Below are 116,252 nucleotides of genomic sequence, written 5' to 3' on the forward strand. Positions count from 1 at the left end.
TCAATTGTATTTTAGATCTAATTTTGAATCCGTATAAATTGCATGATTTCTTTCTTTTTGTAGCGGGGGCTGCTGTACAAATTACCACATGGTTGATGGGAGTTGTGAAGGTAAAAAAGCGTTAAAACATTTAATGGAAAATTTTACCAATATCAAATCTTTATTTAGCGGTAAATCATACCTTCTGTTTTATAGCCTGTCCTGTAGGATATTTTGGTAGCAGATGTGGAGTTCCATGTCAGTATCCGACATTTGGATGGCTGTGCATTGACGAATGTAACTGCAGTCAATCAGAATGTAATCATGTTCATGGTTGTAAAAGAGATGGTAAGAATTTATTTGAGTTTCATCAATGACTGCTCAAAACACTCGGTTTTATGCATCGGCGTCGGAACCGGGGGGCTAGGAGGGGCTTAGCCCCCCCCCCCCCCCCCCTCACTTTTTTGCAAAGGCAGACCTAACCATTAGATATATAGCATCACGAAGGGGCTACCCATAATAAATTATTGATAGTGATATTGAAAAATGGAAATTATACTACTACTACCCCCCCCCCCACCCCACGGAATAGGAATTTCATGAATTGGAAGGATTTTCTTTATGGTAGGTAATTTATTTTTTTTGGACCTTCCCAACCCCCATTCCCCCCTCTCCCCCCATGGATTAGGATTTTCATCATATTAGAGAATTAGTTTTTTTTTTTTTTTTGCTTGTCAAGATTTCTGATGATCAGTCTAGCCCCCCCCCCCTCCCTTTTCAATTTGCTTCCGACGCCACTGTTATGCTTTTAATAAGGACAAAAGGGTTAAATTTGGAGTTGAAAATGTAAAATTCTTACTTGTCCAAATACATGTTATTTCAACTGTCTGAATCATGAAGCAATCAGTATAAATTGCTTTCTTTGGTATTACCGCCGCTTTTTCAACTGATTTTAAAAAGCTTTTTTTTTAATAGAGTCAACAGCAGCAATCAAAACCGCTATTGTAAGTAACTCTTCATCAAATATAGTTACTGGCCACCATTTTACTCTACCCATTCTCACAACGTATCGACCCTCCATAACCAATCCTTCCATTGAATTCAACTCGACGACACTTACTCTGATCATTGGCGGAATCGTTATATTTTTCTTAATTGTAATAATCATCTTTCAAATTTACGAGAGAAATTGTAAAAACCGAGAAAGAAAAGTACCCGCTGTACATGTACATAGAAGTACATATGAGGACACTGCAGAGTCGGTATACTGTGACATTGACGACCGTTATGAAACTATGGAAACCAATAGTCCTCCAACAGTGCACAAAAGAGAGGACATACCTCTCTGTGAGGTCACCTCAGATCCTCAATTGGTTCCTCTTGCACCGCTCAAAAATGACCCAACGGGGTCTTCCGGTCCTGGCTGGGAAGAATCATCTGACGAGAAGAGTACAGAACCGGAAGTGTCCAGCAGCAATAGTACGTCAAGCGATGGGTCGTATTCAAAGCCAGTAACTACCGAGAATAAATATAAGTACGCTAAAATCATTGACTCGGCTGACACAGATGGGATTTTTTGCATCGAAAGCAGTGAAACACCAGAAGGGGAATTAAACGTCTTGCCCAACCATGATGCGGAAAACGAAACAGTTATAGGAGTCGATTCAAAGGACAATCCATATTTGGATGTGATTCACAATTAAGATGAAATCACTGAAAATTATAATACACTTTTTATACATATACTGAGTATATGTTTGTGATGATTTCGAAACATCACTACATACTTTATGTTAAAACCTTTATTAACTGATCAAGGCAACACTGAGTTTTTTTGTTACCATTTTCTTGTTGACGTAATAAAGACAGTTACACCGCATACATATACTTCATGAAACGCTGATTGTTTTTGTTCATATGTGATCATACATGTTTTGTATTTCTTTATAAAGTAGTCTTATTCGTATCAAGTGTTCCTTTTCCTTCTTTCTTATATTAATTTTTAATTGGCTTTATGCTCGCAAATATTGAAAGTAAGTGGAAAATTATATTTCTACCCTATATTTCCTTTCCAAAGTGCGACCTGATTTTTTGTTTCCATTGCATCATTTTGATTTATGATATTTTTGACGCAAACGACAGAAATTGATATTTGCAAAAGATGAAAGAAAAGTATGTGAATGAAGACTGTGGCAAAGTCGGTCTTGTCTGATTAAAAGCTCTTGGCTCAGATGTCTTTACGGACCCACCTCTTTAATGCGTAAAGGAAATTACTCTCAGCAGCTGTCTCTCTCTATTGACACAAAACCATGTTTTTCTTCAGGTATAGGGCTGTCATATATTAGTGTATTAGAGAATCAAGCGTAATTAACTGATTCTCTACTTTATTTTACAAGATGGATACAGATTGGCAATAAAGAATTAATTACTATATAAGCTACGTTTACATTATATATAGTTTTTTATTTTCTTTTTCTTTTTTTTTAATTAATTCATAAAGATTTTAAAATTCTATTTTTGATATACAAAAATGCATGAAAAAATATACAAAAATATACGCTAAGCATAATTACGACGCAGTTAGTGTTACGAGGAAGTAACATAATATCCAACATTTTAAATCAAGGAAATAACAAATTTTAGAAAATTGTTTATCTGAATTCATGGAAGAACTTGTCATATCTATATTATGGAGTGTATGTGTTATTTCTAAAAGTAATACTTCATCATAATGACATGCTGTCAGACCCTTTCATATCAACAAAATATCAAAAGTACACCCGACAAACTGGTAAAATTTATGATACATTAATAATGGTTTTGAACAAAATAAATGCCATTTCCGGAAAACTTAATTAGCGCAAAATTCCTAACCATAATGTATAATTACTACGATGTGTCCATTTAAACCAAATTAGGCTCTTCTTTGAATGTCGTAAAAGTTTTCTAAGACAGACAAAAATCGATAGCTTTACAAGCATCCCGATGGCAGAGACATCTTGCAGTAGCCAATGAGATGAGCCTTCTTACAAACCACACAAGTACATAAAATTTCACTTCCACCTCAAGATGCAGGCCGAATGTTTCTTCGAAAAGCTTAAAACATTGAAATAAGATATTCTTTCAGATTTTTATTAATTTAAGAAGAGCTGGACATTTCGCACTGAAGAAGAAAGGTAATATATTGTTCTCTAAATTTCTTAATTTAGGTATTATAATAATTACGTCGATTTGGGTTTTTTTATATGCATGCACTTCTTTAATAAATGTGAATAAATGTGAAAGAAAACAAAAAATAACAAAAAAAAATTGATATTGTTCTATCATTCTCAGTTTAACTGTAATTTCAAATATCAAAAAGACAAAGTTTTCTATCAAGTTGGGATTGTGGGATTTTTTTTTTCTTTTTTCAATAACCTTTTTCGGATTTAAGAAATATAGGTACATTGTTCTAAAGAGTGCATTTTTGGTTTTTAAAAAGGGGAGAGAAGAAAGGGATAAAGATTACCTTTAATCAAGCATAATAACTAGAATGTATAATAAATATGAATTAATCTTAAAAGAACATCTTGTTCATTGTAAAAATAATATACTACAGAATTAAATTCCTTTCCTGTCCTTGCTATCAAAAGTATTCAATTTTGTAAAGCATTCCTTATCAACTGTAGATATTTTCATGGCAAAATAATGAAACATTGAAAATTAGAAAAAGGCAATATTTTGATTAAAAATTATTTTATTTCATTGATTTATTGCCATTTCCTCTATTTTTATTCATCTATCTATTTTTTACTCTGTATTTGTGTGAAAGACGATTATTTTTGCAACGTCTCTCTCTCTCTCTCTCTCTCTCTCTCTCTCTATATATATATATATATTTCTATCTATTTATTCCTCTATCTCATATTTTTTTTCAAATTCTTATACAATCTTTAACAGACTATACATATATATTCACGTGCATTCGATAATTTTTTTAAACAAATAATTTGTCGTGTTTCTTATACAATTGGACATTGTCGCATTTGAGGTACAAAAGCTATTAACAGTTTCCCCAACCTATTATTTCCTCTAAACATCATCAAATCAGCGGCTAACATCTTAATCCACCTCACGCTGTTTTATCGTTGTCGCTAAAGACAACTAAAGACAATTCTGGCTGCTCGATCCGATTTTATTTGACAAAGACATTAAACACCTTATAGAGTATTAAATAAGGAACAATAAAACAAAACAGCTGATCGACTTCTTAATGATAGTTTTAAAATAAATTTTTCCGTTGGAGAATTGGGGGATTTCAGTCAATCTAAGAACATTTAGGAATATATCATGACATTTTTCCAATTGGAAATTTATTTTTTTTTATCATAATTATTTACATACCGTTTAATGTTACAGATATATTTATTTCTGAAATAAGTTTTTTCACAAAAAGTGTTTTAATTAGTTTCCGAATCTTTATTTTCAAAAAAGTTACATATGAAAAGAAGAAAAATGATTTTTTATTTAAGTGAAATATCTGTTTTTAGATGATGGTATATCAAAAAGGTACATAAAATATAACAACTCAAAGATTTTTACTGTGAAACTGCTTTTTTATGGGCAAGAAATTAAACAATTTACTGAGAAAAAAATCGGGATTGAAAAAAGGGAGGGATTGTTAAAAAGCATACCCTCTAAATATTATATTACATATGCAAGTTGCATAAAAACAATTTGCTTTTCAATTACTGATTTTTTCCGTAACTATAAGTCCTATTTTCCATCATAATTTTGTTATGCCGGAATCTATCAAATGCTTAAATTCCGTGCCTTTTCGTTAAGCAAAATTGAGCTATGTATTTGGTAAATCATAAATTTCTTAACGAAGCACAGTCATTCATTTTAAGTTAATAAATAACAACTTAAAGGGTTTTACTTATCAGCCTTTCGAATCTGCTAAAATGTATTTTGCGTGTTTAACATCAATTGCAAAAAAAAACATGAACAACAATTCAATCAATATTATTGTAAAAACAAGTCAAATTCTTTCGTTTTACTTTGAATTTAATTTAACATTTACCGAAAGAACAATGTAATCTGCACGTGGTTTCTTATGTTCTTAATTTCTTATTTCGATCATCTTAAAACAAGGGAATCCAATCTTGACATGTTGCTTCAAGCAAAAATCTTTGATCTCAACCTTTAAATTTTCATTTAGTCTTTCATTATGTCCATTTCGTTCAAACATTTGATGCCAGCTTGCCTTAAGCTAGAATTAGCTCTTCGTTTATAAAAACGAAACAATTAATTTAGGTATAAGAAATTGAAACAGGCATGTGAACAAACCATTAAAATTATTTTATGAAGCGTGATTGCAATAAATACAAAAATGCTGCATCATGTTCAAAGCGGGCACCTCTGTGTTTTTCTTTCTTTTTTTTTTAAATATGTATCATATATAGTTTATTGGATAGGAGTATATTTAATGAAAAAATAGAGTCAAAAACTTATCATGAAAAAATATCTATTCGTGATGCATAAAATTACCTCACTGTGTAAAAACAGAAAAACATAAAGCAAATTGTTTTATGCTACTTAAGATAATAATTCGAGTGTATAAAAAAATTAAGGGTATTTTTTAATTAGAATTAGATTACTCTTAAATACTGCTTCAGATACGAGAGAGAGAGAGAGAGAGAGAGAGAGAGAGAGAGAGAGAGAGAGAGAGAGAGAGAGAGAGAGAGAGAGAGAGAGAGAGAGAGAGAGAGAGAGAGAGAGAGAGAGACAGAGAGAGAGAGTCTGGTGAACAAATGATTAGTGGGCCACACGGATCCTCATCTGACGGTTCCGACACAAATTAGACCCGGACCAAATATCGCTAATTAGTTTGACACGTATTGGTGTGGGGCCCATGATTAAGTTGATTTATTTACCGGCAAACAGATCAAGTTCGCTTTCGATCTCTTTGGTCTTGTTAAGCTTTGATGTTTCATACGTTAACATAGCTGGAAGTGGCTTGCCCTTTTTCGCCATATTGCATTATTTGATAATTTCAATAAAGAGGCATCAAAGGTAACATACGGAGATATTCACTATCTTTGAATTGTAACTTTACACGACCATCTGTAAATATTTCAAGGTATGACATTTCCCATAAATATTTTTCGAGCAAAAAATATATACAATCGGGGAATATGTAATCATATCATTATATCATTTTAGTATGAATTGACAGGATCAGTAGGATTTATATAAAAATACAAAATAACACCACAAAGAATATTTTTTAATAATTTCAAAATAAAAATAGTTTGAATCATTAATTTAAAACTTTTTCAGTTGAAATTCTCATTTGAAAATTCAGCGCAGAAACTATGATATTTTTGGGGTAATAATTAACAAAATTAATATTTAGAATTAAGAATATCTTTTTGACTTCCTATAAATAAAATTTGTCTTTTGTGACTCTTACAAAAAATGCCGTTTCCAGACATGAACTAAAAATTCGTCCGGAACTACTGAACAATGGGGAGAGCCGAGTGAATTACTGTCAGGGGACTATCTGTCCGCGTGAATTAGAGAACCCGATCTAATAAAAGACTCATTCACACAGGCACACTGCGGCTCATTAGATTATTTTGTCATTACGATGACAACAGGTATAATTTAATATCACCCCTCCAGTTCCCGTCCGCGAGGCACACGTACTGATTAATAAATAAATACCTTCCTTATTAACTTTCTCCAGTATTGTAAAATACTATGTGCAGTTTACCCAGCTTCACTATATATTTCACATACACATATGTTTATTTGTTATATGTTGTCTATATTTTATATTTCTACTAACGGAAGTTTTTTTAAATGATAAATGGGTGTAAATTTTTAAGAACAGTCGCGGCTATTCTCATTTATATTTTCTTCTTTAAAAATAATCAATTTTTTTTTATTCGCAGATGAAGGATTTCGGTGAAATTAATTCAAAACTCTATTCTGACTCCTTCGTGGTTGGAAATTCCATTTCCATCTTAGAAGACACTTCGGCATACATCACGGAGAGTGAAACCGATGACACTTTATTCATACACCAGGACATGGGCATCAAGCAACGCAAGACAAGAGACCAAGAAAACTTCACCTTGACCCGCGAGGAGAGGAGACGAAGGCGCCGCGCCACCCAGAAATATCGCACCGCCCACGCTACCCGGGAACGCGTCAGGGTGGAGGCTTTCAACTACGCCTTTGCGGACCTTCGAAAACTGTTACCCACCTTGCCACCCGATAAGAAGCTATCTAAAATAGAAATTTTGCGATTGGCGATTTGTTATATATCATACCTTCAACATGTTCTGGATATGGCTTAGCTCAAACTATAGAGTTGGAAGTTTGTTTTTTTTTTTCATTCAAGCATTCGGCAGGATTTTATTAAAAACGTTGCTTTGTTGCAACTCGCCACGGCTATTGTTTATTGAAGAGTGGCAAACCCTAATTCCATGCACGGCAGATGAAATATAAGCCGGATACTTAACGATTTTGTCGTTTTAAGATGGTTTTAGGAATTAAGGAATCCAACTGTCTCTTTGTTCTAATTAGGAAGAATTTGTAGCCATTGCTACATCCCCGGAATAACCGCTGGGGGAAAATTCGATACTTTCCGGCAATGAAAAGATACTTCTTATCCCCCGAAAGCGGCTTAGAGTTCTCCTCGCCGTTTATTCGACAGAGGATTTTAATTGGTACTGTAATTTCCTAGTAATTGAAGGCGGCGAAGTCTTCCGTTGGACATAAAATGTGGGCGGATCTCGCCATATGTTCAATTGAATAAAATGTAATTATCGCTTACTCTCACGTGAGTCTGGTCGCTCTCCACGTGTCGCGTAGATTTCCTTCATTGTCAATATCCTAAACAATGATAGAATTCTGTTCCTAGGAAAACGTATACCTTTACCTTTTAGTTTAACGATTGTTGAACTCTCGATTCTAATCTTTGTTATAATTTTCTGCAAATGAAATCCTTTATGTTAAACACGATTTTGATTGTTAATGAATAAACAACGTAAATACATGTACGTATTAACATATATGCAGATGTTTTCCATTTAAAAAAAAAATAAACAACCCATGCTGCTTTTAACATGAGCTTTCTATATCATAAACATATATCATTTATACCACAGAGCCAGAAAATAGAATTTAATAAACCAATTGAATGGAGAAACAGTACTAGTAGTTTTACATGGTTCAAAGATTATACCTATTCTAAAAAATATGTTGATATCAATAAAACAAAAATGATACGCTTACATGTACTTCTATATAGCTGTAGATGAATAACTCGGATTAATTTCCGTAGAAAAGGAGAAAAGTTATATGCATTTCAGCTTATAGTTTTGAAAATCTTTTTTTTTTTTATTTCATCGTGACTTAAAGATGGACTGTGTCTTGTGTCAAAGATTTACTTGTATATTCCTTTGTTTCCCAGTAGTATAGATGGCTTGAGTAAATTATTCTAATTTTAAGGAAAACCCACTGTTAATTCGTGTAACGAAATACACAAAAATATCTTTTTTTTTCATTTCTTTTATCTTTAGGACAAAAACTACTTTACATTTCACGCACGCCAAGACATAATTTGTAACAATGCATCACTTTTGTTCTAGTTTCATGATTTTTTTCGTTACATACACCTTTGCAAAATGCCGATACTGTTGATCATGGGACAATCATAGCGCAAAAAATACAAAATTTACAAGTTGTCGTGATGTAATATTTGTATTACGGCCACCCGGTAACTTCGAAATTTACAACTTGATACAACATAAGACTATTTCGTGATCTAATGCCTTTAATGATAGACATTATAAAATGCATTGTGTACATTTTAAATGTATTGTGTATTGTGCGATGTACACGATGCAAGTTAAAGATCTTGCTGCAACGCGCATAACAGAATAAGGATAACAAAATCTGTTTTATAAAAAGTGTATCAATCAAACCTTTTTAATAGATTTTTTTCTAGTTTAGTTGCACGTACAAATGTAGCTTTATACATTAAGTTGGTTTTTTTTCTTTTCAATTCTTATTTCATTTGTACGGAAAAAATTGTATATTGATAGTCAGGTACTTTTGTTTTTTAATTTTAAACATATCTTTTAATTTTCAAAAAAAAATTTAAAAACTCTGAACATTTACAATTTTTTTAGCTTTTTCATACCATATTAAAAGTCTTTCAGTATATAAACATTCCCTGGAAATTAATTTTGAAGCGCCTCAACGAAATATTGGAAGAACGTTTATTTATTTATTTACAAATGCATTTAATGGTTTCCACATTATGTATATGACGCTCCAAAGATTTTTTTACTTAGTAAAACATTTTGCATTAAAAGAGAAAACAAAAACCAATATTTTGTTTCTAATCCCAAGTCCATTTATAATTTTGAAATTTGCCGTTTTGCTGCAAGAAAATGAAGATTAAGCTGCTACTGTAACATACTTTCTCTTCGGTCCAAATTTTATTTGGTATATTTTTTTCATTTATTCAGATAGCGCATAGCCCTAAACGTAACTGAATTTGAAATTCATAGGACTTGAGAAGATCTATATTCTTTTCCACACGATCGCCTTTAAACAGAGTTAATTCAAGATATGTATCTACAATAAATTGATGGATGTAAATTACAGAAAGTATTCTCGTACCTGTAATGGATTTTCTTAACGTGATCAATTATTTCATTTTTGTGTCCGTCGTTTTCTAATCTATATCACATTATAACATAACATTGACGGTGAGAAAAGCCAGCTGGGGCTCTTCTAAAAAACAACAACAACAAGTATTCCTTTAAAAAGAATGATCGGCATGTTATGTCATTGGTCAGCTCTGTTAATGTAATGCAAAAGCAATAAGGTGCATGCAATAAACATGATAAGATATATCGCACCGTTTTTTGATTTCCGAAATATAACAAAGCATGAATAAGCTTTACTTTTAGTGGGCAAATTGTTTTCCGATTAATATTCTTACGCATATATATAGGTATAGAAAAACGTGATTTGAATCATTATGAATGTAACAGCAGCCACGTAGCATCAGGGGGCCAGCAATTAATTTTCTTAAATTTATATATAAAAAATTGAATTATCATGGAGTTGCCCCCCCCCCCTTTTTTTGGTAGTATGTAAAAAAAAAATTGGTATGAATATAAGTAAGTTGAAGTAAAATTGAAGCTATTTGCTTTTCAAGATTTTTTTGGGATGAGTCTTCCCCCCCCCCCCTCCCCCCACTTTCAAAAACGATGCTACGTGCCTGTGTAACAGTATAAATGTTTTACTCTCAAGGCAAATGCATTCGATTAATTTTTTTTCGGTAATTCCTTTTTTGGTAATCTACATGTAATAAAAGACTTACATGAGGATGTCATTGCATTTAGTAAATAAAAATAGTGCAAGGCTAAAGGCGTGCGCAATTAGTAAAATTTGCCGGATGCCTCATATAGACACACGTGTGATCGGCCGCCCCGGACTTGATGCTCCGTATTGTCTTTGGAACATACACATATTCTATTATACGTTTCTTAACATTTATCTATCTATAAAAAATTTAAGAGAAATTTGCAGCAAAAAAATTATCCATTGACACGATAACTTTAGTATTAAATTCATGATTTTTTAAAATTGTACGTCTTTATATAAAATTGAAGGTAAGTCTAATTTAAAAAAAAAAAAGTTATAGTGTGAGGTTTCTGTTTCCCATAAACTGTTATTTAATAAACAAAAATCACAAGTGTTTTAATTCTTTTATGCAAAGAAATTTTCAAGGAAGTGAGCATGGTCTGGAAATTGCAATGACCATCCAACGCTTTTAATTAGTAAATCAATCTGTTCTTTAATTTTTTTAATTTGGTGCAGTAATCTGATTGTGCATAGCTCTTAGTTCAGATCTAGGTTTTTTGGTCAGAGGATCCAAAGGAAGGTACGAATGTCACTGTAAACACATCTTCGCTAGCCAAGGGTTTTCGGTCCACTTTGCTCCCCATATGGGGGAGCAAAGTGGACCGAAAACCCTTGGCTGGCGAAGATGCTGTAAACAGTAAACATCGTAAATGTAAAACAGTAAACAATAACATCGTAAATTTAAACAGTAAACATCGTAAATGTAAAAAATTAAACGGTAAACATCGTAAATGTATTGCTTAACATCATGAAAAATGTCCCTGTCCCATGAAACATGTACAGTATTCCAATTTTATGTCTGATTTACGACTAATGATAGACATGATACAAGCAAGATTTATTAACCTCTTATTGAATTGAATTTATCGTAAGAAAATTATTTTTCACGCATGCCTTTAACATTGAGAAAATACAGCATTTTTATGAGACTTGCTAATACTCTTACATAGTATATGAATCAGCAGAAAAATATAGGCTAACATTCAATAAAAAAAGAAAAATTTATAGGAAATAAATTTATCCATGCATTGGCACGATGATAATTTTAGCAATAAACTAATAAAAAAGTATTCAAATTTGTACGTCTTTATAAAATTATAGGTAAGTACAAAAAGATATAGTGTAATGTTTTTGTTTATCATAAACAGTTATTTAGGAGACAAAAATAACACGACTTTAGTGCTTCAATATTCCTATACAAAGAAATTTTCAAGAAAGTTAGCATCGTCTGATAATTGCGATGACCATCCAACGTTTTAGATCTGGTTTGTTTTTTTTTTGTTTTTTTTTTGTGAATGCATACACTGCATAGCTTAGTTCTGATCTGGGTCTGTTGGTCAGAAGAACCAAAGAAATGTATGAAATGTCACTGTTAACATTAAACATCGTAAATGTATTGCTTAACATCAATATAAAATGTACCTGTCACATCAAACAGTTATTCCAATTTTGTGTCTGGTTTACCACTTGTTAACTCTTCTTGCATCAGGGTTATCATAAGAAAATTACTCTTCACGCATGCGCCGTAAACATTGATAAAATACAACATGTTTTTGGCGACACTTACTAATAATATTACATGTATATGAATCAGCAGAATATCATTCTAGGTTAACTTCCTGTATCGGGCGACAAGCTTACGGCAGAACATACAAAGTGAATTAGTGTCCTCGTAGGGTTTAGAAACACTAAATATCCTTACTTAACATATTCATTGACGGTTATGAATATTGAAATATTAGGCAAGACATAGACCGCATAATTTGCTTAGTCACTTCTTACTCGTAATTCTCAATATAATAGTAAATCAAACTACTTTGTTTAAACTTTTAATTTGTTTATTTTTGCACGATCAGAAAATGTTCGACAAATATATTAAATATGCATTACGTTTTGAAAGTCTTTTTCTGGGAACAAAATCGAATCCAAATTCAATTAAAAATCCAATACCTGGTTTGCTAGCATTACATTCTTCCACGGATATTTTTTTTTTTGATTAGTACATCATATAATAAAAATAGAAGAAAAAAAATCATGTTATATATGGCCAAAAATTGGCCAAAGATATTTATTTACTTTCCACATACATAAAAGCTTTTCTTCTATTCATAGAATTGATTATCAAATAGGATGCTTATCAATATGATAATCTTCTTAAAACTTTTTTACACAAAATATACCGGAGATAACTATTTTATAAAATGTAATCAAAACCTTTAAATAAATGTGACATCTAACGGTAATTGTAATGAACGAAAAACCGAGATAAATAAATACATAGGTACAAAATGTTGGTCGCACCATGAATAATTGCAGGTGTTTCACTTCTCGCCTGTCAAGAGCTTTGATCGAGGAGTTTCCAAGACCGAATAGAAAGTATATGACTTCCTAGTGCAAACATTGACGGACATAACATCGGGAGCCACGTCCAAGGCACCGCAATCTTCGCCAAAATGCGTCTTGTTTACTTATTCTGCATCTTGTCGGTCTGTCATGTTAGTTTTTCTCAGCGAATGCCGGATGAAAGGAATGTTCGAAATCGCAAAAGAGGTAAGGATGAAATCAACATTTACAAAAGAAAAAGCCAGATCGCTTTTATTTACCGCGGCGTAATTAGGACATTTACTGATATACTGATGTATGGTAATTAGTTTGCATATACAAGTAAACATGTCGCTTGCTCCATATTCACGACTTTAAAATACAAACGACACAAATTTCGTATAGAATTGTTTCATGATACCGATTTGATGATGTATATGCTTCATTTGCCATATTATTATTGCAAAAATAGACTCTTTTCTTGAATTTAGACTTGTACTGTGCGAAAAATATTGATGATTCAGGGCATAACATCCCTTGTATGCGGGTCCTGTAAAAGGCCCCATTCCCAATTGAAATTTTGACTGTGTTTTCCCAAAATCTAATAGAAAATTTCCCAAATTAACTGTGTCGTATTGCGTTGTAATAGAAGGGAGGCCAAAGTTGCATCTATGCTGGGTAAGACATGCTTATGTGTCAATTAAAATATCTAAGTGTCCTGTTAAGTGTGGTTTATTATGATAAATTGAAAGACAATAATTTATTGGTTATATGTGTAATAAGCATACGAAAACCAAGAAAACTGTACAGAATTTTTTTTACTAACTTGCATTGAGCCATATTTGTTTAAACTATTTTCCCAAAAGAGAAAATAATCGACGAAAAATTCCCAATTGAAAGGGTATAGGACCTTGCACCAAATAGAGTCAATTAAGCCCTGCTGATTATAAATGAAGAGTAATCTTTTTCTTTATTATTTGTTAGTAAGGTATAATCTTTGGTGTACACATTGATATTTAATAAATGTAATTTAGCGCTTTTACGTCCCGTGCAATAAATGTCAATATTTTACCATTTACTATGCCTAACTGTTTTGTTGCAATATGAAATCAAACAAAGGAAAATGTGTGTGTGCCTAGCATATATGAAACGTTCGATAACTTGGATATTAAAATATATGTTCTAAACATTAGTATATATGTAATAGCTTTGTGAATAGCATATTAAAAATATAAAATAAGGCATGTAAATGTTTATATTTCAAGCAATAAGAAAATGTGTAGGTTATGAAAGAGCGATTCAAGCAAACGAATTTGGTACTAATTAATGTACATAACAAGGAATTGTAAATCTTTCAGAAGTTCATATCATTCTACCTATTCTGTGAAAAAATTTAAATGATTTTGCAAAATCAAAACCTTCTATCCTTTAACTAAAACAGTTTCTATACGCAAGAATTTTTTTTTTAATTTTTAAGATTTCCTTGTTTATGATTTAAAGGTCTTCATATAATTTCTCACTTCTTTGCTATAGGACGTTCCGGTCGGTTTAGAGGTCGTTTTTTCCTCCAGCCAGGAGAGGGAAACAATTGGCAAATGCAGTTCAATAACTTGAACAGGGATCGGTTTGGAAACAGGAATCATCCTCCGTGGGGACCTCGCAAACCAGGACCAGAAAACCTCACTGGGACGTCGCCATTCGGGATTTCCGATTTAGCTGGTGCCGGGGCTGGTCCGGATTTTGGCCCACAACAGCGCCCTACATTTTTCGGGAGCCCAGTGTCAGTGGTATCTGATGGTTTCTGTTACTATTGTTGTCGCATACCTTGGCGTATGTATACCTGGTGCGTACGCCGTTTTTGCATCGGTGGAGGTCCGAATTGTAGAGCTTTCGGATAATCAATGTAGCATCAAGCGCCACCTTTTGTTAATCATAACCATGAAATATGACAGCTGCACTGGTTCTCTTGTTGAATTATCATATAATTAAATAGTCTATAGTTTAATTATGTTTGTAAAGATTGTATTTAATTTCAAATATAATTATGAAGTCTGTATGTAAATATCATTTGGGTATTTTCAATTGTCTTTGTTATTGAAATCAATGCAACTGAACAAACTCTGAAGTGGCTTACAGCATTAACCTACTTGCAGTACACACGCATCATTAGAAGATATATCCTTAATTAATATTGTGATACAATATTGTGTATGCAAATGTACCATAATCAAAAACAAAACTCATGCTCAGATCAATAAAACTCTCTATTTTATAAAAAAAAAAAAATTCAATGATACATAATATATGTACAAAATCTCTGGTAAAAAATGGAGTCACGGGTATAAACGTTGTATAATTGATGGAAAGTTCAGAAACACGTTTTTCGTTGACAAAATCGGACCACGCACAGACTTTTCCGGAGAGTGAGTTTTTGACAACAGGAACTACACATGATATCAAAAACTTGCGATGCTAGTGGGACACCTGAAAATAATATCAGACGTCAAGAGAAGATCCACAATTACTAATACATTTACAATAAACTTACCTTACTGCATATTGATATCTCGAGCATATTTTACATATGAACTATGGATATACTTATCTATATGAAAACTCGATGCAAAGTACATGTAATACTATGTTGTCCAACTGTCAGTTTGAATATTTTACTACAATATTCAAAAAAAACTTTCAAAAATTGTCCCTCTCTCTCTCTCTCTCTCTCTCTCTCTCTCTCTCTCTCTCTCTCACACACACACACACACACTTTTTTCTCTCTCTCTCTCCTCGTTCAGGTTACAACATACTTACGTGTGTTTCGTTGTAAATCACTTGTTTTGTTGTTATGTACGCAAGATAAAAACATAGTGCACAGCATTAAAGTCGCCATTCTCCTCGAACCCATGGTAGACTGATATGATTAAGTGGTCACAGGTTACTGTTTCTCTTCATTCTTAAACGGCGAATGATATAGGTACCCGTGCCCCCACATTGTGTTGAAATTAAGAAGTTCATACTGGGTGCGTTCACAATTCATTTAGAATTTCCAAAAAGCCAAGTGACTGTTGAAATTGTGTTTATCTAGTACCGCTATGTATCGTACCAATATAACGTCATCATTATATAAAACTGTATAATTATGTCAATTTTGAAGCTTAATGTGCCCCCAATATATGACTAACTCGGTGGCTTCAAAGGTTTTGGGTTATCCTAAATTACGTGTAGGAATATATATAGTTATGTTCGTGACAGTACTGAAACTTTGAACTTTTTAATAAAATCCATTGTACTGTAAATATTTATATATTTATATATGACACTGGAACGGTTAATACAGATGAAAATCATTTACTGGACAAGATACATATTTTCATCCTATTGTGCGATGCGTTTGATTGCAAAAAATGAGATTGCTGATTTTCTTTACATTAGGTTGATACAATGTCGGACCAATGAAGAGTATTTCATTCAGGGGGGGGGGGGGGGGTTAATAAAAGATTAATCATAACATCAGATGGTTTTTATTAAATAGAACTGATTATTATCATGCGCAGAAAGCGAGATCAGTAGAACCCTTCAGACTATGTAAATATACATGTACCTGTAGTAAAAGAATATCAAAATGCCAAAGAAAAAAAAGTCAATAAATTGAGTTGGTTTTTTTTTTCAAAATAATTTTGTTGACAAGTACTAGAATATTTCCACTGCTCGTTCATAATCTACCAATTTGGGTTGGCTAACAGCCAACTGATCAATAGATAATAGATAAACTAAACAACTGGTTAGGTTTTCAAGTCTTTATAAAAAATCAAAATTGACATCAAATTTTGTTAAATGACAGAGACATACAATACGTGCAATAAGTAGGTTAATCGGTATTTGTCTGAGTATCATTCAAATAAATGATAGCGTATCATCCAGAAAAATAGATCAATTGGTGAAATCTTGTTGGTAATTCACGAGTCGTCGCTCAAACTGCAAAGCACGCTGAACTCAGTGGTATTGTTTATCAAAACGGAGGTCGAATTCGAATGTGTTCATGATCGAGTTAACTGCCTTGTTAGTATAAAGTCACAAGTCTTAGGATTTATACAGAATTTCATTGCACACTTGTTTCTGGTCCGTACTCCTCTCAAATTGCAGCATAACCCACAAAGGGCATCGGACGCTAAGCGTAATAATTGGCGGGAAAAACTCCTCGGACGATCTGAGCCACTGCGTCTAATATTTGAATTCAATGCACCCTGAGATTCTGCATTATCTGAAAAAAATGAAATAAGTACTGTTTTATATTATGCGTTGCGACCATCAAAATAAAAATCAAGCAAACGATTAAAGTTCTTATCGGGGTAAACGATTATTTGGATTGTTATTTATTTAATATTTATATACATCTACCAAGTATGATTCCTTCTATTTCTAACTGAAACTTAAAGTTTATTCATAGTCATTTAGAAACAGCCAGACTGAAATCAACACACCCGTTTATCGATTGTTTGAAATCAACTGACAAGAAACTGACAGACCTGAAATTAGCAAGCCCTGTTTATCGATTGGTCGAAGCCTACTGCGACTTAAGATAAATCACGGACTGCACGAAAATCTCACTGGAGACGATTTGGCTGTTTCTTTTAGCTAACGTACTTATGTACATTAACAGTAATTTAGTAAATTTTACTAACTTTTCATAATCAGTTGTTTTATTAGTTAAAAGAAAGATGTCAATATAAACAATAACCTGCTAACGCGCGCTATGTATTTTTCTGCAATGTCGCTACATGTACCTTCATATCCCGAATGAATCACCAAAGAAAGCATTATATTGTTTAAATTTGATTATTTATCTATTTATTTCGACAAATTAAAATAATTTTTTAATATATTATTATATTTGTATATAGATTCAAGTAATGTACGAAAAATAACTCCAAATTGAATTCAAAATCGTCATTCAGAGAAAACAATCTTCTCATCTGAAAAAAAAAACTATTTAGTATTTAGAACATGTCTAAAACTTAAAGGGATCCATTGTGTAACATGGCTAACGTCCGAAACCGTTGAAGGCCTAAGTTGAAAATGATAGAATGTATACAACACATGTATTTTGAAGATAAAATTGAAGTTTAATCTCACCTATCATCTGAAAAAGCACGATGGCCAAGAAGAAATATGGAACAAACTGCTGCATGGTTCAGACAATGCAATGACTGAAGAAAACCAAGTGAGTACTAGGTATTTAAAACGTTTCCTTCTCTGAGCGTGTGAACAACCCTTCATCATTTTATGCAACATATTGTTTCTGTAAAGTTAATGAGCATCCAGAATATTGACCGGCGTCATTGGACACGTTTTGCGATGACATATGAAGAATCGATGACGATTTCAACAAATTACGTAAACAGGGGGGTGTTGAAATAAACAGCTGTTCATTTTTTTTTTCTAATCATTTTGAGATTTTACTACTTAATCGAGGGAACCACATGCTGGGCTCTGGTACTTTGTAGTATTTAAAGTGCCTTTAGTGCTTTACTGAATGATTTTGAAATTTGTCATGTCTACGCATGTTGTTCATCAATCAAGAATTTGCATTTTCGCTACAATACTAAGAATCAACTTTTTTCCTTTCAGTCCATTCATTACATTCTGATAATGGTAGATTCTAATCGTGGCAGGCATGAAGAATCATAATTTGAAATTTGAGGTGTGTTGGAGGTAGTCTGATCTTCCCAAAAATATATCGACAAACATATCTTATTAACGGAACAACGCAAACTACTGTCATTTCTAACATAATTTCTTTCTTAAATTAAAATTTCATTTTATTACATATTTTATTACAGAGGGCTGAATGGGCGTGACCAATCTTTCGACTATAATGTTCTCCGATTGAAGAAGAGCTATGTAAAAAAAAAAATACAGGAAACTACTCAAACTTTAAAAGCATAAATGTGTAATGTATATGAAATTGTAGTGGAAAAAAATTGTATAAAAAATTTAAGGTACTTCTGATGGATGGGTAATTTGATGACTACTATGGTTCCTTTAGAAATGAGATTTGTCAGAAAAAAGAATGCGCTGAAGTTCTTAAAGCGGGCAGGAGGCTCGTTTCTGATATACCATTGTTAAAATAAATTTTTGAAATTGTTTTTGCCCTTTACTTTAAAACAGATTTGATTTCGTGTATCCCTTCTGAATCTCAAGAACCACGTGGAATCGTTAAGTGATATCATGAACTAAATAGTCCTTAAGTTAATTTCTCTTATGGTAACCAGTTATTACATAATGCTTATTTGAATAATAAATTATATATGATCCTATAATATTTACCAGTATTCGTATTTCAAAATATTTTTCGGATTTTTTAACGTCAGCGTTATTTTAGGACAAGGAATTTCCGACCTAAACTACCTAAATTGGAAAAAAAAACAGTGCACGTGTGTTGCATTGATTCTGTTGTAGTAATTTTTAATATGATTTATCATACTTAGTTTTGACAAATAATCAATTGCCGTTAGGACCAAAACATAGTTTCTTATCATTTACTTTCAGCCCACTAAGTTTAACAAATTGGTATCATGGATTCAAAAGAATAATTATGGTTGGGTATGTGTCACGGTGTGAAATTCAATCTTTCGGACTATTTTTAATTATTGTCTAAATTAACTTTTTCGGACTTTGTGTTAATTGCTACAAAAACTTTTCATCTATTTCGACAACTGTTTTATAAACGTTATAAATTCCGCGCAGCATTAATCCCACCTGAGGCACAATCAGTGATGGACAACTAATCTTTTAATTGACTTCTGTTTATGTTTATTGACACTTAAGCTTCTTTCATCTTATTAATCCTTTTATGTACATGCTGCTAAAATGTCCCGAGTTACTCAATAGCTGTTTGATAATTGATTTACTTACATCTGTACTTATTATGTTAATCCTTCATTGTGTTGTTCCATTGTTCATTATATATTATTCTGAATTATAAATTATAGTCAGTTGGAATCAGACCTTCGGTGCTGATGCATACCAAACTCACGTAAAAGTATATTTCATGTAAAATCTATATAAAAGTCTGAAAACTAAAACGCGTGTTGGCTTGTTGGAGGTTTCATGAGGCAGGGTCCAACAATAAGAGAATAAGCTCACGGTTGGCCCAGTGTTAGTCCTGTACGGGAGAGAGCGCCCCGTAATATATGTAACATTTTGTGCATTAATTTTTCTATAAGTAATGTCTTTTATGCATTAACCAAATGAAAACTAGAAAAAAAAAGCACGATACATGTATGTATTTTCAAGCGATGTCTAACTAAGAGGGGTTAATCGTCTGGAATCTAATTTACAAAGTATGTCGTATTTTTTTAAAAAGGTTCTTTTGGTTCTCTGGATAATAATTTACGACCGATGTTATACTGAATAATTCAAAACTAGTTTCTTATAATATACGTTTCTGAGATATTTAAAATGCACGTAAGTTCACCTCTGCTCAATAACAAAAAACTGAAACCCATAAACACATATACATGTACGTCATCTACGAAATAAAGATGGTGTAAATGCAATTTAATTACCTAACAATTATGCCTTTATTTTTTCGATAGAAATTGTGTAGTTATAATATAAAATTAGTTAATAAAGAAAAAATCCAATCGTTACACTTTTGAATTTGAGTATTGTCCTGTATATTGTTTTACAGAGCTTGTCTTCTAAAGAAGACCAATGTAGTCTAAAAATATGGACTCAATCGTAGCGTAGCTCCTTTTAATCAGGGATCATTCCACTATACTATTTTACATCTTGTATATGTAGCGGTTTTGTTTTTCACATTTTTCAAACATAATTATATGTTTAAACGATAATTAGAGGCACATCATATCAATCATAAATTATAATTAATAATTTCTAGTATATATTAGATTAGGTACAATTTCACTCAACAGAACTGATCTTGAAAATTATGTCCGATTTCGACTGTCTATGAATAAATTAACGAGCCTCTCTTAGCTGTCTGGTTGAGGAAAGGAAGTCAATAATTGATAGACTATTTTGATAAGCAAAGCAAATTAGATAGTTTCATCCCACTTCCAAACGGCTCTATTCCAAAGAAATGTGAGTACGTATGATGCTTGAAACATGTTGAAAACATCTATACTCAAAACAATACATGCATCATATATAGATTAGGTAATAATTGATCTGACATTTGATATTTGGCATTTGATAACATCAGTTGTGCGAGGGTTTCCACACGTTCTCTTCTTGGCTGAGAGCGCTTTTGAAAATTGACAGAATGATGTATTAAACAAAGGGGAGATAATTTGTTTAAAAAAAATAAATAAATAAATAAAAATAAAAAAATAAAAAGTTTAAGGTTAGAATCAATTGATACATATCAAATATAATTATCTAACTCCAATAAATTATTATTACACGTACCTCTTTCATAATAAGGAAACTACAAACATTACTGGATTTTTTTCATTGACTTTTATTTTAATTACCGGTATTTTGTTTACTGGCTCCGCAACGTAAAATAGTTCTGTAAAGAAGTATGAGTATCTTTACATTAACCCTAAATGAAATTATAATTATAGATCTATACATATATCCGAATTACATGTTGTTTACAGTCTAAAAATTAATATGTAACCTAAAAGGAAAGAAAACGAATTGTTTCTGCATTCAAAGCAAGGCTCATTCGAACACTTTAAAAGCAAACTCTTCTTAAATATCGATCCTAACTCTGCAGAAACATTAAAACTTTAGATATTGGTATGTAATTGGCGTCTGGTAAATGAAAGCAGAGTACATATATTGATAGATTCCCAATGACGTATTGTATTACAGAATACGGCCAAGAGAGTTGACGTGATTAAGACCAATATTAAAATGCAGATGACAACATTTTACACCACTGGCAGTCAATTACATTACATTTATCTAATTATCAAATAGTCGCCAATTCATGTCGTGCCTGTTGGTTTATTTTTGGATACATCAATTCTCCATGTTTCTGAAATAGCGAGTAACCGTTCTTGAAACAACCTCCGATATGATGACTAACTACATGTATATAGAACCATTTTAACAAGGCCGTGGACTTTAAGTAGGATGTAAATATCTATTTCTTGCGTCAAAACAAGTTAAAATGACGCTGGTTTCAAGCGAAATATACGCCGATTGCGTAGCCTTCGCTCAAAAGCCAGACCAATCTTGTTGATTTCAAACAGCCATTGCTGAGTGGCCAGCAATGAAATAGACAGGCCTACGTCACATTGCCGATTGACACAACTACCAAGAGTCCAAGCTCTTGTTAAAATGGTTCTACATGTATTTATACATGATTGTTTGTTCAAGGCAGCGATACCGATTCCTGCAAACAGTTCCGGGACAATATGCATGTGCATCTATGATTGCACGAATTTTTCATTACTGAAATGAGCTGATTGAGAGCTAGGGGGAAATCATTGTTTATGATAATTTATATCATAAATACATTCTATAATTAAAATGTAGGGTATCTAGCTGCTTCAGACTGATATTGCCAAACATTCCAAGAAATATTTTTCAAAAGTGTGCTTTTGATTTTAAAAGTATTAATATAGCTAATCAAACAGTATTTGCCTATAAATATGTGTTTAAATGGTACAAGAATTAATCAAACACCCATACAGAATGTGTTGAAGAACAGTCTCTTTTTCCTCAGTTTTTATGTCTCTCTCATTACCCCCCCCCCCTTTCCGGCCTTAAGGGTTTGCAACCATGCAGGAAACGGTGACTGCGCTTAAAATCAAAATGTTAATTTTAATCGTTTCATAACTATTAAATGTAATTACTTAATTCTCTTGTTATGACGATCTAGTCATACCTGGCGTTAATGGTGTTGTTGAATTCTGTAATCAAAGTCCACCTACGTACAAGTTATAGTTGGAAATTTGCATTCTGTTGACTACTTTAAACAATTGAAGTTTTGATCAAATGATTAAGTCTTTCTAAAAGCAACCCGTCGGAAAACTTTTGCGATTTTTTTTGATTTTTTTTTAATTTTGTTTTATGCCATCAAATATACAACAAAAACGATACAGTTACATCCAAAAGTAAGTCACATCGCCTGGGATGTTCAGTTCTGTACATTAATAGCTTGTTTAACGCAGACATGCAAAAACAAAATAAACACACCATGCAGAAAGAAAATGGTAAAGTCACACAACACTTTCGATAGATTTTTCCTTCTTTAACATGAACTTTGTTTCATTGTGAGATGATTCGCCGGTGGAGTGACGGGAACGGGGCGACCACTGCTGCTGGAAGTGAGTGCTTTTGGAGCTCAGAGACAGTCTGGACAGGTGAAAGCTGCTGGTCCGGGCCCTCAGTCTAGGCACCGTGTCTAGACAACACATACCGACTCTGTTGCAGCGGCAAACTGTGTCTTTTAAGGCTGACTTGAACTTGGTCGACATGATGTTGTAAATGATGGGATTAGTAGCGCTGCTGATGTACATCAATACTCTTGGAAACGTAATCAAGTTAAGGTAGCCCTCCAGTCCCAAAGCGTAAAGAGCGCCGTGGTCTGCGAAGATGATCCAGATGCCAACGATTCGCTGAGGAAGCAGACAGAGGAAAAAGGTGACGATGACGATGATCAGCATGAAGACGATTCTACGTCTTCCGGTCACCGTTTTCTCGGAATCTTGTTCCGCCCGGTCTTCCAGGAACTGGGCATGCCACAGGAGTTTCTTGCACATACGGAAGATCAACACGCTCAGGATCGCTAAAATAACGATGAAGAATACCACGAAGATGCCCAAGATGTACGCGATCTTCCAGGTGCTGTTTATGGGCATTCTGCAGACTTTGATGGGCGTTCCGTCGAAGAAGTTGGAGTCGCGGTAAATGGCGATGAAGATGACGGGTAAACTAGCCAGCCCCGCCAGTAGCCAGACTATGAAGATTATTGTTGGTACCCTGAGCTTGGTCCAGAAGGATCGTACGGAGAGGGGGTGGCAGACCCCTCGGTATCGGTCGTAGGTAATAACCAGGATTGTTAGGACAGAAGCCAGCGACACTAGGTTCTCAACAAATGGAACGCATTTACCTGCAATTAGACAACAGACATGCACTTAATCTATCGCAGATTTTTTACAGAATGAAATATATTCAAATTTTCTACGAACAGACACCTAAAGCCAGAATTTTTATTAGAATGAGTGCATGTAACGGTACCGGTTATATAATACATTAATACATTTATATTCAACTAATCTATGTCTACTTATACGTGTTTCTTTTTCATCCACACTCCATCTAATGTCAGAATCAATTAACACTTGTCGTTCACGTTTTAAGGGATTAATTTTTTTGGTTTTGTGCTGAATCAACTTTGAAAACAGTTTATATTTGAGTGGTGAGAGGTGATGAAGAGACCGAATAAAGTAGAGTCTCTATTTGTGTGTACGAAAGACACGCGCTGTCTCCAACTGTCGATAAATGTAATAAACGAATGTCATACACAGAGTGAGACCTGTCACAGTTATCTGGTTGGTTCACCGGTGAATTTTTTAATTTTAACTCCTATCCTTTAGTGAATGAAAAATTTGGTCAAATGCTGAATGTGTTTATAATTTAAGAGTATGTATTCCATATTCAACACGTATGTTACCTGATAATATCCTAAGCATTATCAATTAATTAAAATCGAACACTGTTTTTGTATTCAATTTGGTTTTGTTTAAATCGAAATTCAGTAAGCAACAAAGTGTAAATGAATTTGCTTCTTCGTACATTGTTTTGTAAAATCGCGTGTTTTGATATGCCTTTGTCTGACAGTTTCATCATCCATACCTGATTCGAGTTAAAGAGAGCAAAATATTGTGGCAAAAACAATTTTGATTAAGAGGGTAGTACAAAAAAGGGCAAAACAGACTGACTTCAAAGTATATACCGGTAATTGATTTACTTTGCCAAATTTATATGAATTTAGGTGTTTTTAGCTTTAATTGTTTTTGGTTTTTTTATCTTTATTTTTATTTTTTTATTTTTTTTGGGGGGGGGGGATTTTTGTGGAGAAAACACCGTCAATTTCAAGAATTATTCTTCTATCAAAGCTACATGTAATAACTATAGCAAAATGCAAATCCTTGAAACATGTAGCATTCTCTCTCTTTTTCTCTATCTCTCTTTCTATCTCTATCTCTCTCTCCATTGTATTAATATATAACTATAGTGCAAATATACTCACACATAAACTCGCCAAGGTACCAAACTTCTTTGGCAAAGAGGTCGATGGCTGCTGAAGGCATGCAGACGATGAGGACCAGAAGGTCGGCCAGGCTCAGGTTGGCAAACAGGAAACTCATCCGGGACCTGATGCGCTTTGCGGCGCCGACGACAATGACGACAGAGAGGTTGGCGATGACTCCGGCGATGAAAATCAAGGAGTACATGACGCTGGCCAAGATGATGATATACCGAGGGGGTTCTGGAATGGTAACATGGTGCGAGATGTTCACGGCGGAGAAATTGTAAACAGTGGTCGACAGTAAACTTGTATTTTCGGCCATTGTGAAGTTTTACCATTACTTCACTTCCAAAGGATCGCGGTGTAAATGACAAGAGTTTCAAGTTGACGTAGTGCCACGTGACACTTTGACTTTCTAATTATTGGCTCTTAAACCTGCCAATTTAGTTCAAGAGTAAAATCAATATTAATGAAGAATGTACGATAAACACTTACCAGATGCCGGAGACATCTAACCCACAAAAGACGCAAGGGATGATATAATAAGGTGTATAAGAGAGAGAAGAAAAAATATTGTATTTGCACCATCTGGGAATATATGTACATGTATGTGGGATCGCTGCGCAAAATTACTTTATAACGACTATAATTCATTTTGTACATGGACATACAACATACCCGTTCCCCCGCCCCTATGAATTCAAAGGTTAAACAAAAGTACGTGTAGCCATAATGAACCGTGACCTCGGAAAGAAGATACATGTAAATAATTATGAACATGCATTATATTTGCATTCTCACGAAAGAGGATATTGTTCACACTTTATTTGCAATTTTCCCCATTCACCCAATGAGATTGCCAGTTGCATCTGTATGTGCATTGTGCATTTCCGTATTTACTTAAATGATGCGGGGTATAAGATGGCGCAATTGTTTATCGGTTTTTACATAAAATCTAATTTTTAAAAATCGTACAATTTTGCAAAAGTACAATTTCTTACTATGGACTATGAATACAAAGAATTTTTTTTAATGCCTTAAGGTTTGGTTGTATATATATCCCTCAACCTAAAATGCCAAGTTCTATAACGTTATTCTGGTGCTCTAACCACTGAGCCGTTTTAGTCTCAGCAATTTTTTTAGTCCCCTGCCGGTTTCACCGGAGGGGACTATAGCTTTCCTCTGCGTCCGCCAGTCCGTCTGTCCGTCTGTCTGTCCCACTTCAGTTTTCCACAATTTTTTTTCTTTATGCGTTTGAGGAATAATATGAAATTTGCTGAACAGCTTCAAAATGTCAAACAACAGATCAAGTTTACACTTTTGTAGCGTCTGGTTGACATATTTTCGAGAAAATTAATTTTTTATATTCCAAGTTTTCAATGTTCGGGTTCGATATTCTGCATAACAGTGCATTGTTTTCACAATTTCCACAAACCGGTAGAGGACGTGTATTGTTTATGCAATACTCTCAGAATGCTTGTTGTTTCTAACAAACAAATAAGTTCTGTAAAATGTTGTCAAGCATTGTGCTGTAATTTTATTCGACAGGGGTTTTTGTATTATTACAATCGGGTTCGTTATCGGGTTGGTCTGTTGATTCGGGGCCGAGTACAGAAGTCTGAGAAGACGGTAATAAATGATACATGTATTCTGCATAACAGTGCATTGTTTTCACAAATTTCTACCAGCAAATACTTAATGAACTTGGCGAAATTACAGGAGATAAAATAAAGAGTATCATTTTACCCATTTTTCTATATCAACTATATAGTTTGAACTTCCTCCGTTCTTTTATCTCTGATTAAAGTACAACATCTCGTTTATTACGGGCCGCCAGGAGGCGGTCCGTTATTACCGTCTTCCTTGGAAGACGATATAAAGAGTTGAAATAATTAACAGTCTCCGGATTGTGCACTTCCTTTCCTTTGTGATTGGTAGAAAATACATGATGTGAAAATTTACATTTATTTCATTGGTTGAAATACTGTTCGGCGCAAGGGAGATAATTTTCTGATGATCTTTTTCATGTACGACTTAACAAATTTCGTAGATTTAGAATCTTAAAAAGTGAGAAAACGAAAAAGCAATACAAATTGCTATGAATGAAATTCAGCCTTTGGTTTTCATGTCCAACTCGTTGAAAGTAACATTCTATAATATCTATTGAAATTATTTGTTTTTCTTTTAGCATTGTTAATTCAAATATTTATACAAAATAAAAAAAATTGATGCGGTATGCCTAATATCGGTAAAGTTATTTGCACCTTAGATAGATAAATGCGGTGGTATAACTTTGATTTTATAAAAATGATACGAGTCTACGACCCTACCTAAGATCTCTTTTACCCTATAGTCGATCTCAACTTACAAGCTCGGGTACGCAGTTCTCAATTTTAGACACGCAGGCTTAAACGACACATGACATAAAATGTTCCACTCGCCATGCTATGTAGAGGAAGGTGACATTTATATAAAAAGAATTAAACTGTCTTTGATAACTTATTGCTGTTTAGGGTAAGCTTTTTTAAAAAAAGCTAAACTTGTTTGATACACATTTAAATATTGTTACTGCGTTTCTGCGGGATAGTTATTTTTTTAAATTAATTAATATTATGCTCATTTTTATCAATTAAAAGTAAATTTGCATGCAGAAATATGTTTTATGCCTTTTAAAAAATATTACATATGTTTTGTTCTACTCGTAAATGAAAAGTTGGTAATAGACTGTCGTGTTAGACGCGTTTTTATCGAGACTATAATATATTCAGAAATTTCGGAGTTTTCCATTGCAGTCTTCCCATAAACTAGAGTTATCGTTACTGAAAGAGTTATCTGCCCCTTACAGCAGGTATGATGCTTTATTTCCGGGTATCCAAAGATGAGTTAGCAGTGCGGGAGTTTACAAATATGACTTTTCTTACGACAAAAACATTTGATAATATTTAAAAACAGGAATTATCAACAGTTAATTAAAATTTAAAAACAATTAAAATCAGCATATTAAAAGAGTTTGATTACAATCAATTACATTTATAACGTGATATACATATTTTTGATCAAATGAAAGATTTTGATTAAGATTACTTATCGAACAATTAATCCTTTCGTCAATTTTAGAGCTAACGGATGGATGATGGTATAGTAGTGAAAACGCCATTTGATACGCAGAAATGAAAGATGTTATGAATATTAGAAAGAGCTGGAATGAAAATCAATTTTATTCTAGAAATCAAATATAGAAATATAAATTTCTAACGAACCGTTCTTTATTTTATTTCTGAGGACAAATGGACAAATAGGGAAATTACGCATATATATATATATATATATATATATATATATATATATATATATATATATATATATATATATATATATATATATATATATATATATATATATATATATATATATATATATATATAATTATAATTAAATTCAGATATAAATGTACGAGACCCCAACTTCACGGACCTGGATTTTGGGAATTTGTGAGCTTATATTGAGTTTTAAAAACTGTTTTTCTGTCATGATTTTAGGTCGGTATGCTCCCCCTCTCACGCACACACACTCTTTCAAAATACAATGTTTGCGCTAGCCTGTTGAGATGCATTCGTTCGAAATGCCAGGCATTCATGAAACATATATAGACGCAGTGAGTATTGGTATCTCACCAGGCACCGACGGTCATCAATTCAAGCAGCTGTACCTGTCATGTACGATGTTTATTCAAAGACAACCATTTGAACTCAACAAAACAGACTCATTGCATTAAATAGATATTATAGGGTTAAGAGGAATGACAGTGTTGAAATTAGAGCTCAATGTTATATTATATAGATTATGTTTCATCGAAATTAGAATTTGTTTTCGGTATAAAACAAGACATACTTTTTCCCTCAAGCCTTTGATGAGACTGCTTAAACACACTTTTTGTAGTTTGTTTGTTCGTTTAACATTTAGTACCTTTTATCGTTATCATTTTTATCATTTATCACAGTGCTTTTTATAATATTGAGTTGTACTTTATTTACGTGCCATCTATAGCAAACATTTATATGGTAAAGTGTGAGGTAATTTTAAAGTTGAATTTTAAAAGAAATGCACAAGAGCAAATTAAATACATTGATATATATAAATTAATATTAATTAGCCATGCACATGAAAACCATGTTCTAGAACAAAGAAACATGGATATTTAAGAATGGAATGAACTATTAATAGAAATATAAACGTGAATGCTGTCGATCAAAATTGAAACACAACTTTAAATGAACACATGATCGAAAGTTATATGCGAAAATTTATGCAAAAGCTAAGTTGCCAATGTTTTAATTCCTTATCTCTTAAATTCGCATGATAAAATTGAAATAAGTCAAGTGGAAGTGTAGTAACGTCCTCCAATGATCAGTGTGATGCGTAGGTATATTGCCTATCTTTGTACTTTGACCTACTGAAAGAATGAAAAAATATGCTCTTTAGACAGGTGGACAGACATGTCTTTATGATTGGTTTGCATGTCCACTTCACTGGAAAATATAATGCACATGTATCAGCTGCTCTCTTCTGAAACCACGCACTTCACCGCAAGAACAGGGAGCCCCCCCCCCCCCCCGGCCCCCCATTTCTTCTTGCAGCAGATAATTAGTTTTCATGAGTTTACAAATTAAAAAGTGAATAAACATGAATCTCCCCAACCACTTTTTTGGAAGCAACATCCATGTAAAAGAATTGTGAATTTGTGGAAAGAAGAAAATGCATAATGAAATTATGATTAAAGGTACGTAAAAGTACAGTACGCTACACCCCCTACCCCCCTCCCCACACACACGGATTAGAATTTTCATGGTGTGTCTAGATTTCTTGGATTGACCCCCCCCCCCCCCCCCCCACCCCACCCGCTGCACTTTCAAAAACGATGCTACAATTAAACGTGCTAGTCAAATCTTCGTACATGTACTGATTTTGCAGTATTACAACAACCTTTCTTCGCACAGTCGTCTTTTTACATTGACAATTTATATCAATAACCGATTGAACAAGACAAAAAACGTTTATTATAACCATTTGTTTATACTGCTTAAATATCGTATACCTGCTCTAATGGAGAGATAACTCGTGTTACGAACGATAACTCCAGGTTATGAAAATCCCGAGCATAAATGAATAGTTCCTAACGATTAACACATTTATTTTAGGTCTAAAACTGGAATTTTCACTTCAACATTCGAAATGTAAACAAACGCTTTGTTTACATAGCAAAGAATTGTAAGCTCTGTAACTCGCTTATAACTTATCAAATGACACTCAAATTTTGGTTGCCTATTAAATATGCCTTACTAATGCATTGTAAACATTAAAATCTAAAAAATAATTTTTGACCAAAATCGTGACCATGCCCATTGAAAAAAAAATTAAATAGCCTTCAGCTAAACCATACCCCAAAAAGAGACCCCAAAAATAGTGGCAATTATTATATTATATTGCCGAAAATTTTTCCTCGAACACCCCCTCCCCCATCCCCCTGAATGGCAAACTAAAATATCTCCCAGACAATCCTCCTCCCGGGAAAAAAATCTGGATCACTACATCTCTTCATATCAAATAAAAAATTCAAAATTACCTCTATTCTACAACGATTAATAATTGCTATAGTCTAGACGGGTGGAAAACAAACAATTTCATGATTACAGGTAGGTGCTAGTTATGACAAAAAGTAGTTCCATGTACATAATTAAAAATATTCTGATTTACAGTAATGTAGTGTAATAGCCAAATGTAGAAAACACAATATGTCAATCGATTGTAAATTAGATATGTTTGACAAAATTGTGAAACCTATTTTACTATATGGATGTGAAGTTTGGGGATTTGGTAATATATCACTTGTTGAAAAGTTACATCTGAAATTTTGTAAACATATCTTAAACCTAAAGTCTTCAACACCAAATTATATGGTTTATGGGGAACTTGGACGATACCCACTAATAATTAATGTTAAAGTCCGCATGATAGCATTTTGGAGTAAACTTGTCTTTTCACAAAATAATAAAGTTGCGTCAAAACTACAATATGCAATGGGTAAAATGAACAGACCCTGGTTTAAATTTATTGTTAAAATATTGAATGATTGTGGTCTATCTATTATTTTGTATCAACAAAATGTAAATATCCAGTGGCTTAAGAAAACAGTTTTTCATATACTTCTAGACCAATTCAAGCAGTCATGGAATAGTGAAATGTATAATTCATCAAAAGGTATTAACTATAGAATTTCTAAAACTACATTATCTTTGGAAAAATACTTATTAGATCTGCCATACAAATATCAGAAATCTTTTTGTATGTTTAGAACAAGTAATGCTAAATTGCCTATAGAACGAGGTAGATGGTATGATATACCTCGTGAAAACCGTACTGTATATGTACCATATGTAACTGTATTGAGATAGGAGATGAATTTCATTATTTATTTCATTGTACAGATGTAACAATTAAAGATAAGAGAGTTTTATACATACCTTCATACTTCTACACACAACCAAATGTTTACAAATTTCAACAACTCTTTAATACTAGTAATAAAATATTGTTGATTAATCTGTGCAAATTCATTAAAGTTATAATTGAGAGAGTTAGCTCTCTAGGTTAATTGTTTATCATACTTTTTTCCCTTTTTCATTTTTTTTTCACTTTTGTATTGTCACTCCAATGCATGCAATGTATGTATATGTATTATTGTTCAAAATTTGTTTGTGACTTTTCTCAACACTGTAATTTATGCAGTTCAGAGAATAAAGAAATTGTCATTGTCATTGTCACAATATACCCTTGCTCGTGCTAAGAAAACACGTTTTCTCTCATCGGTAATAGAGTGTTAATTAACTGAAGAAAAAACATTTTCTTTTCTGACACAATCCACTGCATCAGTGCCATGTGAATAAAGAACTTGAACATGGAAAGAACGCAGAATCACCCACCCACTTTGTGAGGAAATGGAGAGGGTTGTTTAAATTAATTCTGTATGTGTAGAGGGAGGATATGTGATGTTATATTAGTATATGCTTCTTATAGCAAAATCATGGTCACGCTTATTTGCAAAGATATTTACTGAATTTTGCTCAACAGTTGTTGGATTCAGCATTTTGTATCCAAAATTGTTCTGAAATTTTAAATTTAGAAATTCTAACTTCTGATTGCAAAAAAAAAAATCCAAATTACCTTTTCAGTGCTGCGCACAAACTACAAGTAGTACATGTAAATACTAGTAATCTCTTAAGCTGAAAATATTACACAAAATAATAGTACATGTAACAAGTTCCTTTTTAACATGAAACTGATACGAAGTCCTAATTGTAATATTTTTAATGAAATTGACACAATACCCCACAGATATTATCTATGCAGCAGCATTCGAGTATTTTGGATAGACTCAATATATTGGTGGCATCAACATGCATGTATAGATATTGTTAAGTAATTTTGGGTTGTTATGATATATCAACAATACTCCACTACATTTCTGTATTTAATTAACTTGGAAAATTTGTTTACTTTTTTTTTATTCTGAAAAATAAGATTCATGCCAAAGAAAGTTACCTATATATGTTCAACAAATCAAATGCATTTTTTTTTAAATTGGCAGTCAACACTAGCCAGATTGTAACATTAAAAAAAATGAGTATTTTTGAATGTACTGGAAATTTTTAGTTCAAATTCCTAGGTTTATATACCGGTAGGCTAAGGTCAGGTTATTTTTCATATTGTTGATCAGTATGTGTAGCCGTTTCTTTTCCCCTTTTATTCTAAATCGCGTAGTAATAATCTTTTCTTTTGTGTTTTAATGTTATGCACCATATTGTGGTAAAAAAAAAAAAATCACGGTCACGGCGTGCAAGGAGCTATTTACAATGTATGTAAAGACAAAAATATCTTGTTGACAGACACTGCTCTGCTCAAAACATTATCAAATTTTGTGAACTTTTGTTTGTATAGTACAAATGTTGCAATATAATGAAAACCCTTCGTTATTTTGTTATCAAAATTACTATATACATGTATATAGTTTATATTATAAATGCCCGACCGTATTTGATCACCTCATTAATATTCAAATAATGATTATTTATACTTGTATATTTATACAATTTTCAGCTTTTGTTTAATTAATTTTCAAATCATTGACATTTTTACGTTATTTTCATTTTGCATAATTATACAAACCCCGACGTGTCATTGATGAACTGTATCGGACTATACGTTTCAAAATTGATTCGTAGTGTAACACAGACAGAGGCACTTGAAAATGCGACTCATTTATGACGTTACTGTTTTTTTAAACTCTCTTTTCATACGGGGCAATATCTGTCTTTTTTTTTTCTTTTACAAAAAATGATTCTACGAAAATTACAATAATGTTAAGGAGGGAATCTTGTTTTGTTTTGGCCTTGTCACAAAATTTAAAGTATATACATTTGATTCTTTGTTCATTAAATCAAAATAAAAGGAAATTAAAAAAAATCATTTTTTTCTTTCGATCTTGCTTACAATTGTACATATTGCCATTTATTGTAATTAAAGTAATAGTAATTAACAAGCATTACACATTTTTGGCGGAAAACTCGCGTAGGAAAATATCACATATTTTACAATTCAAAATTTTAATTGTAGATTTACATGTAAAAACTTAATTAGCATTTTTAAAACCATTATGAAAGCATTAATGCTGGATTTTACGACTAATGTTAACTAATAATAAGATATTTTGGTTTCAGAATGTGTTTTTTTAAATATGATTTTAAACAAATTACATTTTCATTGGCTTTTTAAGTGCTTATTTTATAAATAGATTTGCATGTTTAAGAAAATCCCACTAAAATCGAATGTTTTCTCTCAATAAATGGTCAATATTTTAGCTTTTCTAACCATTTATATCCAAATTTAAAGTCTTCATAATAAATAAAAATAAGAAATATTTCAATATTGGAGGTATAGAAATCAAAATATCTTCAAAATTTAAGAAATTAAAAAAAATGCGGGCTAAACAATATAATTTTTAGTTTGAATACTAGTATTTATTTCAATCCAGTAGTTTAACCCTAATCTATAGTTAACGGTTAGTTAACTGTATTTAACAGTCGATAAACCTATAGTTTATCAACTGTGAAACTGTTTAGCTCATTTTTTTGACTTTGGCGTGCCATATAGATATACCATTATGGTTACATTCCTACGCGATTTAAGGATTTGAAGAATATTGGGCGCCATCACTTAACATAAATTATTTAAACTTCTTAAAATTCTTTCATTTTTTCAAGTTATAAAAATGGTGCACATTGAATTTAATTCCACTTTTAATTAGAGATAAATCTTACTTTAACTATACATATTTGATGATCATTATTTATTAGCTTGTATTAAAGTTTACTATCACAATCGAACTCACAACCAGAGGTTATTTGCAGAACCGCGCTGCGCAGAATTTTGGAACATATCAAACTTTTTAAATGCAATATATAATTTTAAAATCAAATTTCTCAAAGTGTTTTGCAGAACATGGAAATGAAAGAAGATGGGGGAATAATGTATGTAAAATGAGTACATTCTGACGGATAAGATATTAAAAGATATAAACAAATCTGATAATTTAAAAAAAAAATGTTTATAGATGCATATATACCAAAACATGGATTTTTATCTTTTGAAATGTTCAATAATTAAGATATTAATTTGAACCGGTGTGTACCTACCAACATTTTCAAAAAGTACCATTTTTAGAACTTCATTGCATTTTACTGAGTGTGTCTGTTCTCCATATTGATGAAGGTTTAATGGAAAAAGAACCATTTTCAATCAACCAAAACTTGGTGTAATGACTTACTATACATTAGAAATACCATCTTGTATCCCAACGCTTGAATGTTTCATGAAAATGATACATGTCCATAAATTGTGGCCAATGTCGCTTATAGCATTTAAATTAAACAAGCATTCTGAGAGTATTGCATAAGCAATACACATCCCCTACCGGTTTATATTATTATTATTCTTTGAAAGCTTCGAGGCATACATTTATTTCAAAACTATTACAAGAAATCATATTGACCCAAGCGTCAAATGGGCTGCAAAAATATAATTGTTGTATGAATTATCATTGGTTGTATACATAAAAAAAAACACACCACAAAGAAGAAAATAACGAGTTGGTTGTACTAATTTTAATGGTAGATTTTAATTTTAAATACTATATTTTCAGCAACACGTTCTGAATTTTAACATTTTACTATTATTATTAAGGATAGAGTTCGTTACTGAAAGCATTTCTAACGGTAATTGTATGATCATTGCTATAGTATGAAGTAATGAAGAACACATTGATTTGTACATTATTTTAATACAAAGTTCAATTCATCTTTATTCTATTGGAGATTATATAATTCAAACCATCTTGATTTTCTTGTTGCATTGTATTTAATTAAAACTTAATGCATTAGTTTATATAATTTCACGGGACCACATAATAAAATAGAAATGGATTAATATAAAGGTACATGTACATGTATAAGATCATGCTCATCCGGTAGAAACTGCACAATTTTAAAGGTAAAACATAAGCCGGATAGTTTTTTTCCTAAATGGAATTATAAATCTTATCTGCACTACAGTTTATGAAGATAATCATGGTTATTTCAAAGGAATTAAAAATAAATCAGGTTAGCTAAAATTTTCAGGTCCATTCAAATTTTTAGTTCTTTCAGATTTTTGCGTAAATAATTGATAAGGATGTCATTTCATTATAATTTTCTACCACAAAGCACATGGCAATACAATAAATTCACCACAAAGTCATTTTATTTAACACAGCACATAGAAATTCAAATACACCATTTATATAAAATTACATGTCATTTAGGTCTTTAGTATTTTAGTTCTTTAGTATGTCCCAAAAACCGTATCTCTGCTCGTCGGAGATTTACGGAGACAGCCGAGTGTCTGGTTGAACGAGACTAACATAGACAAACCAGCTTTAAAAAGATATTTTCCCGGTATATTGAACCTGTGTAATCAAAAACAGGGCACGAGCCTTGTTTACATGACGAAGAATTGTGAGCCCTGCATCTTGCTTAAAACTCAACGACTGGCACCCAAATTTCGTTTAATCATTAAAAATGCATTCCTAAAGCATTGCAAATAATAAAAACAGAAAAATAAAATTTGACCAAAATCGTGACCATGCCTCTTTAACAATATCTACACATGTACAATGTATGTTGCCACCAATATATTTAGTCTTCCTAAAATACTTGAATGCTGCTAGCGCTGCATAGATAATATCTGTGGGGTATTGTGTCAATTTCATTACAAATATTACTAATAGGACTTGATATCAGATATCAGTTTAAAAAGGAACTTGTTACATGTACTATTTTTTTGTGTAATATTTTCAGCTGAAGAGATTACATGTAGTTAGTGCTCACCGTTGAAAAGGTAATTTGGATATTTTTTGCAATCCGAAGTTGGAATTTCAAAATTAAACATTTCAGAACAATTTTGGATATAGAGGGTTGAATCCTTGCAACTGTTGAGTAAAATTCACTAAATATCTTTGCAAGTACATGTAAGCGTGACCATGATTTTGCTATAAGAAGCAGAATTAATTTAAACAACCCTCTCCATTTTCCTCACAAAGTGGGTGGGTGATTCTGCGTTCTTTCCATGTTCAAGTTCTTTATTCACATGGCACTGATGCAGTTGATTGTGTCAGAAAAGAAAATGTTTTTTCTTCAATTAATTAACACTCTATTACTGATGAGAGCAAACGTGTTTTCTTAGCACGAGCATGGGTATATTGTAAATCAGAATACTTTTAATTATGTACATGGAACTACTTTTTGTCATAACTAGCACAAACCTGTAATCATGATATTGTTTGTTTTCCACCCGTCTAGAATGTAGCAATTATTAATCGTTGTAGAATGGAGGTAATTTTGAATTTGATATGAAGAGATGTAGTGATCCAGATTTTTTTCTCGGGAGGAAGTGTGTCTGAGGGATATCTGAGTTTGCCATTCGGGGGGGGGATGTTTGAGGTATTATTTAAATTATAAAAATTGCCACTATTTTTGTGTCTCTTTTTGGGGTATGCTTTATTGCTTAAGGTTTTCTTCTGAAGGCTATTCAATTTTTTTTCTCAATATTGCGTCTTTTCATTCATTTTATTTTATTTTATTTTATTTTATTTCATTTTTCATTTTATAAGATTTTTTACGAGGACTTTAAGTAAAACGAGAGAGAGAGAGAGAGAGAGAGAGAGAGAGAGAGAGAGAGAGAGAGAGAGAGAGAGAGAGAGAGAGAGAAGGGGGATGTTCTCGCGATTGACGTGATCGTCCGAGATCGCCACCGCCATTTTAGGTATCGGTAAACGGAAAGTGGCACGAGAGAAGTAAAAAGATTTGAATTTGTTCTAAAGAAAGAAGTTGATGCAGATCTAGTTATTGGGTCAATATATCTGACATCAAACCTTTAAATGATGTTGATAGAAAATGTTGAAGCGTTGAAAACATGGCTGACAAAGACCCTTTCCCCGATGTAAGTGTACCGTCTGTTCAAAATGTTCAGCGAATGTAGAACGTTCAGTATTTATAAACATTCTGCAATATTTACAATATTTATGAAGAAAAACTCGTGTTTATAAATTTGATTCCTTGAAAATTACAATCAGGTTTAGACATTGCGATGCAATACTTTGGTGGATCGAATTTCCTCTGTATCATCATGATTATATTGTTTACCACTACCATGGACGTATTATATCACTACTGTAAATGAGTATGCGTCGATTTGATTTTAGTCTTCTAATGTATCATGACAAATCTCTGAAAGAATCAAATACAAATACAGCTTTACAAATACAGTTGTTTTCCCTGTAACTAATCGGTATGCAGTTTCGTTCATGCAACTATTATTGTCGGAATTCAGAATGTTTTTATTTGTTGTTTCAATTATGTTTCTTTGTCCTTCTAAACTGTGGTATCAAACTTCCTAAAATATGAAGGATGAATGACGGAGATAGTAATTTCAACACCCGGGACCCCCTCCATTTTCCTAGTTTCGAATTGTTTTTTTCAGCATCAAATCAAGCGCCCTCTTTCAATTCACTTCTGATCAAGTATTTTTGGGCACATAAATTTCGGTTATACACCAGAGGTAGAGGTTAAAGCTGACATGAATTCATAAGTACACATTATTTCCCTTTTATCTCCGACTACCGTCATATTAGATGTCGATTTCTATTGTTCTGCTCACCGCTACACACCCCCTATATAAGACCGAGAGCACAATTCATGCTTCACCGCATTCAGGTATTTCATACACCCGAACACGTAACCTTAGACGAAAAGACGTGTAGACACGCGTTTTGAACAAAAATAATATGACAACCACTGCACTGACAAGGATTATATCCAATGAACGACGAAACAAGATAGACCGAAATCCAGGCACATAAACTTTAAAAATCCTCGATAATTGTAGACCCTTTTCCTGTTTATGTTATGACATTGCACATGCGCAACCACATACTGTGGGCGATCGAGCAATGTCAATGATCGCATGGTAACGGAGCGTTTTTATAGAACCGATGGAAAAGAGTCGCTGTTACATTGTTACTTTCTTGGGTTTACTATCATTTAGCTACTGGGTTGGATGTAGTGCCGCCGGGGTTTTCAAAAAAGATGCAGACGTTGTGCACTATGTATCAACGACACACGTGTTCGATGTGCATTTGAAGTAAGGCAGCACTATCTGTGCAAAATAATACAGATACTAGTACCTTGGAAATTCTCTCAAAAAATAAATATATTTTGTATTTTATTGATTGTTGTTTCCTTTATTCTTTATTACAAACATTTTACTGCAATGTGTAGTTTATGCATTTAGAAGTCCGTGCAACCTGAATGCCTCGATCGGAAAGCAACCGACCGTAACTTTCTCGACCGGTATATATACCCCAGTGGCAGTAGAGGAGCGATCGAAACTAATATGGCGACCAAATGCTTTTATCAATTCATGTCAGCTTTAATAGACTTATAAATGAAGAAGGGAAAATGATTGTGGGAATATATTATTTAGATAAACCATTTATGCAGAGTTTCATAGAATTGTCTTGCAAGCACATGTGTGTGCACCGTTTGCAGATGACAGTATTTGTTAAGGACATATGAAGAACTATATACACTAGTTCAGTGTAATTTTTAACTTACAGATCAGCTGAAAAAAATTCCAAGTAATTTAAAAGTTGAATATCTTGGATAAATCTATTCTTGTTACTTTGCATTTCATTGATATCTTCCACACTCTACTTGCAATTTTTTGTCTGTGCATTGAAGCCTCATAATATCAACACTTAAAATGATGTAGTGGCAATGTTAGAGTAGAGATTCAGCTTGGCTTGATACAGGGACAATCCTATTCTTTGGAAATTTAGCTCATTATGATTAAAATTGTGTATCTGTTTAGAATCTTCATATGATAAGAGCTATGCTCATTTTTGCTACATTGCAACTTACGGTATTAGACACAAATGCAATTCATTGACTTGTAAAATCCTTTACAATACACCATACAAGATCTCACATCCTGTACTCAGGTCAACTCAGAGTGACCTTACAAGTATGAATAAAGATAAAAATGTTAGCCAATCAGATTCAAACTTCTATAAACAAATATTTAAAAACTGTGATAGTATTGTCTCCTACAGATCTGATGCTCACACATGTATTTTATACCAAGTAGAGTTAGTCTTAATCGGCTTCTAGCTCTTTCATGAAATATGCAAACAACAAAAACACAAACATACACACGGCCTTGACTTTGTTTACAAAGGAGACCTCTCAAGCATTTAGGTTCATTAGTGATAAAGAAACACACATCCAAACTACCAGCCAAGATTTTGGCAGAGATTATTTTATTGGTTTATTGAAAGATCACTGGTACTGGATATTGTTTGATCTTGTATAGCGTATGGTAGGGGAGTTATTTTACTAGTGTCATATTTATTGAATTTAATGCATTCCTGATGTGTTGCATCTGCCTTGAAACACTCTAGAATCTTGATGCACAAAGATAACATTTGAGGGCATTTTAGGGCAATAAAAACTAAATTGAATAAGACAACAACAAAACATTTTTTTTCTGTTCAAGACTCTCTCATCAAAATGCTTTTAGAAGAGGGGGAAAGTAGCATAAGTATTAAAATTCCATACTTGAAAATGTGTATATAAGGATATATTCATGTAAACATTTGTAGGTTTGATTTGAACTAGAACACTTTAGTAAATTACTGGATTGTGTTTTGCAGAAGCGATGCTGATCCTGCCTCTCTAGCTAAATATGTTGTGGCATTAGTGAAAAAAGATAAAGTTGACAAAGACTTGAAGGAAGTGTGTATAGATCAACTGGAAGTGTTCCTTCAAACAAGTAAGTAAATAAAGTTTGATGATGTTTAATATGCTGCACTAGTGTAGTGCATAACGCCTCTGACATTTGCAACTCTGATAAACATTTTACAGTAAACTATGTGCGGTTTTATGCATTTTTTGCTCCCAAAATTAAAGTTTTATAAAGCCCTTTAAAAATAAGGGTGAAGATACCAGTAGTTAGAATCATATTAAAAATTAGGGTGCAAAAGGTTATTACCACAGTGATGTCATAGTGTAGAAATGATGTCATGAAGATTGCCTAATTTTGATGAATTGGTGTTTTACTATAATTTTGCGACTGGGAAACATTGAGCGCAGGCTTGCTCAAGTACCATTTTTTAGTATGATGTGTATAATTATCTGAAGAAAAACATATGTTAAAATCTTACTTGAGCAGACCTGCGCTCTATACTTCCGAATGCAAAATATAAAGCAAAAATGAGAAAATTTTCATCCCTTTGCAAATCTGCGGGAATAAAGCCATAAAGTTGACGTCATAGATAAATAGCCAATGAGCAATGGTGGTTAAAATCAAGAGTAAAGTGATAGACGTCCACTGTACAATGATTTATGAAGATTTGATTTTTATACGACACTATTTAAAAACTGGTTAAAATTGGGGGGCAGATATTAGACCATACCGCACATAGTCCTTTTAAGGAAATTTATATTATGCATAATGGATAACATACATATAGCCTCAATTTATTAACAAATGGAATTTCTTAAAATAAAATTTTTTGAATACATGTAACATGATATGTTGAATAGAACCTGATTCATAAAAATGATTTCATTATACCCCCGCTCCGAAGGAGAGGGGGTATACTGTTTTACCCTTGTGTGTCTGTCTGTCCGTCTGTCCGTCCGTAACAAAAATTTCTGTCACATTTATCTCAGCAACTATTTATCGCAGATGCTTGAAATTTTAACACAGTGTTTGTTAAGGCATGCAATATCGTGGGATATATTTTTGTACCAATCGGACGTCAACTTCCTGTTAAATGACGACTTTGCTTATTTTTTAACCAAAATTTTCAAACAAATTTTCGTCAAAGATTTCTCAGCAACTATTTATTGCAGATGCTTGAAATTTTAACACAGTGTTTGTTAAGGCATGCCATATCGTGGGATATATTTTTGTACCAATCAGACGTCAACTTCCTGTTAAATGACGACTTTGCTTATTTTTTAGCCAAAATTTTCAAACAAATTTTCGTCAAAGATTTCTCAGCAACTGTTTATTGCAGATGCTTGAAATTTTAACACAATATTTGTATAGGCATGCCATATTGTGGTATATATTTTTGTACCAATCGGGTGTCAACTTCCTGTTAAATGACGACTTTGTTTATTTTTAGCCAACATTTTCAAACAAATTTTCGTCAAAGATTTCTCAGCAGCTATTTATCGCAATGCTTGAAATTTTAACACACTATTTGTTTTGGCATGCCATATTGTGGGATATATTTTTGTATCAATCGGACGTCAACTTCCTGTTAAATAATGACTTTGTTTATTTTTTGCCAAAATTTTCAAACAAATTTTCGTCAAAGATTTCTCAGCAGCTATTTATCGGAGATGCTTGAAATTTTTACACAGTGTTTGTTTAGGCATGCTATATTGTGGGATATATTTCTGTACCAATCGGATGCCAGCTTTCTGTTAAATGTCGACTTTGCTTATTTTGCATATTCACATCAGAGCGGGGGTATCACTAGTGAGCATTGGCTCACAGATATCTTGTTTATTTTAGAAACAAAAGACTTTGTAGACCAGTTATTTGAAGCTTTAAATTCAAAAGAGTACTTGAAACATGCATCAGACTCGTCAACAAAATCAGCCCCCGTCCAGGAAGTGAAATCAGACACTGTCCTTGCAGTCAAATCAGACAGGCGTAAGGACTCCTCCGACTCCAAGAAACCCAGGGTAAACATTAGCATGCTTTTTATTTATAGGTAGATAGAAATTTTATTTTATAAATGAATAAGCTACAAATTTACATGAAATAAAGTGTACCTGGTACTCATAGTACAGAATGTATATAATACAGTATAGTCCAATCCACACTTTGCAAAATTTATTTCCCTTTGCGGGGTCAACCAGAAGGGAAAAACTCAACTTTTCCCTTTTTATGCAACCAAAATGTGTGGGTTGTCCCATCTTGGGGCAATCAAAATACACATCAGATTTTTAATGTCATTTGACAAAGTTACACACTGCTAAACTACAAAGGCTAGAATGAGAAATCCATGGTTTTTTTTTTCCAAAGATGCGGCAAAGGGGCACACTTTTTGTAAAGTGTGGATTGGTCTATTCTATCATGCTGTAGTTCTAGATACAAGATTCTTTCTTACACATTGAACAAAGAAAATTCATTTATAATTAGAGAATGCATGAGTTAAAACTAACCGTCACTGAATAAGTGTTTATGCAGGTCTCTTTTGTATAATGGTAAGCAACTAATCTACTGATGATTTTCTACTGATTTGATTTTAGAGTGCCAGTGAGAAAGGCAGAGAGGTGAAGAAGGAAGACAGAAGGCACGGGTCAAGGAGTCCCAGCCCTAGGGACAGGAGGCACGGGTCACGGAGTCCCAGCCCCAGAGACAGGAGGCGTGACTAGTAAGTCCAAATAACTGTCCCAGCTTTGTTTTGGAGAAGACATTGGCTCTAAATCATACATGATTAGTTACTAATCATCTTCTTCTGTGACAGTCATTTACAATGCTATCCTTAACAGTTGTAAACACATTGGTGTAAGCGTACGAGTTTGCTTCTGCTAATAAGTTCTTCTACTGTAGTGTCGTAATTATTGTAAAGTGCCAGCTTTATGTAAGTGAACTCATACGCTCTAATTTATTTCAGTTAATAACTAAATAATTTGACTGTTAACATCATCACAATGCTGGTCAAGCATTGGTGTAAGAGTACAAGTTGACTTATTCTGATATTACAAGTCCTTCTTTTGTAGTGACGACAGAAGAAGAAGACACGATGATAGAAGGACGTCTGTTGAAAGGAGAACTTTCAGGCGAAGGTCAAGGTCATTTAGCCCTAGAAGTCCTCGTCGAGCTAGAGGTCGTTCAAGAAGTCCGAGGGACAGAGGACGTTCAAGGTCATATAGTAGGTCTCGATCCAGATCTAGACCAAGGTCATGGAGCAAATCAAGATCGAGATCAAGATCTAGGGAGAGGAAAGGTGAGATGTAAAGAAAATTGGGAGCACGAAATGTAATGATTGTTTATTTTTAATTTTGATAGAAAAGGAAATTTAATGACAGTATATCAGGCAAAAAAATTGTCTTATTCATTTCAGATTTTGATTTGGCAATACAAAGAAAACCAGAAGTTGTATTGTTTACTATTGTATTTGATTTTTCATTAGTTTATAACAGACAACAGCCAGATAGCCGTGGTTCCACTCCCACTTTGGACAACGGAAAGTATGACTCTACGTCTGCCATTCCTACGGTAGGAAGTGCCATGTACTCTATCCCCAGAGGAGAGGGTGTGTACTCCTCTGAATCTCACCCCCAGGGTCTGCCTGCATTACCTGCTCCATCCAGACAGAGGTGTAAAGATTATGACGGTAAGAATTTTACTTTTGGATATTTGACTGTTACAAGTAAGGCCGACTTGATCATTTCAAAAGTAAATAGTGGTCAAAATGAAGAGTTCCAAAAAATTTTGTTCTTTTTTTCTTCTTGTTCATTAAAGAGAAGGGGTTTTGTATGAGAGGTGATCTGTGTCCATTTGATCACGGCCTGGATCCTGTCATTGTAGAAGATGTTAGCATCCCTCCTCCACCTTATGTACCAGGTACACTGCCTTTTAAGTTGAAATCATTTGCAAGTATATTTTAATAGAAAGGATGAAATTTTGGCACTGTATAATTCACATCTGAAACCATTTTATGTTTTGCAGGACCCCCAGTGATCCCTGCTAATGGTGCCCCAAGGATGCCAGGGCCAGGACCAGGGTTTGTGCCCAGACCCCCACCCCCTGCTCTAGGACCTCTCCCACTGCCTCCCCGCCCAGGTTAGTTCAAATTTCTATCTTATACATGTGCAAGTATAAAACTTGAAATTTGACATTAACCAGCATGTACAGGTACATACCTGTTTAATCCATTGATACGAATAAGTTTGTCATTTTGTGACAAAGATATTCAGGCATCAATTAGACAATGAGTTAATGAAAATGCAAATTTTAAGAGAAATTGTGTAGGTTGGTTATTAAAACACAACAATGCAGAGAGCCACTTTCTTGGAATGAATTGACAGAACATGGGTTCAACATTTGAAGAGATTGTACATCCTACTCCTGGCATATGAAATCTTTTGATATTTTGTAGATCATTTTGAGCCATACAACCCGGAAGCTCCAGGGATGACAGGTCCCCCAAGACAACCGTTTTGGCATGGACCGCCCCCCTCCCAGCCTCAAGGGACACAACCGGGTGGCAATTTTCCACCATTTCCTCCCCCACAAAATCCTACTGTCCAAGTCAGAAACAGGGAGCACCTCATCAGTGTAACTGTAAAAGATGACAAAGGTTAGTGTGTGATATCGATATATTGAAATGGTTTTTTTTTTTTAATAATCATATACATTTTATGCCTTTTTGACTTCTTTACCAAACTTCATACAATTAAACCACATGACATAATTATTATAATATGAATATTCTTATCCTGCATTAATTTAGAAAATGCTTTTTTTCTTCAGATGCAAAGCATGAAACGTAGTGCCAAAGCACAAAACATTGTGCAAATATTAATTTTTAAAGAGCATATGTTAAGAAAAAAAATTTAAATCATTTGTTTTCTCCAGATGAACGTTCCATAGTACCTCCTGGTACAGAGTCCAGTGAGCCCAGGCCTGAGAACACATTGTCCAATTCTAACACGGAGGGCAAGCCGGAGAGGACGGTCATCCCCCCAAAGCGCTCCTACAACAGCGGGCCCGGGCAGGGTCATCGAGGATACATCAACCCCTACCACCAAAACAACTACAGACCCTCAGCGCCAAAAAAACCATTCGACTTCAGCAGAGTGGGAGGTACATGTACATGCAGTTTTCTGTGTACTGTGGTTTCATTAATATTCAAGGGTATCAATTTTCGTGGATGAAGTAAAAATCACAGTTTCAAGGATAGGTAAATTCGTGGCTAATGACTCCATCAATACAAAATGTCAATAGAAATTGCACTTCGATGAACATTTAATTTCGTGGATCAACTAAACAACGAAATCCACGAAAATTGGTATTCGACGAATATTGATGAAACCACAGTATATACTTATAGGGAATAAAGAACCATTCTTTGAGTATTCTGAGGTGATCATTATAGGCAAGGAATGGTCAAATCCAATAAAGCACCTCATAATATGCAAAAGATGATTCATTTTCAGTTATTTAAATGTTTTTTAGCAATTGGATGATTATTAATTTAAGTTATTGACATTTTTACATTATTATCATATTGTAAAGTTATATGCAAAGCCTGCTTGTGCCACAACAGTATGGCATTTGCATCATTAATGAAATGTATTGAACTGTAGGTCACAAATTTAATTCAGTTTGTAATCACAGACAAAGACCTTGGAAAATGTACATATATTGTTATCAAAAAGATGGAATAAGAAATGACTTGCGATTAAGGAGTGAATAATTATATTTGTCTTATCAGAAGTTGTACATTGTAGGCTACAGACCACCAGATACAGATAATCTGAGTCTGGAAGTCAGGAAAATACCCAAAGAGTTCAACAATATCATGGCCATCAATCAGCATTTCAGCAAATTTGGAAACTTAACTAACATCCAGGTATGTTGAACATTGAAGCCAAAGAAGAAACAAAGTTATTTAAGAAAGTGTGTTATTTCCAATTCAATTCAAGAAAATTATTGTAGATTCTTAATTTTTAAATGATTGTTGTCAATGAATTTCTAAAATCAATGTGTATGATGAAATTTTTGTTAAGTACATGAACTTAAAAAACAATCTTTAAAATTGTAATACATGTAATTGCTATACATTTATCAGTAAATTTTAAGATAAGAAAAATTATGTTATGGTAATATAAAAATGTACATATACTTGGGTTTTTATTTAATGTACATGTATAAAAATACTATATCACAGCAAATATTGTTGACAGGTGAATTTTGAGAATGACCCTGAGGCGGCTTTGGTGACATTTGGCACCAACCAGGAAGCTTTAGCTTGCTACAGAAGCACTGAGCCTCTCTTCAACAACAGATTTGTCAAAGTATTCTGGCACAAAAATAAAGATAAAAATCGGGTAGGTCTTCACCAAATTGGGTTTCTACATTTTATTACATTGTAAGCTTTGTGGCTTTATCTTATTTGTGTACTTTGAATATGTTTTTCAGGAGAAATCTGAGGGAGCGGATGATCAGCAACAGGATCAGCGGTCAGTGAAGGAGAGGTTAGGACCCCCAATCATCCCCCACCCCAGCAAACTGTCCCTCAACAACATGAAGCCCAAAACTGTGGAGCAGCCCGTGCCAGCTGAGAAGGTATTCATTCTGTACAATATTACTGGAAAACAAAATTCCTCAATATAACGAGTCTTTGGTTGTAGGCACTGTAAAATATACAAGCATGTGTGAATATGGTGGTTTGTTCCACTCATTGGGAAGTAATATAAACAGATGGGTAGCATTTCATTACGGCAATGAAGATACAAACCAGTAGAGTGTCTGTACATGGAATAACACATGTTTTTTGGTTATTTTAGACTGGTGAGTGTCTTTAGATGCAATACCACATCTTTCTTTGTTTTTTCAGACTGTGATTTACACCTCATCGGTGGGCAACATCACTAAAACAGTGTATAACCCGGAAGCCATTAAAGCCAAAGTGGCCATCACCAGCCCTACAGCTGTGGGATCAGCATCCTTCGTCTCCAAGATAGAGGCCATCAAAAGACAGGAGGAGAAGAAGAAGGAGATGATGAAGAAGAAGGCAGAGTTACAAAAACAGAAGCACGAACTTCTGCTGAAGCAGGTGGAGCAGCAGAAGGTCAGTGTCCGTGTAATCCCTCTGATTGAAATAAATGGGGGCTCACTATTTCACAGCTGTTCAATATTTGTCAGGGGTTTAGTTGTTGATTCCAGGTTAAAATATTATGCAATATTTTGAGGTTTAAAATACATGTACTATGCTATATTTTATACCCATGTTCAATGTTCTGTGGTATCAAAATATTATATGACAGCGAGTTGATACACAAGTACCCGGTACTCAGAATTTCATGTTATTAGAAAGAACTTTTAGTTCAATCATTAAAACATGCATGTAAAAAATTTGTTATTTTTAAACTCAATACTTGCATGTAAATAAATTTAATTTGTAATCATTTTTTTTAAATTCAAAGATGCTTGTATATGTAAATGAAATGCATGTGAAACATCATCATACATAATGTAGGCCCAGGGCTCGACATTAACGCTTGTCCGCTTGTCCGGTACCAGTTCAAAAAATACACGGACAAGTGAATGTTGCTGGCCACTTGTCCGACTGGACAAGTGCATTTTTATGTAAAGAAGTCTCCAACATTTAAATAAGAAAAGGAAGTTTAGTGATAAGTTTATCCGCAGTCTCGTTATAAGTTTATCGATTAGTTATTTTGAATTTCGATCCCGACATCAAATTGCATATTGAGTTACTCTTGATCGGGATTGAAGTTCTCTAATTTCAAACTGAACTGTAAAGGTGTGGATCTTAGTTCTTACAAAGTACCAAACACATGTTTAGAAAAAAGAAAGGAACAAAAGGTAGCAAAATAAAGGATTATGGAAAGAAATGTAATTTATTTTAGGGTTCGTTCATCATTGATAGACTATGATGACTTTCCATGTTCAGTTTAAACAAAAACAGATGAGAAATCAATATAACAGTTACATGTATTTTTAAACCTGGTGCTAAATCTAAAATGTCTTGTAATTTGCCATGACAAAGCTACAGCTGACAAATCATGTTTAATGTTTTATGGAAAAAATACATTTAGGAAAGATACCTTAAGTTTCCATTTAAAAAATCAGGTTATTAATTATAGCTAGAATTTTTTTGGTAATACAGAACTGTAGTTCTCAAGTTGACAATATTTAATCTTTAATATTGAAAATTTTTTGGACAAGTGAAGTTTAAGTTCGGACAAGTAAATGTCTTGGTCACTTGTCCGAATGGACAAGTAGGAAAAAAAGTTAATGTCGAGCCCTGCAGGCCTACATGGTATGTTTGGGTTTAATGCTTACCAGTACATACAGTATATAAATGTAGGTCAGTGCTTGTGAATTTATTGTAGAAAGTAAATAAATAGAGCCAAAGTGTCCTGGTGAAAGATCTGATATACTGAATAATATTATTTATATTTGTTTCTGTTTCAGATGCTAATATCAAAACTAGAAAAGACAAAGAGTCCTGAAGAAAAAACAAAGATTATGAAGGTGATGAAAGTTTAAGTCAATGTCTCTAATTTAGATGAAACAAGTTTTGCGAACCTGATTTTTTTTTCTCATGACCATTTGTTTGAAATGTACAAAATTAACATTTATACATGTACTTTGATGTTGTAGACAATTGATGTACTGGCAAAATCAGTAGAAAAGATCAAGTCGGAATTGATGCCCCCAAGCAAGCCTACACCCCAAGGAGTGGCCAAGAGTGTCACCACCCCTGAGGAGGTAAGTTCTTTAGATACATAATCTGCTCCAAAAATGAGTAAGTGAAATTACGTATCAAAACTTTCCATTCTTGTAAATAATTTGAATAGAAGATTTTTGTATACGTGTCTACATATGTATTATTGTGGTGGAATTGATAATGATTTTCGATGTGTCAGCAGGCTAGGAAAGAGATCTTGGACACAGAGCTGGAACTTTTTAACAAGGAGCACTCAGGAGAAGACACGACCGCTCTCAAACTGAAGCTTAGTGAACTCACAAAACAGGTTTGTGTGTCACTGTGTCCACAAAAATTAACTTTCGTCTGTAAATCTAATGACAAAAACAAGACAGGTTTAGCTGTGAAAACTTTCAAGATTTAATTGTTTATCCAAAATTCCAAAGGTCGGTAGGTTACATCAAATCAAATGAAGAGTGAACACTTGGTTGTTTTTGGTTTTCTATAGGCAGCAGCCATGGGATTACTTGGCAGGGGAAGGGGGAGGGGCAGGGCAGCCCCCAGACCTAGAGAAGCCAATACCTGGGTGGCGGCTGGATTAAGGGGGAGAGGAAAGCCCACCCATGCTCACAATCCAGGAAGCAGGAAGTTAGATAAGCGACCTAAGCAGCTGGAGGTGACAGGGTTTGATTGGGAGGAACGAGAACAACTCAACCAGCATTTCTCAGTATGTACATGTCAAGTGTAAAACAGTAATGGATGTAATATTTTCTATAGAAATTTTGATTATAAATCTTTGAAATTATATTAATCAAGACACATTGAATAAGATTTCATTTTGAAACTTGCATCATTTTTTTTTTTTTATTTCTTCTTTCAAGAGTTATCTCTCTTACACTGCAGATGTAATTTACATGTCATTAAAATAAAACGTTTTTCAGCTTTGTGTGCCATAGACATGGTAAAAGTAAAAAAAGTACTGGTAATGATAACAATGTTTAATATTTATTTGGACACATACTAAGTCTTTCAGATTTTTTTCACAGAAATTTTGCAGTGTTGAAAAAATAGATTTTGAGGATGAGGATAAAAGTGCTGTAGTATCATTTAAATCCAGAGATAATGCAGAAAAGGTCTGAATTACTAGTTTATTCATTTAGTAAGAAACTGAAATGAAATAGATTTACTGATTAAAACAAGTTAATTCTCTACAATTTTGTGTATTGCAGTGGGCTATTATGCTAATCCAAGTGTTACATTTTTTTTAATACTCTGTGTGCAGGCTTTAAGGCATTGCGAAACTTACATGGGCAAAAAACTCATCATGAACTGGTATACAGGAGCGAAGGTTAAACCAGGGCAAACTGACGATAGCAACTACCAGGATGAGGAAGCAGCCGACCCCGAGGTAGAAGTAAGTTACACACAGAGGGACTTGGAAAGAACACACATTTCGATTACTGGTCCGATTACTGGTCCAACTAATAAACTTCTCATCTGTATAATTCCTAAACTAATGTAGTTGTACTTCTTTATATGCAATGGCATCTGTATCTAGCTTATTGTTTGATCTTTTGCAGGAAAAATGACCTTAAAGCTTAGATGGTTTAATTACTGAATCAGTAATGTGGGTTTGTAAAATACATGTACTGTATTATGTAGACAACTCATCGGTGACTGTTATTTTCAGGGTCATGTTGAAGATGATCTGGATGAAGAGGCGCTGCTGGCCGGTGATGATGAGGATGAGGAAGATGAGGAGAGTCGGTCGTGGAGGAGGTGACACTGAGGAGGAGGAGGAGGAGGAGGAACTACCAGAATCACCGAACATTCGACATTTATATCACTATTTTTTATCATATTTACATTGTATAATCAATGAAAAAAAACTTTTGTTGTTCAGCATACAGATATCTAGTCAGCTGTGGAATGATCTTATTCAGAAGCAAGTTTTGCATTTTATCATTAATGTGGTTTTGTTGAATAGCTTAAGCTGCATGTTGAGATAAATCTGTGTGCAGTGTTTTTGACTCTTAAGATTTGTGAGTTACATGTACATTTGTTCATTGTATCCTAGATTCAGACCGACAGTTTTACTAACAAATTGATATTGTGAAATCAGAGTTGTGGTGTTCGAAATTCAAGATATTTATCATAAAATAATGTAATTTTTAATCTTTCTGAAAAGAATTGTGTAAAGATGTTAAGATTCCAAAAGCAATAATCATTGTATATGAATTGGGTTTTTTTTATGTTTTTTTAAGCATCCTTATTCTGATTATGAATTTGCTATGTTAATTATTTGTAATTGAAAATGTTTATGTTGTGAAGAAATGATATGATGAAAAGGAAGAAAAAAAAAGAACACATGAAAAAGAAAAAATGAAACATGAGAAGAAAGAAAAAAAAAGATATGGTGTGATTGAATATGATGCAATGTTACAAAAATCTTGAGAATAAATAGAAAACAAAAGATGTGGTATAAAAACCACCACAAAATTTTTCGAAAAGATGCTTATGTTACGTAATATAGAAACGTGTACTGGTACATGATCCTCATTTTATGTTTGCCTTCATGGAATGCAGGCCAACATCGAATGACTTTTATTTGAATCATGGAGTGTTGATATGAATCTGTTGAATTGACATCATCCCTGTCACACCAAGGCTCCATGTATACAATATATACGTACAGGTTCAGCATCAAAATTTTTTGCAAGATACATGTGAAACATGGAAGGTAATCCTGCCACAGGATAGGTACAGGTAACCTGGCTCAGGTAAGAGTTAGCAGGAAAATTGATTTTTAGATCACCTGAGTCACTCAGGTGACCTATTGCTATCAGTCTCCAATTATCGTTTTGCATTAATCAATTTTTACATTTTAACTTCTTGAAAACTACAAGGCAAGTTGTTTCCACTTTTGATCAAAGCATCTCTTTGATAGAGGATCTAAATTGTGAAATTCATGACTTCACCACCTTAGGGCTCATGGGCGGGGCAAAATATTAGCCAAATTTTCAAAAATCTTCTATACTCCCAGACATGTGAATAAAAACTAAATGCATGGTAATGATGTCCATGAATCTGTCTACCAAAATTGTGAAATTCATGTGTCCGGAGTTCAGGCACCGAGTTGGACCGATATTGCCATATAGTGAAAGTGTATTAAATCAAAGAAAATATTCTATCTATTCCCGTATATATTTGAAAAAAGATAATGCATGGTTATGATGTCAATGAAGCCCTCTACCAAAATTGTGAAATTCATAGCCCCTGGGTCAGGGGTTCAGGCCCTATCGGTAGATCCAATTTGGCCATAAAGTGAAAATGTATCAAATCTTTAAAAATCTTATTCTCTACTCTTAATTATATTTTAAGAAAACTATATGCATGGCTTTGGAGCCTTCTACTTGAATTGTGAAATTCATGGCCCCTGGGTCAGGGGTTCAGGTCCTTTTGGTGGGGCTAATATGGCCATATAGTGAAAAACAATAAAATTTTAAATATTTTCTTCTGTATTTAGACTGTTGGAGATAAACTAAATACATGTACATTGCTATTATGTTCATAATGTCTTCTTTTTAAGTAGTGAAATTCACTTTTTATTTGGGTAGGGGGGGGGGGGGGGTAACAAATATGGCTACATAGTGAACATTATTTTTTTTAGCTCACTTCACTTGGATAAACCTATTGCCATTGGTCTTGCGTTGTCTGTGAACAATTTTACATTTTCCACTTGATGACTTCTAGGTAAGTTGTCATTTGGCCTCATTAAATTAAGTATTTGTTCTATTTAAGGAAATTGACCTACTTTATTTTTCCTGCACATTGTATGCTTGTGTGCATTTGAAACAAAACTGTGAATATTTTTTTTTACACCATTAAAGACCTGTAGGTCTCTTTATATCAAAAGCTTACAATTTCTGGTCCCTGGAGCTAGGGAGTAGATAATCTGAGATATTTCTGACTTTGCCTCCCCCTCTCCCCTTTATGAATAAATGTTTATAAAAAAAATCAAATAATAAATGGCAGGGGTACCTGTCAGAGGAGTTTAGGATTAGACTTCAAAACGTATCTTGATCGAAAGTCAAAAAAGTCACCCTCTGACAGGACAGTCTAAGGAATATGGTTCTCAGGTGACTGTCAAGGCCTGTAGGTCTCTTGTTATATGTAGTTTTTCCCATGAACCAATCCTTTAATATTGATCACATTTTGATCTTGTTTGTTTAAAATTTTCAACATAGGCCCGGTTGTGAAAACAAGTCCCCTAACTACATGTACATGTAATTTCACTGTCAGTAAGTTGTGAAATATAAAGGTGGTTTTGACTTTAGTAAGTTTAAGACATGACTGGATGTTAGGATGCCGTCGTTTTTTTGCAGTTGATTAGCGTTAAAGATGGTCATTTTCTTGTAGCTGCTTCTACATGTACTTTATTATAATATATATAAAACTACTTTTTTATAAGAAAACAAAATTTCAACAATTTTAAGTAATTTTACAACAAAATAAATACAAATTTTACTGTAGCTGCTAGTATTTTAATATAAAATTAATATAACAAATATTCAACAACTGTAAGAAATATTTGATAGCAAAATAAATAACAGTGTATATTTATTGCAAATTGAGGTAAAAGAAAAATGTCTTTAATTAGTACTGCAGGAACAGCACAGCTCTCCCTAAGGTTTGTTTATCCTACACATGCTTGGCCATTGTATACCTGGAAAAAAAAAACAATTAATGAACTAGAGTAGACAAATACTTTAATTCCTAGTTCTACTTATTCACAAAAACTCCTGTGAATTAGAGTCTTTTTGAGGCTTCATACATCTACATGAAATTGGAAATATCAACCATACCTATTTCTACCCACAGAGTACATCCACTCCTTCAGTAGGGGAACCATGATCCCTCCCAGCAGGATCTGTGTGGGGTGGTACACCAGCAGGGGGACAGTTATAACAGAGAGACCCGGGTCACCACTGAACACAATCTTTATAATGGGTATGCCTGTCAAAAATTCTACATGTGATCATATGACTCCAATACCTACTGTATAATTTTTTTTTATCAAATTAATATTTTAAACTACATGTATATGCTAATGCTTGTGTTAATTCACCATATACACTACATGAATATCAATTAGGGATGAAAAAATTAATTTCAATTCAATTTCAATGGGTAGGCTGTTGTAACATTTCATTCACAAAAGATGATCGAAGTTCAGAAACATTAATTGAAAACTGTCAAACTTGCCATATTGAGGGGGGAACAATTTATAAAAATTGATGCATACATGTTGACAAATGTCTATGTCTGTAAATAATAACATTATTTTACCTAGAGTTAGTGATTTATGAGAGCCGCAGAACATCATGGCAGTAGTATCTGTCGGATGAAAGTCCAGCCAGGGCTGTGTTGTGATGAAGAAAATCAATCCCAGTAACGCACACTGCAGAATGACAACTGGAATGGCAAGTACATTATCAAAGATTAATACTGGTACTTTCACATAAGGATTTTTTTTTTATAAAAAACCTAAAAAAAAAAATGCATTTTGGTTAAAAAAAAAAAAAACACTGGTAAATCATTTGAATGGCATTCAATGCAATCTTAGACAACTGAAGTCCGATAAAAAACTGCCTTACTGCTATTAAACTCATAAATTGTATCAGATTTTGGTGCTTATATATTGTTAATGGAGGAACAAGTTTCAGGTACTCACTCAGGAAGACAATGGAGATCAAGCTGAGAAAGTCCAGGTGTGTGTCGGTCTGTAGGAAGGTATCACAGAACGTTGTGTAGATGATCAGTAACAGAATGGCACTGAAATATATTCATCTCATTCATTCTTCACCCTTATACACAGAAAAGAGTCTTAACCTTTAAATAGCTTAATATTTTTTAATGAAACACTGTAAGTCTTGTATTTGATTCATTTTGCCTTGAAATAATTAACTCATAGAGACTAGAGAGAAATAACAGTGGTCTACACTCATTGAAGACAAATTTAAAATTTGATGGGAGGGGGGGGGGGGGATTTACCCTGGACTGTATGCAGAATAACGTATTTTTCTCAAGATTTTTTTTTCTTTAAATACTGTAATATGTGTAATGAGACAGGCAGATATTTTTATTTTTTTTATTTATTTCTATTGCAAGATTCATATTCCACACTAAAATTGAGTTATTCCCCTTTTAATATTGACTTGTTTTCCCAAAGTACTAAACTTGGCGATTTCACTGTTTTGTCAACAACAAAAAATAGAAGCCCGTCTAACTTTTGTTAAGATATCATGTAGATCGCAACTGTGCCAAGATGTTAAATCTGCAGTAAGTATTTCTAGCAATTAATCAATTGCATTTAATTAGGAATCCACGGTATGTATATTGCAGCACATCAATGACATTGCACACAAAGGAATACATGTATTGATATTGTGTTTTCTAATAGTAAATGGGTATGACGTGGACAATTTTCTTCAGTTTTGCAATTATGTGCATTAATTAAAGCATGCAGTGATGCTAAAAAAAAACAACATGTATTGAATTAAAGCCATATCCATATGAGGTAAAACAAGTTATTGAAATGCAAAATTCTATATTTTATCGTAGTAATCTTGATACCTGCCTATGGTCCCAAATGGAATAGGGTTTCTCTCTAGCCACATTCTGTGTCGTCTCCTAATGGCCTGACCCAGACAGAGAGGTAGAACCACGGTCAGGGACAGCTGTAGGAAGATGGAGGTCACCGGGACATCCACCGCTGACCCGACCTACATAGATCAATTTTATACAATGTCAGGTATTGTATTAACTATTATTAATCATTATTAACTATTATTAATTTAGAGAATGTATTTTTCATTATTATAACATCTCGGCTGTTAAATGGTAATTTAATATATGATCTACGATGCTTTGTCAACCCAATTACGGTAATACTCACTGGCCTTGGGGAAACTGTTTAGGTATGTGTGCTTATGTACAAATAATTGCAAAGAAACATGTGCACAGCTTTAAACTTATATGAATGATCATGTTTTTTTTCACAGTATTTAGACAAGTCAAATACCCATCCTTTGTCAGTGAACTACTTGTTATATAAAATTAGATTACTTACAATCAACAATATCAAGGATGGTGTGATGAATATTCCCTACAAAATAATACATGTATTTAAATGTGAATACATGTAAAAGGAAACTGCTTAAATCGTAATGTACTGGGATTCAGACACCAAACTGGCACAATTTACATGTATAATCAATTAGTTATACATAAAGTCATAAGTAAGAGTAAAATCATGACAAATATACTGTAAATGTATTACATTTGGCTGTGTATTCGTTTTAGCATTTTTCGCAGAAAGCCGCTTCGGCTAAATAAATACATCGCTATATGCCATTCCTATAAGTATCAAAATAGACACATTTAGAAATACTCCAAATCAAATCTATGCTGACTTGTTGAAATATAATTTTCTGCCAAATATTGTACATGCCAAATATAACGTTTACAGTAGTCTTTGGATTTATAAATGATTTCGGAAAAGCTGTATGTGGCATGATCATTTGTCAGTCAGATTAGATTTTATTGTTTATTTCTACAAATTCATAAAATAATGAAGTGTACATGTGTATTTATGTTCGTATTCTTATAAATTTGATTCTTTAATTTGTTTCTACCATTTTTAATTTTCCCTACAATACTCACCAAAAAGCTTCCCACAGCAGAGTTAAATATTGCTGCAGCCTAAAATAGATATGTGTGGAGATTCATGATAGAACATTACAATTACCTTTCTGTACTGTACCGTAGATTTGAGGTTTTAACGGGTGTTGCCATAAGCAACTGCATGTATTTGTTAATTTTTACACGTAGGTCTTTATATAAATTGACCTTATTTCAATTATCACTTAAATGACAAAGCAAACTAGAACTGTCCTAATGGGACTAATACCCCCGCTAGGCTAATTTCAAATGGGATAAATAATTGAATTGAATAATAATTAAGGTTTGGAACACAACACATACAAAAAAAAAATTCTAGAATTGTAAAAAAAATAGTTAACAAAGAAAAATTAAAATCAAAATTGTCAGAATTTCACTGTAAATACATATCTATAACAGTAATACATTTACAAATGTATGTATTTGATGATATATTTTTTTAATTTAATTGATTTAAAGAAAAACCAACAAAATGACAATAACCCCTCCCTTTGCAGTGAATAGAAATACCGGTAGCCAAGCAATGTTCTTCTGTTGAGAAAACTTTCAATATCTTTCTAATAAGAGTCTTGACAGATGCAATTAGTTGTTTAAAATTTTCCTCACTTTCTCCTATGGCACAATTGAACTCCATATCAGAAAATTGATCCCATAGGACTATGATTTTCTTTGATGAGCTTGTTAAATTTAATAAACTCCCAAAACATTACCATAATTACCATACTATGTAAAAATATGTAAAAAAGAAAATTAATATTACAAACAATTTTAAAATTGCCAAAACACTACAATCATATCAGTAATTTTGAATTTCATTTAAATTAATGCCCAATAGGGTCACTTCATCAAATTACTTGACAAATAAATTTAAACAACCTCTACAAATAGTTTAACTTCTTTATTAATAATTATATTATTTATTTCCTTATAATGATAGACCTTTTGGTTTACATGAAACAGTTTTAAAATAGCCCCAAAACCATCACCCATTTTACAGATTATCAATTTCCCCTAAACACATGCTCCATCTGAACCATGGCTCAGATAATGGCTCCCTTGGGACAAATGAATTCTGCCACACTTGTCTTTGATGTTCTCATTAGCTCCTAAGAATTTATCATTGACAAACAAAATCTTTGCATTGTCAGTTGATAGAATACTTATAAAAAATAAATTTTTTTTATTAATTAAGACGTAAAGACAAAAAACTCCATCTGGATGTATTTATATAAATATATTTTAGAGTGTTTTCTATTAATTAATTAATAAAATCTGTAAGGATTACCTCCCTTACTTTTCAACATTAGTGTACAATATATAGAATAAGGAAAATGAAAACTGTCATAAAATCATTAAATCTTGTCTGATCTTAAAAAAAATTGCAGGTGCACATCTTCAGATGGTGTTCAACATATGTACAAATTTTCAAACTGTTCCATGCAGTAATAAAAAATTCTATAGGGGGGACAAAGTTGCGTCTACAGACAGACGGACGGACAGACAGACGGACAGGGTGAAACCAATATACCCCCCTAAACTTCGTTTGCGGGGGTATAATTAAGAGATAGATCGGTTTGAAATTTTTCTCTCTTGTGAACAACTACCCTTTTTACCTCATTTCCAGACACTGCTTTTGTTAATATGACGGCTGATGATACTGGAGGAGGCATGCATCCCAATACCAATAGTCTGAAAAGTCAACCAAAGTTCAGTGACACAAACCCACCATTGCTATTGCCCAACCTCTCTCTATTGAAAAGGGTGTTCATGACGTAATATGAAAGATTCACAAAAACATCATTCCAGACTTATATATGGATGCTTGTAGTTATCATTGTCAATGCATGTACAATTGCACACTGATAATTAAAACTAACCCCCCCCCCCCCCCCCCCCCCCCATGTAGATACTAAATACCTGTTTACTCTCTTAAAAAAATTCATGTGGATGACAATAGTATACAATGCGTGTATGATACCTCTTAGTTGATTTTCTTTGTAATATATATTTACCCTTGTAGGAGGAGTTTGTCAAATGGCCCATCTTTCATCAATGATACAAGAAGATATATCAGTGAGGGAAAGACAATGAATGTCCATCCTTGTATAAAGAAGTGCACTTTGAACTGCACCAGAGCTCTTCTTAGATCCTACAACAGAAATGAACTTAATAATTAATGCAGTACTTGTACATTATATATAGTTACTAGCTTGTCTGTACAGATGACTATACTGCAAATAAAGGGTAGCTATGTACCGGTACATCTTGACAGGGACTGTCATGACTGTTCATTAATATCATATTTCTAAGCAACCGTTTTTAATTATTGTTTGGAATATAATGATTATTGTTATATTCAGTAGTATTTTCTCACTATATAACTCTATATAGACGAATAGTCAATAATTGTAATATTAGCTCGTCCGAAAAATATTGACCGGTCAATATTTTTTTGATATTGACCGGCTAGGAATAATATCTAGAGAACATTCCCTGTATTTCAAATAATCGCCTCTGATTTGTTGCTTTGTAAACGATGACGCAAATAACTCTTCGCGACTCCAAAATAAGGTAACGTCATAATAGAAAGTCATGCAGTCTTCGCAAGTAAACAACGGACGCGCCATGCGACGGTTTGCTATCATAAAGGATATAAGGATTTGTGAATTACTGTGAAGTAAAATCAAGTAGAACATCAATGTGTTAATTCTTTCGGTCGGCGGAATATCAGCAGTGACCGTTTGATGCTGAGGATATTTTGGAAATGAACTTTGCACAAAATTGAATTCGTAAATTCTTTGTTGAGCTGAGAAAATTACGGCGATCAGTTTTTAATTATTTTCTTAAATTTTGGTTTGTTTCTTCATATAACAAAACAAATGTTGACTGTGTTTTCGGGCAACATTGATTATATTAGCCCCCTTGGGACGAAAATATTGCCCTCCGCTTCGCGTCGGGCAATATTTCGTCCCTCGGGAGCTAATATAATCAATGTTGCCCTCAACCCCAGTCAATATTTGTATAATATAACTACATCTGATAATTGTAAATATGTAAAGGTGATGTGTAATTAGATGAAAGAATTTACTCTCCTTATAAATAAGACTTTAGATGTTGAAAATTAAATTGACTTGGAAAATGTATCTATTATATATAATACCTCACTTCGAAGTGAAATTCCACTGTTAAAAAAAATGATGGCTACAGCGAAAAACTTGACTGTTATTTCTGGTCTCAGGATTCCTTTACAAATATAAAAATCATAATTATAGAGTCATGCATGCATGTACATTATCTCTTCATTTTGATCATGCTTTTCAATTTATTTTGGAATTTCTTTTCAGATATTGCGCTGGAATTTAGGTATTTTCATGGATGTTAAAATATTAATATGATGTGTATCACACATATATTTACATTGTGAAACCCAAGCACCTGAAATATTGTGTTTTGTGTAACTAATTATCCATGAAAATTAATATCTAAAACACAGAGACATAAATTACATTATGTCTCTGCTAAACACCTGCGTAAATTGTGTCTTAAATAAACTGAAAAAGAACTTGGCATTTTATTGGGTTGGAGGGATCGACTTACGCTGACCTAACATGTTTTATAAGAATTTAATTGTTATTTTGCATGGGAGACGAAGGTGATAATTTATTACGTAAAAGACTTGTTCGCATGTCAAATCAGAGCACAGGGGCTTGTGTAGAGAGAAAAAACATCGATAAAAAAGGGGGTACTTTTGAGGAACATAAAGTTATTTTTCCTCTAAGGTACCCCCCTTTTTTATCGATGTTTTTTTTTTCTCTACACAAGCCCCTGTGATCAGAGACTGTCCCTGGCCATGTGTCTATGCCGTGGCCAAATTTATACGTGTTATTTCGTTATATTGCTGGAAATTAATTGTTTTGAAATGTAAATAGATTTACGACCTCCTCTAGCTCCAATACTTGGCGCAATGCTTGCAAAACAAATCACAATCAAGATGCCACAGAGAAACCAATTAGTTCGAATAAATTGTGCAACAATTATCATTGCTTTACCGGAACTTATCCCAACAACTGCTTTTTTCCACCTGCGCTAAAGGAAAAATGGGAATGTTTTAAAATAAGTAGCCTAACTTCCACAATTTCAAGTTTAGACCCCTTTTTGTTTAAAAAAAATGTTAATATATTTCAAGTATTATACAGCGATAAAATACACTTTTTATAATTAAAAAGCGAATACAGTATTAATCCGCTACTTCCGGCTATATTTTTAAAAGATGGCGGCGGACGTGAAAGCAAGACAGGACAAGTACCAAACAATAGCATTTACTTTGCCCATTTCCTGTCAAATATGCTTGGGGAAGGTATTGTACATTGCAAATTAACATTTCTATTGCTATTCCTAATACACATCTTACGAATAACGTTAAGGTGGATTCAGCTTTATTTTACTTCATTGGTTTCTAAGGACTCGGTTTTTCCCATGCTTCTGGCCACTCTTTTTTAATGTAATTTTGTTGCATTTTTTCGCTAGGCCTAGCTATTTGTATACTTACAATTTTGTTTTGTATTGATCGTTGTTCTTTATTTTTTTGATATTTTTATATTGTGTTATTTAACTTTATCTGTTTACCTCTGAGCATTGAAAACAAGAAAAGACCAGTCTAGTTTTCTTTGTAATTTTCTTTTATTATTAGATATTAAGAATATATATAAGGACCTTTTTTTCAGACGTTTACTGATTAAGACTTGCATTTCTAGCATAAAACTTCTGAGTTATTTTGTTTGTCTATTATTTTTCTTTTAATCTAAAAGAAACCCTTTTAAGTAAAAGTAATAAGATTTAAACATTTCTTACAGCAAGCATAAAACATTTTGTTTTCCATTTCTGTTTTTACTGTAAGATATTTTCTTCCTCTTTTATTATGTATGATATAATTATGGCAATTTCCTCAGAGTTGACACTCACAAGAGCTAACCACATTTCCCATGAACTATAGCACATATTTTGGCAAGCTTGTGCAAGCACCTGTTCTGCCGAACATTGCATGAACAGGTCCCGGAGGGTGCATCGATTTACCCAAAAGAACCCAAAAGGACACAAAAGGACCCAAAAGGAACTTTTAATGTTCATTAAATGCCATAATTTACAATATAAATGTATTAAATATTGTCTATTTGGGGGAGAGTTGTTTAAAAAATTGTTCTGAAGTGTAGGGTGTTAGATAGCCGCTATCTTAGCACGTATTATTCATTAAAACGTACTTAATATGATAACGTTGCCCAGCTATTGCCACGTGGAGGCCACCTATTTTAAGAGCCAAAATTTAGTATTTTTGGAAAAACAAAAAGCCAAAGTTCCAAATTGTTAAAAACTGTTAGATAAAAAAAATACATTATAGAGGTAGTTAATTTTTTTGAATGTAAAAAGGAAACTTTTTTTTTCTTATTAAAAAAATAAACAGTTTACATCATTATTTTAAAGGAAAGTTTTTTAAAAAAGAATAGCAAATGAATAATTTAGGTACCATAGAAATTATGTAAAAACAAGCACTAATATATACATTCACGCACCATAAACCACTTGCAACATGCAAAAAAAAAAATAATAATTAAAAAAAAACCAACAAACAAATAAGCAAAACGAACATAAATTATAAGAGCACTAAAAGGTATTTACAAAGCACACCTATTTGTCAAGACAAAACGAGCTCCAATATGCACAATCATATATATGCAATATTAAGCACTAAAAAGTTCCTATATCCAAAACAAATAAACGGCTGAGTCTAACGAACATCAATTCTGTTAGCACTAAAATGTATTTACAAGGTACGCCTATCTGTCATCTAAAAAAAAAAGAAGTGAATTTCTTGATAAATAAGTTAAATCGAACTTGGTCAATATTGCATGTGGACCAAACTGTTCTTATCGCTTTTACACGACGTCCTACCAAGGCCCAGACTCAGTTTATCCAAACATACAAATTTGAACCAAGACAATATACTAGCCACACAATTCAAATGACAATTCAATCTACTAAACATATTTACAAGGCACATCTATATAAAGCCATCGAAATTATTTCTGATTTGATTTCGTTCTACAGACTCGTATGTGGATCAAACTGTTCTTATCGTTTTTAAACGACGCCCTACCAAGGCCCATGCAGACTCAGTTTTTCCAAGCTTTTTTTATTGCTTTTTCTTCATCACTACCCACTTTTAGTCCAAATGGAAATCATAGCTTTATAATTTTCCTGTTTTTGTATGTAGTTGTAGTTACTTATGTGAAGCCAACTGAATTGCTTCACTATCAATACGTACTAAAGAAAAAGCTAAATTAGAATTTTTTTACATCATAATTTATTTTAAAATTCATATTCATTATTTTTTTCAGTTCAGTTCAGTTAATATTAATTAAACAATAATTTTAATCCAAATCCTAAACAATTAAGATATGTTACTATACTACTTCAGAAAGCCGATCTACAGCATTCATCTTCAATCATTCATCTTTTATTTCCTCTATAAAGAGATACAGAATTAAGAATTAAGTTAATTAACACATTAATCTATGTACAATTCAAATAATGTTGAATGAATGAATGCTAGAATAATTACGAATTGAATTGACTGAAATAATTGGGAGAAGCCATATCACTAATCAGCTGTTAATATTAAAATTATTAAAACAACAAGGTAATCATCGTGTTGTTTTAAGAATTAACGGTACGTGTATGGGTTGCCCTCCGCTATCCATATAATTATCTCATTATATTATAATTGATATTAAATGGTTATGCGTAGTCCATTTTTTGAACTGTTAAATATCTAATGAGCTATTTCATTGTTGTGTATAAAGTTAAATAGGCTGACTTTTATAAATTCTTGCCGATGATAATTATAATTTCAACATGCATTTTATATAATCTACATTTTTTATCTATCGATTTTAAGCAATGCCAATATTAGAATTGAATGAATTTAACATATTTTATTGATTAAATCAAACGGATTAGACACAAGTTCTAAATAACTTAGATAGACTAAGTATTCTCCTAATAATGAAATTTTATAAATATTGCCAGTAATAACGTTAGATATGAATACACACAAATATAATCAACCAAATTATGCACGATCATTTGATTGGATAAACATATAATTAGTAATTAGTTAATTACATTACCAAAAATAATTGTAATGAATTTTAAAAATCAATGAAAAATAAACACAGAAAAAGTTCTTAATTGCAACATTTTTATTGAAATAAATATAAAAATTTTATAAAATCGTTCCCAGTAATTCCTTTTGGGTCCTTTTGTGTTCCTTTTGGGTCCTTTTGGATAAATCGATGTACCGGCCTCAGATGGAGAAGTATCTGCATATTAGAATTTTTCTTTATTTTTTTTTAAATAAAAATTTTAAATGTATGAATATAAAATATTTCAATTGAAATTTCAATGCAAGCAAGACTGAACAATTATTCTTATCAAGCTAAATAATGGAATGGTAATTTTTAACTTTTTAAAAACTTTTTTGTCACTTGGATATATGCCAATATATACTGTAGCATAACGTTAGAAGTGTTTTAGGACTTTCATTTTATCATATTATTTCAAATTATCATCATATTTTGAAAGTGGAAATTTATAGATAGTTAGAATTAAGCTAAAAAAAATGTGTTAATATGGTAGGTTTTTAATATTTAGGTTAAACAGCCAGTGTTATGTCCAAACAATCATGTGTTCTGTTCTGGATGTATGGATGTGTGGTTACAGAGAAATAAGCAGTGTCCTGCATGTCGAACACCAATTACTCCAGGAAATCCAGTCAAAAAAATTGCAGGTACTTGCATTATTTAAACAATAAAATGCTTTCTTTGGTGATTCATTCGGGATATGAAGGTAGCGACAATGCAGGAAAAATACATAACCCGCGTTAGCGGGTTATAACGCGGGTTATGTTAATTTTTCCTGCAATGATCGCTACCTTCATAACCCGCATGAATCATCAAAGAAAGCATTTTATTCTTTATATTAACATCTTTCTTTAATTAATTAATAAATTGATTATGAAAAGTTAGTAAAATTCACTAAATTACTGTTAATGTACATACAATGTAAGTACGTTAGCTAAAAGAAACAGCCAAATCGTCTCTTGTAAGACTTTGAGTCTGGCATCATCATGATTATTTCGTGCAGTCCGTGAGTTTACTTAGGTCGCTGTAGATTCAGACTAATCGATAAACAGGGCGTTTCAATTTCAGTCCTGTCACTTTCAGCCGCTGTAGATTTCGACCAATCAATAAATTGGGCGTGTAAATTTCAGTTTGCTGTTTCTATAGAGCTATGAATTCACTATATTTTTCCGTAAGAAAAAGAGGAAATTATACATGGTAGATGTAAATATAGCAATATGATATCAAGTTCACATCCACATATCTCCAATTTTGAAATAACAGTTGTTTTGATTGTAATTTTTTTGGTTTATGTAGTTACATTTAATCTGTACTGAAAGTTTTTTACTAAGTAAAAAAAAATAATTTGTAAATCCCACAGGTGGTTTAAGCCATGGTCCAGATGAAAAAGATAAAATGAGTAATCCAGAGCTAAGAAAAGCAAGATTTGATCTCCTCTTCAAAGAATATGAGGTAAGTATTGACTGTATTACAGAAGGCAAAGTGTGTGTTACAATACAAATTAAATAATTAACATACATGTATACATGCACTACAAGAATGTCCAAATCCAACATTTTAGGAGGAGTTTGAAAGACTCTCTGGAGAGGTGCAGCTTCTCAGGACAGAGAATGAAGTGTTGCAGCAGCAGGTTCAGAAAAACAGTGGGACTAAACAACTGGGACCAAAAGAGGAGTCCAGATATTCTGACAGCTCCGGGGTACTAGTCCTAAATAAGAAGCTGCAGGATGCACAGAAAATCTATGAAAAAGTCAAGTCTGAGCTCAGTAGAGTTAAACAGGTATTAGAATTTTTTTTCAATGGGAAGAAAGTTTATAAGTAAATTTGTCAATTATTTGTGTAAAAAATAATCCATGTATTGCTGTTAAAGTTGGGGGTTTTTTACGTGTAAAAATATGAATGTTTTGATTTCTTTCTATAATTATAGGAAAACAATTCACTGAAAGATGAGAACATAAATCTGAATAGGGAGAATCAGAAGCTGCGACAAGAAATCGGGAACAGATCTCCTCATAGGTAATCTAACAATGTGTTCCATATCACAGGCAAATATTTGTATTGCTTAGATTCTGCTGGGTATACATTATTGTGTGATAGATATAAAGTGCAATTTTGTTTTAATTTTCCTTTAATTAAATTCTTTTATTTAATTGTCTACTTAGCTTAGAAAGAAAACTGATATCTTTTCCAATACATGTACTTACAGTGATGTCTTTTTTAAAATTTATTCATACAAATAGTTATCTGGGCAAATATCTATCATCTGCAAAGCACTTAGATTATAATTAAATACAGGTAACTCTCGATGGCTCGAACTTCGATCGCTCGAAGTTCTGGATCGCTCGAAGTGAGCCTAGGGTCACGATTTTTTTCCCTATATAACTAAGCAAATTTACTCTTGATTTCTCGAACTCTTGATCTCTCGAAACCCTTGATTCCTCAAAGTCAAACTGCAGTCCCGTTGTTCATAATCTATAGTATTTTACTCTCGATATCTTGAAGTCGCTGTGTATCTCGAAGCGCTATACCTATAATTAACACCTACCTGGTCATTTAAATGGCTCCAGGCGTTAGACACGGGGGTGTCTTCCCACATAGCCAACATTTTGAAAAAATACAGGTAAAATACAGGTAAAATTGTGTTTGCTTTGTTTGTTTAATGATTGACCATACCGATACCTGAACCATTAATACCAACCGTTTTACGGTTTTATTAACATCGTTCTGTATATTTTACTGGAAAGAAAACGTTGTATAAGCACGTGCGTAAGGTTAGCACTAAATAAATTGATAAATCATAACATCCGGTAAAAATAATTTTAAAACCCGTCGGTCAACCCGGAAAATTCCGAACTCTTGAAAACTCGAACTCTTGAAACCTCGAAGTTTTTCCTTGGTCCCAGGGACTTCGAGCTATCGAGAGTTACCTGTACCTGTATTAACACACTCGTTTACATTTTGATTGTATTTTATTTCACAGGTATGGCAGATATACTGTAGCAACACTAGAGGCAAAGATCCAGACTTACGAGAAAGAGGTTGGCCAGCTAAACAAGGCTCTGGAGAAGAGTGACAAACTGATTGAGGAGCTGAATGAGGAGCTAGACACCTACAGAAGTAAACCCAAATCTGACTACTCCTCCCAATCCAGACACTCCACACTATCCGGAACATCCAGCCTCGAGGACCTGAACTTGAGGACCTCTTCTCTGTCTAGTAAACGGTCCCTTGAGGAACCACTGTCCTCCCAGCATGGTTTGGATGCAGATCTTCCCTCAAAGCGACAGCTGTTCTCGGATGACAGAGAGTATAAATCTAGTCACAGAGATTACTTGAATGGTGAGTTTTATAGCTCCTCTGATCTGCATGATTATAAGGGAAATGACAAAAATGGTGCTGGAAAAAACACTAAAAGGGTCACTTTTGATTTGCCGAAAAACGAAACCGTGTCTTTTGACTTGGAGATGCCTAGCCCTTTAAAAGGAAACCGAAACAGTTCTAATGGAAGGTCGCCATCCCCCATCAAAGGTGTTTTAAAGAATGGCAAGAAGTCCAGTATGTCAAATGGTGACGAGAGTCTGAGTCTTTCAAAGCCAGAGTCTCTGGATGACAGTTACCTAGATGGCAGAAGAGGGAAGACAGCAGTAACAAGACTGGAGGATGAAGATGACTTTTACTTATCCAAGTATTCCAGGGACTCTAAAAGCACTAAAGACGACAACCACAACTACAGGTACACATCTGGAAGGTACAACACTGACCCCGTACAGAAGAGTGAAAGTTTTGACTTGGATTATCCCGCCAAATCCAGGAAAAGTGACCTTTATGACCATGTGTTGGATGATACAGAAGCAATTCAGTCCGAGCTGGATGATCTGGATATATCTATTACCCCGGATTTTACTGATTGCATGAAACTACTGAACAGAGCCGAAAAGAAAGTTAGCTTGGGAACCCAACCAAGTACATACTCCAATTCCAGGAAGGACAATTACAAAGATGATGAATATTTGGATGATTACAGGATGAAAGACACTTACAGGTCAGATCCATTGTATCCTGACACCAAATCATCCGATCCGGGCAGACCTCAATCCGACAGCAAATATACATCAAAGTATTACTCCTCCTCAGAAGACTATGTCCCTAGAAGCAGTGCTCTGCGATCAGAGGTTCCCTCTACAAGATATTCCAGCAGTTCATCTGCCTACACCGACATTCCAACATCAACCTTAGAACCGTCCAATTTGCCAGTTGCTTCTGGTGGTGGATACTCGACCATCTCTGGTTCCAGTATATCTACATACAAGCCCAGTGCTATAGACTCTATGAAAACCTCAGACTGGGATACCAAGACCAGTGATTACAAGTCCTCGGTCAGTGACAGATATACAGTTTCTGGAGAAAATGACAAGTTTGGCATTGACCAGTATTCCTCATCAAAAGACAGTTTATCCCATAATGACCGATTTGGTGTTCAGAGTGACCTATCAAGCAGATATAGCTCTAGTACCTATTCATCGACTTTAAATTCTCTTCCGCAGACATCAAATAGAATGGGAAGTTCCGATGACATATCCACACCAACCAAATTGTCCACTCTCCGTCCATTGTCTCAAAGCGGTTTCAGTCGCAGTCCGTCCGTTGACAACCTTTTCATGTCGTCCAAATCTTCCACACAAGGAAGTAAATTTGCAACAGCAGAAGACATTCCAACCAGCAACTACAAACCAAGATTAAGTCTGCAAGGGTTTTCATCCAGCTTGGATTCTTCTGGTAAATACAAGCCTCTAGGAGAAAGGCAAGGTATGTCCAGTCTGTCCTCTTCATCTGACACTGGGTCTGGATCCAGTCGGTTTTTAGCCTCGTCCCTGCCACCAAAACCCGTAAGAACTAGGTCTCAGTCAGACATGGGTACCTCTGTCTCTGCGCTCAACTCTGCTTCCTATCAGCGGGCCAAGGGTAATGCACCATCTGCAAGTTTTGAAACCTTCACCACTGAAAGCACAGTCACTGCACAGAGACCGCCATCCTATCCTGTCTCCTCATCCTCATATCCATCAGAGCCATCTTCCACCGCCCACCCTCCGCCTTTTATGGAAAATAACAAATACACCAGCTCTTTTGTTCCCAGACAAGATGCACTGGATGCTGTTTCTACTAACAAATTTACTAACTCCACAAGTATTGTTGGTGCACGGGGGCCAGTCAAGGCTAGTTATTCTTACACTGATTTCGATATCGGGGTTAATCCCAGAAACAAGTCAAACATTTCTGATCTTCCACTGTCAAACAGACTTCACACTAGATCAAACAGTGTTGATTTTCCTTTAAATAATAAAGATTCAGAATCTTATACCACCAGTCAGAGGTTCGCGTCTTACGATGATCAGTATTCAACTGCTGGTGCTTCTTACAATATTGATAACAGACCTGTGCATGCCTTTGATAGAGATCTACATAGCTATGACACAAATGCCGCAGCAAATTATGTATCTGCAAGCTTACCTAATTCTGTATCATTGACAGGTGGTTCGACCCTGGATGACCCAAACAAGGGAAGATACAATTCCTCTTCGTACATGACATCATCCCAGACCTCTGTCACCTCAAGCATTACTTTCTCCTCATCATCTCATTTATCCACAGCCCCATCATCATCATCCACCTCCATGCTGCCCCCAACATCCACCTACACTTCATACCAGGTCTCCAAGTCCCTGGATCCAATACGAGAGTCCAGTGCCAAAGGCAACAGCTACCTCTCCAATACATCCACCACAGGCGACATATCGCGCTCAGACTCTTTCTTACCGGAACCCAAGAAGAGGCTGTTCGATTCCAACGACGACCTTGATATGTCGCTGAGTCCGATTAAAACTACAAGGAAGACCGACAAGTACTGAGGACTTTGGCGTAGTTGTTGAAAAAGCTAGTACAGTCATATTTTGGTGCTTATTTGAAATCCATGTAAACCTAACTTGTGTTTGTATGCAATTCTATGCAAAGATGAAAAGTTTAAACATTCCAAATGACAGCACTTTGCTAGAATAATTATATTTTTTTTTAATTTATTTATCCCTGTAATTTTGATAATTGACTTACGAGTTTTAGTTTAATTTGCAGCAGTGCTGACAAATGACATTTTGTTTAGTTTCAGTATTTTTATGTAATTGAGTTTAACTGATATATCAGTGAACATGTACCATCTTATTGCATTTAATTTTAGTCTTTCTAGATTTCATGTCCGCTATGTGCATGATTTCTAACAAAGAGAAGCATTTAAAAGCTGGCAAGTTTGCTTGCAGCTATTGTTATCTTTGCTGTGTTTCTTTCAACAGTTTTTTCAAATTTTTTATGTGTAGGTTGTTTTTTTTATAGAAAAATCAGTTTTACTTTAGTATTTAATATTTGTGAGCTGGTAGAAAATAGATCATTCACATGCCTTGCATTGTTTGTTTTAGACAACAATTTTACATAAGAAACTCATTTACTACTGTTGGTTTTTTTATAAAGATATTTGATAAAGAGTTTTTGTATGACTGTTGACAGACAATATGTCCCCTACTCTCATGAATTTTAAGCTCTGCTTTTGGGTTTTTTAACTTCAGTCTGAATTCCAATTTTACAATGAAAAAGACTACTCTTTGGAAGGATATATTTTCTTGTAAAATAGATAAAATAGTACATCTATTCAAAGTACATGTGAAAATTTTCATTTGTTAGAACTGAATCATTTCTAAATGTTTTTTAGAAACAATATATTTTGATAAATAACAATATTGAAACTTTCCGGTACATATATGAATATATATTTTTTTCCCCCCCCTGGATTTGCAGAATTTACATTATGTAGAAATATTCACATTTACCAAAACCTTTTTGATAGGAGTATTAAGGTAGTTTATATAGAAAAAGATATTGTTTACCAAATTAGATATTTTGCACTCAATTGCTAGATGATTTACACTGATTCTGTCGTTGATTTAAGTGTTTACATCTAGAAAAGATGTCTTTTTTTTTTTCATTAACTCAAGTAACAATGTGTTCATTGTTCTTCATTGTAATATTGGGTTGAATACTGTAGATTCCTTATTTTATGCGAGTATTTAATTCCGCAATTCAACGTTATGCAACATATCGTCGAATAAAAAATCATGAACAGCGAATTTTTTATCATAATCTTAAATAGTTTACATCTGCCAGAAAAATAGAAGCGAGATTTTAAAATCCTCAAGATGTGCTTCGTGCGATTTAACGCGGATATTAATTCCTCGCATATAATTTGGAATCTACAGTATTCTTGGTGTTAGCTTATTGCACAGATTTGTGTATCTAGACATGACCAATCATTCAATCCCAAACCAAAGAAAAGTTTCAATAACCAGTCTACGCATTGCAGTACATTTACTTGTGACTTCACAATGAGAATATTACTTGCATCTTAATGATATTTAGTATAAGATCCAGAACGAACGAAAAGCACATCTGTAAAGCTTTAATTAAACTCCGGAGTTTATAATTCTAAATTTTTCAATTCAAAATATAAAAATGAGTATGCAACACTAAAAAAAAAAATTAAGAGAAAAAGGGGAAGGGGGGGGTGCTCTTAAATTGTAAGCAGAAAATAAATAGATATGATTCTCATTTACCAAAGCCTCTATCTTCACTCTTTCTCTTCTCCTTTCTCTCTCTCCCTTTCCTCCCCTTCTCCAATACTAGATATAAAATTATGAATGTACTTTAACAATTTAACAAGATTTTGTAAAATTTTGAGTAATTTTGCATTGTTTGAATGAAGTATATAACATAGTTTGTATCTCACTGTCATGCCAGTATTATGTTTGTACAGTTCACCTGTTAGATCTTGTATATTAATACTTAATTTATTATTGCTTTTTACAATATTTTATGTAGTAAATAGATTATAACACAGACTTCCTTCTTCCTGCTTACTTTGGAGTTCCAGAGGGTTACTGAATTCTGATGTATTTGATATCTAAAAATGAATTTATCCTACAACATTAGGATCAGTATATTACATGTAATTATCTCAGTCATATACAGATGAGCATTTAAAATGAATGTTCATTTCATGTTTGAAAAATATTTCATGGAAATATTTACCAATAGTTTTCCGTGGGTTTAATTTTGACAATCAATTGTACCAGTAATTTTTCATGGGTTGATTTTGACAAACTTATGACTTTTCTAAATTAAAAATTTCAACAAAACTTACTCAACAGAGAAATTGAAGAAAAGTATATCAACACTTCGTGCTTTTATAATAATTTCACTTTTATAGTGAACAGATATTTTCTTGTAAAATTTGAATTTACTGGGTGGCATTAAATTTGAATTTTAATTAATGTGACAGAAACCTCATCAATTGAAAAACATAACATTTTGTCAAACCTATTTAAAACACAAGACAATATAGACCTACTTTTATTTGTGTGCGAGTAAGTTCGCTTATTTAAAGTCGCATAGATCTATAAGGAAATCGCGAAATAAAGGCGTTATCAAGGTTTGGACGTGTTATTTGAAGAGTAATCCCTCTTATTATTAGTATCATAGGGACATATTTGGTATGCACACGCATGGTTAGCTACAATAATGTAGCCCTCTCCTGATTTTTTTTTTTTTTTTTTTTTGGAGAGTAAACATCAGATATAACAAAAATCGGAGAGTGCTACATTATTGCAGCTATCTCATAATATGCACCAAAAAAATGGGGGTAAAGATAGCGCAAATGCCCATTTGGTTAAGTCGTGAAATATAATTTCAAATTTAATTTTTCCTGATTAAAACTGTCATAATTCTCAAGTTTTCAGACAGACAATTTTAATTATTTCAATTTTGACAAACCAGTGGAGTCTGAAGCAAATTGAAAGTGTGGGGGCTAGACTAATCCTCAGAAATCTTCACAAGCAAAAAAAACAAAACCAAAAAAAACGTAATTTCCAAAATCATGAAAATCCTAATCGGGGGGGGGGGGGGGGGGGGGGCTATTATACCTATGACTTACATCATTTCAAGGTAAATTTAGGAATAATTATCTTTCCTGCGAGAAAAAGTGGGGGGGGGGGGGAGGGGCTAAACCTTCTATGATGCTATGTGCCTAATGGTTAGGTCTAACTTTGCAAAAAAAAGTGGGGGGGGGGGCTAAGCCCCCCCCCCCCCCCCCCCCTCCCGGTTCCGACGCCTATGCAAACGATAAGAAAAAATATAGACTTGAGTTCTGGTGGTATGGAACTCATAACCAAAAAAAGCCTAGTTCTCTAAAGTTACATAATATCTAGTGCTCTAACCATTGAGCCATTTTAGTCACAACGAAGTGCGTTGTTTAAAGGATGCGACTTTGGCCAGGAATTTACATACAAATTTACGTACTATTTTTTCAATTTTGGGATACCGTGAAAATAATATTTTTAATGTATAGTAGGTAATTTCTCCACGTTTTTGTTTATCAAATTGGTTCGTTTTTCATTATACCTTATTTAGACTATGACAAAAATATGAAGCACATACCCACTCTACTGCAGTATGAAAAAAAAAAGAAACTGAACTTCTTAGATTTTAATTTGATACGCATACGCCAGTTTAAATCAACACAATCCAAGTAAATTAAAATATTTAAGGGTCACAAATTTATGTTATGTTAAATATACATTGTTTTGAATGATATTTTAAAAAATCATCAGATTTGTTGATATTTTAATTCTACGGTATCTTATCCGTCCTTATATAGGCATTTTTAAACGCATCATTCACCTATATCCTCTCAACTTGCGTGACAAAGCATGATGGAAATCATTTTATCAATAAATTGAAATTATATTCATTATTCAAAGGACCATGCTATTGTATGGCTTTCAAGAGTACACTTTGAATTATATAAACTATTGGATATAAATTTTATAGTAAACTAATAAAGTTTATGATGTTTTTTGGACATAAATCATTTATTGATATCATGACATACGCATTACGAGTTAATGTCATCCTTTGTTAATATTTATCACCAAAATCCTTCGAATATGGTTCAAAAATGTAAAACTTGCGGTCCAGTCTATCTTGAGCATTTCCGGGGTTTTTTTTTTGGGAGTTGATTTTAATCAATTCTCCTATGCACCTACTCGGGCAAAGCGAAAGTGAAACAGTGTTTGGACCTAAGCACAAATCAGTACCGCTGACAACACTTAGTTCTTGAAAATAATCGATAAATTCGATGCTATGTATTCTGAAGCATTGTTTTTCAAGAAAACTTATTTATTAATACCATGAAAATAGTAAGATTTTAAATTGTACAAACAGTTTAGATATTTTTTAAGTCGTATGTATTCCTACGCTAGAGTTCAGTGTATAGTCTCGTTCAACCAGACGCTTGGCTGTCTCCTTTAATATCCGACAAAACAGAGTCTCTCTTGCTTGTCGGAGATAAACGGAGACAGCCGAGCGTTTGGTTGAACAAGATATGAGTTCAATCTTGCCTGGATCCATACAATTTCTCAGAAATATTTCGATTACTGATACTTCTTGCCATGCAAAATCACATATCGTTGAAATGATAATCGATAAAATCAACTCCCGTCAGTACTTCAGTACTTTGATTTTAGAAAGCATGCAGTCTGTATATCCAAAATCATTTATCGTAGCCAATATGTAACATCTGGTATTCTGATGGCATTTATAATAAAGAACTAGATCTTCAGTTTGAAATGTTACATTAAAGTTTCACTGCTCATGTTCTTTTAGAAGATCACTTATACATTGTACATAGACGTAGTTTACACATAAACTGGTATTTTCCTAAGGTCTGCTATTTACTTTATTAAAATACAATAAAATATAATCCTTATTCCCTACACGTACTATATAAGTTCTTTTCTAAGGAAATAATATAAGGCTGCAAAACTATTGTGGCTCCTTTTGATCTATAAATATTTACATTTTTGACTGTCAACACAAATCGATGTCATAACAAATAGTCCAATACATATCATCAACGACAATTTTTTTTTTTATCTAACTTCCCAAGAGAAACTGCAAAATTCGTATATTCAGCTTTTATGTGCAGACAATCTATCCTATATAAAAAGAACAATGGGTATAAACTTCTTATTATTTGTATATTCATGTTTATAAAGTGGCATATAGGTTCGATGGGCCGAGTGTTTAAAAATACGTCACTTTAATAAATCATTTACTTACTTACTTACTTATTTTTAAATCGTACAATGGCTGAAGATTATTTAATAAGGAATCATTAATCTTTCTAGATGTATAATAAGGTGATCAAATATGGATGGGCCACAGGCACCTGACGTTAAATATTTTTCTCATAATAAAAAAAAATACTCCGCTTTCTTAATAAAACACGTATTGTATTATCAGGAAAGCGGAGTATTTTTTTTATTATGAGAAAATTATATATCGTCAGATGCCTGTGGGTTAGGCGTGATCAAATCTATTGCCTAAAGTTCTTCGGGCTTAATTGAATTTGATCATCCCGACCGTATTGTCTCACCCCATAATGCTCAGAGAATCAATTCTCTGTATATAGATAGTGCTAGATACCTCCATATGTAGATTCGATATTTTAGGTATTAAAAAACGCCTTTGAAATTAGTTTTATTAGTAATGTTTTCTCAAATACACATAACAATAGCACAAATCACTAAAGTTCATTTTTTATCCTTTATCTTGAATGAAAAAATGTAAATCGTACTTTTACTCTAGGCAGAAAAATCAAGAAGCCGCGTATTTTAATTAATATTTCAAAACCTACATTTTGAACAATGCTGTATATTTGATCTTTGTATTATTTTTCTTTCTGTAGCGTATACTCAGTATACTAATGTGAAACTGATGTTTCTTTTCTGTAATGGCAAAGACCCGAAATTTTTACTTAATCATCACTAGTGCTCAGACTTCAAGCACATTGGATATCAAGATCAAATCAAACGGTCAAATTTTCACCTCGGTCAAATATTGAAAACCTTAATTCTTCTAAAACCTATGGTCAAATTATTTTGATACTTTTTGATGACGAGGCCTTGGTAGTTTAAAATTTGAATTATGCAATTTTATTTTAGAAACAACCGCAAATTTTCGTATTAAAAGGTAATTTACAAGCACTACTCTTACAATTATATTACATTAGAATGTACTGTAATTTACTATTTTAGATATAGTTCAATTTCCGTAAGCTAACAGTACAAATCTTTGTTATATTTTTAACATTGAAATTTTGATAATGCAAATTAATTCCATTTTACACTCCGCAGAGATGATATTAAGATTGTAGGTTTGAAGGAATGAAGTCAAAAAGTGTTAGATAAGATTTTTTAAGTATATGTCCCAAGAACAAAATACTAAATATTTAGTAAAAATTAAATTAAAGAGAATTTGTCTACTACCTTAATATTGTAATTTAAGCGATCACAACACTGAGCTATCTACAATAAAATTTAAAGTGCCCCAAAAGTGTAATGTAAGTAATTAGACATTTGAAGAAATCTTTGAATGGAAAATTCATAGACCCTAGTATTTTTTAAAAATAATTTTAAATTTTTATATATTTTTGTTATACAGTCATTGTTCAGTATCGACTGTGCAAGGAAATATACCGGTATATAATTGAAAAAAGAAACCTTTGCTATGGTTAAAAACAAAAGAAATTATGAACTTACCTTATTCCTCTATATACATGTACCTTAATTAGAATAGTCATGTCCCTGAGATATATTGACATTAAAAAAAATTAATTTTTCAAAAATAAGATTCAGTTTCTTAATTTGTTAAACTAAAGCATTTGGGGAGTTCTTCACGAATGGCAACACAGAACGGTATACATGTGTTATTAACAGCTGCAACTACGGTATTTAAAACCAACACAAACTTTTTTTTATCAAATATTCTTACTTTTTACCTGGTTACCATAGAAACGATTGTCAATTTTTATCTGTAATAATAATGTGTTTTTTGGAATGAAATAATTTCTTTTTCCTGTTTCTTTAGCTTTTCTTTTCTGTTCTTTTTTTAACAGCCAAAAGTTTTATAAAAAAAAATTAGTTATACATATTAATATTGTAAGGAGACATGGTTAAGGTTTGAGTTGAAAATTTTAAAGGAAATGTTTGTAGATATTCCCGACTTTTAGCAACGAGGACGAAAGATTTTCAAATGTTGTAAAATTTATGGCTGTAATTTATTGCTTATAATGTGAATTTAATCTGCGCTTCCAGTTTGTCAACATGACAGACATATGATCAGAATTTAGTTGCATTAAATCATCATGCACTGTGTTAATTGCTGAAGCACTGTCTTAGACTTAAGTACCCTTTATGTTACGAGCCCCAGAAATGTATGCGTCCCATTTGATATCATACTTCGTTTACCGCTTGATGCTGTGTTATTTTCTTGTCTTTTTTATGTGAATAATATGTTTAAAGTGGCATATCTATGCTTACTGTTTTTTGATATTATACTTGGAAACGTATACATATGTCACTATAAATAAATAAATTACTTACTTACTTACTTACTTAAAAAGCTAAATATGTCGTACTTAATGGATGTTATTCTAAGGTGGTATGGGGCAGCTCCTTATTATAAACATTTAAGTTGAGTATATTTTCATAAATGTTCTTTCCCGAAATTGTTACCTTACAGCGTAGCGCAATGGTTAGAGCGTTAACTACGAATTTGTAAGTCATGAGTTTGAATCCCGCTGGGATTATCATAATTCTTACCCCCCCCCCCCCCAAAAAAAAAAAAATCAACATTTTTGGTCAAATATTGTAAAATTTGAAAATTCTATACCGGTGAGAGAATTTTTACTATTATGTACTTTTATCCACATAAATATCGACTGCACCTTCAGTAAGAAATGGATTTTTTCATCATACTACTACAATAGAGTTGTAAACTGCTATCTACAGATTGATTTTGTATACGCATTTAAAAGTATTGAAAATGTAGAAGATAAATTCCAATCATTTTTTACTAAATTGAACTTCATAAACCTTCATACCTTAAGATTATCTTAAGATTTGTCTTAATCTTATATGACAACCGGAGATACATGTCTAAAGTCTAAACATTACATATTGGCAGCCTATACTTCAGTTCAACAGAGAGGGCCCAGAACGCGTGACTGTACGTCACACATAACTTATACTGGTTTTAGCATTTCGATATGGAATGAAGTACATGATATTTTCGTCGACTGATAATGCAGTGGTAGCTATCACTTTGATTCTAATATCTCGAAATGTGAAATATTTTGAGTTGAGGTGCCCCAAAAGGGATGATACATCTATTAATGTTTCACTTTATTCATTTATTTGTAAATGGTATACTTGATTTGTTTGCTTATTTTTTTAACTTTTTTTAAACAATTCATTCATTAGGTTTTTCTCACGACTTACTTTTGTAAACAAACTTGCTGCCCTAATTACTGTTTCTTTCAATCACATTTCCCACGTACGTGTGCGCAAATCCACGCATACACGTGAATTGTTTATGATTATATGTCTGAGAAAATATTCTATTCTTCTTACATTAATAACCCGATTACTTTAAAAATACCAATAATTACCAAAAAAGGGTTTCTTTTATACAGCTTATCTTTATCTATCTATCTATCTATCTATCTATGTAAAGTTGGAAATTCCAAGATTAAAGTTAATTTTTCCAACTTTAAAGTTGGAATTTCCAACTTTAATCTTGGAATTTCCAACTTTAATCTTGGAATTTCCAACTTTAATCTTGGATTTTCCAACTTTAAAGTTGGAATTTCCAACTTTAATCTTGGAATTTCCAACTTTAATCTTGGGATTCAATTCAACATATTTATTAATTGTTCAGGTTTATCATGCACATACTACCGTATATGTATGTGTTAACTGAAAATTCTTTGTTGAAAATTGCAGAATAGATTATTGTTTACATATAATCACTTTCCTAAATGTTTTTCAGTACTATGCCTCATTATGCTTAATCCTTTTAATTCTTTTATTTATTGAGGATTTTTAAAAATTAATTTATATGTATATGATACAATCAAGCAACCTTTTAATACACATATATATATTGATTATGACATAGTTATTGTTTTCATGGAATTCAAAAAATAAAATTGAAATTATAATTATGACATGTTCTATTATTTCCAGTGAGTTCGAGTTGTTGTATTATTATATTGAGTTCTTCTTGAAAGCGAATGAGCCCCCCCCCCCCCCCCCAATTCTTTTTATGAGTAAAGCCTAATTCACACTGAACAAAAAATCATAGTATACATCTATCTATCTATATATATAAATATAATAAAAATCAACTTTAAAGTTGATTTTTCCAACTTTAAAGTTGGAAATTCCAAGATTAAAGTTGATTTTTCCAAGATTAAAGTTGGAAATTCCAAGATATGAGTTGGAAATTCCAACTTTAAAGTTGGAATAATCAACTTTAACGTTGGAAAATCCAACTTTAAAGTTGGAAATTCCAAGATTAAAGTTGGAAATTCCAACTTTAAAGTTGGAATTTTAAAGGGAAAAAAAAATACAAAGTGGCACTAATACGCTTCCGTAATATATATATATATATATATATATATATATATATATATATATATATATATATATATATATATATATATATATGGATATATGGCTTTAAATAAGTAGCGGCTGTTAGATACCGTTTGTTTCAAAGTGGCTTAGTTGTCATGGTTAAAACGGCTAAAACGGGGGAAAATAGTTTGAGGACAAATCGTATGTGTTGACAGCAATTCCGGATATTAAAAAGAAGTAGTGCAAAAAAAAATTTAACTTTTCAATTTTGATAGGGAAATTCCCATTGTAATCTCCCGACATGTGTAAGCGTTGAGACGTACATGTATGTTTAACACAGATTTAAATTAGATGAAATTTAATATTTGTAAAATCTCTCATTTCTGTAGACTTTTCCTTTCTTTTGTGCACATACACTAATCGTATTTATTCCAAATTATCCTCGACAGGTTGCGAAATACTTGTATACATTGAATACATTGTATTCATCTTTTACACGCAGACAATATTTATTGTTCAGAAAATAAACATAACTGTATCATATTAACTCTTAAATCAAAATAAGGGATGCAACCTCACGAGTTCCAATGGAATCTTTATACTTATATACATGTATGTATATTTTATTTTCAATCATATCTTTGTTTACCTGTTGACGCTTTGTTATTTTCTTTTTTTCATTCATAATGTGTTTCAAGTGGCATATAGGCCCGAAGGGCCGGGTGTTAAATCTATGCTTATTACTATTGACATTCCATTTAAAATTATGTACACGTCACTATGAAAAATGTTAATTACTTACTTACATAAAGTATCTCCAACACAACGGCATGCGTTGTGTTACGTCAAATACTCCAACTGGCTGAATCTGTATAAAAGTCGACAGTTAATCAAACAATGGAACTACGATTTGTTAAAACAATATCTTACGCTTTCAAGATCACAAAGAGTTTTTTTTTTGTGTGTGACTAAAACAACGGATTTTCATTAAACAATAAAATTTGGAAATTGTATTTTAATAAAAGCGATCACAAAAAAAGTTCACGGAATAAAACCTTATTAGGCCTAATCAAATAAGGCTTCATCTGTATTCTATTAATTTAGTCTGTAAAACATTATGAACAAGGGATATATTATAAATTTTAATTTAACCACCCCCCCCCCCCCCATTTTTGTTTAATCCATGAAACTCTAACGCTATAAATGGACATAAGTGTTCATATAATTTGAAAATTGCATTGATCCGCTCATTAAAATCTAAAAGAATTAATGATTAAAACAAAAACGAAAATTAAGTAGAAGAGAAAACGCTTTTTAAAAAAAAGGATTGAAAAATTTTCCTTTTCAGTTTAATTTGTATATTTTATAACTGCGATATGAATGATAATTATAACTGTTGTCACTATATTTTTAAATGCCATTTATTATGAACAACCAATAATTACAAATCGTGATCACGGGCACAAAAGCTGATTTTGTCATGACATTGTAAAATTGTCTTTTTTCAGAACTTGTATTATTTTCTGAATATAAACAATAAAAAGTCACTCGATGTGTTAATATGATGCCATGGTAACTGTTACGTTTTCCAGGTTTAAATAAAACGCATCACAGCTGATTATTCGTCATTTTGAAACAGCAGACAAATCAAATGCACGTAAGTTATAAACAGTTTATATAAATATTTGTACTAATATTAGTTGACAAAAATTTGTTGTTTTGATTTCTCGTATTAAGTAAAATGATATGAAATGACATTATTTACGTGACGTTATTAACACTTAGACAAGAAAACTAATAAAATGAATATTTTGCTGTATACATGTACATGTACATGTTTATATATTTTAGTGTATGCACAAGAGTAAATATTTTCATAGCCTTAATTATTTAGTATAAATTTGATGAGGTGAAAAGGGTTTGACGCTTACTTGGTTCTTCAAACAATAAAATGTTTTCTTTGGTGATTCATGTAGGTTACTCAGTATGAAGGTAGCGACATTGCAGAAAAATACATACCCGGCGTTTTTATAAATTATAGTTACACCAGTATTTTAGATTTTAAAAAATAGCCAAATCGTCTTATGTAGGAATTCGAGTCTGACATCATCATGTTTATTTCGTGTGGTCCGTGATTTTCCTTGAATTGATCATATTTTATTGTATACAACACATACAAAAGGATTAGAAACAAGTTCGAGCAACTAACGATCTCTTCACTGTAAATTGTAAATCATAAATGTAAACATTACAAAACTGTCATTGAAAACTATACAAAACAATTGTACACAACACCTGCACAATCATAACATATTCTGTGGTCAGATAATGAAGTATAATATTAACTATATCTTGGTTTCTTGAATATTCGTCTGAACATAAGAAAGAGTACAGTTGTTTAATTTGGTTGGTGATTTTTTTCTTGGGTTGCTGAAGGTTTCGACCGATCGAAAATTGACTAAGAACAGGATTGTGTAGATTTCAGTACGTCCTGTCAGTTTCTATAGAGCCGTAAATTGCTTTTTATTTCCATAAGAAATAGAGGGAATCAAACTTATAGAGGATGTAAATTACTACATGTACAATTTTGATCACAAGTTTATATACAGTTTGTTTTCAATTTCGATTTCAACGTGGGAGACAAATATTTTACATCAAAATTTTGATATGCTGTAAATCATTAAACAAATTAAAATCAAACATTAATTAAAATTTGAATTGTCAAAAGTGGACGGTCAATCATTAAAAACAAAATTGAAACTGTTCGTATATGGTTAGAATTTAAAAGCGTATAATGGGATATCGTTGGGGAGAATGAATCTAAAAGAGACAATTAAGGTCATTTCTTAGCACATGAAATTTGAATACCCTAAATTAGACATTGTTGACACGTAATAATTGTATAAGTCATTTTTAATTTGTTTATTAGATTTTTTTTTTCCTAGAATATTCATCGTTCTTCAAAATAGGACAGAATGGATTTGCTCAAGTCTCAGCTTACACTGTAGTTAAGGAGGCTGGGGGGTCAAAATATAATATATTATTATACTTTCATGTTAAATACTGAAATTGATTGGTTTAGACACAGTTGGTAATCCGTTCTATTACCCTCAGCGTTAGCAACACACTTGGTAACGGGTAACACAACGAATTGTTATATGCGCGAAAATTATGCGCGTACGGTTCACTGTAGAATTCACTTCATTTCTCTATAAAAGCAGTAAAATTTTCTTTAAAAATAAGACATTCAGTAAAAAATTCACATTAAAAGTTTTCTAATATAAGAGATGATTATGATATCGGAGAAAATGGCACAATGTGGTGTAGATTTATACATTGGCCCATCATAAAAATTATTTTCTCGAAGATATTAATGGGGTTTTTTTTTGCTTTTTTTTTGGTTGTTTTTTTTTTTTGTTTGTTTTTTAAAGTTTTGTTTTTTTTGCTTTTTTTTTAAAGATTGATACGTATGCAAAAAAAAAAAATGCTAATGCTTTTACATTGGCCTCTTTAAATCGTACTGCAAAAGTTATAAAAAGATTTAAATGTTTTAATGCATTCGACATCTTACTTTAAGATTTTTAAGAGCTGAGTAAACCTTGTTTACCTTCAATTTTTTGGAAAATATTTTTGTGTTTTCTTCCTTCTCTTTGCACATAAACTTTTATTACTTGGAAAGCACCTTTAAAATTGGGTTTTAATTTTAAATTTAGCGACATGAAAAGGAAAAAGTGAACCGGATTTTGTCAGATGTTTCATTTTTTAAAAATCATTATCATTTTTTTTTTTATTTTATGAGGGTATGTCACATTAATCATTCGTTTTGTAACACTTTTTAACGCATGCGTGGATAAGAACATAGGTCGACCGCGCGATAGGACATGGCAAAATAAACCCACCCAAATGGATAAGTACATGTATAAGATCCGTAACTAAGCCATTTTACTGTTATGGATACATGTGCATGTAGTTAGCATAAACATATTCATTGAATCAAACAATATATCAAGAGCAGGCAGAAAATGGTCTAATTTTTTCTCCATCTAAATTCAAGGTTTAACTTTTTAAAGTAGACCTATTAATTTAAGATATGTCAGATCATAGATAATACAGAAAGAAAAAAAACTATCGTTTAATGTTAACAGTGACTTATACAGGATAATGTAAATGCATATTTTTTTTTTTATTGTAAACGATACACAGTTCATCAAATGAATGCTTTACTTACTTAAGAAGCATGAAGTGTATTTAAAAAATGTAATTAATTTATTGACTATTTAGTTGCACATGCCATGCTCAGATCTACAGGGGGGGGGGGGGGTGGTCCAGCTAGACCCCCACCCCTGTAAATTCAAATTTCTTTAAATTTACAACATTAAATTACAAAAAAAATATGGATAAGAAACCCCCCTGGCAAACTTAGATAACCGTCGGAGACACCCTGGAAAAACTTTCTGGATCCGCACATTAAGATCTTTTAAATTTTACTGGATCTATACCTAAATATGCAAGACTTTGGAACCCCTTGCAAACAATAATGATCGGCATACGGCCCCCCCCCCCCCCCTCCCAGGAGGTTGATCCTGTGGCGATCCGCGCCTGCAAACTCCATTTGAGGAAAGACATTACTATGCTCCCTTTTGATGCTATCGATAGTTGCATTAATTTTAAGAAATTATTGAGGCAAATACATATTAAAATTTGAATAACTTCAAACCACTCATATAGCTCAGCTTAATTTAGGGACCTTTTAAAAAACTTACGTACTGGCAAAAATTTAATGTCACAAATGTTCGATCCCAAATTTTGCAAGTTGACAGTCATGTATATAAATTGAGATGTGTCGTGTGTGGGATTCATCCCTACCTAGGACATGTGCACGTGCATATCAATCTATAGCTATATAGAACATATGCACTAAAATAGTATATAGATAACATGCGTTTTGTTATTGCTCAAAGAAAATTGCTGCAGCCAGGGAGGAGGGGGGAGGGGTGTAACATTTTAAAGTCAAATTCCGAGAAGAGCCAGCCATACTAAAATTGTAAGGCATAGACACAGCGCACATTGGGCCCAACGTGACATTTTTCGGCATTTATCAATAAACTATAAGGTAAACGTATATTGCAGAGCTCTGATTGGTAGATATTTTTATACCTATTGACACAGATAAGCAGGATTCATGGCAAGTCAGGCAGCATTCATGAGCGCGGATGTATTTTGATATTGTTCCCGTGTTTTAAAAGGTGCACGAGATGGCCTATAACACTTTTGGGGACTCAAGGTATACCCTGAAAAATCTATTGGAGATTCCGGAGTTGCAACATCCCCCGATCCTAAACGGGCGTGAGTATTAAAAGCATAAAATTGCGTGTTAACATCTCTCTCTCTCTCTCTCTCTCTCTCTCTCTCATGTCGTTTATATTTTTTTCCATTCTTGTTTTATTTGAAATTTGATACGTTACATTAGTATTATTATAAATATAAAAGAATGCAGTTTCAATTATTATTTTTAATTACTGTAAATTAAATGCAAGGAATTAATTTTGGTCATTACAGTACACTACAATATGTATTATTTTTCTCCACATATTATAATAAAACTGCTGGGGAAAAAAATTGTACTTAAAAAAATAGCAACGAAAAAAGTTGATTGGTAGGATACTATATCTGGCTCAACCTATATATGTACATAATGTAGAAATATGATTATATATAAATATGAATGTTTTGTTATGCATCAAAAATTTTTCCAAAAATGCATGACAATGCCACAATTTCAGTAGGTATATAATTTAATACTTAATTTTGATTTCCGAGGAAATATTTTTTTCTCCATTTTGCAATTTAAAGCCTATATATCATTTAATTCCAGATTTGGATTCAAAGAAAACTGGAGTTTCATCTGGATATGGGATTCCCTCTGCCTTCCTTGGTCCTACCAATCTTTGGAACAATGCCAACCAGATTGGAGGACAAGGAAATGGAGAGTTCAGTTTGCAGTATATGGACTTGGATGAATTTCTCTCTGAAAATGGAATTCCTTCATCAGAATTGAATACTGTCAATAATCAATGTGCTCAAAGTCCACAGGAACCAAAACTAGGTAAACTTATTTATTTTTTATGCATTCATTAACTTAATCTTTTTGAATATTCTATGAATTTTTTTTTGCTTGGTCAATTAATATTCACTCATTTAAGACTATTGATTTGTTGACTTTTAAAAACATTGATGACTAGTCATTTTAAAAATGAATTCAAACATGACTGAGAGCAAATGACTTTGGGAGCATTTTATTCACTATTATTTCAATTTTAAAGTTTTAGCAGTAAGGTAAACAAATATTTCAAGCTATATTTATATGTTTATGTAATCAATGGGGACAGAAATTGTACAACTTTCAACATGTCAACAATTACGGTATAAATAGCAAAACATGTACATAACAACGATTAATCTCTTATGTCAGTTAATTTAGATCTAAAGTGGCAAAAATTACAAAACTCCTTTTTAACCTGTCGTATAAAAGCATGGATAATGAATGTTTCATGAAAAGTAATTTAAATTTTTTTTTTTCAAAATTTTTATGTGTGTGTTTTTTTTTATTGAATAGATGTTCCCCCCTCTGAGAATTACATCCAATTACAAACTCCACCCGCCCCTCAAGCCTTATCCCCGGGACTACCCCCCAAGAGAACTTCTCCCAACAGTCCAAGGCAGGTTTACGAGGATGTTCATGAAACCAGTGCCCCAACATTTTACAGCAGTGAGGGTCTGAGGAGTCCATCCTCCCCATACAAGTGTACAGAGAGCTCTAATGGCTCCTCAGTGTCATCTCAAAGTACAAACCAGAGCAGCAGTAATGATCCGTCAGCTCAACCTATTATTGCAGGTATTGTAGAATTTTACCTTTGATACTTTGCTTGCATATGAGTGTCAGCCTGTCAGTGTCTCTCTCTCTCTCTTTCTTTCTCTCTCTCTCTCTCTCTCTCTCTCTCTCTCTCTCTCTCTCTCTTGTACACATGCTTGCATGATGACAATTGTAGGTTTTTATATTGATATTTTTCTTGAACATGGATGTTAAAATGCCCCTCTCTCTCTCTCTCTCTCTCTCTCTCTCTCTCTCTCTCTCTCTCTCTCTCTCTCTCTCTCTCTCTGGTACATTTATACAACTGCTTGCATGATGACAATTGTAGGTTTTTATATTGATATTTTTCTTGAACATGGATGTTAAAATGCCTCTCTCTCTCTCTCTCTCTCTCTCTCTCTCTCTCTCTCTCTCTCTCTCTCTCTCTCTCTCTCTCTCTCTCTCTCTCTCTCTCTCTCTCTCTCTGTACACTAGTTTGCATAAATACCATAAACATTGTAAATTCTTTGTTGTGTCACATATGCACATAAACTATCATTACTTTTCGAGCCCTATGGTCTATAGGCTTTCATTTCTATCTCCAGTGTTACCCTAGCTAAGTACTAAGGTAGTTACATCTATAATATGATTAACCATGCACGGAAAAAATTATTCATGGTTCATTCAGGCATATCTATACCTCATTGAATAAATAATGATAATTTCTCATTATGAATATGTAAACAACTTGTGTGTATGTATATATCTATACAGTCACCAAAAGTTCCAGAATTTTCTCTTCTTTTTTTCTCAGGCCAATGAATTCATACGAATATATTTATCAAAGACCTTTTAGTTTATGGTGTTATTTATTATAATTCCCCATAGTCTAAACTGTGTAAATTCAGTTGCTTAAAGCATTTCAGTTGAATTTTACCCTTTTCTTTCTACATTGTATTCAAATTAAAAACCTTTCGTCAGATCCTGTTCTTAATCCATTCAGACATCATGTATATATGTGTGTTAACACTTAAAGCTACATTTAATGAGTTTTTTTTTTAAATTAATGATGTGAGACCTTTAGCAAAGATTTAGCCTAACGTTAGGATTGCCAGAGTGCCTTGAATAGACATTTGTGTGCGTGCAGGAGATCCAAGTTTCTTTAATTATTGATTTTTTACTGGGTCATGTATTAACATCTAACAGCAACCACTATCATTCTGAAAAGAAACCTTTGGAAAACTAAAAAAAAAAAAAAGAAATAAAAAAAAAGTAGGACAAGAAGACACTGATTTTCAGTGTAAGAGGATCAGTTAGCCTTTTATTTTGTTTATTAAGTGTACAATATTTTTCTCAATTTTGTTGCATGACTGTAGCATTAATAGGGTTTACTGTGTAACATATTGTGTTGTAGCAAAATCTGTATTAATTGGAGTAAATAAGTGTGAATCTCTCTCTCTCTCTCTCTCTCTCTCTCTCTCTCTCTCTCTCTTAGCTATTTGAATTAAGAATTAACCCCACTATTCTTTAGCTCACCTGAGAGAAAGACTCAAGTGAGCTTTTCTGATCAAGATTTGTCCTTTGTGTGTTGGCGTTGTCATTGTTAAAAACTTTTCACATTTTCATCCTTTTCTCCAGAATCCCTAGGCCGACTTCAAACAAACTTCACACAAGGCATCACCGGATAAAGGGGACTCAAGTTTGTTCAAATAAAGGGCCACACCCTCTTTAAAGGGGAGATAATTTTGAATTTTGCTGGGGGTGGGGGGCAGCGGCGGCTGCAGAAATGTTATCCCTAAAGTACAGATAACTCCTCCTTCAGTTTTTAAAATAGGTAGTTTTAGTTTGTTGATCAATTGTACATGTATGAGAGATGTGCATATTACTTGGATTTTGATTTTTAATAATTTTTGATTGAAATACCTGCTGTTGAACTTAGTGAATAGTCATTTTCTCGCAGAATATTGCATATAGGGTACCACTATTGCATGGGAAACTCCTCCTACAGTTTTCAAGATAGAAAGATGTTGTCTTGCAGATCTTGGACATATACCAGAAATGTGCATACTACTTGGATTTTGATTTTTGGTAATTTATGAAAAAAATTCCAGCTGTAAAACTTAATCATTTTCTCACAGAATATTGCATAAGGGGTGCCCCTATTGTACGGATAACTCCTTGTTTTGCAGATAAATTGAGCATAGATCAGAGAGTGCATATTTCTTGGATTTTGATTTTTGATTATTTTCTATTTAATTACCAGCTGTTGAACTGAGTCATTTTCATGCAAAATATTGCATGTAGGGTACCTTTATAGTATGGATAACTCCTCTTACAGTTTTAAAGATAGGAAGTTGTTGTTTTGCATATCACTTGAGCATATATCATCAATGTGCATATTACTTGGATTTTGATATTTGATAATTTATGAAAAAAATACCGGGTATTAAATTTCGTTATTTTCTTTCATAATATTGCATATAGGGTACTCTATTTCCCTGGATATGTAGTGTTTATCAATTCAGGGTTGACATGGATAAGGGGTACAGTTTGCATAAAAGAAATCCAGGTTTGCTGTCACACTTGTTGAAAATTTGTTGGTATTTTTAAAATATCTTCTTTTCAAAAACAAGGTGGCCTGAAAAGCTTGAAATTATATGGAAGCATCCTCAGGTAGTGTAGATTCCAGTTTGTTCAAATCATGATCCCTTGGGTAGGGTGGGGCCACAATGGGAGAAACAATTTTTACATAGGAATATTTAGAATTTTAAAAAAAAAATCTTCTTCTTAAAAAAACCTAATGCCAGAAAAGCTGGAACTTGTTTTTACATTTGAAGATATAGATAAAAGAATCTTTAAAAATCTTCTGGAAAAGCATTTAGCCATAAAAGCTAAAACTTGTGTGAAAGCACAGGTTTTGCAGATTAAAGTTTGACCAAACCATGATTCCCTGTAGAAAAGTGGGGCCACAAAGGGTGGGGGATTTTTATATAGGAATAGAGAAAAATCTTCTCACAAATACTAAAACAACAAAAGGGGAGTTTATTTACCATTGATATATGTGGATAAAAATCGGCAGATTTTTTTTAACGTTTTGTTTACTTAGTTGTCAAGATATTTTGATTTTGAAACTGTAATGCTGATTTGATCAGAGTTATGGCTATTTTTGTTCAGGTGAGCGATGTGGCCCCTGGGCCTCTTGTTTTGATTACCCTGTAAAGCATGAAGTCCTGACACTAGTTTGATTAATCTAAAATATTATCCATAGTCTAGTTTCTGTCTTATTTAAGATGGTGTTAATTGGATTGAAAAGGGGGGAGTGCCATATAAATCCTTGAATCTCTTTTACAGACTCAAGACACAGTGCTAGAAGGGGAGATATAAGTCAGGCAAGCCCCCATCACCCCAATGGCCAAGTAACCCCCATAAGTAGCCCGGACCATCCCAGTTCTTGTCACAATGGAGAGTACGAGTTAAATCCCAGTGACTTGGCATTGGCATCAGTTCCAGGTAACAATATTACCATGGCAACAGTGAAAATTGATGACTATCCCTGTTAATTTAAGTCACACATTTGGCACCTGTAAGGTATTAACACTTCTTTTCATCAAGACATGGATAATTTGAATAAATATATACATGTACTATATTGTATTGGCATATAACGTTACTTTATTCTCGGACCAAAAAAGCGTGAAAATGCAGTAGAAAGTGATCATCTGATAAATGGGTCACTGTCGTTCACGAAAAGATGAATCTTATTAAAACAACTTCATTAGAATAATTTTTTTTTTGTTTTATATCAGTCATTAAATGTTCAAATTAACGGAAAATGTCTGATTATGAAGATAGAATTCAAATTTTCTTGCTGTAATATTACTGATAACATTTTTAATGGGACTTTTTAAAATACTTAAGAATAATGGGTTTAATGTGAGCATATGATATGTTGAAGGATCAAAATCTTAATGTAATTGATGGTATAATACCACTGAACTTAAGTTACCTCAGTGTGTATGATTATCTTTCTGATATATCAAAGTTGGCATCTATACGATATATATATATTTTTAATTCTCTTAATAAAGATGTTGAATTTTGATAACTTGATTTATGATATAGATCATAATATTATTGATTTATTCATAATGATTACCATTATATTTCACACACATTCATGGGCTTTAATTGATATTTTTGCAAGAAAAAATTTTTTTCAGGAAATATCAAATATTTTAACCCTCGATCCCGAATATATTGAGAAATTGTGTTTCTAGATACACAAAATTGGGGTTTTGTGTACCGGTAAATTTAAATCTTTCGTAAGGTGAAACAAAATTGTGAATTAATGTTTTCTGTATCTCATGTGGCGAAAAAAAATATTTAGCTGCAGGTTGTTTATCCAAATTTTGTTCAGATGAGGAGCTATAGCTGCAATAATGTAGCCCCCTCCCTCTTTTTTTTTTTTGGGGGGGGGGGGAGGAGAGGAAAAATTGGATAAAAAGATTCAGAGAGAGTCTAGTTACATTATTGCAGCTAGAGGAGCTTGCTACAGTCCTGCAGCTTAAAAAAAAAAATAATATTGCTATTTCATGTAATTACAAGTAAGAAATCAATATGCATGCATGCAAATATTGCATGAAAATTTTGATAAAACTAATATACTATAAAAGAAGAGATAATTGAATTTTGTTTTAGACTAGATTTAATAAGTTTTGATATATATATCAGCAAATTTAAAATGTGTAAATATTTTCAATATACCCGTACCAGTAATTCAAAATATATGATCCTCCTTAAAGTTATAAAAGCTTGGTGAATGAAATGAAATCTTCCACATAGCGTGAAATATGAGAACGTATGTATTATAAGTGATGATATCACGCAATATGTAGAGTAGATTCATTCATGGACTCCAACCACTCCTTGTATTATCTTCACTTCAATTAATCACAGAACTGTATACGTGCAGCTAAACCTCTCTCTTTTTTTTTTCTTCTCTGATTTGAGATTAGAAAATCTGTGCATTCATTGCATGCTTTGATTGTGATTCTCTCATTAATTAAATTATTTATCTGATCGATGTGAAGCAAGCCAAAGAAGAACACTGGGTATTTGGTGTTTGCTCTTTTTTCCCTTTAGCTTAGCTTCAATTCTTTCAATCAATACCAGACTTACTGAAATCTAGTGGGCTGTGTTTAAGAACATTTTATTAGTTTTTTCCCCTTGTTTTTGGAAAGCAATATTTTAAGATGCGCAGTATACTAAGATGTACTCATGCAAGTGCTGTGAATGGTATATGTTCATGGATTTACTAAGGCCACAGCAATATAATTTCTTGTTCGTCATACCCAGCACGCTGGGTTTTAAATTGAACTATACAAATAATATTTAATTTATTAATTTCCCGCATCCTAGAAATTCTGCACTGTTTTCTGTTCTATTTCGATCTGCTCTATTTTTTGCATTTTAAATACATGTAGTTTTAATATATAAATCAGAAACAAGTAGAAAAAAATCTTTCGCCTAAAAATTTTGGCTACAAGAAATTATGATTTTATGATTTAATCGCTCGCCCGCTCGTATTTTTTTTTTTAGATGTCTGACGAACAAGGAAGTATATTTGTGTGGCCTAAGGCTACCTTAATATAGTGCAATGATCCATTTAGTAGGGTTAGTACAATGTATAATTACATATAAAATATAAAGTCAAGAATCTATTAAACATGTTTTATAAAAGTATGACAGTCAAGACTCACAGTTCAATACCTGCAGCGCTAGGTATAGCTCAATTGGTAGAGCCCCTGACTTAGAGATTCAGGGGATCCTGATTCGAATCCCTGTCTGGTCTATCATTATTTCTCCCATCCTGTTACATTTGGTGCAGTGCCAAACCCTGGCACCAACAGGTTAACTCCTACCAAGGGAAAGAGCCTGGGGGGATCTTTGAGGGCAAAGATCAGATCATGCATTTAAGGGGAAGGAATATGATGGTCAAACAGGTTCAGATACTGTAGATTCCTTATTTTACATGGGTACTTAATTCCGCAATTCAACAGTTTTCCATCAAAACGCAGGAACATAAAATTGCGAATTATAGTTTCATTTAGTTAACATATGTCCGAAAATTAAAAGCAGGATTTTGAAATATGTTAGATGGGCTTCTTGCGATTTTATGCAAATATTAATTCTTTACATTTAATTAGGAATTTACAGTACCGGCACCAGATAGCTAAGTTTGTAGATCACCTGACTAGAGTTTTAGAAGGCCTGGGTATGAATCTCAGGTTGGTCCGTCATTATTTCTTCCGTCCTGTTACAAAAGCTATAATTCACATCTCTTTTCTGATAATGAAGATTGAATGGTTTCAGTCTCTTTGTCTTATCTCTATAGTAGATTTATAAATTGATGACATTTATGCTTTTTTTGATTGAAACTGTATCAAAATTCAATCTCATTTACCTTAGGTATTAAATTTGAAATTGCAGTTGAACTGAAGGATAAGAATCTGAGATTGTGCTGTCACTTGTACTCAATGGATCTCAATATTTCAGCTGACCTTATGAACCTAAAGCTTCACATTATTTTTTGCATTATCAGCTAGTATTTAGATGATTTGGTCGGAAAAGGCATCCGGAGAAAGGATTATATACTATTGGTTAATTAGGATAGGTTTTTGTTACGAAGGCATTTTATTGTTGTTTTGATTTAAATCATTGGTGTTTAAAGATTGATTCTATATTACATGTAATTGTTTTGTTTGACAACTTCTCTCCTTTTTGGATGACATCGTAATCAAAGGAGTTCAATTTTGGCTTTTGTAGGACAAGAAAACTTTGATCCTAGAAAATGTAAATTTTCTGATGAAGAGCTAAAGCCCCAGCCAATTATCAGAAAATCTCGGAAGGTGAGTTAATGATTTATTGTTTATTGTACTGTTCAAATATCTATCACTATTATGTCTTGCACCTCACATTGAGTTTGAAATAGCAAATTATACATTTTTGATCCTTTTATTTCAGACTTAATAAATCTTAACTAAATGTGTTTGAAGAAAAAATTGTCAATTTGAGTATAGAATTTCTGTATTAACATCTATGTAATGGCTGAAATTGTTTTTGATGAGCAAATAACATTGGAGGAAAAAGAGATTAGAATTCATAGTTTTCTCTTCTATTTTTCTGCATGCAAAGGTTTTTGTGCCTGATGCTTGTAAAGATGAAAGATATTGGATGAGGAGGACTAAAAACAACATCGCAGCAAAGAGATCTCGAGAAGCCCGTCGCATTAAAGAAAATCAAATCGCATTAAGAGCTGCATTCTTAGAGAAAGAAAACAATGCTCTGAAAGATGAAGTCAACAAAATTAAGGAGGAAAATGTCAATTTGCAGAAAAAGCTGTCTCAGTATGAGCAAGTAGGCAAATGATGAGCCATCAGAATCATTCTTTTTTTTCTTCGTTTTAAAGGTATATTATTTACTTTTATGAAGAATTTCAAGATTATCTATGAAACTGCTACGGTATCTAAAAAGTAGACAACAAACATGGAAGTCACATGGTTTTATGGATTTAATTCCAACAAAAAAGTGTATTTTTGTCACATATTCATCACATTTTTATTGATATTAATATAAGGTGTATAACATTTCTCATAAAAACTTGAATCACGTAAAACTATTTGTAGGAGTATGCATTGAATGCTGGTATTCTTTTGTATAATGTGCGCAATACATATGTATCATATCAACGTCATCTATATTGATTTACTTAAGTTGTCACTTTTCGAGGTATTATTTGATGGAGCATTTAGATAGTGTGGATGATTCTTTTACCTGGTACTAATCTGGATTACTGCAGAACGAGAGATCAAGATTTCAATCCATGATATGTTTGAATCGGATATTACGTTAAGTACCAAGGGTTTTATATTATATCTTGCTAAATTTTGTGAAATGTTTTGCCGAGAGATATGAGCTTTTACGCTTTTTCTAACTTATCCTGATCATCGAATTATTCAATGTCAGCTGCAGGTGTTAATACTCCAGGCGGTGAACTTTTGCTCTCTTTGCTTCTGGCAGCTTCTGTCGTAGGAGGTCTAATATATGTGATAATGTAGAATTTCAAACACCGCCAACCCCCCCAACCCCTCCCAACCCTGTATAGCTCAGTGAGTGAGTATGATTTGTCATTTTATAGATTTTACTGTCTCTTGAAAAAAAAACTTTTCACAATAACAAAAAAAAAAATACTATGTCTATGGGATCCATAAGAAAAAGTAAATTCTCTTGTTTTAACAATTTTCATTATGATAATGAACTTGCTAATAATATTAGACCTTCTGGGGCTCAAGTTATCATAATGTACATTATTCCTCCAATGTGTATATATACATAGAAATATATATATCTCGATCGATCTTTATATTTTCCTTTAAGGGAGTGGCATATTGTTTTCGTCATCTTTTATTACATATACTTCTGTATTTTCTTCACAAAGTTTGTGAGCACATTATTTAAATATCTTGTATTTGTGTCAGAGCAAGAAAAACTTGTCAAAGATTTTTTCTTATTTTTGGAAAAAAATTACGGTTGGGGGAATAAGTTACAAAATTTGATTGCTTCTGTATTTGTAATATGTTCATGTATATTCACACCTGTTGGTCAGCTAGTCGTATACATTCCTGGCAAAAGAAATAAAAGAACCATTTTAACAAGACCTTGGACTTTCAGCTATCTATTCCTTGCGTCAAATCAAGTAAAAAATTCAAGCGAAATATGCATAGATTGCGTAGTCTTACCTCAAAAGCCAGACGAATTTTGTTGATTTCAAAGAGTTGCCAGCAATGAATTAAACAGGCCTACGTCACATGGCTGTTTGACACAACTACTTAAAGTCCAAGCTAATTGTTAAACTGGTTCTAATATGATATATAATATAATTGTTTTTACATGTATAGACACACATATATAAATACATCTTCCTTTGAGCACTGCCATGTTTTTCTGATCGGGGATGGCTCCTTCAGTCAAAAACTAAAGTTATCACTATATTGTTGTAAAATTTTCATTAAATTTAAAGCATACAAATGCAAAAGAGAATGAAATTCAAGCAAAGAAATTGAACAGTTTGAAAAATTTGTTTCAGTAATTAAGTGCTGATAAGATCATTCCATATATAAGTTTTTTGTTATTTATAACCATTGCCTAATGAAGATTTTATGCAAATATTTGTTTAATTTTACAAGGTTCAATTTTCCATATGAATATAGTTCGATATCTATAGATTTCAGCATTGGTTGAAGGATTATAAATTAAGGTCAGACGACACGTTCCTCGAGAATCTTTTTTGTATCTCCTCGTAATAAAGAGTTCCAATAAAAAATATTAATTTTATAATTACTTTAAAAATGATCAAAATTTACTTAAATGTGGTTATATGTCTAGATGGTCGAATGGTTAGAAACGTGGCCGCTCACTGCCAGAAGCGTATAGGTTCTAGAGGTTGTGAGTTCAAATCCCCGCCCTGGTGGAGATATAGTTCTAATATTGTGAATTTCGCTGTGGTGTAGATGTATTTATTTTTATATCAGCAATTCAAGTGTATTTTCAAGAAGATTATATAGGAAATTGCATACTCTAGTATTTTGCAGAAATGCCTGGTAAGGTACCCTAATTTTTTGCAAGAAGGTTTGTCAAAGTAGTAGTAAACCATTAACAAATTCCTGGAAAAAGTTATCTAAAATTGAGGAACGTGTCGTCTGACCTTAAGTGTTTTTTGTGGGGTTTTTTTAAAATATCATTTAAAACATATCTGAATACAATTTTTTTTCTAAACATTTAAACAATTAACAATAAACAGGTATGGAGCAAAGTGCAATTTATTATAACACATTTATTTTTTTCATTAAAAAAGTTGTTTTTTTTCTTCATTTTTTAAACTGGGGCCAAGATAAAACTTGGATATATAATCCTTTTATCGATATTTGAAATATCAAGGGTAAAATACAAAAGAAAAATCAACTCATGTGGTTGTGATGTCCCATTTACTTTTGACATATTCATGATATTCCAGATATTAATGTTCAACATTCTAAAGGTCAAGCGCATTTCTTGTGGTGAAAACATTATTTTCACTATTAACGCATATTGAAAACATTGGTTTAAAAAAGACTTATGAGTTATGTAACCACATTAATGATTTGGACAGGAAAAATCATCTGTAACTTGTGTGTGTGTGCAAGAAATTACAAGATATTAATAGCTTGAAGTACCTGTACAATCTTCGCTCGGCAAGGGTTTCTGATTGGCACGAGTCAAGGGTTTCTGATTGGCACGAGTCGGGTCGTTGTTGAGGAGCGGTGCAGATAAGAAACCCTTGGCTATCGAAGATATGTAATAATACCTGTACATTGTATGCTCCTTTTGGTGTACAGTTGCAATTGCTAGTGTTCATTCCAAACATATTTGTAAATATATGACAGTATATTTGTTGTTTACATGTGTTATGTATGTTGTGTAGAAATATGTGAATTAAAAAAAAAAAAATAACAGTTCCACATGACTCAAAAGTTTGACATGATATTGATAGACTGAATGTTAGTCAGCAAATCAATTTCATGAATTGAGAAGTTTGATTTTTTTTTTATCAACTTTTATGGCAAAATTACTACTAAGGGTTGAATTGAGATATTTTATGAAACTTACATACCAATTTTATGAAAATTTTATTTATTTATGATAGATGTACACATTGAAAAATTATACTGGTATATATAAGGTGAACCATATTATATCATAAGTGTTTTGATGTCAAATTGTGATCTATGAAAAGCCTTACAGATGCTCATTTTGTTTTCAGAGCTTTTGTTTTTGTTGAAATTCAAATGTTATAAATATATATTATATATAATTATACATGAAGTATTGTTATAGGTGTAAAACTGTAATAAATATTGTTCACAAGTTGATTTGACAACCTGACTTATTTCTGCTAGCTGGAAAGCATGAAGTTAGTAAATGCATGCAGGTGAAACATGCATGTAAAGACAGTCTGATCCAGAAATACACAATGTAACAAACCTTTTACATAAATGCACACTTAAAATGAAATATAACAATGATAATCACCAGAAAATTTTATGAAGTGTTTTGGCATTGTGCCACATTGTCTGTAGCAATGGATTAATGTCCGATTGTGCAGAAGTGGAATATCATTCAAAGCTATTTACTGTTGTTTTTTTACCTGTTTTATGTCGATTTCAAAGGATGCAGTTCTAGATTTAAAGTTTAAAATTCCACATGCGTTTTTCCATTTAACAGGAAGAAATAAAAGAGTTATAGATTGTGAAGGGTTAAGGTTGTTGGATATGCGGTTAATCTCTTTGTATATTACGCTAGTACTACAGGAATATTAAATCTCTGTTGTTTTGATTTCGGGTAGAATTTACCTCTTGCTTAATTTTCAGTTACATTGCAAAAATTTCTAGATATTGAAGTACATGTAAATGATGCAAGACCCATCGACAGGTCGACAGATTGTAAAAGAGGGCTTTTGTTTTTGCTTTTTTGTAAAGGTAGTTTATCTTCAAAACGTTAGAGACAACACTTTACCCAAAATGATTAAGTGTGATAACAGAAAAGAGCGACAAATGTCTTTTTATTAGATTAATTAGTGGGCTGGCGTAGTTTTTCAATTTCAACTTCAATTTCAATCCTAATTTCCTTCTTTTCACCTCAACTTTTTACATACTCCCAAAAAAGTGGGGGGGGGGGGGGGGGGGGTGGGGCAACTCCATGATAATTCAATTTTTTATATGTATATTTAAAAAAATTAGTTGCTGCGAGAAAAAGTGGTTTCTAGTGACGACTATACGTGCTAACCAGCGCGAAGAGGACCAAGTGAAGTAACAGGAATTGACACAATTCGTAATGCACCGTAAAAAAAGTAGATGCCATTATTAGAGTACGCAGTTCTTGTCGTATACTGCGTATTAAACCTCTCCAACAGTGCAACGCTAATTAATCAACAGGCTTCCATTCTCGCTAGGCCCGATTTAAAATATCCAAGCTGTGCCGGATTTGTACAGATTTACAATGACAAGACTGTGAGAGATCACTAAAGCCTCGTGTGTTTTTTTTATTTTTAGTTTGTTTTTATTTTGCTCTGAGACTAATACGGACGGTATGCGATAATTTTTATCCTGGTGCTAAACTTGTATAGAAAAATTAAAACCTCTGCACATGCACATGAAGAAACTGGGTGGGGGTCCATAAACACTGCTTTTTGGGATGGGTGGATGACTTTCATACATTTACATTTTCAACTGTCTTTGTCTGTGATAACATTACAAATGAATTTTGAAACCCAATAATGTCATAAAAGATGAGCGACATAAAATGAGTGTGTCTTATAGCATAACCGAAAAACGGTATTGGCTGCGCTGCGTCGGGCTTTATTAGATTTGACCACGCCCCGAATAAAGTTATTACCTCCTAATACTCAAAGAATGATTCCTTATTCCTTAAATCTTTTGTTCCAAGCATTCTGTTATCCAAAAGCCCTTTTTTTTTCAATGTTTCCAGAAGTCCTTTGACAACTTTTTTTTTCAGTATCTAACCCCTCCCACCCATTCTCCATTAAGTGCTTCTGTACGAGTTCAATTCACTTAATTAATCTTTGCTATACCTTGTGCCAAGTTTTTAAATCTTATTTCTGAGACATACGCGTGAATTAAATTATTAAGGTAGTCGACTGCGAGTTATCTCTCTTATCGGAGGGTTGTTCAACATTAAGAGGAAATCGCAAATGCTAGGCCAGGAATAATATGGATAAAATAACTGCAACTCGGACGCTTTCATATCAAATCTCCATAACGTAAATTCATGCACGCTACAGCAATGATGAAAATTTTACAATATTTTCAGACAAGATTTTTACATTCTAATTTTTATTAACAAACCTTTTAAAATGACAAATACTATAGTTTCTAATAGCAAGTAGTTGCTGCAGATGAATGTTAAACAGTTCAGACCTCTGCATTCATTTTTTTTTAAATGAATCGGGCCGTGAACCCGCAACGTAAACTAATTTTTTTTTCCGAAGAAATGTTACGATTCTGGCATTTATTTAAGGAATAAGGGATCATTCTGTGAGTATTATGAGGTGATAATTTTGGTCGGGGCGTGGTCAAATCTAAAAAAGCCCAAAGGGCTGTATGATAGATTTAACCGACCGAAATTATTCACCTCATAATATTCAACGAATGATTCCTTATTACTTATATTATTTCCAATTTGTACACTTTAAAACAACATTATTTTAATACCACTATTTTCTTATGTAGCACATCCTATGTATTACTATTCTGCGCAGCCAATACCGTTTCTCGGTTATGCTATAAGACACGCCCAGTTTGTGTCACTCATGTTTTATGAACTTATTGGGTTTTAGGATTCAAAATTGATTCGTTATGTTATCACAGACAAAGCCAGTTGAAAATGTAAATATTCATTGATAAAATTTTATATGTTGAAAACAAAATTATTACTATAATAATCAAAAGGTTTTTTAAATAAGGGCAAAGTTTACAAATACTAAAACTGGGGGAGGTAAAATTTTACAAGACACCTCAGAAACTATATATCAAATGGCGATGTTTTTGATTTTGTTTTTGTTTTTTTTTTGTTTTTTTGGAAAATGAAAAATTAACACTCCCTCCCAAGCAGTTTGATTGTTTTAATTTTTCCAGAGGACAGTATAGCTTTGCTTCACGCATATATTATCGAGTGGAACTGTGTGGCTTCCTCCTTTAAGAGGATTGAATGGTCGTCGCCATTTTCTCGATTATATTAATCTTCTTTAGAAAAAGAGTTTTGTGTACAGATATAGGAAAATGCTCAAATATTAATCTAAAATCAGATTTTGTACTTAATTATTAAATACGGTAATAGCTTAAACGGAAAAAAACCATGTCTACAATTTTAAAATATATCTGCTGGTTAATTTGATAACCTTCAAGCCATTTTAAAATAGATACATGTACATTTGGTTTTGCATTGGAACGCACGGTATTTGTGACCCCTTAATTCCAAAAGATATAAATTTATAAAACTTGCAATGTATTTAGAAATGCACGTGTATTTCACTTTATGTAAGATGCTACATGTACCTAATGTTCGTGTGATAGAGAAAGGACAATTAGAATATGTAGGGCATCAATACGGGGGAGAGAGTCACTTAAAATTCGACTATGTGGGCCCTTGACATGTTTTGATATACAGATGAGTCATGGCATTAATTAAAATTGTCAACATCGAAAGTGGGCTTCCTTGCTTTCATCATGTGCCGAATATATATGCATGGATGACTCAAGAGGTTCTTTCCTTAATGACGTCAGACCCCTCTCTATATATTGTCAAAATTTTGTCGTAAAGAGGCATTATTACTGGACGTGTGATCTCAATAAACAGTCAACATGAATTTGGGAGTCTTGTCAGCGTTCCTGCTCTTGGTGACCGTGTCAAACGCTTTCGTTGTGGACTTCGTAAAGGATCTCTTCTCTTCCTGCAGTGAAGCTAAGAACCCTATCAACCCAGTGCAAGGTGAGATAAATTTTATATCTTGACAAAGAGGTGCTAGTTTTGTAACTATGATAAATTAATATCCCTACAAAAAAATTAACCCCAGTTTTGACAGAAATATTTTGCATCGGCGCCACATAACTCAAAATTCATGAATGTCCACAATCAGGAACGTTTTCTGCGATGAAGCATTTAGCTATGTTTAAAAAATGTCATCATGCAAATTCCATTAATTTTCATAGAATTAATTAAAAAGTTCAGAAAGGGCGACACTTATGTAAACAAAGTGTACATGATGTACCTCAGCACCCCTTAATGAATATATGATCGGAAAATATTGAAAATAAATTTTGATTGATTATTAAATATATTATAAACTTTATAGAAATGAATATGATATGAATTAATAATTATGTAGATATATCCACCACGTGTATGCAGCAAGCGGCAGAAGGTTCCTGTGCTTTCTACGACTGTTTTGAGCAGAGATATCCTTGCGGGAACTGTGGTTTTAACAAGCATTACAGTACCTACGACTGTGAGAAATTCTATCAGCCTGTTTACTACAACCAATTCAATGAGCTAGTAAGTATAACCAGTGTATATTAGAAGGGGTACCATATATCCTGTTATTTTCGCGATGATCTATTTTTCGCTTTTTTCGCAACCTCTTTTAAATTGCAAAGTATTGAATACGCAAAAATTATATTCTGTATTATTTTCTATAAAGAAACTTTTAAAGTCGCAAAATATGACTGACGCAAATTAAAAATGCTACATATTTTTCCAATTTTCGCAAATTTTGTGACACGCAAAACCCCCCCAGATATACGGTATAATGTAACTTTGAGTGCAAAAAGAAACTGCACGTAAGTTTAGTTTAGGGGGGGGTGTCATTTGTGTGTGTGGTAAGAAAATCTATGTTCAGAATGCAAAGAAGAGTGTTTTAAGATCGTGCCTGAACGATGTAATTCCGGGACAGAAGTAGAAGCAAGAAAAACCAGAAAAGTGACAAGAGGCTTAATGTACTTGAAGTGCACTTCACTTGTTATTGTGTTGTGATAAGAGCATCACTTCCTGAACCGAAACAATTAATGTTTCTAAGATTGCATGCAGATAGTTCAGCAAACTTGATCATTTTTGTAACCCACCTCTCTCTCTCTCTCTCTCTCTCTCTCTCTCTCTCTCTCTCTCTCTCTCTGTGTCTGTCTCTCTCTCTCTCTCTCTCTCTCTGTGTCTGTCTGTCTGTCTCTCTCTCTCTGTGTCTGTCTGTCTGTCTCTGTCTCTCTCTGTCTCTCTCTCTGTCTCTGTCTCTCTGTCTCTGTCTCTCTCTCTCTCTCTCTCTCTCTCTCTCTCTCTCTCTCTCTCTCTCTCTCTCTCTCTCTCTCTCTCTCTCTCTCTCTCTCTCTCTCTCTCTCTCTCTCTCTCTCTCTCTCTCTCTCTCTCTCTCTCTCTCTCAGAGTGGTAGTGCTACTCGAAACTAAAATTAGAAGCATCGTTGTTTAAGATTTTAACTCATCAATCTACCAAAAACTCTGAAATATGACCTCATGTTTCTTTGCTAAGTTCATGCAGAAATAAAGGAAAAATAATCGTTTTCACTTCAAGATATTTACAAATCAAGAGTAAAATTAATATTAGAAAAATAACAAATGTTTTATGCTGGGATACATATATATGCCACAATATGCAGTTCATAATCTCTTCTCTATATTTTATAGTCAAAGCATCAAATTTGTTATTTGCTTGTAGGGGAAAAGATGGATCAATGCAACAGGTAACTGCCTTATCACCACACTGAAGCAATTCTACACACAGGCCACCGTCAGGTGTAGGATGGTCAAGACCACCATGATGGACCACGTGTCCACGTGCTACCTGCACAACGCCGCCAACATCAGCTTCTGTGACATCTTCTGGGACAACAGGGATGCTCTGATGGGAGTGTATGAAGCTGAGAGCTTCTTACAGCCCACAGAAATTCACAGGTATGTACCTGTAGCTGACCCGATTCTTATATACAGTAAAAACTATAATATACAGTCAGCTAACAAAGCTGATGCGTTGTCTTTTGTTTAATAGATCATTTATATAAACTACCTCCTTCTTTGCCGTATCATAAATCACTCGGTAGAAAATAAGAAATAGTCTTCTTAATTATTTCTTCACATTAATCAAGATTAACTTGATTCTTTTTATTAGAGAGCTCAAATACTACAGTACAGCTCATGATTATTAAGATGAATGGGTATAAAAAAAATACTAATGGATGTACATGTAAAAACGAGTAGAGAAACGGCGATTTTGGTTTTTGCAGGATTTTGTTTGAAGTCGGACAGATTGCAGCGAGCTGTACCGGAAACAGAGCTTCCGAATTCCGGAGCTTTGCCACAGAGAGACTGACGCCCTTGCTTACTGAGGTCAGAGGACACGTGGAGGAGGCCGGTAGAACGGTTGGAGACTGGTTTAGAGGAATCTTCACCAAATAGAAAAAATGATGAAAAAAAGAATCCATTCCGACCTCTCATTGGAGGAAATCCACTTTCATTATTTTGAATTTTAAGTGCAATATTGTGAACATTTACACTTTTGATAAAGGCATTAAACATACATTTTTTTTTTTGCAAACAAAGGTTTCGTTATCATTTTTATAATAAGAAAAATGTATCTTTTATGCAATTTGTTATTTAACAAAGCCTATTCTCTTCAAATGATTAATTAAGTATTCCTTTTACGAACTTTGACTTGATTTATAGCGCTGCTATGCAGATGGAAAAACAAAGTTTATAATTAAATAAATTTCTGACGTTAAGTGCTCTATAATGAAACGAATATAACTGTGTTTTCTTATCAAGCAAATTTACGCCTGTTATAAATAAAGCAGCCTCTCGATCCTTCTACAAACGTCTTTTTTAATGATAAAATGTTGTGGAATCTGACTCATGATCCATGTAATAAAATCATCATACACAAAAGAACAGGGTGTACGTAAAAGACGTTAGATACCCCCCCCCCCCCCCCCGGTTAATGCAATGAAGACGAACTTAAATTATTTTTTTTGGAAGGAGTTACAGTGTGAATTTCATGGTGCAAATCAATTAAGTTCTTTCGTATTGTTTAAAATACAGATAAAGGATTCAAATTTCCGCAACACGGCCATTTATACCTTAACCCTCATCGTTAACAGCGCAAAATTGCAAACTTAATGAATGAATGAACGACTCTAGACTCCATCCAGATAAAAAAAAATTTAAAGAAAGATACAATTGCCATGTTGTGAATTTTGAATTTACCGGGTGGCAGGAAATACAAAATGTACAAGTTGTCGTGTTTTAAATTTTGTATTTACTGTCCGCGTCATGTTTTAAATTTTGTATTTACTGCCACCCGATAAATTCAAATTTTACAACATGACACAATTCCGAAATTGATTTGAAAATATGAAAAATTTTGAGCTCACATGGGATAGTGTTGTCGGATACCTTTGAAAAATTCAGGAAAATGTAATTGCAAAGGTACGCAAGATGTGTACCGATGTTCCTTATAAAACGTTTGTGGTTCTTAAAATTTTAAATTCACGGGATTTGTCAAGCCTTGTATACACCGTTCTTTGAATTTAATGATAATAATTTTACAAAATAGATATAGTTTAATCATAGTTAAAATGCATACCTGTTAATAACTTCATTTAAAAAATTTAAGAGAGGAGTACACACATCATGCAATTTCACGTAAGAAACTTTCATAAATATACTCGGAAATCCATATTCATAATGTATGATTTATGATATGAAGCCAAACATTCTCATGTGAGGAGAACCTTATGAGGAATCCATATCACTGCTCTTTTCATAGAGCAACATTTGGTAGCCATGGTAATATTTTGTGGTAGCTTTTTGTCCCGAATTGAGTTATTTCAATTACCAGAAGGTCACAGCACTTAAAGCATAGAATTGTATATTGTATTGTATATAGGCCAACCTACCTTAAATGACGTATTTCCCGTGCTAAGTGTGCTAATTGTGGCCAACATACATTCATTATTTCAAACAAACTGTTTCAAACAACACCCACAAAGAAAGGCGCACCAAACTAGGGACACAAAAAATTGAATATTTTTTTCCATTTTTCTCAATAATTTAATGACTACAAAACATGAAACAAGCAACTACTCTCATTATAGTCACGTGACCATGCAATCAGCACCGTACAAACTAAAACTGTACAAATCTCTCTCGTATGACTAGACAAAAGAAAAAAGAAAAGTGACAATCATGACATTCAATATAAATTAAAATGTTTTTCACTGGGTAAGCGTGTGGGTAAGGTTACAACATATGTCAATAAAAGGTCTTTTTTTTCCTGTCACGTCCGCGGCAGGTGGACATTTTGTTGCGTTGTTGTTTCCCCGCCATTAAATTTGAACTGTCGTCTGTCGTGACACTTCATAAGCGCCGGGTTGTTTGGGTGGTTTTCTCGGAGATGCAGGAAGTGTTTGCTTGCGTCAGCCGTTGAATGGCCGCACTCTTCGCAGACGTAAATCTTATTTCTGCGCTGTTTGTAAGCGTAGCTGATGTCCATGCTGTGGACTTTGCGACAGTGAGATTCAAGAGAACACCTCTGTGTAAAGGACCTGTCACACTCGCTACATGCGTAAGGTTTCACGCCTGTAAAAAGAAATGGGGAAATTAGATTATAAAAGTCACAAAAAACGTATTATAATGACGTTCTTGCAAAGCAAGAAATGCTCGATTACAAATACATTTTTTTAAAATCATTCCATATACATCTTGAAATATGAGGTGTTATGAAAGGTTATTTAATCTACAAATATTCTTGATATCCAAACATGTACATGTATGAAAATTTATTGATATCATTTTTTGGGGCAAATAGTTGGGTGGTACTATTTTGAAGTAAGAATTACTACTTTAACATAAAATTCACTGGTATGAAAAATTATCATAAAATGGTATTGGAAATAAATCATAATATTTCCCAAAGAGTTATATTGGCGGTTTCCGTTACATACAATTACACTATTTATAATAAGATACATCTCCTAAACATTTACTTTTAAAAAATAAATTATCAACGAAATAACCTTGAACTAAATTAAACATCACCTTTTTACAAGCCTTAAATCAATAGTGTCTCTACTGTATATACTAATAAATTTACAAAAAAATAGCCCTTATTACCTGTGTGAATTCTAGTGTGACGCTTCAAGTCAAAGGTGTCGTTAAAACCTTTGCCGCAAAATGTACACAGGTATCTTTTGACGTCACTGTGACACTTCAGATGGCGGTTTAGAAGTCGCTGCAAGCCAAATTCTTTAGAACAGATTTTGCAGGCGTATTTCCCTTTTCCGGTTTCAGAATCTGGCAAAAAAAAGAAGAAGAAAAATTCAATTACATTTGAATTTACAATGAGTTTAAAATCCCCGCCTCCGTCTGCGCAGGTAATTTTTAGTTTATTTAAATCCTGAATCAAAGCTTGGAAAGTAACAGATGGTATAATTGAGAGCCCTTATTGAAAAGGATTTAAAAGATTCTATTAAATAATATTTCTAACATTGTTAAGGAGCACTGGGCAAACAAATGTTTGTGTCACGCTTCTGAAAATGTACATCTGTTATTTGTGGAGTGTTTGAATCACGGATGTCCCTTTTCACGGTTTGTTTACATTTACACAACCTGTTGCCGTCTTACCTTGCTGTATATTCGTGATGTCGGACGGTTTTGGGGCGCGATAAGATGGATTTTTGATTCCAAAGCCGCCATTGACCAGCTCTACCATTGAAGACTGTTGCAACTGTAACAAAAACATCATTTTAAAACTGACCACTCAATAAAAATGTCGTATATATATCTAACCAATTTTTTTTCAAATTTGCACTTCGAGATACTTAAATAAGAATATCAATTTGCGTTTAGAGGTACTAAAATAAGTTCACTAAAACAATATTTATTTGCATTTCGAGTTTCTCAAATTTGCATTCAATTGCAAATAAGAATAAAGAATCGATTAAAATCATGATTTTTGATTACTTACTTCTTTTGAAACAGGTTGATTTTCGATCTCTGCAAATTTTGGCGCAAGTACTCTTGGAAGGGGAGGTTTGGTATCTTCGCTGACAACTGCGTCGTTAAATGTGGTTTTTGGCGCAATCTGAGGCGAGATCATCGATGGAGATGCAAGAACAGGTACTGGTATGGCGCCTGATTTCAGGGGTGTATCCAGATGAGATTGTGTGGGGGATTTACGTGGAACCTGGACGGGGGACTTGTAGAGTTCGGGGGTCAAAATGTTGTCTGCTCTTCCAAACGACGGACTGAAGGGGGAGAAGGTACAATGTTGCATTGGTGGTACAAGATGGCGCAGTGGTGCATTGGCGTAGGTTTTCGGTGAGGGTTCAAATCCACGTGGTAAGTATGGTGACAGCGACGTTGGAGTCATCGATATATTATATAAAGAAAAGTCTCGTTTGATATTTGGAAATTTTGATGGAGTTTTCATCTCGGTTAACGTTGGGATTGTTTGTAGACCGGGAATCGAGTTATTTTCGAGTTTGATTTTCTTAGCAGACGGCTCCTCTTCGTGTTTGGGCAGCAGACGTTTGATTGTCACATCCTCCGCTACATACACCTTTGGAGTGTCTACAGAAACGTCCTCTTTCTTGATCATCGATTCGATAGTGTGTTTAATAAGTGTTCTTTGAGAAACCGGCACTGTCGCTGAAATTGGAGTATTTCCGGATACGTTACTGTGAATGGGTTCGGACTTAATTTTAACTTCTTCCGTCGCAATTTGCTTTTTTGGCGTGTATTCGTGAAACATGGGATTCCATATCTTTGGTTTTACGACAGCTTCTTTGGGTTCTTTAATTGGACTGTTTTTGGAGTTTTTGCTCTCAGTGGATTTCTCAATAACGTTTTCATTTGAGCGCTTTGTCTTCAGAATTTCTGATCCGACTCTTGAGTTGTCTGCTTCACTAAAAATACTGTTCCTTTTTGCTGGAGAGGATGTACTTGATCTAGACTTATGAGAAAGCGGCCCAAGTCTATTTTCATCATTAGCTGGCGTTGAAACGTTTTCCTTTTCATGCATTTGGTTGTTCACAGAGGATTTCTTTTTAGGAGACTTCTTTGGTGATCTTAGTTTCCCACGATCAGTCGCCAGTCTATACTGTAACGAAGTAGATTTGAACCCGGATCGTACATCACCGTGAGGTCGCTTCTCTTGTCGAACATTTGCAGACATTGGTTTTGCATGCATGTTTCGAACCATATTATAAGCCAACGTCGCAAAGGAGGGGAGCTTTTGCTGTAGGAAACTGGGGATCACGTTTTCAGAACCGGTATCCTCTGTTGGCTTCATTATATTTTTAAGAGCTTCCGGGGAAGCCTTAAATGAACACTGGGCGGCAGCGGTTGCCAGGATTTCCAACGAAGATTGCTGGGAGTCTCCGACAACTGACGAATTCACCGCGCAAGTTTTTCTCTCCTGAAGAGGTTTCATTTCGTGTACAGAATGATTGTCTCTAGAGTGCTGATGTCCTGAAAAAAAAAAAAAGAAGACGTAAAGTATACCGATATAAGTAATCAACGTTTGAGTTAAAATGTTGAAAAGCGGTCGACGCACGGTATTTAAGAGGGTTTTAAACAAAAAATATTTTTAAAACATGCTACGGAATACGCAACTTATTTATTATACGTGTATTTTATTACAACTAATAAGTCTGTACTAGAAGTGAAATAGCATTTGGTGTACACAAATGCAGGACGTTTAAAAACTGATAAATAATATATTAAAATGACAATGATTTCACACGGAGAACTGAAATACCTTTTTTCAATAGTTTTAAGCTGATCCTTACTCCAAAAAAAGGGGGTTTTTTATACAAAGAAAAATACCTGACGATTTTTCGCCCTGACTGAGTGTTACCTGTCCTGCAACAGGTGTGAATTGTTCTTCACCCCTCGTTCACCCAGAAAATCCGGCGACATGGTTTTACGCCTATCTAAATCTTGATTGTCAGGTTGCTCCGATACATATTTGGAGGGGGTACAGATGGTATAACGTTGAGAAATAAAAACAGGGCCGGAGAGGAGCAGAAGTTGACCTACTAAGCTCTGATTAGCTGAGCGCGGGGGCAGGTGTATTAACTGTTTTTAATTCTACCCCGAATTTGCGTGAACAAGTTCGGGTGTTTTCATTCATCGAGATACTTGATTAAAGCATTTAACAATGGGAAGGTAACGGAAAGGAAATGCCTTAAACTGTCGGGGATCGAATAATGATTAGGATACACAAATTGTTGAATATTTTATTGGTCCACAAATATTTAAAGACAAGACCTGAATTTTAACTTGCAGCCCCAAAATTCAATTTACTGGTATTTCAATCGCAAATAAAATATAGTAGAACCAAGAATAAAGAGCGCTGTGTGGTGATGATGATATAATTCAAGAAGAATTACTTAAAATTATCATGAGAAAATATTTAAATGTGACCACATGTCGTGTCTAACTATCTATAACTGTCAGGTCCAAGGTAAAATTAATTTATAAAATCTAGAAACATCTCTATTAGTGGTGTTAAAACTTTCATAAAGAAACACAAATCTTGTTTGTAAAACGTATGAAAGACTCAAGCTAAAAAGAAATTATCTTTAAAAAAGCGAATTTTTTTTTTAGAGGAATACTGTCCTTATATTAAGGAATATTAATTATTTAGTATAACTTTTCATTTTTTTGACGGTACTTCTATACTTACATTAAGCTGTTCTAGGCCTGTGACCGACTAGTCCCGTGTGTCTGACTGAAATGCTTGACCATCCACCCCTACCCCGCTCTGATAAAGGACCAGGCCATCATAAACTTGTATATACAGTAATCAACCCCCTGGGGTGGGCGCTAGGGCTCAGGTGTGGGCTGCGTTATTTACGACGTCTAATAAATACGATTAATCTCATTGTTTAAAAAAAACAGTTGTGAACTGGTTTACATTAGCTTGATATGTGTTTTACAATAGATTGATAGATTAAATCGTTAAAGATAATAGCCAGGGGGCTCGTTCGGTCGCGGGACCCTTTTTGTCTTGATGTTACATGGGGACCGGTATAAGACCCGTTAAACCTGATTGTCAATCATTTCTGGGTACCGTTAACGTTTTTACAACATTAAATTGAGTATAATAAAGTCATAAATTTCCTCTCTAGTTAAATTACAAATAGAATACAACTCTATTGAGAAAATTGATGTTCACCGACCGTAAAGATTCATGAAAAAAAAACTGCAATATTTTTTTCCTTTGTGTTAAATCCAACAAAACTCAGAAAAGTAATAGAGCGTTTCGGATTAAATAATTAATCAGAGCAATATATGCACATGTGTGTTTTAAGATCGCAATAAACTGAGGAAACAGATGCACAGTTATACTGATTAATTCATGCATATGTTTCAATATTTATTGTTTAATAATCAACACACCCGGAATTTTATCACCCCCCCCCCCCCCCACAACGATTCCGATTTTTCGATGTTAAGAATCATCATACGAGGCTTGTAAAATGTAAAATAAGATTTCCACTGCGCGTGCGTTTATCACTTTAAAAGCAATTTCGTTGTCTAAATTATCACGTAATGGAAATCTTGTTTTTAGACTCCTTTGATAAGGTGATTTTTTAAAATAACGAAAGTAACAAACGAAAGTGCTAGGAATCGCATCCGGATTAATTATACACATAAAGCCGTGCGATTTTTTGAAAGTGTAAAAAAACTAATGGTGCTTTTTTTACTTTGGTCAATATTTATACATGAAATGAACACAAATAAACATACATTTTTTATCTTTATTTTGTTTTCGCGCCTTTTTGCAAGAATCAATAATGTCTCTATTTTTCCTTTTTTTCTATTGATCTTTTCTCCCGTTTTAACACTTCGTTTATTCCCCATATTGAAAGATAATTCACGCTCCACGCCTGCTGTCTTTCACTAGTTGATCGAACCCGCTAAATGAACCTTACGCAATTTTTTCATTTCCAACAAAATTACAAAGTTGTGAAAAATAACAGAGCTTCCTTAGGGTAGCCGTTGGAAATAGTTGGCGGCAGTTTCTTTTCGTTATAGTGTGGCGTAATAGCGCGATGGGCAGATATACTAATTACCTGTAAGAATTGAGGGGTGACAGAGCAAAACTCGACCCCAACAACTCTTTTCTTTTCTTGAAAAGAACAACTGTTACCTTAAATGAAGAAATGGAACCCCATTTTACTTTCATTAGAAAATGAAAAGCAGAGGGAGGGTGTCAAAAGAAACGCGAGGTGAAAGAAAATTGGATTAAGCTGTTTCGAGAAGAAAAAATATAAATGAAGAAAGTAATTTTCGTTTCTTATTAGCTGTCACAACCGTGTGAAATAGACATTAGGGGGAATGCTATCTCAAAGAAGGGGAAAATGTGAGTTCTCGATATCCACATGTGGTTAGCGGGAAAAATGGTTCACCATTAGATAATATCAGAACTAATTGATACCAAAACAGACATGTCACCGGACCAAAGGTTTTTGTTGTGGGAACACAATATTTGTTTGTTGTCTCCTGTACCTATCTCCTTTAACATGGCTGTTGCCACAATTAAGGGCCCAAATAAAGATAGTATATTATGGGACTTAATTTGCGGGGTTTGTCCATTAAGTCGTCTTGACTTCGTCTTATCATACGCCATAATCAACTGATTCAACACCATCGTTTCAGTAATGGTGACTTAGGGGCCTATCTGCAGACGTTTCTACGGAATGCACGCACGCTATATATGCCGTCTGTTTACCGACTGAATTACTTATCATGAGATTAAGTTAATATCTATCTGTTAATCCAATATTGTGCCAAAGTAGATTTATTTTGACACCTTTTATATTTTCTAGACCCCGTTCATCCATTTCGATAACGTGTAGTCAAGTTTTTAAAAAATGGGGGGGGGGCAATTTGAATACCTGGTCGATAATATCAGATTCTCGTAGTTAAAAAATTATAAGCGTTACTTAATAATTGAACAGAACCAAAACATCGGGTAACATGCTCATATAAAGGAAAGCACGCGCGTCTGAAAAAAAAAGATATTGATTTTAGGGGATAATTTTGAAAATGTTTCCAGAGATTCTATGCAACGGCAATCGATAAGTTTCCGTGTTTCATTCAGTAAATGATGATCTTAATTAGGATGAAAACCGCCATAGCACGACAGATGCTTTCGACTGCTGATGACAATGATAAATCAAATTAATAATTCACGTCTTCAGAATAACACACAGGTAATCCTTGTATGGGAAACGGCAGTTTTTTAGTTGGAACTATAAACCTTTTTAAAAATTATTTTTAGATATGTTTTACGGCCATAAGTTTTCATTTTTATTTTGACATTTCTGGAATCACGATAATCAAAATTTGTACTTATGCAATCAGATGAAAGTGTCATGCAAGATAAACATGTCAGTTCATTAAAGAGAAGAGAAATTAAAACTAACTGATCAAAAATATTTTGCATGTAGCCCCCAAGGCACATATGAAAAATCAAATTTCATTAGTACGGGAAAAGACATGTGTTTTGTGCTGATTGATAAAAAATGGAATTTGACGAAATATCGATAAGGATTTGTAAACACAGGTCCCCCGGGGAAAACGTGTTTAACCAGAAAAACTGGCACAAGTTTGTCCAGTCACATTCTCTGACCCCGTTGTCTCAGTTCAAACCCTCATCAACTTGTGCAGCTACCAGCAAATACAAGCAACATATAATGAACTCAACCCAGGGCTTATCGAAGATAACGGCTAAAGCTAATTAAAACCGTACCAGCAGAAACATTTCGTCAGAAAATAATGTATTCTGATACAATCATTTAAACATTAGAAATTAAAAGAACAAGATTGGAAAAAGAAGGGGGGGGGGGGTAATTGCTGGTTTTTTCTCTTTGCGGAACCGACTGATCTTTAACAGTAAATGAACTGTACTCACCCAGAACTCTGCGACTGTTAGTGGAATTTTTGACAACACCTGCCGCTGGAGCTGTGCTTGTCAGAGACCACTGTCTGTCTTCTGGATGACAATTTTCGTCTCGTTCTGTTGTGTTTTCCTCTCGACGGAGCAAGAATGTCCGAGGCATGCTATGCATTGGTAACAGTCAGTGTGTTGGTGTGGCTGTGGACACCCCAGTAAACACGTTTCCACGGACTGTTATTGTGTTTGTAATAAGCGCCTTTCATTTAGATAAGCTCCAATGCGCACGCGCACACACCGCTCTATGTCGATACGGTTATTGTTATGCAAATCGGATTTTTTCTCAGGTAGCGGTAATTTTTGTGTGATGAGAAAACCGTTGAATTAAACGGATGGGAAGGCATTACAATACTGGGCAAATAAAAACTTCTGGTCCCTTTGTCTGAGCGGCATGATGTTTATTTTTCCCTCCGTATCTTTATTTAGCATGTCAATATACTAACACAAATACTGCAAATGACGGTTCCTCTCAAAAGCTGCATTAATTTAATTACGCTTTGAAGTGTCACAAGAAAAATGGCAAGTTCTCTTTCTCTCAAGGGGAAAATTGTTGCGGAAAGGTGCTTAATTTTTCACGTCTGAAATTTCATTCAGATGTTTCCCTTGGCCTTCAATGCACATCCTCCAATCCAAAGCCATCAAATTTACACATAATAAAAAGGAAATCGGAGCCATAAAGCAAACGACTCTGGAGACAAAAGTAACTGAAGTGCGGCGCGAATTTAATGTGTAATTTAGCAACGGGTTTCGTAAAAGAGTGAAGCGCGGTAGATACACAGTTATAAATTAGGGAGACCTCCGATATCCGCTCCCCGCAGGGACGTTGTCTATCGACCAGGGAGAAACCAAATTAATGACGATGATGTTCAAAATTGGTGAAAAGCTGTCTGAATCCACGGGGGGTTAACTATAAAAGTGCACAATGTAGGTACTGTGTCACATTGTAAAAACCTTCATTAACAGGTTATAAATTTATTCGTATCTTGATTAGTTATTAGATGGACTGTTTTGACTAACGAGTGTAAATGTCGCAAATCATAAAGCTTGTTCTTTGATATATTACTTCGATATATACTTTTTAACTGTACGAGTAATAACAATGAGCTGAGAGAGAGAGAGAGAGAGAGATTTCGTTGAAAATTTCTAAAACACTGTCTCGATCGACATTTCAAGCAGACATTTAAACGAAGGCCGAACACAGGATGCACAGTTACCTCTCTTTACTCGCACTTCGCATATCTTTTCAGAGAGAGAGAGAGAGAGAGAGAGAGAGAGAGAGAGAGAGAGAGAGAGGAGAGAGAGAGAGAATATCATAAGGAGAATCATTTAAATTAATGACTTTGAAAATAGCAAGTCTTCCGTAATTGAATTTCGCAGCAGGGGGTTGCTACTGATTCATTGGAATTAAGAATAATTTTATTGTGTACTTTATAATATTAAGTATATTTTGTATGTTAAAGGTATTCGGGTGCATCAATTTATATGTCAATACAAAAACATGATAAGGTACAAAAAACAAAGATATTTACAAATATACAATTAGGAAGAGTACAGAGTTAAACAAATCGAGCTAATATTTTTTTTTTAACAAATATGGACAATTTTGTTAATGAATCAATGTCATTGGTATTCATAAGGTTCCCAAATTTATTGACCAAACACGGTTGGGTTGGGCGTGATAAAAAATATCATAAAGCCTTTCGGGGTTTATTGGATTTGATCAAGCCCCGACAGTATTTTATCACATCATAACACTCAAAGAATGATTCCTTATCAATTCCTTTTAATTAAGAGGAGTCGATGGTCTTGATCAATTTTAGACTAAATTGATCTCCTTTAGAAAAAGAGCTCTTTGTATAAAAAAAAATAGAAAAAAAACTTACATGAAAAGGTACAGGTACATGTAAAAAAATGGATTTTGTTCTTTATTTACAAATAGTTTATAGCTAAATAAACCCTGTTTTGGGTAGATCACTAGCTATGATTATTTTTTTATTGTCCAATCCAGCCTCCATTATTCTAGATATTTTTCCAATATGAAATTGTTGGCTATTCAGTCTTTTTTAAACAGCCAGGTGTGTGTCGTGATCAGGAATAGTATTCGAGAGGGGCGAAACCCGGTATCACATAACTGAAACAAATCGATCTAATCAGAATAGAAAATCAAGAAAAAAAAATAACGAGGACACAGTATAGGTAGATCTAATGATGAAATGTCACACTAGTATCTCTTACACACATGCATCTGCACGCAATTAATTCTTCACTACTGTTTACGACAAGCGATTCATCAATAAGACACATATATATCATGCATTTAAACTTATCGAATTCATTTTCGCAATCTATATTCAGTATGTAAATGAACAGATTGCATTTTTTTCTGTATAAGATCAGATTTCAAAATAGGTGCCAAAAAAAAAAATCAAAAATAATGTCGATTACATTTTTATAACTTCATTCTATTCTTCGAAGTAAAAATATATGGGGAGAGATATAGGTGATCCTTTTGATATTGATGTCCATATGGATATTTGTGTGTTGATATTTGTGTTTTTTTATATCCGTGGTTTGTTTTGTTTTGTTTTTTGTTTGTTTTTGTTTTGTTTTTGGTGATAGTGTCTTTTGATATTGGCGTATTTTGGTGTTAGTATCTTTAATTTGATATTGGTGTCTATTGGTGATTTTGATATTTGTGTTTGTTGATATCTAACAATGCATATTCTTTAAGCTATATTTCATAGTTTTGATAAAATTGACGTACAGCGTCAATCACTATTGTTTAGCTTGAGCCCATATAATTCAGAATATATTTTTTTTAAAAATCAAAAGTTACCTACTTTACACAGGAATGGAGTCACACAATCATCAATCGATGACCGTGTCTATTTAGAGAATACTTGTACCTCAATCTATACATTGAATTTCTGTCCCATTTGTTCTCAAACAAAAACGTAACATTTCTATAATTGTTCTTCGTATGTAACGATTTCATCGAGCACATCTTCATAATGAAAAGCTTATAGTAGAGTACCCAGTAAAAGTCGAAACAACGAACGGTTGTGATTTCAACGGAAATTAAGCTGCGCTGACAAATACCGATGGCCCATTTTCTATGAGTATAAAAGACAATACCCTCTTAGTG

The 116,252-nt window shown here is 33.3% G+C and overlaps 9 protein-coding genes and 2 long non-coding RNA genes across 17 annotated transcripts in view; 7 read left to right on the forward strand and 4 right to left on the reverse strand.

The window, feature by feature from the left end:
- LOC105317866 (platelet endothelial aggregation receptor 1) overlaps positions 1–2,385 on the forward strand; it is a 4,828-nt gene extending 2,443 nt beyond the window's left edge. The window contains exons 5-7 of the mRNA XM_011414651.4: positions 64–110; positions 196–327; positions 955–2,385. Of these exons, the coding sequence (XP_011412953.3) occupies positions 64–110; positions 196–327; positions 955–1,682 (907 nt within the window). The 3' untranslated portion in view covers positions 1,683–2,385. The remainder of the gene's footprint in view (positions 1–63; positions 111–195; positions 328–954) is intronic.
- Positions 2,386–6,917: 4,532 nt separating this feature from the next.
- LOC105317868 (helix-loop-helix protein 15-like) lies at positions 6,918–7,325 on the forward strand. The gene has a single exon (XM_066071746.1). The coding sequence runs from the start codon at positions 6,918–6,920 to the stop codon at positions 7,323–7,325; it is 408 nt and encodes a 135-aa protein (XP_065927818.1).
- Positions 7,326–12,703: 5,378 nt separating this feature from the next.
- Positions 12,704–15,772, forward strand: LOC109617325 (uncharacterized). The gene is made up of 2 exons (XR_002198471.3): positions 12,704–12,963; positions 14,269–15,772. It is a non-coding gene; the product is annotated as an uncharacterized lncRNA (long non-coding RNA).
- Positions 15,773–16,520: 748 nt separating this feature from the next.
- LOC109617326 (uncharacterized) lies at positions 16,521–18,138 on the reverse strand. The gene is made up of 2 exons (XR_002198472.3): positions 17,872–18,138; positions 16,521–16,999 (listed from the first exon to the last, which is right to left on the reverse strand). It is a non-coding gene; the product is annotated as an uncharacterized lncRNA (long non-coding RNA).
- Positions 18,139–22,779: 4,641 nt separating this feature from the next.
- Positions 22,780–25,398, reverse strand: LOC105317867 (QRFP-like peptide receptor). Its single transcript, XM_011414652.4, has 2 exons — positions 24,974–25,398; positions 22,780–23,830 (listed from the first exon to the last, which is right to left on the reverse strand). Exons 1-2 carry the CDS (start codon positions 25,293–25,295, stop codon positions 22,938–22,940), a joined length of 1,215 nt encoding a protein of 404 aa, XP_011412954.3. The 5' UTR covers positions 25,296–25,398; the 3' UTR covers positions 22,780–22,937.
- Positions 25,399–37,358: 11,960 nt separating this feature from the next.
- Positions 37,359–51,605, forward strand: LOC105323147 (RNA-binding protein 26). Of its 2 annotated transcripts, none has more exons than XM_034445018.2 (21): positions 37,359–37,561; positions 40,332–40,450; positions 42,209–42,381; positions 42,952–43,076; positions 43,426–43,652; positions 43,839–44,042; positions 44,171–44,272; positions 44,378–44,491; positions 44,808–45,008; positions 45,287–45,514; positions 46,162–46,283; positions 46,618–46,761; positions 46,853–46,999; positions 47,271–47,504; positions 48,872–48,931; positions 49,061–49,168; positions 49,327–49,434; positions 49,615–49,833; positions 50,153–50,239; positions 50,389–50,520; positions 50,797–51,605. In XM_034445018.2, the coding sequence occupies exons 1-21, from the start codon at positions 37,500–37,502 to the stop codon at positions 50,887–50,889; spliced, it is 3,009 nt and encodes a 1,002-aa protein (XP_034300909.2). In that variant the 5' UTR covers positions 37,359–37,499; the 3' UTR covers positions 50,890–51,605. The 2 variants fall into 2 exon arrangements, with proteins under 2 accessions (XP_034300909.2, XP_065932682.1); XM_066076610.1 differs by having other exon boundaries at positions 49,330–49,434.
- A 2,055-nt stretch (positions 51,606–53,660) lies between these two features.
- Positions 53,661–60,942, reverse strand: LOC105323146 (sodium/bile acid cotransporter 7). 3 transcript variants are annotated; one of them, XM_034445022.2, is made up of 11 exons: positions 60,788–60,942; positions 60,010–60,092; positions 58,862–58,998; positions 58,463–58,538; positions 56,832–56,870; positions 56,239–56,274; positions 55,743–55,891; positions 54,841–54,941; positions 54,456–54,581; positions 53,972–54,122; positions 53,661–53,832 (listed from the first exon to the last, which is right to left on the reverse strand). In XM_034445022.2, the coding sequence occupies exons 1-11, from the start codon at positions 60,888–60,890 to the stop codon at positions 53,808–53,810; spliced, it is 1,026 nt and encodes a 341-aa protein (XP_034300913.2). In that variant the 5' UTR covers positions 60,891–60,942; the 3' UTR covers positions 53,661–53,807. The 3 variants fall into 3 exon arrangements, with proteins under 3 accessions (XP_034300913.2, XP_065932683.1, XP_034300914.2); XM_066076611.1 differs by lacking the exon at positions 56,239–56,274; XM_034445023.2 differs by lacking the exon at positions 53,661–53,832 and having other exon boundaries at positions 53,968–54,122; positions 54,456–54,567.
- A 106-nt stretch (positions 60,943–61,048) lies between these two features.
- Positions 61,049–71,996, forward strand: LOC105323157 (ORC ubiquitin ligase 1). 3 transcript variants are annotated; one of them, XM_034445020.2, is made up of 7 exons: positions 61,049–61,206; positions 64,557–64,692; positions 65,406–65,497; positions 65,607–65,825; positions 65,973–66,061; positions 67,026–69,007; positions 69,575–71,996. In XM_034445020.2, exons 1-7 carry the CDS (start codon positions 61,120–61,122, stop codon positions 69,949–69,951), a joined length of 2,982 nt encoding a protein of 993 aa, XP_034300911.2. In that variant the 5' UTR covers positions 61,049–61,119; the 3' UTR covers positions 69,952–71,996. The 3 variants fall into 3 exon arrangements, with proteins under 3 accessions (XP_034300911.2, XP_034300912.2, XP_034300910.2); XM_034445021.2 differs by having other exon boundaries at positions 67,026–69,258; positions 69,575–69,781; XM_034445019.2 differs by having other exon boundaries at positions 67,026–71,996.
- Positions 71,997–81,247: 9,251 nt separating this feature from the next.
- Positions 81,248–97,437, forward strand: LOC105322188 (thyrotroph embryonic factor). Its single transcript, XM_066076613.1, has 8 exons — positions 81,248–81,277; positions 84,867–84,966; positions 85,496–85,726; positions 86,237–86,515; positions 89,822–89,980; positions 93,296–93,378; positions 93,665–95,786; positions 96,240–97,437. Exons 1-7 carry the CDS (start codon positions 81,272–81,274, stop codon positions 93,896–93,898), a joined length of 1,092 nt encoding a protein of 363 aa, XP_065932685.1. The 5' UTR covers positions 81,248–81,271; the 3' UTR covers positions 93,899–95,786; positions 96,240–97,437.
- Positions 97,438–100,885: 3,448 nt separating this feature from the next.
- LOC105322187 (uncharacterized) lies at positions 100,886–103,682 on the forward strand. The gene is made up of 4 exons (XM_034445027.2): positions 100,886–101,071; positions 101,469–101,635; positions 102,803–103,038; positions 103,368–103,682. Exons 1-4 carry the CDS (start codon positions 100,945–100,947, stop codon positions 103,537–103,539), a joined length of 702 nt encoding a protein of 233 aa, XP_034300918.2. The 5' UTR covers positions 100,886–100,944; the 3' UTR covers positions 103,540–103,682.
- A 1,483-nt stretch (positions 103,683–105,165) lies between these two features.
- On the reverse strand, positions 105,166–113,335 carry LOC105322888 (uncharacterized). 2 transcript variants are annotated; one of them, XM_034445028.2, is made up of 5 exons: positions 113,066–113,335; positions 107,105–108,609; positions 106,762–106,864; positions 106,252–106,431; positions 105,166–105,717 (listed from the first exon to the last, which is right to left on the reverse strand). In XM_034445028.2, exons 1-5 carry the CDS (start codon positions 113,220–113,222, stop codon positions 105,416–105,418), a joined length of 2,247 nt encoding a protein of 748 aa, XP_034300919.2. In that variant the 5' UTR covers positions 113,223–113,335; the 3' UTR covers positions 105,166–105,415. The 2 variants fall into 2 exon arrangements, with proteins under 2 accessions (XP_034300919.2, XP_011420091.3); XM_011421789.4 differs by lacking the exon at positions 113,066–113,335 and adding an exon at positions 109,829–110,001.
- Positions 113,336–116,252: the final 2,917 nt, after the last annotated feature.

Source organism: Magallana gigas, chromosome 2 (assembly GCF_963853765.1).
Source record: "Magallana gigas chromosome 2, xbMagGiga1.1, whole genome shotgun sequence".
Lineage (NCBI taxonomy): Eukaryota > Metazoa > Mollusca > Bivalvia > Ostreida > Ostreidae > Magallana > Magallana gigas.

Bases quoted from the DNA above. Each gene is read 5' to 3' on its own strand.
- LOC105317868 (XM_066071746.1), top strand. From the start codon at position 6,918: ATGAAGGATTTCGGTGAAATTAATTCAAAACTCTATTCTGACTCCTTC.
- LOC105322888 (XM_034445028.2), bottom strand. From the start codon at position 113,222: ATGCATAGCATGCCTCGGACATTCTTGCTCCGTCGAGAGGAAAACACA. The intron at 106,865-107,104 runs GTAAGTAATCAA...TTTTTGTTACAG, and splicing joins ATCAACCTGTTTCAAAAGAA to TTGCAACAGTCTTCAATGGT. The intron at 106,432-106,761 runs GTAAGACGGCAA...TTTTTTTGCCAG, and splicing joins CATCACGAATATACAGCAAG to ATTCTGAAACCGGAAAAGGG.
- LOC105323157 (XM_034445019.2), top strand. From the start codon at position 61,120: ATGGCGGCGGACGTGAAAGCAAGACAGGACAAGTACCAAACAATAGCA. The intron at 65,498-65,606 runs GTAAGTATTGAC...CCAACATTTTAG, and splicing joins TCCTCTTCAAAGAATATGAG to GAGGAGTTTGAAAGACTCTC. The intron at 66,062-67,025 runs GTAATCTAACAA...TTTATTTCACAG, and splicing joins GGGAACAGATCTCCTCATAG to GTATGGCAGATATACTGTAG.
- LOC105322188 (XM_066076613.1), top strand. The intron at 84,967-85,495 runs GTGAGTATTAAA...ATTTAATTCCAG, and splicing joins TCCCCCGATCCTAAACGGGC to ATTTGGATTCAAAGAAAACT. The intron at 85,727-86,236 runs GTAAACTTATTT...TTTATTGAATAG, and splicing joins TCCACAGGAACCAAAACTAG to ATGTTCCCCCCTCTGAGAAT.
- LOC105323146 (XM_034445022.2), bottom strand. From the start codon at position 60,890: ATGATAATTGTTGCACAATTTATTCGAACTAATTGGTTTCTCTGTGGC. The intron at 54,942-55,742 runs GTATCAAGATTA...AATATATTTCAG, and splicing joins CCATTTGGGACCATAGGCAG to TGCCATTCTGTTACTGATCA. The intron at 54,582-54,840 runs GTGAGTACCTGA...TTGCCATTCCAG, and splicing joins GATCTCCATTGTCTTCCTGA to TTGTCATTCTGCAGTGTGCG.
- LOC105317867 (XM_011414652.4), bottom strand. From the start codon at position 25,295: ATGGCCGAAAATACAAGTTTACTGTCGACCACTGTTTACAATTTCTCC. The intron at 23,831-24,973 runs GTGAGTATATTT...GTCTAATTGCAG, and splicing joins GTACCTTGGCGAGTTTATGT to GTAAATGCGTTCCATTTGTT.
- LOC105323147 (XM_034445018.2), top strand. From the start codon at position 37,500: ATGATGTTGATAGAAAATGTTGAAGCGTTGAAAACATGGCTGACAAAG. The intron at 42,382-42,951 runs GTAAACATTAGC...ATTTGATTTTAG, and splicing joins CCGACTCCAAGAAACCCAGG to AGTGCCAGTGAGAAAGGCAG. The intron at 47,505-48,871 runs GTCAGTGTCCGT...TTTCTGTTTCAG, and splicing joins AGCAGGTGGAGCAGCAGAAG to ATGCTAATATCAAAACTAGA.
- LOC105322187 (XM_034445027.2), top strand. From the start codon at position 100,945: ATGAATTTGGGAGTCTTGTCAGCGTTCCTGCTCTTGGTGACCGTGTCA. The intron at 101,072-101,468 runs GTGAGATAAATT...ATAATTATGTAG, and splicing joins CCCTATCAACCCAGTGCAAG to ATATATCCACCACGTGTATG. The intron at 101,636-102,802 runs GTAAGTATAACC...ATTTGCTTGTAG, and splicing joins ACAACCAATTCAATGAGCTA to GGGAAAAGATGGATCAATGC.